The sequence below is a fragment of the Rhopilema esculentum genome, chromosome 2 (assembly GCF_057945365.1).
Source record: "Rhopilema esculentum isolate cy_ngs chromosome 2, ASM5794536v1, whole genome shotgun sequence".
Lineage (NCBI taxonomy): Eukaryota > Metazoa > Cnidaria > Scyphozoa > Rhizostomeae > Rhizostomatidae > Rhopilema > Rhopilema esculentum.
This window is the reverse complement of record NC_142816.1, coordinates 8216-130332: the sequence shown is the minus strand read 5'-3', so window position 1 is coordinate 130332 and position 122117 is coordinate 8216. Positions and strand designations below refer to the sequence as shown.

The 122117-nt window shown below is 34.9% G+C and overlaps 5 protein-coding genes and 1 long non-coding RNA gene across 9 annotated transcripts; 4 read left to right on the top strand and 2 right to left on the bottom strand.

Moving 5' to 3' along the window:
* Positions 1-4462: 4462 nt before the first annotated feature.
* LOC135695500 (uncharacterized) lies at positions 4463-7253 on the bottom strand. Its single transcript, XM_065214612.2, has one exon. The coding sequence runs from the start codon at positions 7052-7054 to the stop codon at positions 5885-5887; it is 1170 nt and encodes a 389-aa protein (XP_065070684.2). The 5' UTR covers positions 7055-7253; the 3' UTR covers positions 4463-5884.
* A 2022-nt stretch (positions 7254-9275) lies between these two features.
* Positions 9276-19673, top strand: LOC135695525 (protein saal1). Its single transcript, XM_065214642.2, has 13 exons — positions 9276-9418; positions 10777-10950; positions 11143-11321; positions 11921-12004; positions 12971-13050; positions 14308-14367; positions 14926-15038; positions 15338-15461; positions 15685-15767; positions 16175-16339; positions 16791-16993; positions 17571-17666; positions 19474-19673. Exons 2-13 carry the CDS (start codon positions 10860-10862, stop codon positions 19567-19569), a joined length of 1374 nt encoding a protein of 457 aa, XP_065070714.2. The 5' UTR covers positions 9276-9418; positions 10777-10859; the 3' UTR covers positions 19570-19673.
* Positions 19674-24166: 4493 nt separating this feature from the next.
* On the top strand, positions 24167-37870 carry LOC135695320 (anaphase-promoting complex subunit 4). Its single transcript, XM_065214385.2, has 26 exons — positions 24167-24379; positions 24945-25038; positions 25540-25663; positions 26053-26083; positions 26582-26638; positions 26963-27067; positions 27334-27417; positions 27643-27729; positions 28336-28400; positions 28674-28716; positions 29509-29585; positions 29805-29905; positions 30455-30506; positions 30966-31021; positions 31639-31685; positions 33399-33455; positions 33638-33679; positions 33997-34054; positions 34642-34739; positions 35045-35100; positions 35293-35328; positions 35836-35922; positions 36036-36101; positions 36626-36802; positions 36927-37029; positions 37635-37870. The coding sequence occupies exons 1-26, from the start codon at positions 24260-24262 to the stop codon at positions 37734-37736; spliced, it is 2025 nt and encodes a 674-aa protein (XP_065070457.2). The 5' UTR covers positions 24167-24259; the 3' UTR covers positions 37737-37870.
* Positions 37698-78014, bottom strand: LOC135695319 (uncharacterized). 4 transcript variants are annotated; one of them, XM_089108747.1, is made up of 69 exons: positions 77760-78014; positions 76885-76957; positions 76152-76262; positions 73312-73436; positions 72747-72924; positions 71790-72170; positions 71398-71523; positions 71073-71158; positions 70672-70738; positions 70248-70292; positions 69728-69867; positions 69215-69431; positions 68579-68676; positions 68007-68084; positions 67867-67900; positions 67351-67454; positions 66852-66936; positions 65819-65935; positions 65223-65291; positions 64780-64911; positions 64121-64172; positions 63626-63683; positions 62908-62998; positions 62126-62263; positions 61491-61637; positions 61036-61095; positions 60528-60679; positions 59308-59401; positions 59022-59072; positions 58653-58744; positions 58135-58279; positions 57585-57682; positions 57369-57435; positions 56914-56969; positions 56472-56546; positions 55686-55770; positions 55492-55554; positions 55073-55211; positions 54521-54585; positions 54084-54197; positions 53584-53636; positions 53350-53448; positions 52404-52493; positions 51912-52055; positions 51396-51596; positions 51183-51246; positions 50783-50875; positions 50265-50402; positions 49749-49856; positions 49428-49498; positions 48992-49055; positions 48700-48799; positions 48374-48429; positions 48097-48197; positions 47787-47887; positions 46802-46887; positions 46497-46562; positions 45897-46010; positions 45723-45779; positions 45559-45597; positions 45267-45323; positions 45116-45161; positions 44396-44451; positions 44108-44194; positions 43646-43697; positions 43179-43361; positions 41426-41448; positions 41013-41045; positions 37698-37921 (listed from the first exon to the last, which is right to left on the bottom strand). In XM_089108747.1, the coding sequence occupies exons 1-69, from the start codon at positions 77894-77896 to the stop codon at positions 37850-37852; spliced, it is 6699 nt and encodes a 2232-aa protein (XP_088964873.1). In that variant the 5' UTR covers positions 77897-78014; the 3' UTR covers positions 37698-37849. The 4 variants fall into 4 exon arrangements, with proteins under 4 accessions (XP_088964873.1, XP_065070454.2, XP_088964876.1 ...); XM_065214382.2 differs by having other exon boundaries at positions 58135-58261; XM_089108750.1 differs by lacking the exon at positions 41013-41045.
* A 44-nt stretch (positions 78015-78058) lies between these two features.
* LOC135695321 (uncharacterized) lies at positions 78059-100692 on the top strand. Its single transcript, XM_089110331.1, has 14 exons — positions 78059-78217; positions 79886-79957; positions 81218-81427; positions 83386-83476; positions 84360-84447; positions 88640-88736; positions 89971-90081; positions 90625-90748; positions 92964-93192; positions 93661-93778; positions 93906-94068; positions 95076-95268; positions 96722-96923; positions 100208-100692. The coding sequence occupies exons 1-14, from the start codon at positions 78163-78165 to the stop codon at positions 100345-100347; spliced, it is 1893 nt and encodes a 630-aa protein (XP_088966457.1). The 5' UTR covers positions 78059-78162; the 3' UTR covers positions 100348-100692.
* Positions 100693-111195: 10503 nt separating this feature from the next.
* Positions 111196-115677, top strand: LOC135695322 (uncharacterized). Its single transcript, XR_010517245.2, has 4 exons — positions 111196-113621; positions 114244-114347; positions 114632-114668; positions 115145-115677. It is a non-coding gene; the product is annotated as an uncharacterized LOC135695322 (long non-coding RNA).
* Positions 115678-122117: the final 6440 nt, after the last annotated feature.

Genomic DNA, 122117 nt, shown 5'->3' with positions numbered 1-122117 from the left:
GTACTTTTCGTGAACAGGGATAAAGAGCTCGGGGGAGGGGGGATAACTAAGTCTAGTTTTGGACGGGGACGTGCCATCTTGGTTCTAATTCTTGACCCATAATTCTGCACATGTCTGAAAAAATGTGACCCATAATTCTGCTTTCATTTTTAACTGGAAATTCATTTTGTCAATTTTTAATTTCCCTCCTGATAAATTTGCAATATTTTCCCAAAATGGTACCCATAATTTGGCATGTTTCTTCAAATGGTACCCATGATTCCGCACATTTTTCAAAAACAGATACCGATAATTTCACATTTTTCAGAAAAACGTAACCCTAAATAATTGCACGTCCCCGTACCTCAAAACCTATTAAGCCAGCCTTCCCCTTTTGGTTCTTGATACTTAACGCATTTTTGGTCCTGCACAAGACATCCTACAATCTCCGAAAAAAAATTTCTGGCCCCCGAATTGCCATAGACCAAAAGCATTGTGACCGGTAATCATGGGTAATTTTATACCTACACCAGCAGTGAGGGAAAACTACCCCTAGGATACCTTTTGGAAAAAGACAAGAACAAACGATTTTAAGAAGACAAACCGCGCTATAAGGCCATTTGGGACAAAAAAATCTGAGATAAATTGCTTGTGAAACGCAAAGAAAAAAATAAACACAGCAAATATGCATTTTGCACATTCATTAAACAAGATTGACTAGCAAGGTTCTTTGAAAGTTGAACGAGTTTATTTATCAGTTTTGTCTTTGCCAGATTGCTCTGTGGAAGTCAAAGTCATTTGCAAGTGCGTGAACAGAGGAGATAGATAAAGTCGCGGACCTTCCACCTAACAGAACAGTGCACATAAACAACAGAACAGAACATCGATTTTCAATAATATATATTTAATAATGTAATATAAATAGTGGCTTAAAGTAGTAGAAGATCAACGAAAAGAGTTGCAAAAGAAAGTATCATTTTGTTCCAAAAATGTGTCTTTTTTCAGAGTTCCCGCTCTACATCAGTCCACTTTATAGAGAGTCCTTTACGGCCCTTCAAATAAGATTTTATGGGGGGCCTTACTTTTTCTTGATATATAGAAATGCAAGCTTTTCAGGGTGTCTGTCTCAAAGATATCTCTCTGTATTTTCTGATCCAATACCAGAGTGAGATTAGCCCTAGTGCCAATCATATCTAGGCTTATTTTTGGGAATATTCATTTAATATTCAGTTTTTAAACTATGTGATCGTGCCGAGTTATAAAAAAGCCTTAACTGAGGGGTAAACTTTCATAAGCCTCAGCTTCGCCGGAGACTGCAGTTTCCTGATAGGTCACGATTTTTACAGTTGTAAGGTTAAAAACTAAATGTCCTTAGTAAATATCATTTCCATTTTGCCACGGCCGATTTGAAACAGTTCTTACTGTCTGAGCTGTTCAAAAGACGTAGTTGTCTGACGTCATGCAAAACTGTCTTGACCCTCTTTGACGAACATTGGCAATGCAAATGTTTAACTTTCTACATCACCTACCAAGAGCCTTGTTCCCTGGCGCGTAGTAAAATAAGTTCTAAAGATTTGATATTCTCATCACATTATCTTTCCATCATACTTTTCTGCTACTCAATGTGCAAATCCTTGCAAATCTTCACCTTCTGCACCAGCAAATTGAGGGTTGCAAAAGGTTTAGGAATGGCCGCCATTTGGTGATCTGGTTGGCGGTAGAAAATTCATCTAGAAATATGGCGTCTAAGGGATGGCCAGAAACCGAATCTAAAGTGGATTTTGACGAGAGGAATGACTGAGGCAATATTTTCAAGCTTTGTTTTATCAATGTGTCCCACAGTTTCATCTGTTGTAATGTTGACATGAAATAGGAAAGGTCTCGCAAAGTTTGCAATGTAGCTTGTAATGAAACGTATTGTAGAATTTCAAAAGTAACGAAAATAAGACGGGGGAGAACAATAAATAAAACACCGTTTAATAGAAACATTAGCATTGAAAAATTAACAAAAGAACTGTTAACTAAAAATGAAAGATTAAGCAATTCTGTACAGTTGGGATATTATTCTGTAAAAGCTTATCTTAAATTTTTGAGGAATAACGTGCTTTAACAAAAAAGAGACGCTGGACTTGAAAAAATGTCAAGATGTGCTGGTCAAAGTGATATGTGCTGTGGGAATTGATTATCGATATAGTCAAACTATGAAGCCTTCTTGCTGATACTTTAAACGAACAAATCTGCCAATTCTTTATTTTTCATATCCTCAAAGATCAAAGCTATCAACCATGAGAAGCTGTTGGTAACATCTGGGACTTGAACACAACAGAGGCTGATGTAATCTATAATGAATTAAATGGTAGAACTACTATTTTGCAGCTTCGTTTGGTTTATGCCTTTAATTTTTTAGTAGCAAAGGTTTTGAAATAGGCAACATCATCAATTAAAAACCTTAGAATAGAAAACCTTGAGATTGTAAAAAATGAGAAAGAATCATACATCACAGTTATTATGTACTTTTTAAAGGTCTGCTGAATAAAGCAATATAGTCCAGACCAGGCTTGATCTTGATGTATTGAACAGGATCGATATTCATAATTAAAAAATGAAAACAAATTTGAGCGGCCTATTTGCATCTATTCATGTAGTGACGCATGAGCTAAATAGAAATCGATTAGAGTTATCAAGGAGTATGATCACATTAGAAAAGCTATGATGTAAGGAGCAACACGGAGCTGAACATTTCCGCTTTCATACAAAAACGTATTACGTTGCGAGGAGGGCCGCATCCTTAGCAAACCAGTGGTTTAGGAAAAACAGCCAGTGTTTATGTTCAGTAAAAAAAGCGGCCTAGATAGGATAACGCATAAAGAAGGGGCGACAAACTTAGATTTTCTGACCAAAATTTTAATGCATTTTTAATTTTTCGTCAATTCAAGAGCGTAGCTAGCCAGTGGCTGTAAGGGTTGCGATAACCCCCTTTCATGTTTGGTCGGTAAACCTAAAGTTGGTAAACAAAAATATTTTAGTTTGTCGGTAAAACCGCCTATCAATGGGTGAAATAGCACAACAATTTTCCTCATCTATAATTTTACTGTTGATGTCCCACCACATACGTCAGAGCATCAATTGGAACATTACATAACTTCATCAAAACTTAAAAAAACAGAAGATAGACTCTTAACTTATTCATAGTTAAATTTGTATTCGTAGTTCAAGTTTCATTAATCAAACTACTCGAAGGCCTTAGTTCGAAGGCATTTTTAAGCGAGGGACTCATCACTCTATGGAAATATCGTACACCCAAGGGAAAAATCCCATTATTTTATCGGCTTGTACGCTATTTATACGAGAGAACTGCATCTCGTTTTTAAGCACCATACGTAAATGAAAGAGATTGAGAATAACTAATTCAGAAAAACAGTAGAATAGTTATGTTAAGCTTTTAAATAGTTTCTCTCAAAATGTAACACTTTTATAAAAAAAGACAAACGTTATATTTCCGACAATATCGGAAATTTTCCGACAAAATCGCAGTTTAGCTTCACAAGGGGCTACTTCGGTAATTGCCTCCAGTGGCGTACCCAAGGGAGGGAATGGGGGGGTCCGGACCACTTTTCTAAAATATGGTCCTCGAGAAAAGGTTTTCCAATATGTCCAAAAACGATGTAAAACTCATTGGCTGGGGGGGGGGGGGGGGGGGGTGTAGTATACTGTATGCTTGTGTCAATAACAATTGTAAAATGCTTTGCCGTTTACCGTATTATACAAAAAGGGCGTTTCCCCGCATTGCGACTGCTTGAAGGGCGTGGTCCCAACAAAATTTCCTGGGTACGCCACTGATTGCCTCCTCTGACCTCCTCTATCTACACCAATGGTAAAAGAAAGACACTCTATCCATTTGTTTTGTGTTTAAACTACAAGATGTATTTGAAGGATTTGAAAAGCTCTTGAACCTTTGAAGCTGTGTTAATTCAAAGCCTTTCACCCCATCGTGGCTTTGTCTTAAATTAATAAGTGACATCCATGCAGGCTAGGAAATTGTTTTTAAAAAGTGATAGCTGTATAGCAAGGTTCTTTAGTATTGCTGACAGAATTAGAATATTTTGTATAAAATAACTGGTCTCAAGCATAAAAAACGATAACGATAAAGGAAACATCTAAATTTGGATTAACGTAATGCGAACATGTAAACTTGTCGTAACAAGTAAAGCAACATCCAAGCATAAACAGTGTTAGATATATTTAATGATAAAAAGTAATATTCTTTAAAGTCAATCGACAGAGATTCTATTCTTTCTGCTTTGCCCTTTTTTTACCTGCTTGCTGGAGATCAATTTTATCTTAAATATTTCTTTTACGATATTGAAAAAAAAGGAATTGAGCCTTTCATCTTTTTTCTTGATCGAAGAAAATTTTCAGAGGGCCAAATGTCTTTTCGTTTTTTACAATCCAAATGGGTGATTTGACAGCAAGTGCATATGCCCGATTCGTAAGATGAAATACTCTTCTTTGATCACATACTTCAGCTGCAGCTTCTGCAATGTTTTCTGGCTTCTCAGCAGCTTTATCATAACAATTTATGATGAGGAGTTAAGCAGAGGCGTGGTGGCAGGGGGGCCAGGGGGCCATGCCCCCCTGAATAGGGGCGCAAATGGAGATAAGGAGGTGCAAAAATTTTTTGCTTGTAATATTTGGCTAGGGACAGCAAAAATGATCGTACACGGGTAGAACACTTCGCTGTTACTTGCTGTGAACCATCTAATAAAACGTGTGATTCTACAATCGAAGCACGTTGCGCTGCCTTGACCCAATCAACATTTGTGTCATATCTTTTCGTGTTAACTATGTTCGTGGCTTCATGTTTAGCACGCCAACTAACGAATATTTTACGTATGCCAAAAATGTTTTCTATTAGTTTACACTCGGAACGCCAAAAAGCCTGAGTGTACGCCAAAGATCTTCGGGTCTAATTACATGGAATGCACCCTGGCAATCAATACAGCAGCAACACAACTATGTAAGCAACATAAGCTGATCTTGCCATGTGCAAAAGATGATTGGCAAAACATGGTTGTATTAAAACAAGGTCAGCAACTTTCCCTTTTCTTTCAAAAATTTTCCAGAAACTCTACAAGCAGGCATCATTGACTTTTGTGCCAGTGGAAAGACATGTAAACTTCTCAAGTATCTCGAAATCAACAGGGTGGGTTTGAGCAACTGTTCCAAACATTCCAAAGTTGCTCATGGAGTCATTGCACTTTAACATAGCTTTCCAAAATGACTGTTTTACTTTTTTTCGAAAAAATCGTTGCAAGAGAATGCATAGAGTCCAACAACTGACAATAACACAAAAACTGCGAATCTTGCAAACTTTAGAAAGTTTGCTTAGAAAAATAGCATGAACTGTATAACAAAAACATTTCATTTCAACATAACTATTCTAACAAAACAAGTATATGCATTGGTCATTTCTCCCTTAAAAAAGTTAAGCAACATAATTTTGAAAAAAAAAACAAATCCAGAACCTTTGATTCCTATGCCTATTTTAAAAAAGGAGTTAAAACAAATCAAAATTTGCAAATAATAAAATAAATATACACATATCATTATATTACAGAAAACTTTCAAACTATAAAAAATTCACCAGGAAAATATATTTCTGATTCAATAACAAAATTCACCAGGAAAATATATCCCATTGCAATTAGTTATAAACAGAGGTGTAGTGCTAAAAGGCTGAGGGGAGGGGGGCTGAGCCCACTATATTAAAATCAGCAAGTAACCAATTTGTACTTTTAATGATTAGGTTTGGCAATGATTTGAACAATACCCCCTCTTGTTTTTTCCATAGCACTTCACTTATAAAATTTACAAGCTTCAATGATGGTGTGTGGAAATCAGAAACTTATGAATGTGTCTTTTTGCTTAACATGACAAGGCAAAATAAGACTGCTTGTGTTTGTAAAAAGTCTCTTCCACCAGCTATGCCATTTGTATCATCCATGTTATGATTGGCACCAAAAACACTGCATGTGTAGCCTGCAAATACCTGCACCCCTTGAAATGCTTGTTTTATGGCAGCAAGGAATAAAAGCATCTTCTCATGTACAATGCACGGTGGGGCAAAAATGAAAATAACTTTTGCATAGTCTTCTTCATCAGGAATGTTTTTTGACATTTCAGATAATTGTTTTACTTTTTCTTTTGGGTCACCAGAGAAAGTTTCCTTGTCAATTATAGTTGAGAAGCATTTAACATCACCACTGAAAACAAGCCCAACAATTTCATTGCTCGTTACCAACTTTCCACTGTATATGCAAGTTTCTGAATAAATTCCAACAATGCAAGTATTTTCAGAATAAACTCTCCGTATTGCATCAATTAAATGAGACAATCTTCCTAATGTCACAGGATGAATAAACATAAATACAAGTGCAGTATCCTTGGAAGCTCTTGGCAGAAAGTGTTTAAATCCTTTTATCATTTCATATATTTTCTTCATAGGGATATGGAAGTTACTGATCAGGTATTTGTCTGATTTAGGAATGAGAAGAACTCCAGCTGAATACAACTGATTAACACGTTCTAAACTATTCTGTATTGTGCTTTTCAGTGCGACTGCGTTTCTTGGTCCAAATGCTGATTTCACGGTGCAACCAATAACATTCACTTTATTGGGAATACTCTCTGTCTGGCCCTGGAGATCGATAGCATTTACCAGGCTTTGGCAAAGTGCTCTGTCATAATTCATTGTGCAAGAAATTTCATTTAAAATTATTGCTGTGCCAACATCAATCATCGTTTCAGCCAAGAACTCCTTGATTGGCTCTAGATACGACGATTCTTTGCTTGCTCTCGTTGGTAACCAAACGAAAAATATTTTGCCGACAGGGCATTGCCGATGTTCTTTTGAAAGTGCAATGTTACTTGCCACTTTCCAGGTGCTACAGACTAGCCTGCACACACGCAGACATTTTCCAGGAAGGAAGTCAAATATTCTTACAAGGATCTCGAGGGGCAAGTGCTCTGGACATCTTTCCAAGGCCAACGAAGAGTCCTTCTTGAGATCCGTCATTTTATTCAAGAAGCTTTCAAGCTAGTTCACGTGTGATGATCAACGATCTGTCCTTTACATCGCGGTGTTGGTGCGGAATACGAAGAATGTCAGTACAAAAATATTTTAGTCCACCTTGCTGTTTGTGCAAATCCCACTCGCTGTAATATTATGAAATGTTGTTGTCGTTGTTGAAATTGGCGCGAATTCTCATGTGCCCTCGTTCTTTTTTCTACGCAAAAATTTGAAATATTTACGTTTTTCTTGAAGTTAGATTTATAATAATAAATTGAAATTAACAAACATATATTGGTGATAATCTTATCCGTCTAACGAAATTAAGATGGAACTGTATATGAAGGCTGGGCACGTCGTTAGTCTATACGGCACAAAATTGTCATTATTTATAAAAAGCTAAGTTTCCCAATTACTGAGGCGTACCACATTTCATAAATTCAAATGTGCTTTAGAATCAGGGTGTCTCTTCATATTTCTTTGGGAGGGGGAGGGGTGGCGGCACATTTGCCCTACAGAAAAGTTTTCCCTGACAAAAGCTGAAAATGTGGGGAACTGGCCCTCAGTTCCCGTAACCCCAAAAATAATTATAAAGGTAGCTCGTACCCACTTGTTGGCAAACGAGGCTTGAACTCTTTCCTAGAGTGCTAGCAATTGCACAGCTTATAATTTAAGAACAAATTACGAACAATCCATTCTCAGATTTTGAAAAAACTAAGAAGAGCCAGCCTGAGCTTCAATTCACTGCTTCTTATAAAAAGAGTGTAATGGTAAATTTTATTTACATCCCTTAAGGCAATGCAGTGTCCCGACATAGTCAACGGTCCCGATGAGGCGTCGTACATATTTTGGAAAAGATTTATTGATGACATAACTTTTGTCTGGCAACACAAGCTTGAAAACCTACAAGAATTTATACAATACACCCTGTATCATCCACAAGAAAAAAAGATATTAAAAACAGTATACAGTCGACTCCGCTTAAAATCACACTACAGGTTACAGCTAGATCAAATTTAGACCCAACTATGCAAAACTATCCAAAAGAAGTTAGACCCAAATAGCCCCGTTTACAGTGTCACACTCGGTTTACAGTCACAAACTTTCAAGCAACATTTAATGTACTGTAGTATATCTGTTCTGACACCGTATTTATTTAGGCAAACTTTTTAAGGAACAAACTGAATCCCAGACCTCTCCCGGCACATGGCTGTGTGGCAACGTCCGGTTGGGATTACATTTTTTTTCTTAGTTTTCTGGCAGCGGTGCTTGTCTTTTTGTATGGTTATTAAAATAAGACGCAAATATCGACCAAGGGTGTAACACTTGAGTCCACGGTGAAAAGAAATCAGAATCTATTTAGAAATCTATTCCAAACTTACGCTGGCAATTCCTATTTTGTGCCAGTGACACAGTGTCACTGGTAGTCTTTATCATTTAACGTTTAGAACAGACAAATTCCAAGCATAATATACTTTGTAAAATGGATGTTTAAATCGAGAGATATATTGCGAAGACTGAAACTTTAGGGAATGACGATTTGTGCGAGCGGCTATACCTTTCTTGCCATTTCCATCATGTAACAATCCAAGGCTAAACTTAAATCGAACTGCTAACATATTCAACGACGGTTCTCCGCGAACTCTAATACTTATAACAACTTCATTCTAATGTTTAGCCTTTCATGTCTGTACCCTCTGAATCTCTCCCCGAATCTCTCTAAATCTAACTAAGTACGTATATTTATATGTACAAGGAAATTACCAGAAAAGCATAACTAGGCATAGAATGTTACCTAAAATAAACTAATCACTACACAACATGATGTAATCCTAATGAGGGGGTAATCCTACAACATGGTGCTGTGTAAGCGAATACAGAGCACTCAAGACACAAGGGGGATTTCCTAAGAATCTACAGAATATACAAAATACTACGTGAACAAAACAAAGTTTAATTGGTAAATAAATCTATACTTAGGCTGGCATTATTTTAGCTCTTACAACTTTCTTGTTACAGTTATATAAGAAAAACAACAAAGAAGATTCATTGGTAGAAAACACTTACCCTGCGAAAAAAACCTTTTGCCCTGCGAGAAGGTCAAATTTTCGTGGTTAGGGGGGGGGGGGGGGGGGGTTGAACCAGCCCCCATACCACCGTCAAGTGACGCCCCTGTTTAGAATCGCACATTGACATTTGCCCGAGTTGTTGTTATTGTTATCTTCAATTGCTCCTCCGTTGCGCTGTAGACTTGCATACAGTTTCCCGCCAGTTAATTTTTGTAGGCTCTGGTCGTAAAAATCACGCTGATTGACCGTAAGAAAAAACCCTTCTTGAGATTAGATATGGAACTCCTTGTTGATTTGAAGAGTAAGTATTTAATCTAGCAATGCACCAGGAACTTTAGAGGGCTTTAGACCAGTGGATGATTTAAGGCATAGCCACTTTTATAGATGAACATATAGATCGCCGAAACAAAGGGGGGCCTTCATCTCGTTAGTTAACCCACTTTGAAGGCTCCTTCTTAAGAATTCTGCTTCGATTTGTCTTTTAAACAATTTTATTGTCGTTGTTGCGTTCTTTAGTTGATTTGTTTATAATTTATATAACTAACTAGCTTTTTTAGAAATGTAGTAGAATTTAAATTAAATCAAAAAGTCAAATCAAAATCAAATTTCAGTTCAGGGGGCTGGCTGCGTCGGGAAAGAGGAAGTGTTAAGCCACACTTTCTTCTTTGAAGACATGCAGGCACGCCGGAGCCACACTTTCTTGAAGACATGCAGCCACGCCGGAGCCGAGGGGCTGGGGGGGCTGTCATAAAAGTTTGCCAAATAGTCTTAAGCCCTCCCCCAGTCTTTAGCCCTCCTTTCGTTCATCTCACTGTTGATACCATAGGATTGGATCTATCATAATTAAAAGAGGCATCCTTTGCATTAATGTCTTTTGTAATTTTGACTCTCATAAAACATAGGTGGTCGTTATGAAAAGTTTGCCCTTTAGAGACCCAAACTAGCTTTCAAGGGCCTTGCTCCAGACTGCCAAGTTCGGTTATGCGCAGGGAACGCGCTTCCCAGCCAATTTTTTTTGCTGAAATCCAGTCTGTGGATTTTTGCAAATTTAGTTTAATCTGCATTATTGGAACACTGACTTTAATGTGAATCGAGGTTTAAAAATGCTATTTAAAAATGGAATTCTGCAGCTTTTAACCTGTTATTTTGCAACATGATTTGTTCCCATGCAAGCACAAGTGGCAGAAAATAAAATCTGGGCCCTGATTAAGAAGGTCTCAAAGCCAAGGTCTTAAACAACCCTGACTTAGAATCAAAATTGGCACCCTTGTTTCATTGCTTCAAATCAAGATTTGAAAGTATACATTGATGGAAGAACTCAAAACTCTGTTGAGTTTTGGTTTTTTTTTCAAATTGCAAACAGAAAATGGACCAACCAAATTTGAATTTTTATATGAATTTGGTTATTTAGCTTCATCAAATGTTTGATAAACACAGCTTCTCATTTCTTAAAGTGTTTTTTTATACTAGGTAGAAAATGTACAAAACAAACTGAAGTACAGAATTCCAAAGCCCCATTTCTGTTTGCCTCTCAGTAGTTGGAATTAAAAAGTAAATCTGTTTTGAAGTTAGAACCACATTTATCTGTATCATGCTTTTTCAAGTATATTATAATGTTCTCAATTAATCAACAGCTTTTTCAAAACCTCTTTTGAAAAGGACACAAATGAAAAATCTAAGCACAATGCCAACCATAAGTTTTCATACAAAGCTCATAATCTGGATTTGAAATTTTGGTAAAGATGTCAAATGATAGTGAGAATCCCTCAAGCAATCCCCAACCACCAGCTCTGACTGCAGAGGAGAAAGAAATACTGGAAGGGGACAAAATTGGCAAGTATTTTGAACTTTCAACACAAGAATAGAGAAATGATTCAACCAAGTATTATTTAACACTGTTGGTAATGTGTTGTGCACTAGTGCATTATTGGTTGATGATGCTAGGAAATGATCTCTTTGATTTTTCTTTATAATTCTCACCAAATTTTTGCTTCATTTTTGACAACTGTGATCTCTGTTATACAGGTGAAACGGCATATAGCAAGAAATGGGTACTAAGCATTCTTGTTCGCATGGCAGAAGTTACAAGATGTGGTCCTGCGGTAAAAGATGAACATGATCCTCAGGAATCAGATGGTGAAAATGAAGTAGATCCTGTTTCAGAAGAAGAGCTTTGTGAATTGTGGGATATGACTATGGACTCTGTCAGTATTTTCTGCTAGAAATGTATGCCTTGATATATAAAGGGATGGGTCTTGCAAAAAGTAACAACTATTTTCTCAGAATCTAAGCAAGAACTAAGGGTGCATCTTATACAAAAATGCTCAAAGTATTTTAAAATATAATGCTAATATCTTGTTAATGTTTAATTGGATGTTCACCTCCGCAAAGTTAAGGAGGTTTCCTGTGTTTTCTTCAGAACTTTGTTTCGAGAATATTTTCTGTGAACAATGCTTTGGATTTTTCGAAGACTACAGTGAACTATTGTTATAAGATAATGATTGGAGGTGTAATAAGAATAAAAAGGTTTAAAGGTTTATCATTCACACAGGTTAAGAAAAGAGCATATGTTAAATTGAAAAGTTTATATAGTTTATAAGTTTATATAAATGTTCTCTGCTATTATAGCCCCCTTCTATTTAGGTACCAGTTCATAGGTTTTGGTAAAATCTGATATTTTTGGTAGAAAGTGATTAACAAGTTTTTTCTTTGTGTTTATTGTTGGCATGGATTTCTCATCAACTTCCTGCTGGGAATTATCATGCTGTCTTTATATTGTAACTTTCTCCTGTTTTTATTGCAGGATGTTTCCAACTATTTAATTAGCCAAGAAGGCATCTCTGTTATAGAGGAAGTTTTGATTCATGAAGAGTCACCACGTAAACAGGTCAGCACAGCATTTGAATGAAATTGACAGCTATTGCTTCTCGGTCCTTTTATTTTGTGGTAGCATTGAGCTGTTTCTATTTTATCAGCCATAGAGTTTCGTGGGAGTGCATCAAAAAAATAACTTCATGTATGTATCCAGTGGCAGTTTCCTATGAATGGCTAGAAAAGACCACTAATTCTCTGAGAGAAAAAAATTTTACTCCCCCATTTTCACAATCTGACATGAATTATCATAAAAAACCTTTCAGAGATTTCAGAGAGTATGATGTTGCAAGATTTTTATCTCTACCTTGTCCCCCCCTCGATTGAAACTGGCACACTTTCCGGAAATGTTCTCCATGCCCTTAAATATTCACATGGAATGAACAGTTTGGTGTTTTGTTCCAGTCTGTCACAAACTGGCCAAGAATTGGAGTTACTGTAAAAGCTCTATTAAGCTCCCACTCTCTATTAAGTCCCCCCTTTTAAGCCTTTGTTGTCAAACGAGGAAAACATGTGCCTAAGAAGACAGTTGAAATTTGTTTGAAGATATCCCATGTTTATCAATTAATCCTGGTGATTCTGATGAAGATGAGGTTAATTAGACTTTTGAAGCTGCTAGCGAAGTTTTCTGACAACATTTGTATAACATTTAAAATCATTGCCTGATTTTTATAACAGAAAATAGACAAGAGCATTCTTAAAACATTTTTTACTTCAAATTTTTAACAAGCCCCCTTTCTCTAATAAGCCCCCTCTCTTTTAGGCCCCCATCTAGGACTGAAACAGTAAATAAGCCCCTGGCAGGCTTAATTTAGCTTTTACGGTAAGCCACAGGACTATATAAGATTCAATGCAATAGTGCTAATTTTATGCGGAAGATTTCCAGTTTTTTCCATGACATTTTTTATTATGATTAAAATTGTATCAATGTTTGCAATGGGAACAAAATTCGTATTTCCGTTAACATTTGTATTCTTTTCAGGAAATATATTTGGGGATTTTAGCAAATATGGCATGCACATCAAATGTTTGCAAGGAAATTTTGAAACATCCTACTATTATGTATGTTTGTACAGTATTATTTTATCTACTGCTCAAGAAGTATGTCATTTGCTTACATTGTTATGTCAATTTGATTTATCATAATAATTGTCTCATTCAGAAAACCGCCATGATTTATTCATTGAATCATATTTATATATTTGATTTTAAATCTAATTAAAATCAGTATCTTCCATTCAAATGCTACTTGTCCTAGCTCAATTGTGAATTCCCTAAATGTACTTCATATTTAACAGTTGGTTGGTTTCAGAAGTTTTAACATTTATTTATTAAAGTACATTTCTGTTAATATTGGGCGTGCGATCACAGGCACATGCCTCGATACACGCCTCAAGTTTACCAGGCATGTTTTTGATCGTACACGCAGAACCATGTTTTGTCTGACTATTCTTTTTCTTTTTTGTTTCTTTTATTTTCTTGTTATTTTTCTCACAAGTGGTTTTTTAATTTCTCATCTGTGTGAGTTATCTTGATAGCATTTCTGGGAGGGGGGGAGGGGGGAACGCGTTTTCAAGTGACTCCGTTGTCGAATGAATCAACTTTGAACAATGTTGTTGAGTGGCTCCGGTTTCGAATCGGCTCTTATATGAAAACAGAGTAATGGCAAGAGGGCCTCAAAGTTTGAAGGTACAGGGACGTGCCATTATTTAGGGCTACCTTTATTCTGAAAAGTGTGGAATTATCGGTACTGATTTTTTAAATTTTTGCGGAACTATGGGTACCATTTGAAGAAACATGCAGAATTATGGGTACCATTTTGTGGAAATATTGCGAAATTATTAGGAGGGAGGTTTAGCATTAACAAAATGAATGTCCAGTTAGAATTAAAGTATGAAATATGTATAATATTGAGATTTTGGGGCATAGGACGTGAAAAGTCTGGTTAATGATTTTTTATGTGCTTTAAAAATGTTGTTTGCTCTGCAGAATAATGGGTATGTTTTTCATCATGTTTGCGGAATTATGGGTCACATTTTTTAAGGCATTTGCGGAATTATGGGCCCAAAATTTTAACCAAAATGGCACGTCCCCGTCCAAAATTAAGCATATTTACCCCCCGAGACGCCATCACACGCCTTAACTTTTCAAGTCGTGCGATTACCAGCACGCCGACAAATTTAATATTACCAGGACCGCTAATATGTAATGTTATACCATACTGAGACATTTATTGTAAGGTGAAAGAAACAATTCATAAAAATATTCTTCTACTCTAGATTTCAGTCGTTGGATGTTAACTAATGCTGTTTATTTTAGTGACATTGCTTTGTGGTATATCAAAAGTCCAGACACAAGATCATTGATTGAGCTTTCAAGGTGTGTATGACTTTTCTAACACCAACGTTGCTCCTTGTGGTACAATTATCGAGATGCTGTATGTCCTTTGAATATTGCTTATAGAAAAGGAACGAAAGATATCACTGGTGAATAAAGAATTTCAAAATGAAAATGTCACTTTCCACAGCCTATTTGTCTGAAATCATTTGTCTCGACTGCATGTTCAGAACCAAATTACAATAATAATTGTACAGGAGGTATTGAACACACATTGCTGGCAATGACATCATTACTAGTGAACTTTTCATTGGCATGTTATCAAAGAAATATTTTTTTATACATGTTTATTCTGATTTTGTGTTTGAATTCTCCCATTGACCGCTACTCTCTTTAAAAAATACATTCGTTGAGGACTTAATTTGTCTTTACTAGGCTGTGAGAGACTCTTGGTTTTGTGATATGCTTCTCCTTCATTTTTAGAGAAGAAAACTCGAAACATTTTTTTTTCATTTCTGGCGCTATGTTATATTTCGTGGCTTGTCTATTTATTATCTTGTGTCTATGAATTCATCTTTCAAATGTCTTCCATTTTCACAGGCTAATCAGCGTTTTCATTTCAAACAAGGAATGCCGAGAGGAATTTATTGAAAGATTGCGGTCGAAGTTGGTTGTTGAAGAAATGATTTCTCTTTTGGATAATTCCTTAAATGGTATGTTCTCTTTAGCTTTGCTGCAGACATCGTCTCTAGAAAGTTAGCACTTCAAAGGGAAGTATCTTCGTTTTTTAAATGTTAATGTCCTATTGTGTTATTTCTGAGCAAAGAAGAAAAGTGAATTTTTGTATGAATCTCTAGCAGTGGCTTGCATGATTTATATCTTCGTTTTTTCTAAGTCTTTCAAGATGTTTGTTTTGATATATTTTGACTCACAGTCAAATCAAATGATTTCTTAGTTCTATTTATGCGAATTTCTAGTCTTCTAGACAAATAACTTCTTTGAATTTTTGCAGTTGAGCTACTAGATATTGGCACCAAAGTGATTGATCAGTTGCTTTTTAACGATGGACGCATTCTTGAAGAACTTTCAAGTAAAAAGATCGTCACATTGATTTGTGATATTTACAGAAGAGTGGCGTACGTAGCGCTTTTTTAAATATCATTAAGTTCTAGTTGCTTTACTTTTTCACGTAAGCTGCTTTCAGGCAAACGGAGTAAATGAACGAATTTTTTTAGACACTTACAAAGTTGCTACATGGTAATATTATAAGAGTTGAACCTCTAAAGTTCAGAAAATTGAATGCTTTCTTATTTAGACCTGACTGTCAGCATTGCTTCTAGCCATTTGAATTTTTTATAGCGTCAAACATCCGCAAACTGTTGGGCAACTGCTTCACATCCTACAACTAATTTCAACTACAGAAAAAGGTGTTTCGTCACTTGGTAAGATATTTTTGCAAGGTTACAGGCTTTGAATTTCCCTTGTGCTGTTTGAAGTGCGAACCAATATTGTGCTTCCGTAGCATTTCAGCCTGGAAATCTTTACATTTGAAATATATTCAAAACGAAATAAGCCTTTGGTATCCTAAAATAAGCCTTCGATATGTACCTATGAACCTTCGGTTATCCGTCTTTTATACTATGAGGACTGTTCGTTCTATTCTTCCATGCTATATCGAATAAATAAAATAGTAGGAAAGTGAAATGTTCTGGTAGGTTGCTACATGGCTTTGAGGAACCCCATGCATCATGATGGACAACCATAAGAAAAGGAGTTACTTCTCCAGCAATATGACTACATTAATGATATATTTGTGCCCTCCTCTTATTATCATTTCATTTCTTTCTAGTTTCAGTTGAAGATAGTTTACTGATCGCAAAAATTATCCTGAAAGAAGGAAGCAAAAACATATCTCCCTCCGAATCTTCATTCCAGTCTCTGGCTTCATCGTGTTGCGTTCTTAATGTTGTCATGTGTGCAGACGAGAGGAAAACGAAACAATTTTCTGATGAAGGTTTAACTTCCTTATAATTCTTCTTTTGAAACCTCCTTTTTTGATATTATCTGCTGCAGTTTGTAGATATAGCAATGTTTCAGTGTTGTTTATTGAAGGTAAGATTATTGTTATTTCTGTTATGGCATAGGTTCCTGCATCATTTTGAGTCTACTCTCATGCCCTGTCACTTTGTCGATGGTGTTTACAAATATTTTCTGATAGTTTCTGTTGTTTGTTTTTTAATTTCAAACCAATGTTTAAATTTCCTTATTTATCGTAGTTTGTTGCTATAGAACTTTTTCCATTCTGCAATTCTTCTGATCGCAGAAAACTCATCCTTTTTAATTTTTTTCTATTATTACGACGATTAAACGTTTACTCTATATTTTTTGTCTATCGATAAAGCAACATATGTTTTTTCATTTACTTCTTATGCGATGTGACTTTGACGTCATTTCTTACGCTGCAGAGTTGGAAATATTGCTAACCGTTTTAACGTTTGCGGAGGAGCTCTGCGCCCATCTCAGTTGTTACGAAGGAAATCTAGACAAGGAGAGCAGGGAAAAAGACGTCGATTATGATGATTATGATGCTCTAGATATGTATCTCGACTACCTTGACGCTGTTGTCGATTTTCTTGTTGTGCTCAGCGAGATGTTTTTGAATGCAAAGGTATACAAAATTTTGTGATTATTATTGTATCTATTATTCCGTTGTTTAAGATAGTTTTTCCTTTTTTCCAAAGATAAAGCGAATGATAAGCATTAATTACAAAAAATGATGGGTATAAAATTTAGAATAAAGATCTGGTCAACCTTGCTAAATATGTTATACATATAAAAGAAGGACGTATTTTTTATATTTGTTCGTTTTAATATGCATTTATAATATTTATTATATTTATATACATTTATTCAATCCTATGTTTATTAAAGTTTGAAGAAAACCCAGCATGATTGTGACCGCTCTTAGCTTCTTTCAATTGAAATTTCCCTTTGCATTCCCAATGTATTGCCTTTTTATTTTAAACAGTGACGAACAAAAATGTGTCTATTTTCAAACCTTCTTTGTAGATTTTTATTCATTGATGCATTCTTTATTAATATCAATGTAAGTAGTCCATAACACATGCTATTTAACGAGAGAGCTTTGTAAATCTGTTTTGTAATCTCAAAACATATTGTTCATGGAATAACAATGATTAGGAATCTCATGTCTCGTGTATCTAAATATTAAAATTTTCTCCTAGATATCCAAAGAGATGCAGAAATCCTTGGAGGAAAGAAGGAATGAATTGCAATCAATTCTCACCATTTTGGATGACATTCCAAAGCATTCTTCGAATGTGAGTAAATGCACTTTTTGTTTATCTTATTCCAATCAGTATCCGTATACACTTCGAATGTTCGTAAATATTTTTCAGGTTTTATTGATTTTTGGTTATGCTCAACATTCCTTTTAAGTCTTTTTTAAAATATAACCATGTTTCTTTGCGAGTTCTTGAAATAAATGTAAATGTATTTCCAGTGGCCTGCTTAAATAAACTTCATAAATGCATTGATGTATGTTTAGTTATGTTTATTTATGTTTATTTATGTTTATTTATGTTTATTTATGTAAAACCATCAGTTGATAATCACATAGCGAAATGATTTTGTTTATGCATTGTACTTGCATGTCTAGAATGGGAAAGAGCCTGGTGGCAATAATGATACTAAGTTTTTCAACAAGAGAATCATGTAACAATTTTTCAGCATGATGCGGACATGTTTTATTGTAGAATTGACTGCAAAGAATACTGACGTAATTTGAGCTACAAATCCTTTTTTGTTCGATAAAAAAAGTTACAAACAAAGTTACCTAAAACTATACCGAACGAAAATTACTATACTACATTACAAGGACGGCCAGGAGGAGCAATATATCATGGCTACCTCCTAGCACTAGACATATATTCAAAACACAATATTAAAAAAGATTTTAAAACTAAATAAACTACAAAAGAAATAAATCGAGAGGAGATTTAGAGATTTTTGTTCATGCATTGATCAAACCGTTTGGAGGCCCATGCATTGATCAAACCGATGATTGATCAAATCAAACATCGGATATATATACTCCAATGTTACCGTAAGGATTTTTGCATTGAGATCAAATTGTAATTATTCATCGCCATAAAGGATGACTCTTAGTAACTCTTTATTTGAAAGATTTAACAAACCATGAGGCAACAATATCGCATCTACACTGTTGAGAAGATCACGTCTATTTACATCATAAGTATGGCAGAGCAGAAAATTGTGCTCTATGTCCTCAGCACCATCATTTGTTGGGCACAAAGGGTTCAAAGTATCCCTGAAATTGTGCTTGAATTTATGAAAATTTAGCTTACTGAGTCAAACCCATAGCTGTGTTGGGATGGCCAAGCGTTTTGGGTCATAAATACGATAGACCGGCTTTGGGAGTGGGCGGATAATTGACAGTAATTTTTTCTTGAAAATATTCACACAGCTGGATAGTCTAATTTCAGGGTCGAGCCTTTCCCATTCTGATAAGCAGTTTGGGTAAAACCTTGATTTGAAACCTAGCGTTCTTGCACGTACTTGCCCAATCGTAGCGCGTCTGCGAAGATCATAGCTGGACTCTTGTAGATGAAGAATGGGATATCTTGTGTAATCTGAAGTCAGATTATTGACTATTTTGTAAAAAAGGACGAAAAGTTTATAAAAAAGCGTCTGCTCCATCGTCGAAAGTTCAATGATTCCCACCCAAGTTCGTCATACAACTTCTCACGGGATATACCCTTCTAGGTGCCTGTTATTGCTAGTGCAGCGAAGTGTTTGACAGCTTCCGGTTTTTCGCCTTGATTAGATAATACAACAACATCGTGACTGAATTCGGAAATAATAATCCTTGATTACTACTTAAGTTTAACTAAAAGCTTAGTCTTTGAATTTCAGTATTTGGGTTTTCATATTCGTTCAACTTCAAAGCAAACATTCCATATGTCTTCTGTGCTTTTTCACCTACTTAAATGATTCCATTCGCATGTTTGAAGCTCTTGGTCTAGCTTTTGTTTTTAAATCTGTTATGGACGTTGAAATTTATAGGAAAATGTTATGGACGTTGAGATATTGAATGTTTTATTGTAGGCAAAGAAAATCAAGCTTTTGTTCAAAATTAAAGGAACAGATGAAGACTGCACAGAAAATGCTACAGACAAAAGCAAAGAAATCAAGCAAAGATGAATGAATAAGAATTTAAGACATAATAAACTTTTTAGGTTGCCGCCATGAATGATAGAAAATCATGGTGTAGCATTGCTTTAATAACAAAATGAGCAGTGCATGAATCCTTTGTTTTTAAACGGGCAAAGTTTCTTCAGGGTCTCAAAATGATAGATATTCCATCTCTAAAACAGTTCTCAATCTAAAACAACTCGTGCAACTTCTTTGACGCATTCATAAATTCTTTTCAAATAAATTTGTGAAAAACTCTGGCTACGGAAGCCTGTTTCTACACTGAAATTTGTGGTTAATGATTTGTCTATTAATATTTCTCTTGTTGCCAGAAATATTTAGTAAGTTTTTTTATCGGAAGAATCGAGCGAGCCGTTTCGACGGACTGAAACTTGACCTAAAGCCGTTTGATTTTTGTGTGTTTTTCGTAGAAATCTTTTCAGTCTAATGAGCTTCACTTAATTTGTATAGACATCTGCCCCAAGCTTAATACTTTTTTTATGATTTTTATAGGATCCATTATGTAATGTTTTCATATTTTCTTTGTTTCGTGTACTAAGTGGCAAGGTAAAGGAAAACTAGGGATTGTTTTGTTTTACGGTGTTCCCTGGGGCCACATTTGATGTTTCCAATAGGCCTTCCAATTGATGTAGTCAAACTCAATCTTGCCCTACGAACGGGCTTTTCATGTAAAATAGGGCGCAGTATTTTAAGAGATGAAAAATGAAAATACTGTTATCATCGTTATCTTATAATTTTTTGCGAGTTTCTCTCTCGGCTGTGGATAATAAATGTGATTCTAAGAATTCACCTGAGCATTTGCGCAACAATTTATTACTTGAAGACCATTGTTACTTCAGTATTCCTTTTATGAGTTAATGTAATCAGTTCAGTCAATCTAAACACTTTGGTGTACACAACGAATTTATGTTGTTGGGAAGGCTTTTGTCATCAAAATTATTTGTGATCAAACTCCAGTAAAGAACAAGGCCAACGTATTCAACTTAAATGCAACGAGAAGCCATTTCGATATTCTATGACTAATGCAAGTTCCCCTTTCTTAAAATTATAAGTATTATTATCATTTCTTTAATTATTATCAATTTATTTAAATAAGGCACCTACATAAGTATCAACAGAATGAAGAATTATTCAATCCAACTGCAAAGTAAAGTTTTTTAAAACGAAGAAAATATATTTCTATATATAAATGTATTACTAAATAACTGGCGGAGAATACAAATATACATATTATACAATTTTTTTGTATTTACAATGCAACACTTCTTATCTGCTCAAGACACAACACGAGCCACCAAAGGTCTACATTCTTTTTAGCTAAATTCATCTCCTTTATAGGTTACTATATTAAAGCTCGCTGCTTTTCCTCTGCTTGTCCTTGTCTCTTGTGATGGCCTGTGGAGCTCTGTCGTCACCTTTTCCTTTTCCCTTTTGTTAAGACCAAACTCTAAATTGTACGAGGAAAAGATTCCTGTCCGATCCTTTGCAACAAATTTTTTGGGCCTTTCTCCAATGTCAAGCAGTCAAGAAGGAAGCTAAATGCAATAATTTTAGCATGACAACTGATAGACTCTAGAATTCAACATTAGCAAGACTAAGACGATGATCTAACTTGTCTTCTGTGCTTGAAGTTTTTAAGTAAATACAAAGAGATCTTAAATAGGACTATCAAGATCATGTCGCGAAGAGATTGATTCTAAGAAAGGAGTAGAGGAAAACCAAAGCATAGATGGTATACAAGCATCTCATCACGGTCTTCTGCTGATAACTGGTCTTTATTGATCGACTTCACAAAATACCATAAATAATGGCAGGATGCAAGTCATGCTAATTGGCTAGTTGGAAATCTGAATGCTGCAGCATTGTCTTTCAAGAATTTGTCTTTAATATAAAAAAATCTTGATTAATAGAAGAAAATTGGTAATGTCATCAACATACAAAGCACAGGCAATCTGCTTATTATCGAGATTTGAAGAGTCTTTATCAGCTGTGTTTAAATTATTAATCAAATCGTTGTCTGCTAGCTGGGCAAAATAGGATTTCGGGAATAATTGCTAGAAATAAGAGGAATTAATTATTTTAGAACCGGACTTAATAGCAAATTGATTACTGTTTTTCCATTTCTTTAAGGTGAAAATTTTACGCAATGGGGATATAAACTGAAAACTTATCGCCTGGATAAGTATGGCCTAAACACAAAGCTTCGTTGCTTTGATAGGTAATGAATGCAAAATTTTTGGATCTATTTTATAATCTCAGACACAAAAGATTCTCCTAATTAATGGGTCATGGACATAAATGTTAGAAAATTTCCAGTCTCTTAGTTTTCATAGCCTTCATTGGCTCCTCATTGGTTTCCCTTTTTTGTGCGATCACTATCAAAGACTTCGTGAAAGGGAGGTTCATATATTGGTGGCAGGTAGTGCCTTTTTTCTTCGCATTTTGAGGTCTCCCGATCTCAAGAAAACTTTTATATGGCGAGTCATTTCTCTCAAATAGCCTCATCAAAATCCTTGATGCATGCAGTCTTACAAGATTTCTTGGCTCTCTTTATGATTCGGACAACAAATCCTCTAAAAGTAGTTTAACACTCAATATTAAAGAGGTTTTTTTCCCCTAGCATATCTGCTTAATGTCGTGATGACGATATGTGTGTCTTAGGTTCATGATGTACTTTTATGATTTGGAGGAGAATCAGTGTTAAACCGAATCTTTACTCAGAAGTATTTGCAACGTCATAGAGATATCCATGCTCATTCTGTTCAACTACAATCTCGTAAAAAATTTCTTGGGAATCACTCCTTCTGTACGTATAAGCAAGCAACAAATCGAAAGACTGTGGGTTGAAGAAGCAAGCTAGTAGCCCTCCGTCTCCCGCATTCGAATGCTCTTGCTTTGCGAAAAGTAGAAGAGGCAATGCATTTTGAGCAACTTCCAAATTATCAGACCGTGTACCAGAGTGGGCATGCAATACTGTCTCACCCTAGCAGATGCTGCGAGATGGCTTTCGTACACGGTATGCCTTTTCAGCAATCTAAATCTGGCAGGTTGGGCAGGATACGTCAGTCTACAGTCCTCCTCCTGGTTCCACCCCTGCCATACCCTGGGTACCAGAGCCTCAGAGAGTCTCCTCGTAACATTTTCGTCGTAAACCTTGATGCAGCCACGTAGCTGCAGATGTTGGCTAGGGTGGGCAAACTCGAGCATGAACCATACCTGAGGGGGGCAGGCTTTAAAACAAGAAAACAGATACCGTATTTACTCTAATATTTCCGCTGCGGGATTAGCGTTTCAACGTTACAAAAAAGGCGGGATTATTAGAGAGGCTTATAAACAAACGAGAAATAGGGTCAATCTTTGTTTTCGAAAATTCTTTTAAATCTAGACCACTTTTCCTCGTTAGAATACAGTTAGTTCAATTGGTGCGGTCATAAAATTTTCAAAGGCAACACCCAACTGTGTAGCGATAAAAATTCGTTAAAATAAGCCTTGAACTCTAGGGGATACATATTGTATATCAATATGATGTGATTAATATAATATAATACAATATAATATAATATAATATAATATAATATAATATAATATAATATAATATAATATAATATAATATAATATAATATAATATAATATAATATAATATAATATAATATAATATAATATAATATAATATAATATAATATAATATAATATAATATAATATAATATAATATAATATAATATAATATAATATAATATAATATAATATAATATAATATAATATAATATAATATAATATAATATAATATAATATAATATAATATAATATAATATAATATAATATAATATAATATAATATAATATAATATAATATAATATAATATAATATAATATAATATAATATAATATAATATAATATAATATAATATAATATAATATAATATAATATAATATAATATAATATAATATAATATAATATAATATAATATAATATAATATAATATAATATAATATAATATAATATAATATAATATAATATAATATAATATAATATAATATAATATAATATAATATTATTATGTTTGATTATTCATGGCTTTTTCAAACACATTTTAAAAATCAAACATTGTCCTACATTCTTAAAGACTCATCTTTGCCCCTCTAATCATCCAACCATGGCTACCCAAGAGCGTGAGATTCAACTTTTTGTTTGGAGGGGCAAGCCCTGATAAATAATTGTAAAAACACCCATAATTTACAAATAAACGTACTTTACTTATACTAATTTACTTATACTACTTACTACTACCAAAGCCCCCCACCCCCTTGCCCCCCGGTTTCTCGGTCCTTACTGGCTACGCCACTGCCTGAATCATGTTTCTTGTTTGCTGCCAAATCATTTGCCCGCGCAATCTTCTATCATAGATTATGATCCCAACATTGTGGATTTTCATTTCATTTGACATTGTCATTTCAAAACGAGACAAAACTAATTCAGGCCGAGAAATCTAAACCCGACCGAGAAATCTAATTCCGACAGCGGTTCTCATATCCGAACTGTCCAGGTGGTTTTGACCGTTGATAACTTATCTATCACCAACCGCTCCGGCGCTTCTATATCATTGGTCCCATTGCCTCAGTTTGATAATGAGATCATTTTGGCGGCAATTTGTTTTCTTTGGATGAGGCAGTGGTAACGATGAACACTCTTCCGTCATTTTTTCGGCAGCTGTGTGATAAACCAAGCTCAAAAGAAATAAAGTGTATGCAATGGAGTCCAAAGAGTGATCTGATCGCCATTATAACAGCTGAAGGCGAGGTAAGCTTAGGTTGGTGAGTCTTCATATCACAACCGGGAAATTAGGCCTCCTATAGACTGCGATTTTTGCACCACAACAGTTATTTAAAACACCTGCTCTCATATTTTTGACTGAAAAAATACCCTTTATGCCCATCAATTTTTCCCTAGGCTACCTCTTCGCTAGTTTGGTTAAACTTCTTTTTTTTCTAGGGATGATAGTCATAATAGTGTGTTATAAACATTTTATCAGCAATAAGCTCAATCTTTCTTTATAATATAAAGTTAAATTTAGTGCCACTTAAATCTAAGAAACTCTACTAGAATTATATTCTAATTAATTAATATTTTGACTTCTCAAGACGATTGCATTTGTATCACTGTTAACAAAGAATATCAGATAATGTTAGCAAAGTTTGTGACATTGTCTATGACAAAGTAGTAAAAGGTAACGCTGTTACTAAAAGAATCATTTGCGTACAACTAAGCCAACAGAAACATATTGATTCATAGATCTTAATAACCATTTTCTTATAAAAATTTTGAATATATACCTAACATTACAAAAGTGGTTTCTTAATTCAAGGTTCGGTTACATAGACTCTATTGGGCAAAGGTATGGAGCTATAGCGAAAAAGGATGTACCTTCTCAGCACTAACTTGGAAACCGGATGGAAAAGGTTTGCATTTATAGTCAAACTAGATTATTAGGTCAACAAAATTAACAAGATTAAAAATAGTGATTGAAGAGAGCTTGAAACAGCTTCCTGAAAAGTTTTTAGTTTTCTAGCTGGCTCACTTGAAAACATTTAAAGGTAATCTAAATGCTTCTATACCACAATTAGTGACATTTCAAGGATTTCATCTCACATTTTGTTATATCTTGAAATAAGTGCTGAAGATTTCAAAAATGCTCCCTTCATGATAAGCTGCTTTATACCCCTTAATTTCTTCTCATAGTGGTAAAAGCAGAGGTAAATGCTCAGCAATTGTCACTCAATGAAACAGAAAACATGGTCTTTCACCTATTGTAGCAGAATCAATTTAGAGAGGTTGTTTCACCTAGAGGATAGGATATATTTTTGTCAAAAAATTAAATCTAATTATCAATATTGTTTTAATTTTAGATTTCAAATTGTTATGTTTAAAAAAGGTATAACAAAAACTTTTGCTATGTTTAGTTCTAGCAGTGGGTGATGAAAGTGGATCAGTAAGGCTACTTGAAGTCGAGAATTGCTCTGTCATGCATCAGAATGATCTTGCAGCACCAATTACGTCAATGGAATGGTTTGAATCACAAGATGGGTATGCAAAATAAGTTATCACAAAATGGTAGCTTACCTATTGTGAATTTTGAAATGGAATAGGCATATTTTAAAAAAATGGTGTGTACATAGCTTCAGTGTTTTGTAAAATAGTTGCTCACTGTTTCTACGAATAAGTATCAAATATGCAAATTTTAAGTGGATTCATTCAGAAAGGCTGTGTCATTGGTTAGCTTCTATCTACTGTTTCTATTTGCCAAAGTATTGACCTATATAATAATATAATATGTGAATAAATTGAGTATCATTATGAAGTATATTAGTTTTGATAGTTGAAACATGACATTTCAAGTATGTTTTCCTTATCAAGTCAAGTCAATACAGGTTGCAATGACATAATTATTGTTATATGTTCTTTATTTCCTGCAGCAACATGTCAGTTTTGGTTGTTGGAACTAAGGTATTTCTAAGATCATTTAATGGTTATTTTTTCTATTTTATATAATTATTTTATTTTATTGTGTAGACAGAAGGAGTTCATTTTCACCTTAGGACTCCATTGGTTATATTTTCAATTGGCAAGTGGCCTCAATTGGGCAACCTCAATAATCATATGCTCACATTTCTGATTGGCCTGAGTGTTTTGATCTTTGTTCAGATGTTTAACACTCTGAAGAGTGTCAGACGAAAAGCTTTAGTATTACTCACAATGTTTACTTTTTTTAAAGCCATTTTTTAAAGCCAAGATTGTTTTCATTGTGCTTTGTTGCAAAGTATGCTAAAAATCAACATTCCTTTAGGAGTTTGTATGAAATGGTAATATTTTTACATGAATGTAAGGAATTGCTTTCATGTAGGCAAGAACTCTACAATAGGCATCATTCAACTTCTGGTTTGTTTATTTTCAAAGCCAACACCAAATTCAAACTTAATTCAAGCCAATTTTTTATCTCTACAGAGTGGACACATTGAATTATTTGTTAATGGCACATTCAAACTCATCTCAATTTTCACGGTGAGATTAGAACCTGATCTTCATTTATTGAATTTTGCCTTATTAAGTGAAGAATTTGCCTGCTACTTTCTCTTATTTCTTATAATAAATAGGTGCTCAACCATTCAATCATTCTTTTATGTTTTATAAATTTTAGCATTAATTATCTATCAATAACCTGTTGACTGCTGATTACTTTTCTTGAGATTGTGCTTGCTACCTGAACTTATTTTGATGTTTCTTTGACTTGATTGTTTCTTGAGTTTCCCCTAGTGTTTCTTTGCATCTTTTTTTTGAAAGTCAGGCTTTTTAATCAGTTATATTTAAAGACGGGTTTTCTTTCAGAGCCAGTGCATTTGTGATGTCAACATGTCCAGAGATTTAGGAATTTTGACATCAGTGTCATCCTCAGAAAGAAGTGACTCTCAGCAAGCCAACAAATTTTCTTTGGTAAGTTTTGCTCTTTTTTGTTTTAAAAGCATCTTGCTTTTGTATTAGTGTTGACAAATTCTGCAAACCAGATTGTCTTGCTCTACACATTCATAACTCTGTTCATACTGAACACTAAACACTAGATTTGTTTAAAGTAATTTTCAAAGCTATTCTTATAGATGTCAGGTTTCTTCTTCTTGCAATTGTCATTAGCTTTCAATCTGATTAATAAAATCAATTGATTCTATAATATGAACTTTATATTTCACTTATGTTAATTTTAGTATAAACTAGATCTACTCTCATCACGATCAAACGAAATAAAGGTGCTTTCCAAAAAGTATGAAGAAATGTATAGTTTGCTTCAGGTGGGTAAGAATACAGTTCATATTTAGCAGAAAATGAATCATTTGTTTAATTTTTTGGGCTACTAATTGAAATAATAGGCATCATTTTAACCTGTTACCCTTTTAGCAGCTCTTTTTTTTAATAGAAATGGGCTGATTGGTTTACGTATCTTGAATTGAATTTTTGTCAAAAGGCACTCTTTTTGCCTTTCTTGAAAATTGCTAATTTTTTCAATTTGCAATCAGAAACTTGATGCTGAGCTGAAAGAAGTTTCTGAACTCTGGGAAAATAATTTACAAAAAGTTAGCTCAAAGTTTGACAAATTGGCTGAGGTAGGGCTATTTTTCTTTTCTTCTTAGTTCTAATTCTACTTGATTTTCAGTTGTGAAGTATTTCAATTAAACATTTCTGTACCACAACCCTAAAAATAACATGACGTGGTATGCTGAAATAGTTTTCACCGGACACTCGTCAGAGTACAAACGCCAGATAATAATAAACAGCATAAATTTATATCCAGATGCTGATTGAAAGTAACACCCTTCCTTTTGGCCAAGCAACCAACCAGAAGTGTCAATACATGCCATAGAAGTGGCTGCCTTTATATGAATTGTTGTATGAAACTGTCAAACTATATGATTTCGTTTTTTGTCAAATTCTGACAGTTTAGTCATATTAATTTCTTGGCTTATCTTATGTGCCTCTTCTTTAGAAATGAATAAGGTTAAGCACACTCTCTTAAAGTCATACCAGTCATTGTTGCCTATCATTTCATGTCAAACTGCTGTGGGAAACAAAAAGGAAATAGAGAGCTTGACTCAAAATGTTTACTTTTTTAAAAATCTATTTTTAAACTTTGTACCACCAAAAGATTGTCTGATTGTCAACATCTAGAACACTGAAGCCCCATGCATAATTGAAACCTTTTATCTTTGTAGATCTTGCCTGACGATACCAGTATTTTGAATGAATTTCTGATACTTTTTTCATGCGGTGTTTTGAGGTAACTGACATTTTCAAAGACACTGCTTCTTTTTCAATTTTTCTTGGTCATTATTGATCTAAGGACTTTTAAATCATATTTTTATTTCCTTATTCTTTGTTAGTTTTCAAGTGTTTCAGTTCACTCAGTCCCAGAGTATTTATATAATGCTTGTAGCCACTATAATGAGATTTTTGTTTTTGCGGCTAGTCGATTTTTAATAAATTAACAATTAAAAACCATTCATGATTAGTTAAAATCTATACATTAATAATTAAAAAACATGTCTTTTAGGCCTGAGCTGCAGTCTTTTCTTGTCAATGAACTGACAATGAAGGTAACAAGGCACCAAGTCATTTGTTTTCCTATTTAATTACTGTTGTGAAGTTTAAGTTTAGGTATTATCCCTCGCGTGCAATTAGAAGAGAACAGTAACACGTGATAAGTGCAAAGGTCACAGGTCAGCCATGTATAGGAAACAATACATACATGTTATAGGTCATAGGGCTAGGTCATTATGCCATATAAGGTAATAACGGAAACACACATGGGCGTAATAGATCAGATAGCAAGAACTGTAGGTATTCAGTTACGAGAAGGAGCTCCAAGAGATAGGTCGTAATATAGAGACAGCCACTCCCTGGCGTAGTCCAGTGGAATGGTGAGATGTAACTCACGCGGATTTGTCAAAGTAATAACAATCAACGGGTTAGTCGTAATAAGGCCTTATGTAAATAGTGCATATAAATATAAACACGTCAAGAAGGTGTCTTCATCGTCTCTGCCCTGAGAATCCGGAAAGAGAGAAAACCTTTACAGCAATTACCCTGTCTTGTTTCAAATACACTTACAGTTTCAAATTAATTTACAAATCTTTCAGAGCAAATTTAGTTTAGTGCGTAATGTGGTTTACTACCAGCCTTCGTGTTCACAGACCTGCAAGCTGTTTTGTTCATGAACTAGGACTCGTACTTGTTCTCTGCATGATAGTTTCATTTATCTGAGAACAAAATGATAGCTATTTGTCTTTCCTTGCTCGATTATTCGATTATTCGCAAATGTTTGATTATTTGTATCTTTGTGCTCCTAGTTTTGTTTTCTAAAAGGTGACATCTCAAATATTCGACAGGGTTTACGGAAACTTGGTACAGACATCAATGCATCTTATGCCGATATTGAAACTCATGTCAATGACAATGTGGAATCGTGAGTTTGGTTCTTTAGGAATATTCTGTAGCCTCACCATCAACACCCTGTAATGCTTTAAATCCCAATCACATTTCTGAATAGAATTAAAGCACTTGCAGCTTTTCGTTAGCCAATTCAAGCTTATCGAGCCTTTGCAAGCTTCTATCGAAAAAGGAAGTATTGCTGTAACAAAACGTTTTCTAACCACCTTTGCACTATATACACTCCTTTTTGCAGTTTATGCAATCAGTTATCCATGATGTTATCTGAACTTCTTGGAATGGCTCGTTGGTACGAGAAATTTGGCCTTTTAGGACTGTGTGAATCAAAGCTCCAAGGTGCTAATTTAACAACTTTATTTTATTTTCAAGATACACTAGGCAGTTTACATGGAATTCTTTATCAAAACACGTACTCTCATTTATTCTAACAGCAGCTAATGTTTTTGAAATGCTACATTTTTGGGTACAAATTTTGTCCTTTGAAATTTTTCGAAAATTTTATCAAATTTTTTGAATGTTCCACTTACTCCATGTACAGTCCTTCACTTTCACGTCATATTCTTTTTGGGGTGCCCCACTCCCTATTTTTTTGTGGGGTTTATTAGACGAAACGTGTTATATTTCCTTTCTAAATTGTCTTCGAACAAGAATTTCACTTGAGGATTCCTTCAACCTACTTGATATTCAGACCTATCTGATGTTCAACTATCGATGTTAGGTGCTACATGTTCCAGTACTATGTGAGCCCCCTCTCATTTATTCAGATTTTTTGTTTTTGAAAATTCACGGGGGGGGGGGGGGGGGGGGGGGTTTGCTGCTAACTGTTAGATGTTTTCTTGCTCCTTTTTTGTTTTTTACTATTGCACTGGATTTTTTTCTTATAAGAATGTACACGATACTTTGGCTCCTTTATGTTGAAAATCAAAGAGCTGCTCAGGTATAAAGCTGATACATTTATTCTCATTCTTTTTTCGAGTTCTCTTGCTTTTAAGGATAATTTCTATGTCTGTTATGTTTTGCAGACTTAAGATCAATAAGATAAAAATGAAATTTTGTCACTGTTTACTTTGCTTAATCGTTATTTCAACTTATTTAGAAGTGTGATTTTATGTGCTGTTTTGTCAGTGTGTAGTGTGTATTGCATAATGTTAACAATGAAATAATTGCATCACAAAGTATTTCAAGAAATATAGGTTAGGTATCACCAACGACAACATTACTTATACGATATTAAGCCGTGAACAGATTGGTGACTTGTTGCGGAAAGAGACGGAAGAGGCAATCAAGATTTTGTTCTAAGTGTTACCAGGACTTATTTTTTATTCCTTTTCAAACGTCTCAATCCATCACTTGCTTATTAATTAATTGTTTTTAAACACCATAATTTCTTTCAAAGTGTGATGGACGAGGATATAGTGAGGCTTGGTGCTTTTTTCAAATGGTTGTCAGGAGGTAATTCTCTCTCAATGTTTTTCTGTATCATCTCTAATGTCTCGAAATGCATCTAAAAAGTAGCCTATGCCTTTTTCAGAACTTGTAATGGAATGTGTCAAACATTGTTTATCTATAAAAGAAATTTATGCAAATAATCGATGGTAAGATGGAGGCAGGACAGTAATGCAATGTTCTTTGCCTCTTTTCTAGCAATCTTACTATTAAAAGAATAGTTTTTTTTAACAAGGCAGGTTTAAAAACACCCTGCAGAATTGAACCTTATAAATGAATGGAAGGAGAAAGAAGCAGTAAAAGACTCTATACATCCTCCTCCTCTACTCCATCGCCCCCCTTGTCTTAGTGGATTGGTTACGGACTTTGTCTTTGGTTCTACGAACATTTTAAGTGAATTCACATTATTGTTGCAGTTCGTTGAAAATATCAAATGCAATTCTCAGGCACTGAGGGGGCTTTGGCCCCCCAAATTTTGCAAAAAATGCCAAATATTAAGTAATGAACTACCAGTAAAACCTCTTTATATGGTTTTAGCCCCTCACTTTTTTTAGACCCCCTACTTTTCTCAACGCTCCGCGGTGCCTGATTCTTCGTCATTAAGACTCTTCTATTTACAACAGTGATGTACCGGATATCAGACGAGACTGTTCCAGCGATGTTCAAAGAGGTATGCCCTGCTATTTTGCAAGAATTCTTTAAAATTCTTTCTGCAGAAGTGTTAGGACTTCGTCTTTTATCAAACACACTCCTACTTTGTTTGATACTCCTAAAATTGGCAGTTTTGTGAGTCACGCTTGGCGGTGGAAAGCTCTAATTGGATACAAATATTTATGGCCATGCTTGTATAAAACTGGGGCTGTATTAATCAAGCGTGGATACTTGTTTTGATGTGAGCCCCCTTTTATGAATGAGTAGAGAACCTGGATGCTTTCGGCCATAGGCGAACATTCGCTCAAGAATCTAGAAGAAAGTAAACTTTTAATGAAGACTATTTCAAAGTCATTGGGAAGCAAAGTTCATCTAGTAAATAAAACGATAGGAAATATATACAAGTTAATATTATGGAATGACAGGAGGAATAACATCCGAATTTCAACCAATCGTAAAACAAAACATAAATTAGACAAATTTTTAAGTTCAAGTTCGCCATAATTTTAATTACGATTTACTATTTGGCAGGGTAGCAATAAGATAAATTGACAGCATGAACCTCACAAGGATCTATGACAATTTTTAACAAAATGGCTTTCAATATTTGCCTAGAAGTCAATTATACTGTCTCAACTATCTGTTTCTTAGCTGGTGTATCTTCAGTCATTGAATGTTTCATATAAGTCCAAATCATATAAGGTTAATTTCTATATCCATAAATTCTTGTGGCACTTTTAAGAGGGTTTTCTCGGAGGATGGAACATGCGCTGTTGACAAGGCCATCTCAGAGAGCCGGGTAACGAAGCCCTTAGGCCAGATGCACTCCTGACTATAACGACGCCTTTAGGCCGAATGCACCCCTTACTATAGCAACGCCGTAAGCCAAAATGCACCCTCTACTACAACGACGCCATTGGGGAAATTTCACCCGTGACTCTAACCACGCAATTAAGCCGAATGCACACACGACTATAACGACGCCATTTAGCCAAATGCACCTTTGACTATAACGATTCCATTAGGCTGAGCACACCCGTGACAGTAACGACGCCATTTGGCCGAAGGCACCCCTGACCATTACCAAATATATTTTCTTTACTTGAAGGTTGGTTGATAGGACTTTTATTATCTTCTTCTTTGGTTGTTTTCCTGACTAGAAAAACTCTACAATTATTTTGAAACCAATTCTACATTCGACCGAGAAGCTGTCTCTCCTCCACCTTAATCCCTGCTTTTTCCGGTCAGTGGTGGTTATTAGTTGATAAGTGCAGGTTTCTTCAATCGGATACAGTTTTTAACTCAGTATTTTATAGCATTTGGCTGACTTATTTTGTCCTGATTTTTACATGGAATTTCATGGTTAATTTTTACTTTAGCACCTTCAAGGTTGAAAAATCGAAGAGCCGAACTCTTATCTGCTTTTTGTTTTTTGTTCAAACCTTAGAAGAGGGTTGTGTATGAAGGGATGCCAATGCTCTTCGGCCATTACAAAGAATCAATCATTCGCGCACACCTTTTCTCTCATTTTCCTTGATCGAAACCTGAATAAAAGTTTCTGTATACCTTTAGACATAATCTAACGTTTTACCAATTCTGATTTGGTTATTTTGTTATTTTCTTCAGTTTCCTGCTTCTACTAATCTTCGATCTTCATTCCAAATATACATGGTAAAAGTAATATGCAATTTTGAGTGAAATCTTGATATAAATAACGTCAGTGTTTTTGCAGTTTAGTGAAGAAGAAAACTCACGTATCCTCGAGTTCTTGCAAACGCATTTGGTCAAGGTATTTTTTTTTGCATTGTTAGCTGTTGTTTTTCATGCTAATGTGAAGACCAATAGAACTTATAAGCTGAATCAATGTTTTTCAACCCTTAAGGTATTCCCTAGTTACTTGATGTTGAAGCTTACGTTGCCATGTTAGATTTTTGACAATTTTTATGAATTTTCTTTCATATCTGTTTTTAGAGTAGAGATGAACAGTCATTCCACTTAGAACGGTTTAGAAGAGTAAGTTTATTGAATTTCTTAAATACATCTTTTATTCTATTGTTCTTATAATTTTATTATAATGGCTTCTTTTTGCCATCATTTGTTTTTGCCATCGTTTAATGAAGTGCCTCCTGGTTGTCACAATATTTGCAAGGTTTTTGTTCTCTCCATATCTTTTTACCGTATTATTAAAGCACCCATACTAAAAAGGAAGTACACCAAATTTCGTTTCCACAAATCTTCTGTATAGCAACATATCGACGATTGCAAAATATTATTAATCGCTTTTTGCAATTTTAATGGCTATTTTCTATTGTATGATCATGATTCTGCAGAGAATTGAAAAACCAACTCCGTGGTACCGATTTGTCGAATCAACACCAAGCCTTAGAGGTGCGCTCTGTTTAATTTTTATCTTGTGCTCCTACATCGTATGTAATAAGACAGGCAAAATACATTATTCCAAACAGAAGCGATGTTAATGTAATGCCATGCAAACTACTTATCTCATATGAAAGACCTGGGTACTAGTGTTTACAGTAGTGACATTTCTTATAAAGTTATTGCTCTGATTGTACATAATCAATAAGCGCAACATTGGACTGTTTTCGTGAATGAATTATATCCTCTCTTTTTGTCTATCTGTTTGAAAGATTCATCTGAAAACAGCATTCAGTACCACTAGCTGGAAATGACGTAATTTCACGTCCGCATAACTGGGTCGTCATAAAACGCAGTTAAACTTATTACATGGTCAACGCAAAAACAGAATATTTAGCCACACCAATTGATAGAAGAAAGGGTCGTCTATGCGTGAATTAGAAGAAGATAACAGTATGTAGAATAGTGAAGAATATCCAAATTATACGATTTTTTTTCGAATTGGGCGTTTATTTATCATTCAGGATAAATGTCTCAGCCAAACTGAAATCTCAAAATATTTCTTATGCAAGGCTAAAAGTAATTTTGAAATCGTCTAGAGAATTTTGTGGTCATTCCATCGGAGAAAGATGCATCCTTGGTTGAAATGGCTGACAAGCTTCGAAAGGGTATCGATAAAATTTTTGAGAATGTTACGGTGAGAACAAGAAGCTTTTAGCTTGCATTTTCCTTTAGTCAATGTTTATGTTAATGAATGGAATTAGCCTCATGTAGGTTAAATTCCACTGTACAACCTTTTTGTTGGTTAATATTTTGATATCGTGCACTAACTCTGTTAAATGTATATGCCTTTCTATTAAAAATGATAAATAGTATTACAATGACTGCATTTGATGTGTAATTCGCTTCTTTTCTGCCTCTCAATTTTTTCATTATTCGCTAGTTTGGAACAAAAATTTCTCCACAGGCAACTTTTTCCCATTATTTTCCTTTTTGTTTCAGACAACGGCAACAGAATCGTTTTGTTGTCAAGATGGCTCAATAATTACATCGTTTGGGTAAGCAAAAATAACCTAGGATGATAATGATGAATATGAAAATATAAAACGTTTATTGATTCGAATTTTATAAACACCTTTCTTCGGCTAACGCTTAAGATTCCTTATGACGAAACTCAGGACACAATTCCTGCAGTTTCGCCATGTTTTGTTCTTGAAAAGGTTCAAATAACCTCGTCTCTGTTTTTGCAGCGAACACAAAGAAATTTGCTCTCGGAGGTTTTCATGGTTGGTATACTTCGGTGAATTTTCTTATTTATCAAATAATTTTCTAAGGGTACTATCCTCAAATTCTTCTCGGAAAGGTATTTTTGTAGCATGCAACTGTACCTACTGTTTCTTATGCTTATTCCTATCTTCATGCTACTTTTGTTAGTCATGAACATATTGTGTCAGTCATGAAATTTTGAATTGCTTAAATAGTGTTCAATTGTGATATTGATATAAATAAAGAAAATTGTTATTCATATTCTGCCTAGTTGACTTGAATGGTTTTCAATTTTTGTCGATATCTTAACCCGATTTTTCTTGGATTCCTTTTAACATTCTCTTTCGCCGCTAGTTCTGATCACAAAATGGATGGCAACTCCGACCTGACGTTCAAGCTTTATTGCACAAGGACTTCGGGCTGTACCACTTGATGCAGTGGGTTTTGAGAAATAGGACATCGGTCCTTCTAGCACGTACCTTTCATTATGCTATTTACGCATCTCAAAGAACGTTGTTGCTTTTTAGGAAAAATGGACAAAAGAATACATTTCTATGCGCTTTGCCTTGCACTTGCAACTCTGATACCTTTTTCATAATAGAGATGGATACCGGGTGGGTATCTGATCGCCTTTATAACCATTCAGAGCTGGTAACCTTGCTTTTAATTTTTTACAAGCTTTCGCTTTTATTGTTTTACCATGATATCATATTATTTCGACCACCAGGAACCCAGTCAATTTGCCGGTCCTCTCTTTGTCAATCGATGTTAACAAAATCCCAAATCAGAGCAGGTATTGTTACGTTTTCGAGTTTAAGAAAAACGTGTCTTAAAAGTTGATTTTCCTGTAAATTTTTATCATCGTTGTTTCAATTGAGGTACTCTTTATATAAAGCTTAAAGGTTTTTCGATTTAAATGATAATACAACATCTAGTTTTTGTTTCTATATTTTCAAATGATTAGTACGTGTTGGTCTAATACATGATTTTTAGTTTCTGAGGATCCAGTTATGCGTCGTTAAAATCGTTCTTGGCGATTAAGTTTACGAGATGTACCAGTATGCTTTTGAAAGGATATATTAACAACAAATTGCCCAAAAATTCAAAAACAGATTTTATTGATACAAATTTTCAAACTTTCTCAAACTTGATACAGATCTTTTTGATACAGATTTACAGATTGCAATTCGTAAATTTAACTAGAATTGCAATGTAAAATTGGTTTTTTTCTGAGATGTTCAGCAGATACTATTTCGATCATCCGAACGAAAGGGCAGTCGTTGTTCCATTCAGCCCTGTTGTCTCTTTCTATTTCAGAACTGACTGCCAATCAACAGTGATCTTAGATGCACACTTTTACAGTGAAAATTCCATCGCGTTAATCCTAGAAGGCACTGGCAGCTCAGAACCGGTCCGGATATTAGCCTTGCTACAGCTGCCGCACGTCTCGGCTGCCGATTATCACCGTTGCTCACTGGAAAACCTTCAGCATTTGTAAGTATAAATTTGATACTTGCTTAATAGTCAAAATACGCGATTGATGAAACTATCATAGTTTGACTCACTCGGCTGCATGGTATAATTTCTTGATATAACTTTGGTTTCTTTCTCTTAAAAGGTCAGCTACAGATGTTTCAACGTATATTACAAAATGGAGGCACACCGAATCATTCGATCCAGTTATCATGACGGCCAGCTGTACAAGAAAAGTTTCTTGCTTGGTATGTATCATTTTTTAGTATTAAATGCCATTAAATATAGTATGCTATTAGATCTTGGGTATGTTGGTTATGTACTTTCATCAAATTGTTTATGCTACGGATTACTATGCCGATTGTTGTCAGCAATACGTTTCGCATATATGATGTAAGGATACTGAATTCTATCATACACTTAATGTGTCGATTACTGAATTTATGTGTCGATAACGAACATTTTTGCCATCCATCATTATCAGACATAATGTTTGGTAGTATATATATTTACATTAACCATCTGAAAATGAACTGTCAAAATAGTTAAATATCTAATGGCTTTTACCGGCTTTTAGAAGCAGCATAGGAATTCATAGGCCCCTAATCAATTGAGTTTCTTTAGAAAATGCAAAACCTCTTTTCGAGGACATCAAGGCAAAATTTTCGAATTTCTGTCCTTCCCTGAGAAAACGTCAGGTAAAGACAACCTGATTAATAGCTTTGAGCCAAAACATAATTATTCAAATATTTCTGAAAAAGAAAATCAACTTTTTAGAATGTATTGAATTTTTTTTCGAAACGATTGCTTGCATAACTTTTTAATAATATCGTAACGTGAAATTCGTTTTCAGTTATCTAAAAACAGAAGACGTGTACAGATTTATGATATGGATGCGGAGGAAGAGGAAGAAGCAGATGAGTCGGACGAAGAAAGTAATATAGATGAAAATTAATGGCAACGCGAGTGCATCAAAACAGCGTATTTTTTAACTTAACTTTCAACTTTTAGCTGGCTGCTTAAAAAGTGACAAAGTGGTAACAAATTACAGGTTTATTTGTACGCAAATCAAAAGTCATCCGTGTTATCGAAATCTGTCAACAGTGTATCTGAAATCTTCTTCTTGAGACGAAGAGTTGTCTAAAAACAAAAGATTAAAACAGCTAATGATAATTTTGAAACTTAATTAGATTTTGTTTCTTTGAGAACAAGTGCTCATCCTGTTTCCAAAGGAAAAGGAAAAGATTGTTATATGCAGTCCTTGAAATTGCATTTTAATTGTAATGGAATTGCACTGTACATGTATTGAAATTGCATTTTCATTGTAATGGAATTGCACTGTACATGTATTGAAATTGCATTTTAACTGTAATGGAATTGCACTGTACATGTATTAAAATTGCATTTTAATTGTATTTTATTGTAATTTAATTGCATTTTGATTGCACTGTAAGTTTTGTATGTTTGCATTTTCTTGTATGTTTTGTATTGCTTTCAATCTATTGTATTGCATTATAACTTCGCTGTAATTTCAATTTAATTACGTAAAAATTATATTGTAAGTGCTTTAAATTTTATTGTATTGTTTCTGCATTAATTACAATGCAATTACAGTGCGATTAAACAAATCACAATAAACGGTGTGATTGGAGAATTTTGTCCGCTTCAAAGCCAATCAAAGATTTGGAACCTATGCTATCACACTACGTTACAATACAATAAACACATTACAATATAGTAAAATTAAAAAATATCGTACAATACAACACAATTAAAATGCAATAGCAACGAACAAGTATTTATATTGCAAGTACAATGCAATTCCAATGCAATTCCAATGCAATTACAAAACACACAGATTACAATAAATAAAACAAAATAACAAAAATTAAAATAAATGAAATAAATAAATTACAGTGAAATAAACAAGATAAAATGAAGTGAAATAAACAAAAAATAAATAGGATAAAAACAATATAAAAAAAGAAAATCAAATAAAATTATTAAATGGAACAAAAATCAATAAAATTGAAAAAGGAGTAGAAAAAATATTTCTCATAAAAATGAAATAAAACAGAATAAAGAAAATAAAAAGAATGAAACAAGGCAAATAAAAGGAGATAAATAAAATGTCGGAGATAAGATAAGAAATAAAGGAGATAAGAAAAACTACAATAAATGAAATAAAATGAAATATAATAAAGTAAACAATAAAAAGGTATCAACTATAAAAATGATAAATAAAATGATATCATATATAAGAAAAGATACAATAAGATAAACAAGATAAGTTAGACGGAGAAGAAATGAAAATAGATAACAAATAAGTAAATAAAATATAAACGATAAAAAATAATGTTAAATGTATAAACTTGATAAAATAAATGAAAACAGGATTAAAAAGTGATAATATATAAATAGAGAATAAAAGAACAAATGAATAAAAAGATAAAAATGAAAAATATAATAAATGAAAATAAAAAACATAATAAAATATAATGTAAAAATAAAGATAATAAATTAAGAAAAGATAAGTAAACTAATGAAATAAGTTAAATACAAATATGAAATGGATAAAATAAATATTATTATTAAAATAATTTAAAATAAAACGAACAAAAATGTAAAAAATTAATGAAAGCAAAAAGGATAGAAGAAGTAAACTGAAATTGAAATAAAAAAAATATAAAGTAATTCCGAATGAAAAAAATGAAAAAATGAAATAAATGAATAAAATTAAACAAAATGAAATAAATAAAATGAACAAAAAAAGATAAAAGAAAACAGATAAAAGAAATAAAAAATAAATGAAACAAAATATTAAATATAAAAAAGAACATAAAAATTGAATAAATAAAATTTAATAAAACCAATTAAATAAAATATAATTTTAAATATATTTTATGATATTATTTATATTTTATTTATCTTTCATAATTTTAAAAACGTAGAGTCACATCAAATAAAAGAAATAAAATGATAAATAAAAAGCAAACATTTAGTAAACTAAAGCTTTTCGTCTGACACTATTCAGAGTTTAAAACGTCAGAACATAGATCGAAAACTCTACGCTAAGAAATATATATACCCAGTTGTGGATCGAAATAAGCCAATCAGAAACACGAGCACATGACTGTAAAGGTTGACCAATCAGTGCCGCTTGCCTATTAGAATGTTACCAATGGAGTCCTAAGGTGAAAACGAACTCCTTTTGTCTACACAGTAGCGGTTTTTTCGTGCTTGTGTAGATAGATTCTAAAACTGCTAGGTGGAACGACGATCGGGCTTTACCAATAATCCGAAACATGTCGCCATTATAGTTTTTTGCACAATCTTCTGACGTTTTAAACTCTGAAGTTTTCGATCTATGTTCTGACGTTTTAAACTCTGAAGAGTGTCAGACGAAAAGCTTTAGTTTACTAAATGTTTGCTTTTTTCAAAGCTATTTATAAATAAAAAAATAATTAAAATGAAATATATAAAATGTGAAACAAGTAAAACATGTAAAACAAGATAAAATAAACAATAAAAGAAAATAAATTAATTGTAATTTAATAAAGACAAAAAATTAATTTAAATAAAATAGACAGAAAATAATATAATTAAAATGCAACAAAGAAAAAGGAAAGAAAAGAAACAATAAATGAAATTTATGAAATATAATAAAAAAAATTTATAAAAAATTAGTAAATAAGACATAAAAAATAAAATAATTAAAATATAATGTAATAAAATCTAATAAAATTGCAATTAAAATGTCATTTCAATGCTGTTTAAAATACGATACTATTCAATAATACACATACAAGAATGCAATTTCGGTGCAATTAAATTTAAAACAATAACAAGAAATGAAATAAAACAAAATTAAATGAAAAAAATATGATACAATTCAATTACAATGCAATCACAATATAACGACCATGCAATTAGAGAACAATTTTCATGTAATCAATATGCAATACAAACGTTGAAATACAACACAACTTAATGCAAAACAATAAAATACAATTACATTGCCATTTCAATGCAATTACATTGCCTTTTCAATGCAATTACAATGCCATTTCGATGCAATAACGATACAAGACAATACAAAACAATAAAATACAGTGATATTGCAATTAAAATAGAACACATAACAGACAACACAAGATTAAACAACACAATTACAATGCAAAATTTGCCAAATCTTGAAAGCATCATTATTTTCATAACTATATCAGCTTACTTTTTCACTTTCCAAAAACCTACTGGCCTTGTCCTGTAAAGCAATGTCAAATGTCAAGTTTGAACTTACGTCTTTGGGACTGGTTGAAATATATAAAAAAATTTCAAGCAAATCAATAAAAACTTGTGTATATTACCTTCTAGCTTGTCGAATGAAAGAAATATTATTATAATAATTAGTTTAATCATTGTTTCTTCTTTATTTTAAAGCAATTATTCACATAATCGCGAAAATTTTTGCAAAAAGCAAACTGTGTACTAAAAACACGTAAATCAAGATGGTTTTAGACTTTCCGCAGCAAACAAACTTGGGCACAAGAGAAAATCCAGTCAAGATCACATCAATTTAATATCAATATTTTTCATTTAAATTGTTAGACAATCCTAAGAAAATGGCACCAGTAGTTAACATACCTGCTTTGTTCTTGGTTTAGGTCCTAAGAACAAATCAAAAGGTGAGATTAGCAATCTAAGTACATAACATAAAAAGTCAATTTGTTTCAAAAGTGAACCTAAAAACAGCTGACTCGCACCAAATGATTGCCATAGTGATTCAGTGTCTCAATTTGGCTCAAATTATCTGCGTTTATCCGATTAATTCATAAAATACCGAAACCAGCGAGTTTCACAAGTCACCAATTTTAGCCAGATGGAAGGGCTTTCTGAGGAAAGATGTGAAGAAGAGACAAGGAGCTCTAAGCTACATCTGAGTAATCATGTGCATTGAAGGTAGAATGGTGCATGACCTAGCAGACCCGGCGTTTGTGAAAAAGGTAAGTGATTTTAGCACGCCACTGATAGAACGCCATAAGACGTTTCTTTACTGTAAAATGCCATCTGAAGTTGCCAGAATACCCACAGCACAAATGGGGGTAGAGTGCAGATCTCTAAGTCCCAGGAACTATTGCAAAACATTTATGCTAGCGTGCACTGCTTGCGTGAAGAAAACAATCTAGAAGTTGATCACCCATAAAAGCACGATAATTCAATTCAAAATAAGAACCTTCAATAAAATCATCAGATGGGACGGGACAATAGGTAAAATCTGTAAGGGAGAGCAGGGTAAAATTTGCATTGGTAACCATGTTTTCAATGTCGGCCAGAGAACAAACAAGCTCCCAGAAAAAGGGAAAAATCAGCTTTTATCCGGCCGTAGAGATACAGGAGGAGTCGTTGTCATGGATAGTTTGTTTCCAACCAAAGAGTACACATTTTATTGCTACCTGGCGATGCAAGATAGCTTCTTTCTCTGTGTGCCACAATGAAGATTTGCATTCTACGGGGAAATTTGTTAGCAGGATATCGACAATCGCGGTCCTTTGTTTTCTCTTGGACAACGACATCAGGTCTGATGCAACTTTCTTACTTACAACCAGCTTAAGACTTAGAGCACGGCAGGTAGCTATTGAAGAATGTTGGTTGCGCTGTCGTATACAGAAGATTATAGCCATGTCTATTACTATTAACTGCAACGTTTAATTCCAAATTAGAATGAACAACAGTCTCTTTTGAATGCGATTGCTTGTACCGACCGTACGTTGTGGCCAAACTGACTTTATGTTGGCAAAAATATAAAGACGAAAAGAGATTACAATTATAAGAAAAGCAATGACGCAGCAGACTTTCTGCATTAAACTGCAACAAAATCCTATGAAATGAAAAGTCCCTGAAGCCAATGCTCTCATCCTTAGGAAAGGGTTGACCTTATAAATAACGGGCTTAACTTTCGTTTCCAAAGCAGGGTGCCCAATCGCTTGAAATGCTCAGTATGCAAGAGGAAGACATCCTTCGTTGGAGGAAATGTTCTAGTCCTGAGGATTCAATTGTTTTTTGCGCACCGGAATGGGTTGTTTGAATGCGAGAAGTTTTAAAAAGTTTTATATATTGGTGGAGTTTGTCTTCATTTGTAACATTTCATAACCTCGCACAAATTCTCGTGGCTACCAAAACACCCTGCAATTTGCAAGTCGTTTTGGATCCTAAAATTGCAAACAAATTATAACCACTTACATTAAAAATTTTGAATAAAGAAGGAAGGTTATTGAAACTGCACGTAAAGCATTTTGGCATCAAATTCTTTAAGATTCTGGCAATTTTGATTTTTACATACAATTTTTACGTAAAGGCATATAAAAATCAAAGAGTAAATTGATCAGGGTTACCATACCATCGGAGTAGGGCGTCGGGGATGCAGCAGACGTCCACCAATGTGAGGTCTGGGGCCTAGATGCCCTGCTTCTCTGGCTTGTTCTCCCAGCAGTGTGAGTGTGAGGCCTCGCAGAAACCAAAGCCCGCTGCGGAGATGTTCGACCACCAGGAACAGATGGAAAGCACGACACGTGATGAGACTCTAAAACGAAAGCTGATACGTATTTTGTTGTTGTTTAAGCTGAATCAACATGTTTTGATTTGGACCCAGTTTGTGTAGAATCACTAGTACATAGAAAAAATACCTAAAACGCCGTGAAATTTGTGCCAAGATTTTAAGGAAGCATTGAAATGGAATAATTTCTTTATTAGTTATTAATAATGTGCATAATTTATGAGCTTTGCAAGACAAGTAGAATATGAATTTATATTTATAATAGCAAATATATATTTTGCATAAAAATATTACTTGGAAGCAATACATACGGGACGATAACGGTCTGGCAATCAGTTCAAGGTGCTCCTCATATTCATCAATCTGCAGAATGAATAGTGCTATTTACGTGAAAATGATTCTCAAGAAATGCATTTAGTAACGAAGAGATATAATGGAAAAGAAGGGCTTATATCAAAATCCTCAAAACAGTATCTATTAAAGGTGGGCAGTTTTATAAAGGAGTTGATTAAAAGTTGAGATACCTTGAAAGAGAAGCATCAAGGTATCCTAAAATCCTACTTCTTTAAGATATGTCAGTCTTTATCACATTTTTATCATAGAGCAGTCCAAAACAGTATGCTCGTTTATCAAAGCGTGTCTCGTGATGTTTTTAAAAAATAATTGCTCCAGGAAGAGTACTGAAGTCACCATAATCTTGTCACATCTAAGCATCGTTTTTGAAGGAATTCTATGGAAAATATAGCGCTATAGTAAAAGTAATGTCTGCAAACCTGTTTTTGGAGATCGTCGCATCTATCAAATGCATCCAACTTTAAACTTCGTTCATGAGAAAGCTGATTTAAAATCTGTTTCAGTGCCTAAAAAATTGCAAGATATATTCGATTTTGAGTCAGGGTGCACCAATAATGAATTCAAAATGGTAAAAATTGGAGAAACATCGAGGAAAGCCTACTTTTAGCAATTCATTAAGAACTTCTTCATCGGATTTATTCACTGTTTCACCAATATTTCTGGCTGAACGGATGTAAAAATGACTAGCGCAAAAATTTACGACATACCCGTTTTGATTCAGCTTGTGACCGCTTTGTAACGGAGTTGTCTCGATCCGTCAACTCTACGGCAGTTGAACGATTGAATCAATGAATGCATCAAGGAAGGCAAGAATGAATAGATCAACGAATGCATCAACGAATGGATCATTAGTGTGGTTATTGAAAGTAAATCTAATCTAAAGTTGTTGAAAATTCATAGATGATGGTCCTGCGAATACAAGGACCGGGTAAGAACGAACGGAACTTGGCTGATTGAACCCAGTCAAATGCGTAGATACAAAGGTTTGCTTGAAATGCATGGTGGCCTCGCACGATTTAATGGTAACATAGTAAAGGACGATTGCAAATGTAATAATTACTTTCAATAAACTGGGGTACAAAAGAACCGGAAAAGATAATTACAAGGCCAAATAACCCAAAAAGCAATGAAGCAGCTGCTCTGAAATAAAGTTAAAATTATAAATGACAAATTTTTCAATTCACTCTAGGCCAACTGAATCCAGAGAAAACCAGAGTGGTTTCTACAGGCAAGTTCATTGAATCGATTGATATGATACCAATTAGCATAACAGGGTCGTCAAGAAACGCTCGCATTATCACAACAGCTGTTTTATCAAAATCTATTATAATGTATGAAAGCTTGAATTGCCTTAATTGTCACTTCCATAATACTTTTAACTGCCTTTATTACTTATCGGAAACAAACTAGCGGAAAATGAAAGTTACCTGAAAGTATGCGTAATTTCTCATCCTTTAACTCTAGCTCCTGCAACTGAAATGAAATAAAAAAGTTCCTTAAATATAGTTTTAATTTGAAAAACACAACATTGACAAAGTGTTTGTCACGCTTCGTTCTTTAAATTGGACAAATACTTACTAGCTTTTCAATATTCGCTGTTTTAGCCAAATCAATTTTTCTTTGACTAAAAGCTTCCTAAAAAGATCAGAAAATATAAAATTTAGACATTGGGAGTTATAGTATACTTATGTAGAAAAATATATATTGAAATGTGTTTTAGGGCAGTTCAAGTAGCTAGTCACAAAAACGAAAGAACCTTCTATGCACATAAAAGCAAACTCTTTTAATATATTACGACAATCTCTTTATTAAAATGAATTTCATAAGCAAAAATAAAGGATGGGCATACCAAATGCGATGGATTACAAACCTGGATTTGTGAATTTGATTTCTGCAGCTTAACTTGGTGCTAAAAAATCGCAAAATTTTATTTAAAAAACATTCGAAAAAGTAGTTAGGATAAAATTGATAAAATAACAAAGTTGTTAAGAAAGGAGCCAAAAACTTCTCCTGCAACATAAAGATTGTTATTACCTCGTTTGAAAGCCTCTTTCTCAAAATTTGGCAATCTCTTTCTGACTGACTGAGAGCCTATCGTGAAAGAAAACATTATTCATTAGCCATGGAATAGGATGTACAACTAGTTTAGCAAGTACAACTCTTTTTATATGCTCATAAAAGTTATAATTATATAAAATTCCTGCTCACCTTACGGAGAGAAGCTATTTCTTGTTTCAAAAGAATTTCCTTCTCTTCTTGGACTAAAGTCGATTCTAAAGACTCTTTCGTCACACGGGTAAGCTGCTGCCGCAATTTTCCAAGCTGCAATTATGAGGCATAATTCATGAACATACAGGTAGGCTAGCAATGGTAGATTAAGCCAAGCTAGCCCTTTTATGTGTTCGAGAAAACTTAATTGAATAAACAGGTCTTCGCCAGTGTGTATCAGATGGCAAACATTTTTGGAATAGTGACATATTAGGCCGAAAGTTAACAAAGTACAAATTAACTCTACTTATTTAATTATCATTTCTGCTACAAAATTAACAGTAAACAGTCAATACTGACGTTGAAGTAATTATGCAACAGATAGCAGCGAAAATTTCACGGAAAACCAAAGTATACTGATATACTAATAATACTGAACTCTAAAAGGACAGTTGTTACTGAGGAGGAGAACAACTGTAGAAATTCTGTTTTATAGCAATCATGGAAAGATGGTAGCTCTTATTGTTTTGACTGAAGAAGCATTGAGGAAATGACTGGTAATGGTATCAAATTCCCTGCAAAATGTCTGATTTTCATTACTTGAACTTGCGATTTTGAATTAGTCTTCGTTTTGTTCCAGTGACTGAAAGCTCTCAGCTTCAAAATCTAGAATAAATGAAAGCATTGAAATAGGCATTTTTAGAGGATCTCCTTTAGCACTTTAGCACAAAAAATACAATTTTTCAGGAAGGTAATTGTGAGCACGAGCACAGAGTTAAAACAGAAGCATGTTTTTAATGGAGATGAAATAATAAAAACAAGCAATCTGCTACAAAAATTGGAGGTTATTTGAAAAAAAATATCACAAAACAATATTTAAAGTCACAAAGGGGTATTAAACATACCATGTTCAGAAGATTTTTACTTTCCCACTGAGCCTCGCGTAGTTGCTCTGCTCTTATCAGTCTTTGACTCAGTGCGTTATTTTCGGCTGAAAATTAATTTGAATCAATTAATTAAAAGAGTAAGATAAAATTAAGCTTATGGGCATGAAACTTGCTCCCTAAAGATAAAAAGGTCACTATATCGGATGATAAGTTAGAGCGTTTCCATGTGTTTCATAGAAGACAAGAGTACCTCCGTACCTCAATGTATTTTCGTCATGTATTAATGTTTTCAGAGACTCTAATTAGTGGCTTAATGGAAAAATTTGGGGCCCAAAGAGATTTAGTATGATGGTTCCCTTATGTAGAAAGTGAGATCTACGGGGAAAGGAGGCTGGGGTTGGATGGGTAATTTTTGAAACCACGCTCCATAGAACCTACAAAACATAGGAAATAACCAACAGTAAATGTAGCATGATTATGTGAATTGCGTTTCAAAAATGTTTGCATAAAGTGCTAGTTTATTTAAAAAACAGTTTTTCGATATTGAATTATATGGTATCTGGGAAAACCTACTGCTACTTGCGCATGATAATCTAAATCTTTAGCAAATTTGAAAGCGGAATTATCCATATTTAAATAAAGCTGTTACGACGGTGTCAAACATTCCTATTCTAACTGAAGTAATGATAAAGTTGTCATTCACAGATTCCTTGAACAATGGAGTTTCAAAAACATTTCGATTCGGTCATTGTTTCAGAAATATAGAGAATAAAGAAAGGCGGAATGGGTGAACAAAAACGGAATGAGTAAGTCCAGCATTGTGTTAGCAACACTGGCTACTAAGGGCTTTTGGAATGGCTCTTGAACTAAGGTGGCCTAAACTGCAATAAGACACTGACTCAAAATACTTGCATGCTGTACTTAGACCATTTTGTGAAAATATTTAATTTCTCAGGTGATATATGGCAAGAAAAAGGCAGAGAGAAACTATACTGCGTCATACCATCCGCTTGGCCAGATTTCTCTCTCAGTTTCTTCATATTATGTACAGCGAGCTTTCGAACGTCGCCAAGACAATCAAAAACATCATCATACAAACATGATCTGCAAAAGTTATCAAATTTTCAAATAACGTGGTAACATGCCCAAAATTAAGAATGTATTCATATATATGTTTATACATAGATAAACTAATTTATTTATGTGCAGTGATTTGTGTGCGAATTCAATAGAAAAGTTGTTTACATATCAACCATAAAATCAAAGATTGGTGTTAAAAAATGAAAGTTAGAACTGTACGCATGTAGAAGTACCTGAACTGCTCAAATCTGTTCTTCATGCTGAATGCATTGTTGAATAATTCGATGACAAGCGTGTTGTAGTCTTGCTTGAATTTTTCACGCAATGTATTTTCCTGGAAGTTTCAAATTCTCAAAAGTTTAAATCTTAAAAGCATATATCACATTACCTTTGTGGTGTTGATTTTGACGTAAATCTAGGTGGAATTCTACGACATTGGTGTATATTACAAATGGACCAATTGAAGGTATCTAGACATATTCAAGTAAAATGTAGAAGTCATTCCCGTACCTGTTCTTTTATTTCGTCTGTCATCTCAGAAACCTTTGCTCTAAGCGCCGTTATTTCTGAAAAGCAACATGATCTTAGTTACAAATGTTAAGCTAGAACAACAATGAAAATGCTGCTATCGGGCTCTTTCACATGGATGATATAGCCATTGGAATAAAATGAACAGCGGATAAATATAAGAATCGTGGAGAGAATTTCTGCACACTGTAACGTGTGCAAAGGAATGCTTCAATCGGAAAATGATTTCACATTTGACAAAACCAGCCACAATGATCTTCTATAGGAACGAAAAGCAATATTGCTGCATTAAAAATGTTATACCTTACCAAGTACTAATGCCCGGCATTTTTCAGCCATCATGCAGTCAACGTCGACAGTATGATCAGCAACGCTGCTCTGCGAGTCACTCTTCGCTTGCTTTATTTCCTGCACAGATAGATAGACAGTGAGGATAATGAAGATAATAGCAGCAATGAAAGCTTATTTTAAAAGCTGGCTTCCACTGAAAATGGATCTATTTTAAATCAGATATTTGAAGCTCTGTTTCCAATGGATGCTGAATCTGGATCTAAACTGACGTTTGACAGAAAAAGACAGAAAAGCTACCACAAAATTTACCTGTTCTTTTAGGTACAGAGTCTGATGCTGTTGCCTGAGGATACCTTCATAGAAACCTGTGTATCTGAAATGAGATAGGTCACCGAAACTTTAGTCTAGAGAAAAACAATTCTTAAATATCTGAAAAGCAGATTCACATGCGTAAAGAAATTGGAAAAAATGTTGAATTTAGGTGCCAATACCAATATCGAACTGGGTAAAAATCATCCCAAAGTTAACAAAATTTGAATAGCGGTCTTACAAAGGTTATGAAAAGCAAACTCCTCTTTGTAGCAACCCAGTTGATAGGCAAAACTTTATCAATAGAAAATAAACTGTTCAGATTGATGTAATCCTTTAATTAAATTTGCAACAACCTGTTTATAGGCAATTTCTTTGTAGGTACAGTGAAACCAGTTTTGACAAAAGCTCACTGAAAATATTGAAAAATACTTACATCTCGAAAGCCTGTCTCTCCCTTTGGGCAGTCTCAGAAGAAAGGTCGACAAGGCACTTCTCTAAATGGTTCTGGGAAGAAAATCATCAACGTGACCAAAGGATATAAATTGATGATCAAGATTAACAAATACAACGCTCCTTTGCACAGACCAAACTAATAAGGCTCAATAAGCTACCAAATTACAAAGGTTCTTGCAACAAATGAAAAATATACAGTCAGACTACAGAGCAGAAAAATGCGAATGGAAATACAAGAGCAACAAAACCTTAAGAGCTAAAAGTTTCGTAAAGGTGCAAATATTCGAAACTATTATCTTACCTTGCTAAATGTAACAGAATCTTCACTGGAAAGATGGTCACTCATTAATGTTGAAATGAAGTCTTCAAGAACATGAGGTCGGCTGACAGCAATGTTTTCCTTCATCGACTGCAAATATAATACACGAAGCGTTACTTAAAAAAGTATCTAGATTTTTTGCTTTTGGCTCAAACCAGGCTTTTGCAAAAAGGGTGCCCTGGGCAAATGACAAAGCATCTTATCTTAGATGTTGGCTTCCCAGACGGTTTTTTTGGACATTGTTAGGCCGCACGACAATTTCTGCCTTTGCATTAAAGCTAAAATTTCCAGTATCTTTACATAAACACACTAAATTGTTTCAAACCCAAAGAGTGTTTATTCTGCAGGAGCTTGTATCGTTTGCTTACGACGATTTTCATAACAAGTGATTGAAGCTTTTGAAATCTCTAGTATAAAATTGGACAGCACTTTCAGTCATTAATAAGTTCTTCGAAAACGAGAATCTCTGTCTAAGGTAAACGCTTGTAAAATGATTACCGGCTTCTTCCACAAGTCAGTGGGCAAATGAGGGTCGTCTCTGCTTCTTTCGGCTATTACAAGTGTTTGTTCTCTTGATAACCTTCGAGTGACGTCATTTATCATTGAGCATTCCAAACTCTCAACTAGGCGCAGAAGCTGTCAAAAGCACACGGGACATGAATGAAAAGAGATCATTGCGCCGATACAGAAGAACAGCTGAGACAAATTTAAATTTTTGTTGTTGTGGCAATTTCTCACCTCGAACATGACAATGCTAGCTTTCAGCTATTTGTAACCAAGGTCTTTGCTACTGTTAAAATGATACAAGAAATGCCTCGAAGAGATCATAGATTTAACTTATTAATATAGATTCAGTGTTTTGACTTGCACATGTTACTAACAATGTTGGAAGGCGAATGTTTTTAGAAATTTGTCGAGAATATTGAAAATTTGGAACACCTAATAACAAAGAAAAATAGCCAATTCAGAGAAAATAGCAGAGAAAAAAGCAAAATGGAAAGAAATATGAAACGAACCTGTCTTGCCTTGATTTCAAACTCGCCAACATCAGATGGTAAAGAAAGGCGTTCATTGTCGCCAATTAGAAAATTTTGGTCGTAATCATCGTCCTGTTACGAAATAGTACTTCATTTGTAAATGATAAAAAATAAAAAATCGGTGGTAGAGCTTTAACAATCAATGGCTTCAATAATGTTCATTACTTTAACAGTGGTTGAACAAGTGACCTATTATGATGATAATTTTATGCAATGACGATAGCTAACCCATTCGCTTTTATTCATCAGAAAAATAAAGAGAAAGCTACCAAATCTAATATTGAAAAGGTATAGACCTAACTGAAGAAGCTACTTTTTCTAACTAAATAGCAGAAGTTTTCATGGCACCATACTAAAAGAAAAATTGCTAAGGAATTACCCTCCCACTTTTTGCAGCGATTTGCTTGAAGATAACTTGCATCACATCACTTTTGTAGATCGTCCTATCAGAAAAGATGAACCAACAATTTACCAAAAGCTCGAAATGACTTCAACTCACAAAACATCTAAAAAACTAAAAATTTCAAAGCAAAATGAAATATAAAACACAAAGACGAAAATTATTTGTCAAGTTCCAAAATCAATAACTCACATAAAAGAGCGATAGGTTTTTGTAGATTTAACTGCAGAAACACCAAGCTTTCTGCAAGCCCAGTCATCTTTGATTTGCTCGAGGGTTGAATAAAGGATCAAAAAATCATTCAAAAACTGCAAAGCTTCCATTGGTTTTCCCTTTGTTGAAAGTTTGAGCTGGCTTTTTTTGCTTTCTGAAACTTTGATGATTTCTTTAGAGCTAGAAGGAAAAATTGTATGATAAGAAAAGCCTCACGAAAATTTTGCGGTTTCAGCTTCAGAACTTGGTCAAACATTTGGAGGACAAAATGAGATCAATGGGTACGCCTAAAAACATTTGCTAGAAGCTTCGGGATTTTTCATGGTCTGCAATTTTGTCAGACACTTCGACGATTGGTCGAATAGTAGGCAAAATTCGTCTTACACAGAGACTGTGCCGCACAAAATGTTTATTTACGGTTACGCGACCAAACCAATTTTGAGAAAGCTATTCATGCAATATAACTTTAACGATATCACATCTATAAATGCATACCCAGTGAGACTGGCATCAGCTTCCTTGTCACCAAGTTCTTTGTCACCGTTGGAGTTAAGTAGGGACGTCATATCTATAGCTCCGTGCATTAAGGCATCTTCTTGCAGCAGCGACAAACTAAGAATCTCACCATTTACTACATGTCTGCAAACACGAAGATTATAAGGTAACAAACTTGGCGTTGTTTTACAAACTCAGAAGTAAAGAAAAATTTAATAAGGCTCTAAGCCCCAACAATGAAGTAAATCCAGAACGTCTGGAAGAGCTTTCGGTACACAGTCTACTCAATAATCCCAGTGAGAAATAGTGCCAACTATTTTTTCTTTGAAAAAATCACAAGACGAGTGCCGATCCCAGAGGTGAAATGCTGGTAGCTTGAAGTCACATAAGCGATATAAGGTGGTTCAATAGATTGTTATATAAGGTTGTTCAATTGGGGATGCATTGCAAAAATAGTGAAGCAGAAGAAAGCTTGCCTACAAGGCTACCTACCTATCAATATCTTCAAGCCCTGCCAAACATTGGAGCATGTACGAGCCAATTTTATGCACTGGTTTCTCCATTAAAGGGAAGCAGCCGTGACTATATAAAAGTAACATTTCTCACTAATCGAAACTGTATTGATCGTTTTTTCATGGCATTGACATCAAAAGGTCTTTGAAATGGGTATGTATCATAAAATTAAAAACTTAATAGATATATTATATATGAAACCTAAAGGTACTTTCACATATGCACGTCTTGAAAAATAAAAAAAGAGTCGTGAAATGAAAGAATGACATAGCCTAGGCATAATTGAAAACAGATTAAAACGGAAAACTTATCAGCGAAGTTACTCAGATTTTATACAAAAATCTTGCAATGAGGAAGAGATTTTCGTAGCAAACTTAAGGAACTTCATGGAAAAAAGTATATTCAAAATTAGAAGGTTTATAGAAAGGTCTAAAAAGGTTTATAGATGGTCAAAATGAAAACCATGGGCTCATAAAAGAGCACTTAATAGGCACAAAACAAAGAGGTGAAATTAGTGTCACCAACGAGGGATGTATATGCATATGAGATCATGTTCAATGCATATGATACTCTTTTCACTAGAAAGTGTTTGATCAAGACTACTGATTTTGGATTCTTGAATGAATATTTCTAATTGCTAAACTGTCAATAGATGTTCTTATAACTTTTTCTGTTTAGTTAAGAATACTGTAGGGTACATTCACTTTCGTTGGTTCGGGGTTCAGTGACAACTTGAAAGAATATCATCAAGCAGTGCACCACAGGGCTACTTTGTCAAAGATTAAAATCTATGTCAATTTTTTCGTTCTGCACGACTATACTCATAAAAAACTTCTTGAGGTAATTCTAGAGTAATTGGATTCCTAAATAAAAGAAGCAAGCTATTTCTAGAAAATTCTTTCAATTTGTGAATAGTCAAACAAACCGTGAAAGAAACGTTCTCCAAGGGCAAATTTCAAATGATGTGTCATCTTCCGAAAACAGTGGATCAGGAACCTCGAAGCCAAAGCTATAGGCAGACGGCCTAAAATATCAAAAGACGAAACAATATCAGCAAAAACATTTTTAACATTTCAGAAGAATAAGATAAGAATGTCACTTGATAATGTTTCTTAATTTCTTATAAGTTTTCAAACGGCAATGTTGAAAAGCAAATAACCTTGTGACGTCACTGATGGCTCGCACAGCGGCATTGGAACAACTAACAATGCTCTAGAGGGAATAAAAAGAATTAGCCACAGAACATGCAATAAATTCGATTTGCGATGTTTTGCTATCAAGAGGGGCGGTTGGAGGGGTGAGCGAAAATCGAATACGACTAACTTTATACATAAAAACAGAGCCGGCTAAGAACTTTATAGTAGTATATAAGGAACATCGCAACGCAACGAGAATAAACAACAACAAACACACAAATCAGTGATGGCTAATATTTCGCCCCAGCATACGGGGCTTCATCATAATCAATACAGAATCAATCAATAAGAACTTTATACATAATCAATGCAATATTTCCTAACAGTCAGAAAATGAGCATTATTTGGCAATCACCATAAAACTCACTTAAAAATTATTGATATTCTTGCGACAATTGGCAATTATCCAAAACATTGACAATAAAACAACCAAAAACAAAGTATTTTCAGTCACATCAATTACCTTAAATGCCTTCTCGTTGCCAGCTGACAAAAATGTGTCTCTTGCTGAATGCCTCACAACGATATCAAATTCTAGAAACATCGTGTCCCTTTTCGTTTCAAGAAATTTTGCAACCTTGAAAAATTGTCACTAAATTAGACAAAAGAGCACTCAACAGTTAGTAAAACAGAAACTCACGCAAACAATCAGCACAGACATAGAAACTGACGTTATGAACAAACTTTAAAATTTACTGCTAACAATAATCATGAATACGTTAACCAGCGATAAGATTTTTTACAAAAACTTGCGGCTTCCGAATCAGTATAAACTTTTACAATCGAAAGCTGCAGGAATAAAGAAATATCACAAGTTACCAAAAAACAAGCTGCATTCCCAGACAGCCAGAGATAATTATAAGTTTAGATTTAAAAGAACAAAAGGAAATAAAAACTTACTGAGCTTGGATCTGATGGATCCTCAAGATTATTAATCTGCTGCTGTATTTCCCTGAGCTCTGCTCCTAATGTGAAAATGTGAAATATGAAATGTTAAAATGTGAAAAACATCAAATCATAAATTTAAAAAACCCGAAAAAGACATTTTGAGTGTGTAAGAAGTTTTAATCTAGCTAACTAACCTACAAAAAACATTCTGCAGATAGAGTTATTAGGTCGAGATTCATTAGAAGATTTTGCAAGACAGTAAAATGCAATCTGATTAGGCAAGTTTTACGTAGGTGAATAAAATTCGATAAAATCTATAATAGAAAAACTAAATCTAATCAAACACAGCGATATGTCAGATAAATCAAACCACGTATTTAAGACAGAAAATTAATATTCCAATTGCAACTGTTTATTGAGAACTTGGCTTTCTATAATTTGTAAAAGCAAGGCTGTGATAAAAGTTGTTTAAAATCATTCAATCATGGCACACATTGCTTAACTAAATTCAAGTTTGCAACGTGTTTATAAAAAGGCTAATATTGTAGAATTCATTAGACTAACCGATTCCTTCAGAACCGCCCCAGTCAGCTGTAACTCCGTGAAACTGCAGCTTTTTTGAGCCAAGGCGAGCTTGTGCACTGCCTAGCCTTGCATGGGAACATAGGTACTGGCATATATCGTACAGCGAAGAAACAAGTCGCTGAAAATGAAAGCAGATCATTCGCTGACCTTAGCTGCACGGGAGGTCGTAATGTAAGAAGTTGCCCAGAATTATGAGTACGTTTCGCTCAAACATGACGTTCTATAACCAGTGAAAAATGAAGAGAAAATGCTGCTTCTTGAGTTTGTGTGGAATTGAATAAATTACAGAAGGCTTGTTTTTGCAACTAATATCAGGCAATTGAAACTTTTTGATAATTATTTATAGCCAGACAGAAGAAAAAAGATAAAATACTACAAGATAAAGCTTGATGACTTACAAGTATCAACGTCAAACGAGCATTCAGATTTTCTTCCTTCAGTTTTGCAAACATCTGTAAAACCTGCAGAAAAAGAAGAATAAGAAAAATATAAATTCCCCACTGCAGTAGCCAGGAATTCTCAATATGTGGATTTAAAACAGCATTATTGATAAAAAATGTGTAAATAAATGTAGTATTTGACTCCGTCTTACCTCCCTATAATGTGGCAAATACCAAAGGTTCGAAAGGGATTTTCCATCAACTGACATTGTCTGCAAGGGCCTTCTTGTAAATTTCCTTTAGGAATAGAGCTATTATTTGAAAATCTGACTTGTTTATGGTTTAAACTTAAAACGATATTCTAAAGACTTTTCAACCGAAACCAAAATATTTAAAAAAAGATTTATGTCACAAACAGTTCATCAAAAAGTAAATGAAGTTGGAATTCCAAGCAAGTGTGTACAGGAAAGCTTTTCGTTTTGCTCTTTCAAGAAGCCAATCAAATCTCTCCCACTCTAGTCCAGCAGACAAACATTTCTTCTTGTATATTTTTTTTTACCCCTGAATGTGTATTAATTTTGGATGTCAGTGGGTGAGGGCTTACTCAAACGAAAGGGAAGGGTGGGTAGAGTTAAAAGGTTGTCTGAAAGTGACCACAAAAATAGCCCATTTTAAAAACTTTGTGAAATCGTTTTTAAAAAAAAAACAATCGTTAAATTGTTGTAGTTTTCAACTTTCTTTTGAATATGCGATTTATTCAAGAACTTGTGCTTGTTGTTTGTCTCTTGTTCCAACAGATTTAGAGATAGACAGCTTATTGCTTTCTTTGTCTCACTGTTTATTTAGAGCGAATTAATTAATGAAATCTGCAAGCAAAATAAAGAAAATTAATCGCCTTTGATGAGCAAAACGAAAATCTGGGATATATAAGTGTCAAAACTGAACCTATCGCAAACATGCGTTCCTTTTCTAAAACAGGGAAAAAAAGAAGCACCTACTTTGGGTCGACAGAAACTTCATTTTCTTCAGTTTTACTGTCTTCTTCGTAAGTCCCAAGAACAAAATGTGTGTCCCTAAAGATAAAATGGTTAATAGAAAAGCAAATAATAAGGGTCAGTTTTAAAAGAATTCACAAAAATTCTGCCTCCACAAAAATAGTTTACTATTCCTTTTCTCATGTTAGCAAAGCATATTATTATTTTGGTATCACATGTTTTTTGATTAACAAAAATGAAATTTCCATTTTTAAAAAGGTGACAAAGATTTAACGCTGTTTTAAGAAATTACATGCATACACTACACAACTATCGCAACTTCTATTTACCACATTCATTGGAATATAAAAACTGAAATAAAAGTTAATTCGATGACAATAAGATTAAGTTTTTTTTCAAAGCAGCTTGATAATTGCAATATTGATATGCCATATGGCAGTATTACCTGGTTTTGGGAAAATCATCAAGGAGGTCTCTCAATCCATAGACGTATGAAATAATCTGTAGAAATACCACATAGAAAATAACAAATTTGTTAGCAGAACTTCAAAAAGCGCTTTCATGATAATCAATAATATCGGTAAAGAAGAATAGGAAGGCAGTATATTTCGCAAATGTTAGATGATTCACAGTTTTTGGTTTACCCAAAGTAACGTACAACACTATTAACATTAACTATAACATTAAAAATATTCAACTTTTTTTTATGATACATCGAAGAATGTGATCGTAGTATGATTTCACTCCAAAACTCTTGTTACCAAAAAACAAAGCGAGAAAAAGCATTTGAACACCAAGACAAAGTTGTTTTGCTGTGGATGCATTTCTGATAAGGATCTTGGATTGGTCCAAACATACCAACACTGTAGTTACTTGGTGGGAATATATTACTAAAGTCACCTGCGATCTGAGAGCATGTTGAGTCATTCTAGCGTGCACCTTGTTGCAAAACAGTAAGATCATTTTCCTAAAGAAAAAGAGCAATAAAAGTAATGTGAAAAATCCGTTATGATATGAAAATAAATAATTTGATAAAAAAGGTAAGCGGAAAAAGGAATATTCAGTTCTGTTCACCAACCAACAATATCAAGGAACAGTTGTAGCAATAAGCATTACCTCTTCAGCTTGATGACTTCGTCGATATTGTTCATTATGACACCTTTGACAGCCTTTTCAGTAAGAAAATCGTTCAACATCTGATTTCGTAGAAATCCCTAAGAATCAAAGATCCAAACTAATAGCATGAATTATAGCTTTTATAGATAGAAGAATTTTAATAAAATAAAAAGATGGTATTGTTTAAAATCATCTAAGTTGCTATATACTTTATTTTACAATGTCAGATAATTCAACAAACCCTGAACTCTGCCTTCAAAATCATTTAGCGTATAACAAGGCATATAGCGACCCTAGCCATCTTATTCAAAAATATTTTACAAGTAATTTCCATTCTAAAAAATTTGTCCGTAAGCAACAAAAAATTTAGAGATAGACATGTGTAATTTCTAATCGAAGCTATTCACAAAATCGATAATAAAAGCTATGTTTGAGTTAGATGGTAGTCTAACCGATTCGATGGAAAGATATTGATGGGCAAGTAACATTAAAGGGTGTCTTGAGGGGCAAAAGAAGTGATTAATTCAATGCGAAACAAACATAATGCTACCTTTTCAAGTTGGATTGATACAAAGGATTCTTGCACCTTCCTCTTCCATGCATTTAGCACTTTGGCAGATTTGAAAGGGTCGTCACTCGAGGCAGTGTTATCATTGATAACAGAATTGGCTGAGTTCCTGCCCAAGATAATTTTGCTAAACAAGTAAATATTCTCAACTTGAAAGAGAAAGGGGAAACAAGAAAGATACAAGCAAATCTCCGAGGGCAAAAAAGAGAAAATATCAGCAAAGTTTTTTTGAGTAAAGAAATCACTATTTTCGCAGAATTGAATTAAGGTAGCAAAAAAAACAAAAGACAAGATGAATGAAAAATGAATGAATGAATGAATAAAAGAATGAATGAAAGAATGAATGAAAGAATGAATGAAAGAATGAATGAATGAATGAATGAATGAAAGAATGAATGAATGAATGTTATAGCTTTGTCACGATTTAACAAAAGCCTATTTTTTCATGCTTAACAATTCTTTATTGAGCCACTTTTAAGGAAATCAGGAAAATTACACACCTCAAAGACGGGATGAGACTATTCCTCTTCTCGGCAACCAAACAGTTATTGATTTGGAACAAGGATGATGCAATAAGGTTCTTGTGAACAACCTGCAGAAAAACGAACTGTCATTCAAAACCTTATTGTTTCTGTTTCATATTTTATAGGGCAAAAATGGTCGTAAAATACAAAATCTAGATCGAGTGAAGGATTAAATGGAATTGGTAAGATAGACTTTTCTATATCAACTTAAATTCTCGAAATGTAGAATTTCTAGGATGCAAGGCTGATTATAACTGTAGGCGAAAAAGTAATTTCTTAGGATTTTTTTCTTTCAAAGCAAGAAACATTTGGCTACATTCAAAGAAGTTATCTTTAGCAAATTACCTGACACAAAACTGTTGTCTTCAATCTTTCTACATTTTCATCTTGACAAAGCTGCAAATATCAGTGTAGAATTTCGATCAATTTCTTTGTATAGAATATTTTCAAGAAAACTGCTTTTTTGTTACCAGGCAACTAAATAAGTTATTTCCATTTTTGTAACATACAATAAAGCAAAAATATAATGCTTAGCAGTAAAATCATATCATTGAAATACTAAAGTTTGCAGCAAACATAACCTCCGAAAAAAGCATGCTTTAATTGGCAACAGAAAATGGAATTTGCTTACAAAGAGAAGACCATCTTGTGTCCTAAGACTGAAACTTCCCAAGTGTTTTTCATCTAGCTCTTGAATTGCCAAAAAGAGCGTATTAGGTGTGTATCTAAGCAAAGGAAGTATAACATGAGTTTTAGCACATTTCAATCAAATCCCGCGGCAAGTCATCGACAAAAAGGGTACCCTCGCCAAATAAAGGCAGAGTGGTAGTGCATCAGGGCTACAGGATTTCAAACAAAAATATGCCAATTATGTTATTAGGTTAAAATGTGCAAAACTACGGAAAATTTGTCAATGCCGATTAAATTTAATCAACGCTGAAAATTTGATGCGGGTTGTTATTTGACCATGTAGCCTACATTACCTCCAGAATTAACATCGATAACTTTCTATCTGTTGTATTAAAATTTTTGCAAGGTCTCCTGTTTATGTCCTGCGTTTTTGTGAAAAGTTTGTGTGGGATTTTATGTTCCGAGAGGCTTCATAAGAAAAAGAAACAAAATATTGCAAATTTATTCGAAATACGCCAAACATATGAAAAGACACAAATTTCAAATGCAAAGCGCCTTCAAAACATGCCAAAAACGCCTAATTTTGCATAAAATATGCAAGTATGGCAACCCTGATCATGGCTACTTTGAATGTAAATATAAGCAACATTATTTGCAAATTCTTAAACTTTAATTGTCATTACAAGGTTTTCAAACCAATTACTTGAAACTGGTGAATATACCATGGTATACCTGACAATAACCTTACTGACAATAGTGCCTGAAATAGTAACAAGGTTTATCTTTTTAAAATGTTTCTCTTATCATTATTATTATCATCATTATAATTTTTCAAATATTCTCAATTGCCGCTGCACAGTAGCTGTAACTTATTGCAGCGGCTACCATAGACAGAATGAATTCTGGGATCGTGGGGCCTGACAGATCTTTGACGGTAAACTCACCATTTTAAAATCATACACCAAAATTGAATACATATGCATCTAGAATACTTTGTTGCTAGTATCAAAGAATTAGCATAAACAATTACTCCTAAAAAATATTACGCAATTGCTACATCTAACCAAAGAATTATGTTTTCATTTCATTAGTTTAGCGAACTTATTATGAAGAAAGAAGGCATCACTGGATAAACAGCAGTCTTGTCTTCCGAAAATTTCTTTGCATTAGAGAAATACCGCTAGGTGAAAATAAAACAGGAATAAATGTCCTGTCCGTTACCTGTCAACAACACTATCATTTTGAATCAACTGAGCTGTCGAAAGAGGTTTCGTTTCGACATCAGACTTCTTTTGAGCAAATTCAAATGACACTGCCCGCATGAAAAGATGACATTCGTCAAAGCCAAGCTCTTTCGCTTTTAACTTATAAACCTTCAAAAAAGTAGAGGTGGATTACGACAGAAAAGGTAAAAGTTTATGGCACCAACTATTTGATTGTTGCACCAGAACTACAAGGAACTATTCCGTAACATGTTGAGATAACGTGACTTTTTTCTTTTAATTCCGTATGTCAAATAAAACATTCCTTCACAGCCATTTAAACATGCATTGTAGATGCTGATACAGTAAGATGAATCAAATTCAATTTGTTACCTACCACTTAGAAACGGGTACAATATTAGCAATTAGTTCCACATTATGTCCGAATCTAGATAGACGCATAAAGCATTCGGAAGAAAGCGTTTGAAATCAGTAAGTGGACAAGAGCTAAGTTATAAAGAACATACTTGAGAGAGAATACTTGATTCATCGCAGCATTCAATTAATCTATGCCGCAGAGTTAGGATCTGAAATCAGAATAAAAGAATTAAACTATCTGCCTAGGAAACTTATATCTAACATGCTTTAGTCAAGCAGCATTTCTGAACAAATCAGGCAAAATCAACAATGCTTTTTTTCGTCAATTCCCTTAGCAAAAAATGAATCAAAATCTTTGATAACAGCAATAGACAAATTCCACAGCAGGAAGTTTTTCTACCTACGCAATATTTCACATAAACGTTAATGACTTAGAAATAGTTTAACCAATTCTTAGCCAGGTTCGAAATACAATGAAACACAGCGTTGAAAACACAAATATGAAAACACAAACACAATTGAGGATGTCAAAAAGGCATAACAATTCAGATAACAATTCAGAAGTTAAAGTGAAAGAGAATAGACAAGTCAATGCTGTACTAACTTGCAAAACCTTGCACCAAAACAGAACAGAGGCATTCTTTTCCTCTTTCACCGATTTAATCTTTTGCTTAGAGTTCACCAATGACATAGCCGATTGAGCGAAAGTACAGACAAATAGAGGATCTTCGATAAATGCCTCTGAAAAAATCTGGGAAAAAGATTGAATTTTAATGTAGCTGGAAAATGATATCTGCTGGATATTATAACTCAAAAAATATTCTTTTATTTCTATATTTGCGCAGCATTTATTTATACCTGAAATAATCAATGCAGACATTTACTGTTTGTTAAACGAGAAACCAGATAGCTTCAAACTAGATAACTCGAAAAATGGCGAAAGATGTGATAAATATAGCAATAACGAAACTGAGTACAAAAAATGACCATGGTGCTTTATATTGCCGTTTGAAAATAAAGTGTGGGCCTATGGAAAAGTACAATATACGAACTGAACTTTCTTGTTAGAATAGGTAAAAGGAAGTGAGCAAAATACATTGCTAAAACTCAGAAAGATGTTTATGGCCTTTTAGGTTATATGTATATAAGATTCGATAAGCCGACAAGAAATACATATCAGCCGGTACTGTGCTTATCTAGTTTGATGATTGGCACCTTCGTAAGGCGAAAAAGACTCACATCTCGTTGAACCTGGCTTGAATAATCATGACCAACTGGCTTTAACTTTGAAAATTCTTCAATGGCAAGTTCGTACAGCCGTTTTTCCATGGAAATCAATTGCGTTGTAGTGTTAGGCCGGTGAATCCTTTCAAACTCCTGATGAACAAGATCAGCAGTATCAAGATTAGGTACAATAACGAAATTTGACTGTATTTCATAAACCAAAACATAAAAAATTTTCCCTGATTTATAGGCAGTATAAGTTAGGATTGTCAAACAAAAACTAACATGAATAATTTCTTCTTTCATGTTGCTAAATGACCGTGAATTTTACAACAGAATTGCAAATATATTATTGATGCTCAAATTATTGCACAACTAGAGAAGCCACAGAATCTATAACATGGCCGACAGCTAGAGATGCTGCAACTGCTTTTGATGTGCTGACTGCAACAAGATAAAAAATCGCCAGAAAAATTTTGACAGCAGCTCTCCATAATATTTTATCATCATGCAATATTTGTGAAAATAGGGCTTATTTCTTTTATATCGAATATTGCGGCGTGTACTAATTCGCATTTTGAAATGTACAACTATTTCAAGAATGCATTATTGACATTACCCTGGGTACCAGACTCACTATATATCAAAATAATAAAGCTCACTATCAATTTTATTTTATATATAGTGAGTCTGGTGCCCAGGGTATATTGACATGTACAAGAGAGAAAAATCATTTAGAAACATTATAATTTTGCATGGTTTACACAGTTAAAAAAAGAAAAAAAAGGTTGCGTTACCTTTTTTGTTGTTTCGAGGGCCTCTGTCACCTTACAAATTAACGCAAGGGATGGGTGAAATTCCATAAGGTAGATATGACGAAGCGTAGGCCTAGTGTCGCGAAAAATTCAATAATACAGACAAAAAAGATAAATAATTAGCCTAAATGGAGAAAAAGTAATAACATTTCAATCGTTTTTTTACAATACAATTTTTTTTACAAATTTAGTGCAATAAACTACCACCCTTTTCAAAATTATTATTCAAAAGCAAAAGGCATAATTTAAAACAGGGGTGGATATTTGGTCAAATATTTGGGAGGGGGGGGGGGAGGCAGTTCCATTGTATTAATAAGATGACGTCACATATTCCAATTGTTTTAGAACAAAAGTCCATTGTCCTCCAAAGTATCGGGGACAAGCCTCGCTCGCCTCCAGGCGTCCACCACTGATTCCAAAAATTATTGTACATGAAATAAGCAACATAAAATCTGAAAAATATGGTTTTAGAGACCATGTATAAGTCAACTTAAAAAGGTCTTCCATTTTCCAAGTTTTAATCAGAAATAGAACACGATGACTTCATTTCAAATGCTGTCGTCCCCGCAATATCAGTTGCATGAAAATGTTTGCAAACAACAGCGGAACAGCTAAAAAGAGCAACCGGACAGCAGGTATGGACAGAATAAAGATACGTGAACCCAGCCTGAAAACAGGGTGTGTTCAATTGGTGACAAACCTGCTTTCAATTGGTGAAATATTCTGCATCGGAATTACACTCAATGGCATGCCAAACACTAAAGTCAATGAGAGATTAAGAAATACAAACGATTACAGAATTACAGAAAAATGATTAAGAAATAAGAATTACGGACAAATCTTTCCCCCCACCATCTGTTGATTAATGTTTATGTTGTTACTAAGAAGCCCAAACAAGCTAATGACTATATTCTAAAAAAAAACAATTTCCACATTTTTGCAAATAATTATCACTTTATTATTCAAATGATTTTTCGAGAATGACACGTTGAAGCAAAATCCATGTCCAGTTACTAATAAAAATTCAAGCCCTCTAGGATAAGGCAACATTCTCTAGTTCAATAGGATAACTAATATCAGGGCTGTTAGAAAAATTCCAAATTTTGGGAAAATGCAACTAATGCGGAGAGAAAAAAGACGTGCTGAATTTTTAAGAAAAATATATTTAAATAACCATACAAAAAAATAGTCTCACCAGATTCCTCTTGACGATTGACCTTTTGAACATAGTCACGCTGAAGTTCAACCTAAAAGAAGTCAAAGGAAATCAGCCAAATATATAAATAGACAGAAATTTGTGTGCTTAATAATCCCGTTATAACGAACTCTGTAGGGAATCCAAAAATACTTCATTATATCGGGAGTTCGTTAAACCGGGAGAACCATATTTCTAGGTCTTTTGCAGTAGACCTCTTTGCAGTAGGTTTTTTAGGCTATCCCCAACTTCTCTTCAGGAAATGTGATATGTACACTAATTTCGTGTATAGAGCAGTACTAACCTACAGCTCTGTCAATACGGTTTCGAGCACTTCTAAACGAACCGGTAAACAGTAACTACTATCATATATTTATAAATATATCATAAGACAACGGCCGAAAGGAGGAAAATTATTTCTACAAGGGTGCTGCCCATTTGTAATGAACGTAGCATATCGTGGCATAAAATATCGTAGCATGACATAGAATGGATTCTCGCCATTTTTTTTGGTTTTTAGATCAGTAACACGAATAGAAGGCATGAGATAGAAAGTATTTATCAATAATAAAACACGAACAGGGATATTCAAACAACAAACACTGACTCGAATTAAACGACAGCGAACAAAATTGTGCAAAATAACATTAAAATGTCACCTGTTTATTGGCGATATTTTCTATGAGGCCAAGTCGCAATCTCAAACAGTGGCATTCGTTGCGATATGTTCTGATAAAGTACGACTCCGAAAAGTCGAGCCTTGGTCGTTCGTGGATCACGTCTGCAATCATCTGAATTTACAAGAAAAGTTTGTAAAAAAAGGATTTGTAAGCATGCAAGTTTATCAGAAAATCTCAAAAGTAAAAAATTAGTGACTCGCAATTATCTTTGGAAAAACAGTTCAAGTATCAAACAAATATGGTTCGTAATTATTCAAGTTTACGAGGAAACGTCGAAAATAAAGGTAGAATTCATCGAGGCAGTATAGTTCTTCCATAAATCTAGTAACCGACTCAAAACATGCTACCTTAAAAAAATTCACAGAAATTAAAGGTTTTTCGAAACAATCGTAATATCTAAAAAATTGGGAATAAAAACCTACCTGAGCAAATGTGTGCTTCTCTTTTGGGTTGAAAATATGCTGATAAATCTCAAAGTAGCCAGAAACAAGCTGCAAAACATGAATTACGTGGACATTTGAAATTGCCTAAAGGGATCTTTAGATCAACAAGATGATTAACCTAAAAGGACGCAGTGCTTAGAAAAGAGAATACAAATATTCATCATTGGCTACAGATTAAATGAAAAATGGAAGTTAAAAATGAAAAGCAAATTGAAAGTCAAGAAAAGTTGTAGTAGGAACAAGAAGTTCTAGCGGTCGCTGAATCTTTAAGATTCATCCATTTTATCGGTACACATTTTGAATTACACACTGATCGCAATCCATAAATAAATTATGGATAAAATTATCCACTTGCCAAGAAAAGTTTGTCGGATAGATGCACAAAATAGTAACGAAAAGCGACATTAGAGACAGTGTCTTTCCCTGTACACAATAGGGTCGTGAACGGCACAAAGGCACTGTCTCTAAAGTTTCTTTTCTTAATTAATGACAAACAGATCGAATATTTTGGAACATGACGAATTCATGAAAAAGAGAATTTACTTTTGGATTGAAATCAGATGAAAAGTACCAACCTTGCGTTTATTTTCTAAATAAGCAGCTTCATTTGTCCACAAATCCAAAATCACACCAAACCTATCAATATCTTTGCGACTATATGCATCAAGATCAAAGTCGCTGCCTTGTTGTTGCTAGAGTTAAGTGAACAAAATTAAATATTTTCTAGACTCTCCTAGAAACTTTTCAGCTTATCTTCCTCCGAGTTAAGATTCGCTCTGTAGTTATAGGACTTGATTATTTGACTATATTTCTAATATTATTTGCAAAAGTGTCTTGATGGAAAGAGAACTACAAAGAGATTCCAAAGAAAACTACGGAATTGAAATAAAAAACAAGGCATTGAGCTAATGCTGCACTCGGACAAACATTGATGGGGCAAGCCAGTGCTTTACGAAACTGTCCGACACATATAAGGTGAAAACAAAGTTGCTACTAAGCGGGAAATTGAAGGTATTGATAGCACTGACTAAAACAAAGTTGATTATTTTCTAATTGAATCTACTTTTTGCTTTCTCTTGCTGATTTTGAAAATAAAAACTTAGAAATAGATAAACCAGGTTCTGGCTATTGAAGAACCCAAAAAACGTGGGAAGGATGAAACATAGTACTCAAAAGTAAAACAGAAAGAAAAACTGGCCTAATGGAAACTTTCATTGGAAGGGCACTGGTGGTATCTCTTAAACCTAATAGGGTACCGAGCCTGGCGAAATTAAGCTTATTTCTCTAGAAAGCGGATCTCAAAAAACATAATTCTAGCCTGCTTTAAAGATTATTCGCTTATTTCTCCTGGCAAAAAAGTTCGGTCGTGTAAAGTGTCTCCTGTGTCTAAAGAGGCACTGCTCGTAGACTAGCCAACTTAGATAACATCAAAAGGAGACAATAGTTGAACCAGGGGCAAATCATTGATAATCACAGCCATAGCAGCTTTGTGTTGTCTGGAAGACATTTGGCAAACAATTTCTGTCTTTTCCATAAGTCACAAACCACTAAAGAAAATCAAGGTGAATCGTAAATATCTTCGAGGCAGTGCAAAGGAATCAATCATACCTGTACTTTAATATCGTTTTTGTCCTTGCCTCCAAACTTTGAAATGAAATGTGAACCAATCAGAAGTAACTGTTTTTCGATTTCCCTAAAATCATGGCCATATACAACAAGGAATGATACAGAGAAGGTAGCATTATCAAACAGATACACTGATCAGGAAACATTTTGCTTGACTAGGGTCTTGCAGGAAGAAAATTCTTATAGAAAAGTGTTAGTTGCTACAAAAACATTTTTCAGTTATTCAGAAAAGAATTATGTCAGCAGAACCAGCTAGCTAATGGTCAAATGCAAAGGCCATAGGCAAAGATCTTGAAAAAAGTAATTTTGGAGGAAAACATTAAATTTGATAAGTAGTAAAACAGCAGAAAATGAAATTTGACAATGTCTGACTGAGCATCGTATGAAGCAGTAGTCAAAGATCCACAGAATTTGCACAGATAGCTAAGATTATAAAAGGAATAATTATGCAGCTAAATTGTTAAATATAAATGAAAGGTACCTGAAGTCTTCCAGGGATTTGTCGTAGATGACAAAGACTCCTTTGTGATCTTGCACATGAATGCGACCGTCAGACAGAGAGTAGTAATCATCCTGGTTTTCAATCTTCAATAACAAAAGAAAATTGACTTGAGCTTGAACATAATACAAAAGCAGAAAAAGCAACATTCAAGCGGGCAAATAGAAAGAGCTAGTTCAGCTTTGACAAAAGGCCGAGCTTTTTGCAGAAGAAACTCCGAGAAAATTTCTGAATACAATTAGCAGCTGGTGAAACGGGAATCTAAAGTGGCGCTACAAAACGTTAGATAGAAGAAATACGCCATTATTGCATCGTACGACAAAACATAATTTTTGCCGTATAACCAAGCTTTGATAATTTGGCATACCATAAGAATCATATATTTATAAATGAAAAACCACCTATTAAACATTCATTTATGAAGTAGAAACAACTAACAAGATCATTATCCTTTGTTGTCTAAAAATCAAATAAAAAAATTGGAAGTCAATAACTCACTTCCAAGGTTTCAAGAAATTCCCGCTCTTCAGCCCTGAAACAAAGAATCTATAGTTAATGCCAGTTTAAAAAGTTTCTACTGATATGCTTAGTCGTTGACTTTAATGCTGCATTTCCCAAATAACTAGCTGAGTGCTTACCGAAACTCAGCAGGACTGTTATGAACGTATTGGTGAGCGCCAACACCAAGTGAGCTGCGGTTCTCGTTAGGGTGAGTCCTGTACAATAAATCGAGAATATCTTAGATGAAGTGGAAATGGAAATAGCAATCGCATCATCCACACAAGTGCACTGGAAACAGATGTTTTGACATGAATAGTAAGCGATCTCTTATGGAGACGGGCTAGCCAGGAGTTTCAAAAGAAGGTATGGATCATTTGAAAACTTTGCTTATTTTTCATTTCATAACGTCATAGAAAGATAACAAAAAGATTCACACAGTTTAAACACAGATCACAGGTTAAGAAGCGCGAAATCTTGAAAGTATACGAAGGTTCGTAAAGCAATGGTTTGGTAAGGTATCGGCAAATTATGACAATTGTTGTTGTTACACCTGCGAAAACATAAAAACATATAAGTTTAGCAGATAAAAAGTGACTCCTTGTTAAAAATCAAGTAAATTATTTCGATAAATGAGCCCTGTTCGAGAGAGAACATCGACCAGTTCCGCCTAGAAGTACGGCGGGATTGAATATAAACAAAATATTCTCACTTTTTTATTTTGAATCCGTCTTCATTCTTAACTAGTCCTCCATCATCGATTGTTAACGTTCTCTCGACGGAACGAAAGTAGTTGAGGACACTGAGACACTAAAAGTTTGAATTTAAAATAACATTATTCTTCATAAAAAGTTTGAATTTAGGTAACAAAGAAGACAGGTTAAACTTGGCAGTCAGATCGCTTAAGGCAATTATTAAAAATGAAATTACAATTAAAATATTGTGGGTAGCAAAGTGGGGGCTATTTTGTTACCTAAAATGCTACTGACCTAACTCCTGTGTACTCAAAGGAAATTTAGCATTAGTTATAATAAAAGTGTTGCAACTGTTCTCATTTGGGTAATCAGTTTTTTAAAAAGAATCAGGAAGCTAGTATTGTTTCATTAACCTAGACCTTTTCAAAAGAGATGTAACACAGCCGTAAAAGTGACGGTACACCAGATTGACAAGCAAAAAATATAAAGATCAAACGTGAGGAATTGCCTAGCGAAAAGTAAAAAAACCCTTCCCTCAAATTCAATCCTTTGATTTGGGCCCTAATAACATGTCAATGATCCTGCTGAAAAATTGGGAAAAGGGCTCTCTCATAAAAGAAGAAGCAATAACTTATACGACATGTCAGTCTTACTGTTCGCTGAAGGTCCCGTATTCTTAAGTGTCGTAATGCAAGGTATGCCAAATAGGTTCCGTGGTTTGCAAGTGGGTGCCTCTTTTGATCTTCATTTTCCAAGCCAAGCATTTCTACAGCTGCGCTGAGATCCAATGCACTGTCATCTAGACTATCGATGTCACCACTGGATAACTTCACTTCAAAACCAAGAGGCTCCTTGTTTGGTTTCGAATTCCTGTTAAAAAATTCACGTCTGAAGTATCTTTCTAATTAAGAAACGATCAAGAAACGATCATTTCGTCAATTCTTGAACTCAATTTGGTACACTTTATCAGCCTTAGCACTTCCCTATTCTACAAATCAAATGCAGACCGAAAGTTAAAATAATATAAAATCATATCAGCCCAGTTAAAATTCAAACTTTGAATAATCAAGTAGAATTTGGGATATTTCTTTTAATGGTTTAAAGAAACATTCAAATAAAGAAAAATAAAATGATTTAAAAGCGTCCTAAATAAGAGTTGATGATACCTTCGATTTGAGTAGTCAAATATTTTATTCCACAGAGCTGTCGTATCGTTTCCTGTTCGATGAGTCGTCACTGAAATAGCTTGCAGCTGTGTTTGCTCGTGGACACAATTGGCATGTTCCCTCAAACAATTCAATGCTTTCTGCAGAAATCGATATCAGAAAAGATAGATTGATTTTATTGCCAACAAGATGTAAAGCCGTTCAGATAAATTGCACCAAAGAATATGGAATGAGGGTCTTACAGAAAATATAAGAGATGAGGGTCTTGCAGGAAAAATAGCAGGAAGTTATTTTCAATTCATTTCAGTATTGCTTATGAAGGTCCCAGTCCCTCAGGCGAAGTACAATATGCACAGTTTAACTGCCGACTTAGTTTAGAGAAAAAGCAAAGAACGAGCAAAGAGTTGGTAATAATGCAGAGTAGTTTTGAAGTTATGCTTTACTTATTATATTGAATTTAAGTAACAAAGGATGAGACGGGGCAAGTGAAAATCGATAAAACCGTCATAGCTAGACATACCTGACTGTCGCTAACATGAAAAAATTGCGAATTTATTCGAAGAAGCTGGAAAAAGTATAAGCATTTTCAATAAAACATCACAATAGCATGACATAAAACGGCAACATAATTAATTTGAAATTTATATGCCACAAAAAGAGCAAAATGCTCCACCTGTCTTATCTTAAGAGTGACAATTCTAAATGAAGCAAAAGACTTCTAGTGCATCAAGAAAAAAAAATTCTAAAATGTTCCTTTAACGCAGATGACAATAAAAATGAGGTGACAGTAAAAGGAGGTAACAATTGATAAGGGGGGACAATAATAAGGAGGTGACTATACTAAGGAGGTGACTATACTAAGGAGGTGATAATAATAAAGAGGTGACAATAAATCTGGAAAGCAGACAGAGATAATATCTTGATAATATGAATTGATTAAATACCTCATCAAACAGACATTTTTCTTTGAGAATTGTCATGTTTTTGGTTTCATTTCCATCAATTTTTGGCCTAATTCGAAAAATGCAAATAATTAAGCTGATTGACAAATATGAATAACTATGCAAAGTTTTATGTCAAACATATATAATGTTTGTATTACAAAAATTTTGGGAAAATGGATTTATCAAGACAAGAGCAAGATTTTTGTTCTCATTAGCAAAAGTTTGAATTATGGCGATCGTCGAATTATAAGATTTTCACTGTGAAATATTTAAATGATACTGAAGATGACAGATTTAGCAGATTAACACAGATGTCAAAACGTAAGTAAAGGCTTCCTTTTTTTGAAATTTTGCAACGGCAACTGTCATCAAGATTGGTACCTAGCTCATAAATGACATACCTAATCTGCATAAAATCAGTCCAATCGCAATACTTTTTGTATGTTACAGTTTTGTTTTGTTCCGTCAGTTTTGCACTTGTACCGATCTAAAAATCAAGCTTAGTCAAAAATCAAATCTAAAAATCAATTTTATAACTCTTAAATATATTTGAGTTCCATTATCATTCTTACTCTCTCCTTACTATCAAAAAAGCAAATTTAGCCAGTCGAAACAAAAGACAAAGATATTAAGACAAAATAAATAGCAAAATAAATTCGCTAAACCCTTTAAATTTCAGAGGGTCTTAAATGAAATATGCATCAAATATGATATTTTATATCTCACTATATCGGTATCGTAAATTGGAAAATGACGCATCTGCTCCTGGTCATAGTAGACTGTTTTGAACTTCCTTAGGACCAAGTGGAGCATGTCCATTTCATCGGAGCGGCTCTTAAGGTCTCGAGTTTGCTAAAAAGGGAAACGAGTTTAAAGGTTTGATTCTTCAGCGAAAACGAAATTTTGATGGAATAAAACACTGAAGCAGTGAACAAAATAAACGTCTTAGCACGGTTGCAAAGTTCAAAATCAATCAAGTATTTACTTAAATGAGTATCTACTCAAGCTTTATATAATGTTCTGAAGTACAAATGTTTCAAAAATGTCTTTTAAAGTCTGTTTAGCCTATTAACTTAATGAAATGGTTGTTTGAAAATAACAAAAAAAAAGAAAATTACCATGCGGATTCCATAGCAACATAAAAGAAAGTCAAGCACTGTAGAATACGAAGAGATGTCGACATCATTCAGTGGAATTGACAAGCTAACTTCGTCTGAAGCCAAGCCACCTCCACTTGCAGCAGCAATCGAAGTGACGTCTCCAAAGTATTTCGTAGACTTGGGGACATCGTAGGACAAAACAGGGGCAGATGGAATGGATGAGTCTGAGAACGTTGTCACATTTCTCTTCATGGGCGAAAATGCTTTGCCCATGGAAAGTTTCCGAGTTATGGAGCGGAGGATTGCCTGAGATTTTGTTGATTTACCATTGGAATTTTCTTCGCTGCCAGAGTCAGGATGAATTTGGTTGAGTTTAGTCATGGGGAACCACTCTAGTTGCTATAAAACCGGAATGAAATTAAGTGATTCGTTTCATCTATCAATCTAGCACGAGAAACCTATGAAGGCCTACAGCAACAATGAATGAATACCTATAGAAAACAAAACTGTCGAAAAATGACAAAATAGGTGATTTGTCGTCCCAAATAGGAAACCACTCATTCTTGTTAGTGTATATAAAACAACGTATTTCTAGCAAAAGATGCTTCATGTTTCAAGAGATGTTTCATGAAATCTGAAAAATCGTGCGAAATGTACAATAGCACAGTATCATTTTACTGATCATTTTAAAAAGACGCTTTGTATAACCGCGTCACAAGAAATATCTGGCTGTTTTAAACGGGACATTTAAAAAATTTTCATCAGTGTAGTTTAATTTCACTAGAAGTTTTTCCAACTTCATAAATGAAATGAAAACATTTTCAGTTTAAAGAATTTTAGTTATTTTTAAAAGAATGAAAAACCAGAGTTGCGTCATTTGAAACTGAAACTCGTCATGACTTGTCTTAACTAATTCTCATGAAGCAAATCAAGAAAAACGTAATTAAATATGTTCGAAATATTGTTGTAACGTACCCGAATAAAAGAGTGAATGTGTTTAACAGAATGAAGGTGACATATCAGCCATCTTGTGTAAATAAGAAGGTCTTCGGTAGTGATGTATTGCAGAGATACTGTCCTTTTACTCAGGTCTCGGCATTTTGCTAATCGCTTGGACCTCAAAATTGCATCTTTTTGCTCCTTCATTATATCACTGTAAATGTTGAGATTAACATGTTTAGTGTCAAGACAAGCAGTTCAGGTGTCTGTTTACTGCAATATGGTGAATACTGCTGTAGCAATTGACAAAAGCTTGACAGGAGAAATGTACAATAGACCTCTATTTTATACAAAATGCACAAAACTAGTGCATGTTGTACAGCTGAATACTTTAAGGAATGTCTTAACAAACAAAAAGAAATCCAAATAACCATATCCACATCAAAGAAATCAAAATTTTGAGATCTTTGATATGTCAAATCATGAAACTCATTTATTTGGAGATGAATACGCCAAGATATAGACATGTCACAATACTTCTGTCAAAGAAGATAAGCTCCTTTAAACGCATTCGGTATCAATAAAATCTGGATATACTCACTCTAATCTCTTCATATATTGCTCATAGATGCCTCCAATGGTCTTGCTGTCTCGGCAAATACGAGCCCATCTCAGCATGTGCATAGCTTTACAGAAAGCTAAGCACTGAACTTGCTCAGTAAAAAACTGCAAAGACATTAGAATTTCAGCACAAATTTGCAGATCTAAAAAATCAACATTAATTATTGACAATTCAAATATGAACAATACACTATTCAAGTTATTCAAAGGCCAGAAGGGTATCTCTATCCATAAAATAGCATTTATCTACACAAAATTTAGTTCTTTCGACTTTTCTTAAAGTGTTGTCAGCCAGGGATTAATTTGAGGGTTTTTTGGACGAGCACGGCTAAGCTAAATGTGACGACAAGTCCGTATTTTCGTTATAACCCTACATAATATACAGACAATTTTGCATAACCATCTATCATACTGCCTAACCGAAATTTTTAAGTTCAAGTCATGAAAGTAAAGGCAACTGATCATTTTAAGTCTTAGGTACATTCTGTCAAATGACCGGAAGTAATGTTTCAGAAAGCGTGAAAAATGCACGGTCAGCAAAATTTTGACATTCGAATTTTTCAAATCTTATATTTTTAGCAGAAAGGCCTTGCAAAACTGACTGAAAAATTTTAAACCATCATTGTTTCCTGGCATAATTTGACGTGCTGAGTAGAATAAGATGCAACTGAGGCTGGCTTGTTCTTAAATTGTTCGTACATTAATAGGGTGTAAGCAGTGTAATTGCTAGCTTTTTCACTCTGGGGAGGTGTTCAGGCCTCGTTTGCCAACAAAGTGAGTGAAACAACCTTCATTTGCCGACAAATTTGAATATTCGCCGAAGTAGCACCCATGCAATGACCAAAAATCCTCATTTTTGAGATAAAACGTTGTTCCAAATTGCATTTTGCAGAAGCTCAGTTTCAGCTTGTTCTTAATGTGTTCTTAAATTTTGACCACTTTGAGGCTCGTGTTCTTATAAAATTGTTCTCAAATATAGAAAAGAGTGCATTTGAGATTTGTCTTCCCATGTTTTCGTTCTTTTTGACCGTTTCTGCAACAGTATGAAATATATCAGCGATCATAACCACGAAACAATTGGTGTTCGAGCTGCATGAAAAGTCGAGGCTCGCCATTCAAACCGACAAGCACGTATTTTGGTCGACGAGGAACGTCTGTGCCTGTAGGCACGTTAAATTAATGCCTGCTGTTTACTTATTCAGATTCAAGTTGGTTGTTGGGTTTGGATAGGGAGGGATTGGATTAACTGACCACTTTTCACCTGTCACTAGCAGAAACAGACGATGCCTAACATTGCAAAACTGCAGCTGAAATCATTTGAACTAGAAACATTAATGAATGTACTGCAATTTAAAGAAACAGCTAGCTTGACAAGCAGTTGGGGTTTCTAACGGATCAACAAATTTCACTCCTTATCTTTCAATAATGTAAAGTATTAAAGTAACCATTAGGGGAGTGAACAAAAATCTGGTAAAAGACAAAAGCACTTCCTCTGGTTGTTTATCAGATCTGCTGACTTTTATTATGGTTGAAAAACTTAAAGTTTACTTTGATTTTCTTCTAACTCTCGTGACCAAATATGTGAATTTTATAGCTAAGAGATTATAGGATTTTAAATGTAAAAATCTTATAATGTAACTTATCAAGATTCAAACACTGGAGCAGACACATCTTCTTATCATTTTTAAATGTGAAGCCCTGGATCTCAAATTGCACCATTACACCGTTTTGTTTTTTTACAGGGGTTAAGTTGAATTAAATTACTTTGAACAGGCAAGGTGAATTACTGAATAAAAAGCTTATATTTTACTTTATTGATTGAGCCTGCAGTTTTGAAAAAAAATCATACCCTGTATCGATCAGAACAATTGACAGTGGAAATTCTTTAAGAAACTACGAGCAGCCAATTCAATTACAATTAAACATTGTTGCTACAAATTCTCAATGCTTCTTAACAAGTGTACGCCAAGCCCCCCCCCCACCCCCGCACATACTTTGTAGACCACTAAAGGAAAGAAAAAAAGTTTTCATGCCCTAATGGGTAAATCAGAAAAAGAACAAAATCGCTGTTAATTGACTTGAAAGAATATTACTCTTTATCATTAAATATATCCAAGGTCTATAATACTGATTTGGTGATGTTGCTTTATTTCTTATGAAAATATTGAATGTTCTTGTTACGTTTATCTTCTTTAGTGCTTTTATGCTTGAGACTAGTCATTATGAATAAAATATTGGTAATTATACAGAAACTAGAAATCTGTAGTTATCATAAATTAATTTAGTACATACAGTAGATTAACAGATCAAGAGATAAATTCCTCAAGTAAAGTTGGATTTTCATTACACTACCCCCCCCCCCCAAAAATTATCCACTTGTTTATGTTCCTAATTATAACTCATAAGCTACCTTTTTCTTTTGTATTTTATGATTAGCAACACTTATGATTAAGATGAGTTGGATAGACCATGTGATAAATCTTGCTTGATGACTATCATCCAAAGACTGAAATTTCAGAGCAATCATTCAACATACAACATCTATGGGAGATTCTGCCAACAAAAATGTATATAGATATCATCAATTTTCATTGACTGGTTACATTAAATTTCAAATGGTGATTACTTTTTACAGATTGCATCTCTTTTAATTAATGTTATATGTATAGTAGACGAAATCAGTTAAGGAATACTAGGAATTATTTTATTTAGTTGAATCGATGAAAGAAAGAATAAATAAGAAAGCATAAGCAGACAAAGCAAATCTTGAACATACATGAAATAAATCATTAAGAGCGCTAGACGTCACAAATATCTTACTTGGTGTAAAATCAAACCAATTGAATCTCTTTTGTATTCATCCATTGAGGAGGATAGCATTTCCTGTCTCATGATTTCGGATTTGATACAAAGTGGCATAGCTTTCTGAATCTTTTAGGGGAAAAATGTCAGGAGTGAGGAAATCAATTAGATAATGAGATTGAGATTGGACATGTTAAATCAACAATGCTAAAAGCATCCAAATCGTTTATAATAACCATATTATGCTCTAATACAGTACTTTGGTGAAAGGTGACATCAAATGGAAAAAACTGTTACAATGATCTTAAATGCTTTCAAAGAAAGATTGTTTTAAGTTTGTCAAGCTCTGCATGGAGTTTAGCTTTCAAGCAGGTCATAAGTTCATCAAAGATTTTGTGAGATTGACTTTTCATAGTTGGGCAAAAATTCTTGTGATTTCAGTGGCTATTCAAATTTTAAACATCTGATCAAAAGTTGAAGTTCAGAACGTCCAAAAATAGTTAAAGAAATATAGCCGATAGAATAGAAATTTACAATGAAGATTGCTCAATGTGATAAAGGTACAAATTATTTTGAAAAAAGTGAACTAGGGAAACTTTTGGGTTGTTGAGGGAGCACAGGGAGTTTTAAATTTTTCCAAAATGATACTTTTGTCTTTATTAGCAAAAATTCAATGTAAATTTAAATATTATTTTTGGAAGCATTTTAATGTCTGCCACTAGGTTTATTCTAAAAACAGGAATGCACTTACTTTTAAAGCTTTCCTGAGAGCAAGCTTCCTTTCATTTCGAAAATATTCTGCATCATTTGGGGCAGCCACAGAGCTAGAACAGGGGATAATTGATTAGTAAATCTAAATACATAAAAAACCTTTGAATACAACAAATTAGTTCTTTATATCAGCAAGAATGAGATATTTGAAGAAGGAAAGCAGTGCTGATCCAATGGATTATTCTAAATTGTTAGAAACTGTAAGAAAGATAAAAAAGAAACTGATAATTTAAATAAAGTAAATCACGGGGGAGGGACACAGAAGACATTCATTATCTTTTTTTAACAAACAAGATCTTTCGTGAGTAAGAAAAGGAATAAGTTGCATTTGCTGCTGTTTTGAGCAAGTATTTCTGTTTGCTAAAATGCATTGGGAAATTACGTCTAATTAGGTTGGTATTAATATCTATTGCTTTTAATATCTATATCTATAATAAAGTTCGTGTGAATATATCCTTCTTATACTGCAAGTGACAGGAAGTTAAAAAAAATAAACAAGTTCTTTATCTCATCATCTCTACATCAAAACATGTGTTTTCTGATAAAGAACCCTTTATCATTGAATTAAATTTTTTATTGAGATAAAGATTATGTATTTTTGTTGTAAAATATTTATATCTTATACAGACTAGAAACTTTGCGTGTGGACAAGTTCATTTTGAAAATTTGTGATTGCGCGCCTAAAACCAGGCACATTTTAAAGTGGTAGCGTTAATAAAAAAAGGCAACTACTGATCCGCACCAACGTAACATATTACGGTATGCCATCTCAAAACTCCTGGTAAAATTTTAGGCGAATATTTTGAGTATAAATACTGCAAGTTAGTTGATTGTGCCTTTGTCAGCTTGGTTTACCTGAACGGCTTTCCCCCTGAACTGTAGAGCGATTCGGCATCCTCTATCTCGTCTTTGAGCTCTTTCAGTTCTTTGACAAGCTCAGTTTCTAAGTTAAGAACTTTCTTCGTACTCGAAGAGAGGAACAGTTTTTCCATTTTAACATTTATTTCGCCATTCGAAAAGTAAATAAATCATGAGCAAAAGAAAACTGTCACCAGGTTACATCCTGCAGGATGTTTTGATCTCTTTTCTTGCACCTTCGGTGCGTCCGCAGTTTACAGGCCGTTCTGTATCTAATAGCAACAGCAGCAGCAACAGCAGCAGCAACAGCATCTACTTCGATAACAGTGAATTTTCCACCTTTTTTTCTCTTCAGAACCAGTGGTTTATTTACGTTCCTAGTTTGCTAGTAGGGAGCAAAATGCTCTCGTCAAAGCCACGTTATACCGGAGAAACAAAAAGCCAACTCAGGGAAGGTAGTTATTACATTTGCACATACTTTAAATAAAAAACTGAACTTAAACTTTCCTTCCAATCAAAGTTTTTTTATCATCGTAAGTCCTCCTCAAGTAAGCCTTCACCATCGAGTAAGCCCCCTCTCTCGAATATGACCTCACCTTCGTGTAAGCCCCCTCCCTCGAACATGACCCCACCTTTGAGTGAGCCCCCTCCTCCTCGAATAAGCTTCCACTCTTATGTAATTTTTATGAAATAAGCGCTCTAAACCTCGAATAACCTTGATTATTTTTAAGCATACTGATCAGTGACCTGGTAATATTCTTGACTGTTACCAAGTAAGCTCCCACCCACGAATAAGCCCTTCCCTTTAATAAGCCATAATCCCAAGTATTTTTTTGTGAATTAAGCCCCTGAGAGACCTGTATAGTTTTTATAAGAAAATCAATCATACCTATCAGCTACAAGCGTCGTTTCTAAAAGAATGAACACCCCTAGAACAGGTTGAGCACCCCAAGAACACCCTAAGAACAAGCCATTAAGTGGCTGAACACTCTTTAAGAAATCACATCAATCATTGTCACTGAATGTGAAAGATCTTCAAAACAACAGGAAATTGCTTGAATGCACAAAGGGAGTCAGAAAGTTAAACTTGCTTCACATGTATAAACCCCCTGTTTACACCTTTGGCATGCAAAAGATCAGTTGGTTGTAACAACACCAACAGCATTAGACTTATCAGGCTCTAACCTGCCCAAAAGTTAATTTTGATTGATTGACCAAATTATTTTTTAAATCATATGCCGATTTGTGTTGTTAAGTCGTCCTTGGAATGTTCAGGCTGTTCTTGGGGTGGTCAGTTTTTTAGAAACGATGCAGCTACAACAGGTTTACTGAAATGGGCCATTTACTGCCAGTACCATGAGCTCACAAGCATTAAACAGAAAAAAATGCATGATATGTAGAGAAAATGAAAAAAAATGGTTCAATTTCTGATGTGTTAAGACTAATCAAAGCTTGGCCCCATCATTTCTTTTAGGAAAACTGTTAGATTTTTCAGACTTTTTATCTCAAAATTTATGTTGAGGTTTTTGTTTTTGTATAATGACAGTATATTGCAATCAACTTATGTTTGCTGGAAATTTTCTGTATTTGCTTTTTTCAATGCCCCAAAGAAGCTTGCAGGAAAAGGTGAACAAATATGTTTATACTTTTGACCAGAGTCTTGCCAAGCGATATAGAGAAGAATTTAATACTTTATTCTCACTTTTCACTGCGTCAGCAAAACCAGTAGAATTTACAAAGCTAACTTTTGGAAAGGGTGTAATTTGTGGCCTGACTGTCCAAACAATATGAAGTGATCCATTTTTGGCAACTAGGAAGAATTCAATCCACAAGGCATAAGAAATCTTCAAAACTGTAATTTGCATTCTTGATCAAATGCTTTGCAAGATGCAACAAAGAACCATATGAAAAAAGTAGCCTACCAAAAATGTATCCAGCAGCATTTGATACATTTGGAGAAGAAGACTGTCTAAACAAAACTGAGGTGCAGGAAATTGAAAAGCAATTTAGAATACATATTTAATATTGTATTTGATTTTTCTACTTTCTATCATTTGCTTATCTGATATGCTTTCTATTGCAATAGTAGAGTCATTTGCACTATTATTGTTTTTTTACTATAGGTTTTGGTGTTTATAACTATCCAAATGCATTCTTTCGATATGAAGGAGAATGGATGAAAGGCAAAAAACATGGTATGTTTTCATACATCTTTTAAATATTGGACTCAAAGTATTTTGGTAATGTGTGTTATGAACCACTTTGCATATATAGAACCATAAAAAAATTTGGAAAAGTAGCTAAATTTTGGCAACCACAACCCATTGCTCACATAATCCCATATTTTGTATTTCATGCCACTGTTGAAAATATTTGAGAAAATCATCTGTAGTGAGTGTGACAATAATGAGGCTAGGCAGGTGAAGGAAATTGAAAAAGTATTTCTTCAATGAAAAGGTTATCCAATGGTTTAGTTCTTTTTCCAAAACAATCAACACAGCGAAACATCATTACCCTTGATAGGCTCTCATGCAAGGAAAGGTTTACAGGGGGCAGGGGGCTATGCTTGAATTAACAGAATTGATAATTCAGTAAATTTCTTCAAATTTTACATATTTCAGCTTCTTATAGAAAACGGTTCTGAATATTTACACCCTAGTAATATCGGATATAAGAAGATTTTTTCATCTCTTGTTTTAAAGCTCATCTCATTTCATCTCGTTTCAATGTTTTAAAGAAAAAGGAATAAAATTAAAGAAAAAGAATAGAAGAAAATAATAGTCCTCTTGTTGCTTTTTTTCTTAGGAATAAGAGGTCTATGGGGCCTTTATAAAGCAATGAATTCCATTCTAAGACTCGAATTAATCGAACTCACTAAAAGCATGCCTTAAAATAGCAAAATGTTTTAAATTATTGCAAGAAAACGACTGCAAGAAATGTTCTGAAAGCTTATCTTGAGAGCATGGTCTCAAAAATTGGCTGCCATCTTTGCTCGCAGGGAGGCCTCTTCTTTCAGGTATACCTAAGGCCTTTGAAAACTTCTAAACGGTCCTTCCAGTATACTGCTACCATAACAATTACCCCCCATAAAGTCTATAAGATATCGTGAAGCATTTTTAGTCTAATAAAGCTAGCAACTTGAACACACCTGATATTCTGGAATTTAAAAAAAAAACTCACCTGTCTCGAACGCTATTATATATTGTACTAACAGTAAACAGAAAAAGCATCAATTTTCGTGGGCAATGACAACAATAACAAATTGTTACATGTGTTTGAAACATTTGTTCAATAATTACATTCGACTGTTGCTTTTTCCCAGATGCTTTTTCAACTCGAGTTACTAGAGTTTATGAAGAAATAGAGAAACAAAACTTTTGAAAAAGACACATCCATCTAGTGGTAGAAATAAAGGTAGAAACTGCTTAATCAACTACCTTTTCATGATTCACCAGGGCATGGAAAGTTGATCATGAAAGATGGGGGCTATTACGAAGGCCAGTTTGAAAATGGTGAGATGTCTGGCTCTGGACATAGAAAATGGATCATAAACGGAAATACGTTCGAAGGAGATTTCATGAAAGGGGAACTACATGGAAATGGGGTTATGAAATATGGCGATGGGTCAGTTTATGAGGGAGAATGGAAGGAGAATAGAAGAGAGGGTAAGTTGATTCTTTTATTTCAAGTTTTAGTACCTTTCAATCGACTGCTTTTTATAGGATTTGTATTTTGGCGAGATTCTGTATTTTCATCTTTGATTAATTTAAAGGCCTGGTTACTCTATCATATTTTTAAGGTGGACACCCTTTTGGTGGCATAAGGTGGCATAAATGGAAACCTTCCTGCCTTGAATCGGAGCTACTTAGCAAATCGAAAACATAATTTGGTTTCAAATGAAAAAAACTCACGATGGGCTACGTTATCAGTAGGATTGCCGCAAGTTTTAGTACTAGGACCATTGTTTTTCTTCGTTTGTATAAATGAACTAAATGATGGTGTCCACTGCGATGTTAGGATGTTTGCTGATGACACATCCCTATTTCTTGTTGTAAAAGATGCGAGTTTATTGCTAAGGAATTAAATAGGGACCTTGAGAGGATGCGTTTCTGGGCTTGGCAATATTTGATTGTAGAAGAAGCAAGCGACAGCATCCTCCCCATTTCTTAGGCTCAAATGATCTTGATAAAAATCTTGAAAATGATCACCTGGGATTTATTTTTGAGAAGAAGCTAACACAAAAGCAAGAAGGGGCGTCGGTTTCATTAAATATCTTTCCAAACTTTCAAAATAGAAGGTATTGAAAGTTGCGTCACTTTTTCAACCTAAAAAATTCGCAGTCCCCCATTACTTATTTACGAAAATCCCGAATGAACGACAACATGTTTATAATGTAAGGACTACAGGAGCTTATAGCCAAAAGAAAGGGCCTTTTTTCAAATACATTTTTCCAAAATACTTTTTTTGAATAGATTCTGTTCGAATGCAACATGAAAATACTTTGTCTATTCCTGAATTTAAACGTATTGCAATTATTATACCATTAGGAAAGTCGATTAGTGATCAGTAAGTATCTCCATCGGTGCGAACACGATAACCCTGAATTAGAGGACAGTTAATCCAAATTTTTTGCAATACTTTTGTTATTAGGTTTATATATAATAAAAGCATCCTTCTAATTGCAATCTGGGTAGCTGGTTTCTTCTGCCTCCAGACAATTTTTCATAGATAGCTTTCCACGGATAACAAGATAAAATGGCTTCGGTGTGGCACTGCTATTTCTTTTGCTTTAATTGGCCTCTTTCATTGATGTTCATTGGCAACGGCCATTGAACGTTCGACCGCCATTAAAAAATAATTTTTTGTGCTGAAAATTGTATTATTATTGTTTATTATTCTTTTGTGTAAACCGGCCTTTGGACAAGGAAAATTTAAAAAATGTGGCAAGGTGCCTGACCTTTGTTGTTACATCAGAACACGTACTTTTTTGGTCGCTGAAAAGTTTTAGACCGAATAACATTTTAAAAAACTATGGTTGTCACGGTATGGTAACATTTGTCCATTTCTGTGCATCTATCTCACAAGATGATTAGCGCCTTCGTCCTTTTACAGCTGTGCTTTAACAGTCACTTGGTAGAGATGGCTGCCCACTGGCAAATCTAGTCTTATTAGCACAAGTAGGCAGGGGAATAGGGTAGTCTTGTAGCTTAGCAAATATGGTAACCAAAATTTTTTTCCTTTGATTTCGTTCCTGGTAGGTCTTATACTTCAAATCCACCTTGAGCTCTAAAGATAGGGTGCTAGTGTCACATGATCAATCATTTCATTGTTCCAGGGGACGTGCCCTCACTGAATTTTTCTACTGTATTGAGAGCGCCATATGCAAATTCATTTCGTGGTTTAGCCATCACACATTCTTTTAATTCTACGAATATACCTTTCTATAATACTATATTTACAATTGCGTTCCATTTTTTATAAACTCTTGTTTTGTGGATTCCTTTGTGATTCATTGCTTTATCATAATCATCGCAATGCCTAGGTATTGTTTGTTTTTACCCACTACCAAATAGTGATGTTTCAGTTAAAATGCCTATGTACAGGGATTTATCTTTTTCTGCAGGTGAAGGAATACTAACTGACGCAAATGGAACTGTTTACAAAGGGTCTTTTTACAAGAACCGAGAGCATGGTGATGGGTTGGAAGTTTTAAGGTACGATTGCATGTAGATCAAAATAAAGCTGTTACCCGTTTATATAGTGATTGCATTGATCTATTCGAACCGGCGTGTCAATGTTATGTTTTAGTTGGTTTCTTTTCTAGCTAGCTTTGATGGCATTTCTCGGCATCACAACAGAGTTGTTAAAACTAGTTTCCCAGATATAGATGTATCTGTTTCACCTGGCGATTGCGGGCTAATGATGCAATTCTGTTCCAGCCAACCAGATTTGAGGTGTTGGATAGAATGTAAAAAATATTCTATCCAACACCTACGTTTGTAGTTAGTTCCCACAGATTTCTCAAACAGTTTTGTTTGATGTTAAATGAATTCTTAAAATTTCCACATATTCATGAAAATGTTCCTAGAAATGCGAAGTAAGATCATCAAATAGGACGACAATATTAAAGATATACATAGCGAAATATAGACCTAAGGGCTAAGGATTCAAAATACTTTAAGATTGTAACAGTGTTTCAATACAAATCAGTGGGTCGTGTGTACGATTCGTACTGAGGGGAAGAAATATGACACTTATTTGAGGCCAACAGAGTGATCCAGTAGGATGAGCTGCTCCTTTCCTCATCATTTTAATCCTCTTCAGTGCCTGGATTTGAACCAAGCACAACCAGCACCGCAGTCAACGCTCCAACAAACCGAGAACAAATAATGTGGTTTAAAAAGATTACAGATTAATGTTTTTCTTCTGTTTTCAACATCCTATGTAAAATAAGGGATTAGAACCTGGTTTAGTTTGTTTCATGTTAATAGGCCTTAAGTCAAGAAAATTTCATGAAATAACTGTAAACAAGCCATGTGGCCATAGTGCTTCTTTTGGCTGTCTTCAAAGTCATCTTACCAGTACAATTTATCTTAGAAATGGTCAGACTTACAATGGCAGTTGGGTGTTTGGCTCCAAGCAAGGTCACGGTATTATGAAGTTCTGCGATGGAAGTGTTTATGAGGTACAACTAGATATCTACATTTTCAACATTTATGTTTATCATAAACATAAATGTAAGAAGAAGAAATGTTAACTGGCCTGCTTAATTTCCCCTTTTCAAAGTTACGTCGACTGCCAATTTCTATTTTCAGCAAGGTAGTATTATGCATAGCACAAGCATAACATTAAGTACAATAATTTTCAGTGGATGTAATTTTGGACAACAAACTTCGGCGTAAATATTTTCGGAAATATATTTTGGCATTTCGGACAAATAAGTTTTCGGGCTAATGTTGATCACTCATTTGGCTGTTTAAAGGAAAACCACGTCAGGTTATTGTTTCGAACTTATTTTACAGATTGTTACTGAACTCTTGAGAAACTTGTAGAAACTGAGTACTGAAAATTTGATAATGTTAAGAAACTTACAAAGTACCTTCTCGAGCAAAGTCCCCTTCATCTCATTTTTTTTAAATTTTTTTCTTTTTTAATTATTTCTGTAATTGCAGAAGAATTTATTTACAATGTGCCCAGTCTAAAAACTCAAGCTACTTAATATATCTACTTTACTTACAAGAAGAAAAACAAACATTAATTTACGAGCTACTTATTAATCTACTTACAGAAGTTAATATATTAACTTCTAAGATCAAATTTTCAAAAATACATGGAAGTGGAAAGAAGGCTCATATTTTTTGTCGTTACTTGTTGAAAGGTATATGTGCTTAAATTTGTCTACAAGTTTACCTTACAATCTTCACAAGGGCATTCAGCTGTTAGAAAAAGAACGTAAGAGGGAATGTATGAACGCAATTAGCCTAGAACCTGCAAAATATGTGAAAGTTGGTATTTCTTTTGCAAAGCTGTATCTCAGTGGTCAAGTCTAAATTTTAAAAATCCCTGCATGTATGATACGATATGATATGATATGATACGATATGATACGAAACGATATGATACGATACGATACGATACGATCGTTACGATACGATACGAAACGATACGATACGATCGATACGATACGATATGATCGATACGATACGATCGATACGATACGATACGATCGATACGATACGATACGATACGATACGATATGATTGATATGATACGATCGATACGATACGATACAATCGATATGATACGATACGATACAATACGAAATGATACGATACGAAATGATACGATGCGATACGAAACGATACAATACGATACGATACGATCGATATGATACGATCGATACGATATGATACGATACGATCGATATGATACGTTACGATACGATCGATACGATACGATACGATCAATACGATTGATATGATACAATCGATACGATACGATATGATACGATCGATACGATACGATACGATACAATCGATACGATACGATACGATCGATACGATACGATACGATATGGTCGAAATGATACGATACGATACGTTACGATATGATATGATACAATACGATATGATACGATACGATACGATACGATATGATACGATCGATACGATAGGATACGATACGATACGATACAATCGATACGATACGATACGATACGATCGATACGATACGATATGATCGAAACGATATGATACGATACGTTACGATATGATATGATACAATACGATATGATACGATACGATACGATCGATATGATACGATACGAAACGATACGATACAATACGATACGATCGATACGATACAATACGAAGCGATACGATACGATACGATACGAAGCAATACAATACGATACAATACGATAAGATGATATGGTAGGGCTATACCTTTAGCTATATCTGCTTCAAGTTTAATGTGAGCTGAACCTAGGTTGAAGCTGGGCTTGTTATGCATCAGTATTTCATAAATACAACTTATAAAAACTGTGTTTATAAACAGGAACCTGGGTTAGTGGTTTTGACACGAATGCCTGGTTTATAGGCCCGCCAATTTTCATTGACAGGAGATATAACAGTTGAATGCCTGATCGCAGTTCAGAGAATTGCGGTGTTTTGTTTTCAGATTTCTATTGCCAACGTAATATGTCTTCCTCAGAAATGTAGCAAATGATTTTCAGCATATTCGTTTCATTTCTCTCACATCTCCTTTCAATTGCAAAAGCATTCCATGGCTTCAGGATAAATACCTCCCTACATGCATTAGCCATGGACAAAAAGGTTCAGTGAAACATTCTGTGAACAACATTGCGCATCTAATATTTGGTAAAATGTGCATGTTTTAAGCAGGGGCGGATCTAGAAATTATTCTGAGGGGTTCTAAAACGTAAGGCTTGGTAACCCAGGGTGTTGCTATGCACAAACTCCGTACCCCTGCTAATAAGCCATAATGAAATGAAAGTCTTCCATAAACTAAAAAGCCTGGATGCCTTGATTTATATAGTAATTTTTGGTTTCAGCTTTTATGCCAATTGAACGCAATTTGCAGCTCGCCCCTCTTATATTTTATATTCACTTAGGGTACAAAAGTATAGAAACTGTAGTCAAATATGATATGATGGCCCGCAGTGGCAAAAGGCCCGAGCCCACAAATTTTCAAAGCAAAATTTAATTTTTGACTCTTTGCAGCCATTTATTAGAACTTGATCAGCTTGACCAAAAAAATAACGTGGCTGGTGGAATGAAGCCCTTGAAGTGCAGTGCAAAAGTTGAACACAGGGATTCAAACACAGCATGCATCGACATATGACGCCAAACCAAACAAAGAAGGCCCTGAACGTTTCGCTATGGGCCTGGCGTTTTGAGTATTTTTATGTATTTGAAATTCTTAGAGAAAAAAGTATTCGCAGGAATATAAGTAGGTATAAAAAGGAAACCCCTTTTGGTCAATAATAGTAAGGGCAAGTTTTTGATATGTTTTTTATGTAGTTCTTGAATGATAACAAGGGCTCGGGCAAGCTTTATCCTCTGAATATAAATCATACCTCATGGTCTATGAATAAGACGTGAAACACGGAGTTGAAACTTGAAACCGTTCTGTTATATAAACCAAAGCGTTTACAAGTTCTGCCGTTACAGCATCGAGCATCAGGTAAAGATCGTCAAAAGATCCACGAAAACATATTGCAAATTTGCGCCTAAGCATTCGTCGCGTGCTGTATCATAATTCAACTCCCCCTGGTCAACCTCAACTCCCCCTGTTCAAGCTCAACTCCCCCTGGTCATAAAACCACTTATACATTTGACTGTAGATTGAAGCGAAGAAACTCCCCCTGGTTTGTCGGTATTCTTTGATGTTTTGGATTTTTGAAATCCATGGGTTCTCGCGCCAAAGTTTAGAACCCCTCGACCTGGCACCGTGATTGGCTAGATTCACTTCCACGGGTGCAGAAACTCGTATAATTTACAGGCCACGGGTTCCTTAAGTGGCTGGATATAAGAGGAGACAATGCTTTCCGAGTCTGTAGAATGCTATACAGGACAACCAGGGGGAGTTTCAAAACACTTCAATGCATGGACTGAAATAACAATGTTGAACAGTTGTGAGACGGGGCATTGAAGCGGAAATAACAATTTCAGGAGATGTGCATACTTCCCGGTATTATTTAAATGGTTTAAATAATAATAAACAAAATTGCGGTAGAATAAGCTTTAATGCCCAAAAAGTGTTTTCTCAAATCTGAGGGGTGCTCGAGCCCCCTTCGCACCCCACTGGATCCGCCCCTGTTTTAAGGCCCACGAATTTACAACAACTTCATAATGTATAAAAGAATTGTTTTGAACTTGAATTAATTTGGTTTCTTGAGAACAGGGCTTATGTCGAAAAAATTACTTTACTATAAGCAGACTATTTAAGAAGCTTCCTTTCACATATAACATTAGGAATGAAAATTTAAATGTTTATTTTTTTTCTTATTTGACTTTATTTCATTTTGAAAGACAGCGAATTTTGCATACTATGTAGCAATCTTCCTATCTTGAATCATTAAAGAAATGGCCACTGATCATGTTAGGCCGCTAGAACATTCTGGTGAATAATCGTTACTACAAGTGTGAAAATGCAGGATCAGCAAAATTTACACCTTCAACTCTGCTGAAATTTGCTGATACAATAGCTTAAAATGCATTTGGTACCCTACTCTATGGTAGCATTAAGCATACATTATGATAGCGCCGGACGCTCATCGAGTCGTCTGCATATACTATTACTCCTAAAGAAATTGTAACAACAACATATGCTATCAAATTAATTTTGAATGATAGGGACAATGGCGATCAAATATGTTTAATGGCGAGGGAAGCTATGTTCATTGTTCCGGTGCAACATACAACGGTATGTGGATCAATGGCAGGCCTGAAGGTATGTCTCTATTGATTGAGCTATACGAGGAGGAATTTACTTTCTAGTCATTATTTACTTTTACTAGTACCTGACTACACCGCAAAACCAATAAGCTGCTTGAAATCATATCACAAAAGCCTGGTTTTCACTATAGTCATAAGGATCGTATCGATCATAAGAAACATAATTTTTAAGTCCGTGTCGCTTATGTTTCTTATAATCCAAATGAAAACGCCATCATAAAAATGTCTTAAGGATCGTAAGAATAAAAAAATCCTTTGTTATCTTGATGTCATAAGCGTCATGAGTATCGTAAAAGTAGTGAGATTTCTTATGATTTGAAAAGGGGGCTCTTTCCCCGCCACTTGTCTGCACGGATCCAGCATGGCTGCTACGAATCTGCGTTTGTTCCTGGCAGTGTATATTCTAATCAAAAGATGAAGGCATCGAAGAAATGGAAGTTAATAAAATACGAGGAAAGAAAGGGTTTTGGATTTCGCAAAATTTTCAAAAGGAGATCTGAGCAAGGTGTTTTGCCAACTTGTTTGTAGTCTTTCGAAGACTTGTCTTTCAAGCAGATGAATTTCACGATAGATAATCTTTCCGCGCGAGATAAGCAGTGACTTCCTTTAGGGTTTCAAAATTGTCAGCAATCTCTTGTTCTTCATACTGTGCATCCATATAGTCTTTGGGATTTTGTGTTGGGCATATCAATGGAAGTTACCGTGCATAGTACTGAAATCATTTTAAATGGAATTGCAACTGGGACAATTATACATTGTGAAATTCTGATAACAAAATTATAAACTGTTTTGTGTTTTGTTGAGAGACACGACCGTCAAATCGTCAGCCAAGTCATACCCAACCCCAATTCCCACTTGATAATTTTTATCATTTGAGTAATGTTTACTGTTGTTTAGATTTCTTTCAGGTTTAAATATGAATTAATCTCTTTGTTAGTTAATGTTCCATCTTTGTTGGTTTATGTTCCATCTTTGTTGGTGCTTGATTGCCATATTTTATTTCGTTTTTGAAAAAAATGTTAAGGATGAAAAGTAGATAGAAGAGCCCTCCACATGAATGCATTTCTACTAAATTGCAAGAATAATTTTGCTTTTATAAATTTTGTTAGTACAGCAATCATTTTACAACTTTTTTTGAAAGGTTTGTTTATAGTTTTGTGCATAAGTTTGGATTAACTATAACGATGAGACTCTCTGCCACTTTTTTAGCAAAACCATTTGTTGTTTAGTTGATGCTACAGAAATCTATATTAACGGAGCACCAGAGATCGAGATAGAGCAAGGCCAGTCTTTTGATTTGGAAATATTTTGCAGAAATAGTAGTGGCGAAGTTTCTCACGGTAGGTTTGAGTAATTCTGTTTCTTCAAAGTATTTATGTTGGTGTGTATTTGTGTCTTCAAGGTTGCTCTTCATTCAAACCATTACTTATTTTGTCTGTAAAAATATTTATATTCCATATTAACATTCTAGTCATGTATGGATTCTTATCTTGAACATTTATGCATTGATATATCCTATATTATTTCCTTCTGATAAAATGAAAAGGAAACATTTTTTAAATATGAGCTTGGTTTCAAATATATGCTCTGTCTGTGAGATTGTCTACTTCCAAAAGCACAATTAGATATCAATTACAGATGTAGCAAAACGCTCGATTCCACAACGCGTATTTTGAAATCAAACTTCCATTCTTGGAGAAACACGGATGCTTTAACAAGAGAGGCCTCATATCGAGTACTTACAGCAGTTGTAGCAGTTTGGAACAAATATTCTCAATTAATTTTGCTGTTTATTTTGGCTGATACAAGCTGGTTTTTTTGTTAATTTTTAGCATTGTATTTGCCTCTATCTGTCAATATTTGTTATAAAATTTCTTTTCAAGAATCTGGTAGGCTTCTTCTTGTCATGGGTGGTATAAGATCTACTGAAGCAGCAACAACCACCAGAACTTCATTGTCCGAGGAAACTGGAGACCAGCCTGAAGCTACCTATTTCAGCACACCATTGTAAGACCATTTTTTTCTTGTTCAAGTTAAGCCTGGTTCCCATATACTTCTTGCCTGTCATGATCTGCGATCTTGAGGCCCCTTGGTATCATGTGTAACCCTGAAAAAAGCCTCATTTTGATAACGGTGTCTCGACTTAATAAAAGGCATCAGCCAGCTTGTATGCCCATATTTTGAATCAATAGAGATACTTCGCTGATGCCGCTACCATCTCCCACTTATATTCGACATATCTCTGCGGAAAGACATTCGTATTGTTTTGCATCGCAGTTTAGCTTCTTGTAAGGTTACCGTAAACGTTTTTGACATGATTTTTGGTTTTCTCCCTCTCTTAAAGCCAAACTAATATCAAAATCTGATTAAACTATACATAATTCGATGCACTAGATTGTAGCGATTCCCGCCATATTAAAATAATTTGCAATATTGTAAAATTATATTTTCCAGGCAAATTTATTGCTTTAACGAGTGTACCACCTTCAGAAGCTATTTTATACCCTTGCGTTTGAGGTAGCAGAATCTGACCTATTTCAGCAGGAAGGTTACCAGACATCTGTCCCGGCCGTGTGCAGATTTTTGAGCCATTCGATTGAGTACAAAATAGCTTTTAAGTACCTGTATATACAGGAATTGCGAGTCTTAAAACGGGATTTTACTGATTGCACTTGGAAGCTAAACTCGAAAACCACAGTGTTATCTGGGCCGAGTCACTTGAAGCTTGTTTATCAATAAGTCTGTTTAAATAAACACAGCCATACATGTGATAGATAGATGTACCATGCGATGTTGTGAATGAGACATGCGTCCGGGTTTTTCCGCCATTTTCAAAACTGCTGTTAGTTTCAAACACGGTACCATTGTGTGCCTGGAAAGCCCGGTTACTAGAATATAAAGGAATCGAAAAATTGTTGTTTCATCCAGAAAACGTTTACCGTAACCTTTAAGACATTCCCGTGGCCTTTAGCAATTTTCTTCCACCAGTCAGCTTTTACTCTCCTGTCCTGAAAGCCTTTACATGATTGATCAACAATTGATTAAGATTTTCTTATTTCTTCGCTCAATTGTGAATTTGATATGATGTTTTTTGAACGATACTACTTTAACTCTATGGCCATTTTTCGCGGCGCAAGTGTGGCCATAGAGTTAAACTGGAAATAGAATTGATCGTCAATAGACCCAGATAATGCTCTCGTAAGAACTTTTCACTCGACTATCGCCGCCGACGATCGCTAGAAGCAAGTTTTCTTGGTTCTTTGGGATCGATGATCGGCGACGCGCAAGAGTTGATGTTTTCATCTCTCAATCATCACATGACCCTCAACGGTGATGATCACTGACATATGAGAACCAGGCTTTAACGTTTCAGTTGTTGTCAAAACTCATCTGGAATTATTATCTCAAAAACCTCTATTATAATCATTCAAACAATTTTTATTCTAGTACAAAATCATGTCTTTCCTGAATTGGTTTTTTTCAATGACTATCTTCTTATCGACATAGCCAGTCTAGAAAATCTAGTAATCGATCTATCGTGATTCTAGTTTAGTTTGGTATAAATCAAATTTTAGAAATAAATTATTATTGTTATTTGCAATCACTTTATATGTAAAAAATAGGTGGAATATGTTTTTGTTTGAATATATAGAGAAAAAAAGGTAAAAACTGTAATTCAACTTCTCCTTTTTTACAAACTTGTCCTTGTTTAAGCAACAGAACTTCCTAATTCTTAATTTCGACGAATAACTTGTATTCATCTGTCTCAGGACAACCGAAGTTGTTCATTGAGATTCAATCATGCAAATCGGGTACAAGCTTTGATTCTGGGTGACCCGTTTCTCCTGATTTTTACCCCCTCTAATAATTTTCTATTTTTCCCCGCTAATTGCCATTATAACATGCTGTCCATTGATTGTCCGTTGTATCACAAAACCATCGAAACTACTTAAGTTTCAGGATTTCGAATTTTATCTCTTTCCCTGTCTATGCATATTCTTAGTTGAGCCTTTGAGAGTAGGCAAATGATTAAAAAACATTTTGTAAAGGATTTTTAACATTTTTAAAACATTTTTAAAAAACATTTTGAAACACGTTTTCCGGCATAAATTCATTTTATTGTCAAATCCAGCATAGTTTGACAACAGTAAAATGTTTTTTCAAAGTGCTACATGTTAAAAAGTTGGTCATTTGAAGCACAGGAATGATTATTTCGTTTCAGTGGCTTTGATGTGGAACCATACCCGCTTATTGAGAGTAGAAAACAACAGCAAAGGCCTGAACAAGAAGCTGAAAGACCCAATATCCAAGCAGACCTAAGTTTTGCTAGTACTGACAGTGGGCACGGAGACAAATCTGTTAGTAAGCAGGTTGCACTGACGCCTATTACTGACCAGAGTCCGGACATTGAGAAACAGTCACATTTTCCACCACATAATCAAAATAGTGAGGTAAGCAAATTTCCTTTGCTTGGGAGTTTTTGCTTATTTAAATTAAAGAAGAAGTGTTTAAATAAATAGAGAAGAGAAAAAGACTTCTCCGGTTCATGGAAAGCTGCGAGAGTTACTCACATATTTAAAAGTTCGCTGAATGAAGATCGTGCAAATTTCAGAGGAATATTATTTCTCCCTTTCTTGTCTTAAGTATTTGAAATTCAGGCATATAACCAGGTCTAAAAATACTGAGAAAGAGACATCCTTTTTTTGCACACAAGACTTTGGTTTCAGGGCTTTGCACCCTTTAGCTCGTTGCCTGCTAAATAGTTGTCCATTGGTATGTTGATATGGATAAGAAGAAAAATAGTGTCTAATAGTGAAAAATAGTGAAAAATGTTTATATTTGACATCATCTGTGCTTTTACGAAGTGGATATTATCAGTGTGATGATGATGAAAATAATATCCTCTTTTCCTTGTGCAGCATTTTCAGGAAGAGGCCTACCCAACATCATCCGAGGCAACAAAAGTTAGGTTTCAGAAGACAGCTTCAGAAAAAATATTTTCTTTTGACGAAGCCACCAGCGCTCAAGTTTTCATAGGCATGTAATTTTTGGATTTTCAGTTATTTGATTATTTGAAGCTGTTTTTGCCTGTCCTACTCATCTATTTTTAAAAGCGCACGATGAAATATAAATCTTCAAAAAGGCTTGTATTTTCTATGCCTAGATGAAGAAAGGAACAATGATGAAAAAAGTTCAAATCTGTCGGTGTTAACAGAAGACGGCAGAGTTTCTCTATGTGAACTTTTGTTCCCACCGCCTCCACAAGCAGCTCATGGTTCGTTATTGCGATCGTCACCTGACAGTGAAGGCAGACTTAGTGTTAAGGGGTAATGTTCCATTTCACATGTTTATTTGGTCATTCAAATGATAGTATCAATGTCCCGCCATCAACTTGTTCGGCCTGGTCACATCTAACATCTGCGAATTCTTGGTCTCTTTCGCATTCGTTGTCATCTAGAGTCCATTCGTTGTCAGCCTAACAAGAATAACCTTGGCATCACCAAAAACGTAGATACTCCATGGGGCTCCTGCAAAGCCAAAGCTTTCCAGGGGTTTTTTGCCCCCACCCTATTCACGCCACTGGTATTTTCTGCATTTGGGATAATTTTTTTTGGGTTTAAAGACTTAAAATTGGCTTTGAAAAGAGCAAACATTTGAGTATACTAAAGCTTTTCGTCTGACACTTTTCAGAGTATAAAGCGTCAGAACATAGATACGTCAAAACATGTTCCTTCAAGTATTAGAAACAGAACTAGTCCCCAAGAAAAACAACTACAGCCGTTTTGAAAGACTTTTGGCTAATCAAATGTTAACTTTTGTGAACAAGTTCCTCTTCACCTCTCACCCAAACAGTCATGTGCTTGCGTTTCTGATTGGCCTCTTTCGATCCTCAACTGGGTATATATATTTCCTAGCGTAGAGTTTTCGATCTATGTTCTATACTCTGAAGAGTGTCAGACGAAGAGCTTTGCTTTTTTCCAAGTCATTTTTACTACCAAAAGTTTGTAATACCAAAAGATTAATTTTAAGACTTAGAAAATGATAATTTAGCGGTTTAATATGATAAATTCCGGCTTAGTATCTGTTTTCGAGCGCTTTAGTCGGAAGGCAAAATAGAAAAATAATTCGAGCGAAAAATAATTCAGCTTCTTTTTCGCACGAAGGTCCTTAGCTTTTTATTATTATTGGATGTCTATACTCTGATAAGTGTTTAGCGTAAAGTGCTTAGGCACGCAACATTGTCTTTAGCGTGTTATTTTCAAATTAATTTTCAATCATTGCAAAAATTTTAAAGATTTCAGGTTGAGTTGTCATAATTTGATATTTTTGATAGAATCAAAAAGGCTGAAACTGCATCAGTTTCATCTAGCATTCATGTTGAAAAAGAAAAAAAGAAAGGCAAAGCAGATTCGTCGATAGCAGATAATGAGAAGCTAAGAGATCTAAGGGATAAAGATGGCAAAAGAAAAAAGGAGAGAAAAGACGAGAAAGTCACGGAAGAAAAATTCTGCAGACCAGGTGCTTCTTGAGGTTTCTTAGACTTTTTACTGAAATATTTGAAAGATTATTTTAAGAAAATTCCCAAATCATTGTCACAACTTCTGACACTCTTTTGCAAGCTATAATACTGCTTTGGAAAAAAAATCATATCTAAATTTAGCTCAATTTTTCATGTTTTTAACCATCTTTTTAGAAAAATAATGTAATATTCATAAAGAGGTACTGTGAGGTTTCCACAATATCGAATTTAGAGTAGTTTTAGCTCATGTTACACTAAATACAGCAGTTCAAATTTGTTCTTTTCAACCAGCACTGATACGTCTCTCTGATGTTCATCTACTGTACATCATATTTTATATCTTCGTTTCGTAAGATAAACAGAATTGATATCTTCAAAGGTCGGAGAACCGATTCTGATTTTGTTTTTGCAAGGCCCTCCTATTTCGTTATCTCTATGCTTTCCTTAAATATTTCTATGATTTTTCAACTGAGCTTTGCTTTCTTTCCTTTGAACAACCTTAATTACACGCTCTTCAACTCCTAAGGTATACATGGGCGGCTGACATCAAGCTCCTTTTATTAGAAAACACATTCGATTGCCGCTCGGATGTGATGTGTTCTTTTTTTGGGAAGTCTAAGATTGAAGCTAGGCATTGGCATCACCAAAAACGTAGATACTCCATGGGGCTCCTGCAAAGCCAAAGCTTTCCAGGGGTTTTTTGCCCCCACCCTATTCACGCCACTGGTATTTTCTGCATTTGGGATAATTTTTTTTGGGTTTAAAGACTTAAAATTGGCTTTGAAAAGAGCAAACATTTGAGTATACTAAAGCTTTTCGTCTGACACTTTTCAGAGTATAAAGCGTCAGAACATAGATACGTCAAAACATGTTCCTTCAAGTATTAGAAACAGAACTAGTCCCCAAGAAAAACAACTACAGCCGTTTTGAAAGACTTTTGGCTAATCAAATGTTAACTTTTGTGAACAAGTTCCTCTTCACCTCTCACCCAAACAGTCATGTGCTTGCGTTTCTGATTGGCCTCTTTCGATCCTCAACTGGGTATATATATTTCCTAGCGTAGAGTTTTCGATCTATGTTCTATACTCTGAAGAGTGTCAGACGAAGAGCTTTGCTTTTTTCCAAGTCATTTTTACTACCAAAAGTTTGTAATACCAAAAGATTAATTTTAAGACTTAGAAAATGATAATTTAGCGGTTTAATATGATAAATTCCGGCTTAGTATCTGTTTTCGAGCGCTTTAGTCGGAAGGCAAAATAGAAAAATAATTCGAGCGAAAAATAATTCAGCTTCTTTTTCGCACGAAGGTCCTTAGCTTTTTATTATTATTGGATGTCTATACTCTGATAAGTGTTTAGCGTAAAGTGCTTAGGCACGCAACATTGTCTTTAGCGTGTTATTTTCAAATTAATTTTCAATCATTGCAAAAATTTTAAAGATTTCAGGTTGAGTTGTCATAATTTGATATTTTTGATAGAATCAAAAAGGCTGAAACTGCATCAGTTTCATCTAGCATTCATGTTGAAAAAGAAAAAAAGAAAGGCAAAGCAGATTCGTCGATAGCAGATAATGAGAAGCTAAGAGATCTAAGGGATAAAGATGGCAAAAGAAAAAAGGAGAGAAAAGACGAGAAAGTCACGGAAGAAAAATTCTGCAGACCAGGTGCTTCTTGAGGTTTCTTAGACTTTTTACTGAAATATTTGAAAGATTATTTTAAGAAAATTCCCAAATCATTGTCACAACTTCTGACACTCTTTTGCAAGCTATAATACTGCTTTGGAAAAAAAATCATATCTAAATTTAGCTCAATTTTTCATGTTTTTAACCATCTTTTTAGAAAAATAATGTAATATTCATAAAGAGGTACTGTGAGGTTTCCACAATATCGAATTTAGAGTAGTTTTAGCTCATGTTACACTAAATACAGCAGTTCAAATTTGTTCTTTTCAACCAGCACTGATACGTCTCTCTGATGTTCATCTACTGTACATCATATTTTATATCTTCGTTTCGTAAGATAAACAGAATTGATATCTTCAAAGGTCGGAGAACCGATTCTGATTTTGTTTTTGCAAGGCCCTCCTATTTCGTTATCTCTATGCTTTCCTTAAATATTTCTATGATTTTTCAACTGAGCTTTGCTTTCTTTCCTTTGAACAACCTTAATTACACGCTCTTCAACTCCTAAGGTATACATGGGCGGCTGACATCAAGCTCCTTTTATTAGAAAACACATTCGATTGCCGCTCGGATGTGATGTGTTCTTTTTTTGGGAAGTCTAAGATTGAAGCTACTGGATGAATCAGGCTGCTATTTTTTGAGTGAGTTGATGCTGTCCATGCGATCAAGGTAGACGCTTATTGCGTTAATTTTTGGATGGAATGGGTTCTAGAATATAATTAAACTTTGAAGGCAATCAGGGCCAATTCAGCGGTTTTCTAGTCTTAGGACTATGTTCGGATTACAGATATATAGTTGCGCGATTATCTGTACGCAAGAGAATGGGTTTACCAAAAAGATAGTGACTGAATTTTTCGGTAGGAAAAATGTTAGCACTGGAGAGATGTGAGAAATCGATCCTTTAATGACCACATCGTCGTAGAAAGGTGGAATATAAAATGGCTTAAATAAGAGAATATTTCTTTGATAGTACGTTGAAGCGAGGAAGATGTTGATTTTATACCCTCAGCATAACGCTCGTGTATTTACTTAACTTAAACTGATCATAAATACCGTATTACCTCTAATCAGCGCCACCTCTCCGATGAATGCGCCTCTCCAATATACCAATTCGACTTACGACCTCGTTTTGGAAATTTCTCCAAACTTAATTATACGACTTTTTTAAGCTCAGATTTGGTTTTATCGTCATAATTTAAGAAGGAATGCCACTTTTCATATTGTTTGAGCTTGTATTTTAGATTTAACCGAGAAATGAAGTTAGAAAACTTGTAAGGAATTTGACCGCTAAAATCGTTCCGGGGGAAACTTTACCCCCCTAGTCGCCAATCACGGTCAAATCCCTTATAAAGTTTTATAAAGTAAAGTCTTTATGTCGTCATAAAATCAATATCGTGAGCATATACAAGTAGACTAAAATCATTGCTGTCAATACGAATCTGAGGTCAAAGATTTTGTACAAATGAATTTGAAGAATTTTTCAAAATGAGGCCGTAGGTCGAATTGGTGTATTAGGGCCACCTTTTCAAGCAAAAATGTGAATGAACGCCTCTCTAAATATTGTTGAAACAGTTAAAGACCAGTATATCATCACATTAGTCTTTATTCAAACATATATTCAACAAAATCTACGTTATTTTCAATTGGGGAAAATTCTCTATTTTTAAAAAGGCGTTTTAGCAAGAGATTCAGTATTTCAAACCGTTGTCTTTTATTTTTGGATTTATGTTTTTCTAATGAGCAGACAAACAAAGTTTTGGAATATTTACAAAAAAGTTCTACCGAAGGGGAAGAAGTGAAACTGGGGTAAATTTGACATGTTGATTCTAAAGAATGGTTGTTTGTTTGGGTTTTAGAGAACAGAAAGTTGATTGGTTAAATATGGCAGTGATGTTTTTCGTCACCATCAGCCGAGTTCACCTTGGAATCTTTCTGATAGAATCAACCACGACTTATGCAAAATAGTTGGCCTTGTTGTCATTCCCCCTCAACAATGACCACAGGGGTGTCGTAGCCGGGGGGGGGGCAGGTAGCCCTTGCAGAGGGTCAGAATTTGCCGATTTCTACCAAAGGTCATTTGCTGTTAGGATTTTACCGGTTAAAGTCAAAATCCTTATAAGCCAAATTTTGTTATTGCCATTAATATGCAATCCCCCCAGACCTCTAGAAGCACTAAAGCGTTTTCGAGGAAAAATTAAGCCACCCCCTTCTTCCTTGAATAGAGGATTAGAAAGTACATCTTTTCGAGTAGCTATTCATCTACAATTCCAGGGCAAAAATAGTTGAGACTTTCAAATAAAATTTAAATGTCTCTTAATTTTCCATTCCCCGATTCAATAATGAGTACAAATTTCCAAAGCAAAATTTGTAGAACACTAAATTCAACATTGATTCGGGAGGGGAACGAATTGACAGGGGCAAGGTAAGGAAAAATTTTCAAAAATGCAGTTTGTCTTAACGATTTGTCCGTGGGAAACAGACTGCTATCCACTATAATAGAAAATATACGATAATCAGTTCTCTGTAATTTGCTCCCAAGTTCATCGCGTGCTTTGTACCATGTCTCAATGACACCAAAAGCTTAATTGGGTATTTTTGGTTCCTTCATGTCTCTCCAATAATAAGTTTTTAGTGTCTACAGCCCTGTATGACAGTGTCATAAATTACATCTCTATTCGATATTGAAGACCCGAACAGTGCCAATTATTGCCTATGACCAGGTTTGAAACATTTTTCCCAGATTTGAAAATGTATGGAGTTATGTTGCAAAAGGTAAAACTTTTTAAAATGAGAACAAAGAAAAAGATAAATACCGTCAAATATTATTTTTAGGAATGAGATTTTATTAAAAAAATTAGCTTCAAGAATGCACTTTACGGTAAACGTGAAGCATTACAATTATAACAAATTTCCTCTTCGGCGACAGCCAGTGCCGCCTCGGGTAGTAACTTACATGTACACTTGACCTTATCTACCGATCTATATGGTTGCAAGGTGTCATGAAAGTTCACAGGGTGTATGGAGAAAAGAGATAGGATATAGGGCATTTTAAATGTCTCTCCTGCTACCACAAAAGTTATGAGTTTTTCTGCACGATCCTCTTTCTAAATTTAATTCTTGGTGAAGCTCGAACCTTGTATTATTCTTAAAATGCTCTTAAATTTCAGTGATGTCAAATTTCAATTTTCTATTGATTTTCTTATACTATATATTTTCGTATATATTTCCATGCATGTCATGCAAAAAATGTATTATTTTCTTTTTAGGCGACTATGTTGTTATTGTCCAAGATATAACAGCTTCACCATTTCTTGACACAGTATTGAAGACTGCATTTCTACATGTAAAGGTAGAAAACAAATCAAAGAAGGGAAAAGCCACAAATCGCAAGTTGAATGTCACCTGATCTTCATACTTCACGTCTGTGCAAACTGTCATATACAATTTCATGTTCCTTGATAGAATACCAATACCTGATAGAATACATGCATTCTACTCATATTGAAATAATGCCATCCTTATTTTCAAGGCATATTTTTGTTTGCCAGAAGCTGAAATTTTCGACACAATTGTAAAAAACCTCTTGTAGGAAATGGAAAATTAAATAAGCGCAAGTAGTGAAAATGATGATTCATTAGAGAAAACATAGGTAAATTTTTGTCGCCGTAACTTGTTTTAATATGAGAACTGTTGCACTGAATGTTGACTTTACTCAAAAAGGCAATTATTGAAATTAACTGTCAAATTAAAAGGAGGTTATCTTTTTATCTCATTTCTTTTACATCTGGAACCCAAAAAAAAAGATATTTTAAAAAAGGTTTAATTTTTCATTGTATCCCAATTGCTCGGTGAAAATTGTTGTAAAGTATAGGCCAGTGTATAAACAGATCCATTTTATAAAATTATATGTTAGTAATTCGTGTAAGTAAATGTGCGTATGCATACTACTAAGCAACTCTAGCAACTAATTGCCCCAAGGTCATATGCCGAAGCGATTTACCAAAAGGCCTGTCAACGCATTGGTCAACGGGAGAAAGGACTGGGAACCAATCTATTCCCAGGACACTCCCCCGGTTTGGTATACAGCGTAATCAAACTTCTATTCAGATCTGAATGCAAAATCAACTACAACATATCAAATTTTGATAAAATGACTGCGAATCACAATATATTCATCTATATTTCATATTATTTTGCCTTTGCAACTCTCCTATAATAGCAGCGTTGCGTTTCGCTCTAGCAACAGCTTATGTTATTATTTGTATAATTATAATTATTATTATTATTATTATTATTTTTATTATTGTTTTTATGATAACATTATTTGCAGTTGGATAAAATAAAGATAGTTCTAGCTTGAACTAATTAAGTAAAACTATTGGCACAAAAAAGTATCACAGTAAATATAAAGTATGCTTCTGTTGAGATTCCCACGGATTCTTTATCTATATAAATTTCATGAGCAACTATTGCCTGTGCACTTTATAATAATTGATCTCTTAAAGATCACTTGCTGGTGGGCTTTTTATTGAGTCAGATAATGTGTTCGAAAGGATGGCACCCTTGACGGATAATGAATCTTTCCCATATGTCAATGTGTTTGTACTCGGTAACTGTACAAGATCTTCAGTCTTTAGGTTATAGGCTACATCTTTTGTTCGGAATATATGCCACATAAAATACGAATTTTCCGAATAGGGCCATTTATATTTTTCCAGAATTAATTTTTGCAATTTTAGCTTATGAGTAGTGCATTCGCTACCCCTAGCTAAAAGTTCAGCAAAGGGGGCTGCGAAAACCTTCCACATTGTTCTCAATGCCCTTTTGTGGACTCTGTTTATTGGAGCAAGGTCATCCAACATGGGCGCGCGCTGTGCCACAGAGGCAGGGCCAAGGAAGTCAATGTGCCATGGAGAATAATGGCAAATAACACGTCCCACAAGACATGTTTTACCAAAAGAAACTTGTAGCGATGTAGTTTATGATTGGTTCTGTCTAAATCTTGCATGAATCCGCCAGTATTTTTGAATTGTTGCAGTTATCGTTAATATTGTATTCTGTGTAATATCATTGTATTCTGTGCATGCCAAGCAGTTGTTGGGGGTTTTATTTGAAGGGAAACTGAAATACATAGGTCGCGATTGGGGCAGGTTTATGGGCCACGATGCCCAGTAACATCTAAAACTTTCAAGAGGGCTCCCATGACAAGTGTGCTGAAAAGTTTTACATGTTTATATTAAATTGTCCATCCACCGTAGGTACAATGAAGTCGATTGAATTTATTTGGAACAAACGTTAAAACAAGCTCTTGGTTGAGAGCCACATTATTTGTTCGGAATCGAAGGAAGCTTGACTGTTTTGATAGTTCCTCTTTCTCCGAAGTACTAGATTGCATGACAGCGGTGCGGTGCATCCCGAGTGCCCTCTTGGTAACGTTTCTATTTTCCCTTATAGTAGAAACGTGGCAGGGGCATTGTGGCTCCAAGAAAAGGGCCAGGATAAACTGATCATAAGGGGCCCGCTCATTTGTTTGACATCTCCAATCACAAGCCACAGGTCGCCCAACATGGCACGTACCTTGAAACCGTGCACGCACGAAAAAAAAAAGATGCCAATTTTATCATCTTTAAAGGGACATTTGCTTCATTTATTGGGGTGTATCCTCTTTTCTATAACCATAGTCTCTTTAAGACTGCAAAAAATGTGGAATAAATCCAATGCTGCAGTGCACATTTGAAATAAACACAAAGTTAGGTGCACTGCGGGCGAAGCGAGCAGAAATGTTTGCAGCCACGCCCTTTTAATTAGCTTGAAATACATTTCAATTTTTTTTGCAGTCGTTAACAACGTTTTACAATTTGTAGGCATACTTTCTTGCGTTTCGTTGAAGTTCAGTTCTTTAATTTGAATTCATTACTTTAAGTGGCCCCCTAGACCTCGAGGCCCTGGGGCAGCTTGTCTCTCCTTGTCCCTCTCTCAGCGGTCATGTTCATATTTCACGCAATCTCTTTCACAAGGGGCTGTTTGTCCTGGGTTTCACAAACTCACTCAAAAGGGGCCCACCGGGAAATTTCCCCGTGTCCCGCCTATCCCCAAGGTCTCTGAAACGTGGTCGCCTTTATTGCAAACATTGTACATATAGACGATTATCATTAACAATTTATTTTACGTTGGCAAAAAAGATCAGAAAATACATATAGCTAATAAGCTTATTAACGCAAAAAAGAATAATTCAAAACCTACTTTACAATGTCTATACTAAACCTAAAAAACAGTGAATCTTTAATAAAAACTTTGCAATACCTTTTTTTATTTTTCGTTAAATATTTTCAAGTTCCCTTCCAAATAACGATTTGAAAAAATTGGCTCCGCGCAGGTCACGTGATAAAAAAATTGCTTGCATTTTTGTGCCCATTAAATTCGCACTCCTGTGACTATTGCTAGGAAGGGGGGAGCCTCTACCCCCTTTCTATTTAAGGCTCCCCCCTTCCTAACGATAGTCACAGGAATGCTATTGAAAGTTGCTTTAAAACATTTGCAAGCCCAGGTCTATTCGTGTTTTTCGTTTAAATATTTTCATGGTTTACCACCTAATCAAGCCCCCCTCGTATGAGCCCCCCTCGAATTCGCCCCCTGGGGGCTTATTTATTTTTTATATTTTTGGAGAGGGGCTTATCCGAGGGGGGGGGGCTTCTACGAGGGGAGGGGCTTATGAAATTATTGTAGACATTAAGAAGACATTATTAAAACATCTCGTTTATTTTAGTAGGAATATCTTTATGAGCATTTAATTAATAATTACCAAAAGTATGAATTTTGCAGTAATTCAAAGAAATGCCAAAAGAAAACCTCAGATGGCAAAATTTCATCAAATTGAGGGGTCAAATTCTAGAATTAACAGTAGCAGTAGGGGCTTTTTCGAGGGGGGCTTTTTTGAGGAGTGGGGATTAATTCGATGATTTACGGTGCTTCTAACACCTATCGTGGCTATCGAGTTCGTAGGGGAGCTAGTCTCCCGTTCACTGAAATGTGCATACAGACAGGGCCTATTTTAGTGTTACACACTTTGTGCAGTATTAATTTAAAAACGTGTAGTATTGATTTCCAAAATGTGCAGTATTGAATTTTGCGAATTTGTGAAAATGTCTTTTTGCGGCTATCCCAGATTCCTGCTTTGTTCACAAAATGTGAATTTTCCTCGTCAGTTCGATATAGAGTCAGGGGCGCAGTGGGAGTTAACTTTTTCGGGGGGGGGGGGGCAAAGCTGAAAATTTTCCGATAAAACTATGATTTTTCCGACAAATGTTTTCTCAATACATTCCTTGAAGATTACCCTTACTGCATATACTGCAACACTTGATACTACAATATCACGAATGGATCTGGAAATCGTTAACGAATGGATCGTTCGTTATACGCCTTCAAGCTCAACCATAGCCTTTATTCTACCAAAACTTACCAAATATAAATCGCTATGAACAAAACTGCAACTAGTTATAAATTTACACCCTACAAGTCTTCTCGCTACACTAGACAATAAACTGTCAAGTTAGTGTTTATAGCTGTTTTTTGGCAAGTTTTAAATCGCATCATAATTACTTTGCATTTATTTATGCTAAACCTTAAATAGATATAACGCGTCTAAAAGAATAGTTTTCTTTAAAATGAAATTTATATAAACTGTTACTCAAGCAGCATCTTTCTCAAAAGAGAGGTGGCAGTATACAAATCGATGATGTCACCATAGTCTATCGACTGTAAAATATCACTTTCGACGTTGATTGTTATCAGAGAGGAAAGGCGGTCTTGTCCCATCGTTGACCGTAGCCGATTTTTTTACAATCCTCAGCTTTGAAAAAGCTCTTTCATAGTTTGTTGAACCTATTGGCAAAGTGACGAGAACCTTGTAAAGAAGGACCAGCTGTGAAAAGGCACTTTGCAGGTTATACTTATCATCAACTGAAGAACTGAATGGAACTGAAAAGTTTTCTCTTTCTCCTGCAGCCGGGAGAGGGTTGCTCTTTTCTCTAACTTTCCAATTTCTCAACGTCGTACGATAGGACATCATTAACCCTTAGCTCTGTAGCTACTGCTTCATGGATTCCTGTGCGTTGAAAATATAAAAACTATATTCAGACCTTAAAAACTTCAAATTCTCTGCAATAAAGATAAACTTCTGCAAATTTCATGTGAATAAGAAATTTAAAACCAAATGTCTATTCCTTCCGCAGCACTTCCTTCCGTAACATTTCCCTCCGCAACACTTCCTTCTGCAACACTTCCTAAAACATCACGGCATATCAATGCCCTTTTTGCATCAACGTCGTACGATAGGACATCATTAATCCTTAGCTCTCTAGCTACTGCTTCATGGATTCCTGTGCGTTGAAAATATAAAAACTATATTCAGACCTTAAAAACTTCAAATTCTCTGCAATAAAGATAACCTTCTGCAAATGTCATGTGAATAAGAAATTTAAAACCAAATGTCTATTCCTTTCGCAGCACTTCCTTCCGTAACATTTCCCTCCGCAACACTTCCTTCTGCAACACTTCCTAAAACATCACGGCATATCAATGCCCTTTTTGCATCAACGTCGTACGATAGGACATCATTAATCCTTAGCTCTCTAGCTACTGCTTCATGGATTCCTGTGCGTTGAAAATATAAAAACTATATTCAGACCTTAAAAACTTCAAATTCTCTGCAATAAAGATAACCTTCTGCAAATGTCATGTGAATAAGAAATTTGAAACCAAATGTCTATTCCTTCCGCAACACTTCCTTCCGTAACATTTCCCTCCGCAACACTTCCTTCTGCAACACTTCCTAAAACATCACGGCATATCAATGCCCTTTTTGCATCAACGTCGTACGATAGGACATCATTAATCCTTAGCTCTCTAGCTACTGCTTCATGGATTCCTGTGCGTTGAAAATATAAAAACTATATTCAGACCTTAAAAACTTCAAATTCTCTGCAATAAAGATAACCTTCGGCAAATGTCATGTGAATCAGAAATTTAAAACCAAATGTCTATTCCTTCCGCAGCACTTCCTTCCGTAACATTTCCCTCCGCAACACTTCCTTCTGCAACACTTCCTAAAACATCACGGCATATCAATGCCCTTTTTGCATCAACGTCGCACGAAAGGACATCGTTGTCCCTTAGCTCTCTAGCTACTGCTTCATGGCTTCTTGTGCGTTGAAAATATAAAAACTATATTCAGACCTTAAAAACTTCAAATTCTCTGCAATAAAGATAACCTTCTGCAAATGTCATGTGAATAAGAAATTTAAAACCAAATGTCTATTCCTTCCGCAGCACTTCCTTCCGTAACATTTCCCTCCGCAACACTTCCTTCTGCAACACTTTCTAAAACATCACGGCATATCAATGCCCTTTTTGCATCAACGTCGTACGATAGGACATCATTAATCCTTAGCTCTGTAGCTACTGCTTCATGGATTCCTGTGCGTTGAAAATATAAAAACTATATTCAGACCTTAAAAACTTCAAATTCTCTGCAATAAAGATAAACTTCTGCAAATTTCATGTGAATAAGAAATTTAAAACCAAATGTCTATTCCTTCCGCAGCACTTCCTTCCGTAACATTTCCCTCCGCAACACTTCCTTCTGCAACACTTCCTAAAACATCACGGCATATCAATGCCCTTTTTGCATCAACGTCGTACGATAGGACATCATTAATCCTTAGCTTTCTAGCTACTGCTTCATGGATTCCTGTGCGTTGAAAATATAAAAACTATATTCAGACCTTAAAAACTTCAAATTCTCTGCAATAAAGATAAACTTCTGCAAATGTCATGTGAATAAGAAATTTAAAACCAAATGTCTATTCCTTTCGCAGCACTTCCTTCCGTAACATTTCCCTCCGCAACACTTCCTTCTGCAACACTTCCTAAAACATCACGGCATATCAATGCCCTTTTTGCATCAACGTCGTACGATAGGACATCATTAATCCTTAGCTCTCTAGCTACTGCTTCATGGATTCCTGTGCGTTGAAAATATAAAAACTATATTCAGACCTTAAAAACTTCAAATTCTCTGCAATAAAGATAAACTGCTGCAAATGTCATGTGAATAAGAAATTTAAAACCAAATGTCTATTCCTTTCGCAGCACTTCCTTCCGTAACATTTCCCTCCGCAACACTTCCTTCTGCAACACTTCCTAAAACATCACGGCATATCAATGCCCTTTTTGCATCAACGTCGTACGATAGGACATCATTAATCCTTAGCTCTCTAGCTACTGCTTCATGGATTCCTGTGCGTTGAAAATATAAGAACTATATTCAGACCTTAAAAACTTAAAATTCTCTGCAATAAAGATAACCTTCTGCAAATGTCATGTGAATAAGAAATTTAAAACCAAATGTCTATTCCTTTCGCAGCACTTCCTTCCGTAACATTTCCCTCCGCAACACTTCCTTCTGCAACACTTCCTAAAACATCACGGCATATCAATGCCCTTTTTGCATCAACGTCGTACGATAGGACATCATTAATCTTTAGCTCTCTAGCTACTGCTTCATGGATTCCTGTGCGTTGAAAATATAAAAACTATATTCAGACCTTAAAAACTTAAAATTCTCTGCAATAAAGATAAACTTCTGCAAATGTCATGTGAATAAGAAATTTAAAACCAAATGTCTATTCCTTTCGCAGCACTTCCTTCCGTAACATTTCCCTCCGCAACACTTCCTTCTGCAACACTTCCTAAAACATCACGGCATATCAATGCCCTTTTTGCATCAACGTCGTACGATAGGACATCATTAATCCTTAGCTCTCTAGCTACTGCTTCATGGATTCCTGTGCGTTGAAAATATAAAAACTATATTCAGACCTTAAAAACTTAAAATTCTCTGCAATAAAGATAACCTTCGGCAAATGTCATGTGAATAAGAAATTTGAAACCAAATGTCTATTCCTTCCGCAACACTTCCTTCCGTAACATTTCCCTCCGCAACACTTCCTTCTGCAACACTTCCTAAAACATCACGGCATATCAATGCCCTTTTTGCATCAACGTCGTACGATAGGACATAATTAATCCTTAGCTCTCTAGCTACTGCTTCATGGATTCTTGTGCGTTGAAAATATAAAAACTATATTCAGACCTTAAAAACTTCAAATTCTCTGCAATAAAGATAACCTTCGGCAAATGTCATGTGAATCAGAAATTTAAAACCAAATGTCTATTCCTTCCGCAGCACTTCCTTCCATAACATTTCCCTCCGCAACACTTCCTTCTGCAACACTTCCTAAAACATCACGGCATATCAATGCCCTTTTTGCATCAACGTCGCACGAAAGGACATCGTTGTCCCTTAGCTCTCTAGCTACTGCTTCATGGCTTCTTGTGCGTTGAAAATATAAAAACTATATTCAGACCTTAAAAACTTAAAATTCTCTGCAATAAAGATAACCTTCTGCAAATGTCATGTGAATAAGAAATTTAAAACCAAATGTCTATTCCTTCCGCAGCACTTCCTTCGGTAACATTTCCCTCCGCAACACTTCCTTCTGCAACACTTCCTAAAACATCACGGCATATCAATGCCCTTTTTGCATCAACGTCGTACGATAGGACATCATTAATCCTTAGCTCTCTAGCTACTGCTTCATGGATTCCTGTGCGTTGAAAATATAAAAACTATATTCAGACCTTAAAAACTTAAAATTCTCTGCAATAAAGATAACCTTCTGGAAATGTCATGTGAATAAGAAATTTAAAACCAAATGTCTATTCCTTCCGCAGCACTTCCTTCGGTAACATTTCCCTCCGCAACACTTCCTTCTGCAACACTTCCTAAAACAGCACGGCATATCAATGCCCTTTTTGCATCAACGTCGTACGATAGGACATCATTAATCCTTAGCTCTCTAGCTACTGCTTCATGGATTCTTGTGCGTTGAAAATATAAAAACTATATTCAGACCTTAAAAACTTCAAATTCTCTGCAATAAAGATAACCTTCTGCAAATGTCATGTGAATAAGAAATTTAAAACCAAATGTCTATTCCTTCCGCAGCACTTCCTTCCGTAACATTTCCCTCCGCAACAGTTCCTTCTGCAACACTTCCTAAAACATCACGGCATATCAATGCCCTTTTTGCATCAACGTCGCACGAAAGGACATCGTTGTCCCTTAGCTCTCTAGCTACTGCTTCATGGCTTCTTGTGCGTTGAAAATATAAAAACTATATTCAGACCTTAAAAACTTCAAATTCTCTGCAATAAAGATAAACTTCTGCAAATTTCATGTGAATAAGAAATTTAAAACCAAATGTCTATTCCTTCCGCAGCACTTCCTTCCGTAACATTTCCCTCCGCAACACTTCCTTCTGCAACACTTCCTAAAACATCACGGCATATCAATGCCCTTTTTGCATCAACGTCGCACGAAAGGACATCGTTGTCCCTTAGCTCTCTAGCTACTGCTTCATGGCTTCTTGTGCGTTGAAAATATAAAAACTATATTCAGACCTTAAAAACTTAAAATTCTCTGCAATAAAGATAACCTTCTGCAAATGTCATGTGAATAAGAAATTTAAAACCAAATGTCTATTCCTTCCGCAGCACTTCCTTCGGTAACATTTCCCTCCGCAACACTTCCTTCTGCAACACTTCCTAAAACATCACGGCATATCAATGCCCTTTTTGCATCAACGTCGTACGATAGGACATCATTAATCCTTAGCTCTCTAGCTACTGCTTCATGGATTCCTGTGCGTTGAAAATATAAAAACTATATTCAGACCTTAAAAACTTAAAATTCTCTGCAATAAAGATAACCTTCTGGAAATGTCATGTGAATAAGAAATTTAAAACCAAATGTCTATTCCTTCCGCAGCACTTCCTTCGGTAACATTTCCCTCCGCAACACTTCCTTCTGCAACACTTCCTAAAACAGCACGGCATATCAATGCCCTTTTTGCATCAACGTCGTACGATAGGACATCATTAATCCTTAGCTCTCTAGCTACTGCTTCATGGATTCTTGTGCGTTGAAAATATAAAAACTATATTCAGACCTTAAAAACTTCAAATTCTCTGCAATAAAGATAACCTTCTGCAAATGTCATGTGAATAAGAAATTTAAAACCAAATGTCTATTCCTTCCGCAGCACTTCCTTCCGTAACATTTCCCTCCGCAACAGTTCCTTCTGCAACACTTCCTAAAACATCACGGCATATCAATGCCCTTTTTGCATCAACGTCGCACGAAAGGACATCGTTGTCCCTTAGCTCTCTAGCTACTGCTTCATGGCTTCTTGTGCGTTGAAAATATAAAAACTATATTCAGACCTTAAAAACTTCAAATTCTCTGCAATAAAGATAACCTTCTGCAAATGTCATGTGAATAAGAAATTAAAAACCAAATGTCTATTCCTTCCGCAGCTCTTCCTTCCGTAACATTTCCCTCCGCAACACTTCCTTCTGCAACACTTCCTAAAACATCACGGCATATCAATGCCCTTTTTGCATCAACGTCGTACGATAGGACATCATTAATCTTTAGCTCTCTAGCTACTGCTTCATGGATTCCTGTGCGTTGAAAATATAAAAACTATATTCAGACTTTAAAAACTTAAAATTCTCTGCAATAAAGATAAACTTCTGCAAATGTCATGTGAATAAGAAATTTAAAACCAAATGTCTATTCCTTTCGCAGCATTTCCTTCCGTAACATTTCCCTCCGCAACACTTCCTTCTGCAACACTTCCTAAAGCATCACGGCATATCAATGCCCTTTTTGCATCAACGTCGTACGATAGGACATCATTAATCCTTAGCTCTCTAGCTACTGCTTCATGGATTCCTGTGCGTTGAAAATATAAAAACTATATTCAGACCTTAAAAAATTCAAATTCCTGCAATAAAGATAACCTTCTGCAAATGTCATGTGAATAAGAAATTTAAAACCAAATGTCTATTCCTTCCGCAGCACTTCCTTCGGTAACATTTCCCTCCGCAACACTTCCTTCTGCAACACTTCCTAAAACATCACGGCATATCAATGCCCTTTTTGCATCAACGTCGTACGATAGGACATCATTAATCCTTAGCTCTCTAGCTACTGCTTCATGGATTCCTGTGCGTTGAAAATATAAAAACTATATTCAGACCTTAAAAACTTAAAATTCTCTGCAATAAAGATAACCTTCTGGAAATGTCATGTGAATAAGAAATTTAAAACCAAATGTCTATTCCTTCCGCAGCACTTCCTTCGGTAACATTTCCCTCCGCAACACTTCCTTCTGCAACACTTCCTAAAACAGCACGGCATATCAATGCCCTTTTTGCATCAACGTCGTACGATAGGACATCATTAATCCTTAGCTCTCTAGCTACTGCTTCATGGATTCTTGTGCGTTGAAAATATAAAAACTATATTCAGACCTTAAAAACTTCAAATTCTCTGCAATAAAGATAACCTTCTGCAAATGTCATGTGAATAAGAAATTTAAAACCAAATGTCTATTCCTTCCGCAGCACTTCCTTCCGTAACATTTCCCTCCGCAACAGTTCCTTCTGCAACACTTCCTAAAACATCACGGCATATCAATGCCCTTTTTGCATCAACGTCGCACGAAAGGACATCGTTGTCCCTTAGCTCTCTAGCTACTGCTTCATGGCTTCTTGTGCGTTGAAAATATAAAAACTATATTCAGACCTTAAAAACTTCAAATTCTCTGCAATAAAGATAACCTTCTGCAAATGTCATGTGAATATGAAATTTGAAACCAAATGTCTATTCCTTCCGCAACACTTCCTTCTGCAACATTTCCCTCCGCAACACTTCCTTCTGCAACACTTCCTTCCGCAACACTTCCTTCCGCAACACTTCCTTCCGCAACACTTCCTTCCGCAACACTTCCTTCCGTAACACTTCTAATAGCTAGAATATTTAGTTCTCACCAATCCATTCCAATTCGACAACATCATCCTTGTTAGTAGCCAGAGATAAGGCGACCGCTGGAGTTCCCGTACGTTCCATCCATTCATCCAGCTAGTGAGGAAAATTAAAATGCTTATTAACGGTAATAATATTCACAATATTTGATTGAACGGTTGATAATAATGATAAAAATAATTATAATAACAGTAATGATAATTATAATAATAATAATGGATACATTTCATTTTCAATTGAGCTTAAACTACAAATACAAATCTCACTATTACAAGGTAATTTGCAATTGGCTAGCCTGGCTTTACAAGGAAAACTATAACAATCGTAAGGTAAAAAGAAAAAATGAAAAAAACAACCAAAATAAAAAGGATGTAATTCTGGATTATAGTAAATATAATAAAAAATAGTAATAATGATAATAATAATAATAATAATACATGACCATTATTATTCTTTACAAAAAGAGGAAAAAGTGAGTGCGAACTGGGGAAGGCCTAAAAGGGTATTTGAGGGCATTTTCTACATACATTTTTATCAAGATTAAAATTTTAACTACCACGTCAAAGATATTACATCTAATATTATCGCATGCATTGCGAAAAGAAAACACGTCGTCTGTTTTTACCATATACGACACTTAGTCGTTACAATGCATTCAGCCAGCAATAAACATACACACACAAACACATGCACGGATGGGGGAGCGCTGTAAACCACCCATCTTATTAAAAAAAGATCCATTTAGTCGTCTTATTGGAAAAATATAGAAAGTTGTAGCTCTCGGAACTTTTCCATTACTTTCGGGCATTTTTTTTCTATCCATAATTGCTACACGTATTTGGTAAATTATTTGCTATAAGCACAGAACTGCACATGATATTCTTGCTTCTTATTGTTCGTTAAATTTGGAGATTTTTGTGGCGTTGCTCGGAGCCAGGTTTGTAGATTTAAAATAAAGCGCGTTAGTTTTGTATACAGATGCATCGCAAGATGTAAACACGATGGTTGATACCGAGTAACCAGATAGCAGGGCAAATTGGTTTTGTTATTCTTCAACGTTTATCTTTATATATTTCACTAAATCTTAAGAATTGGCAACTAGGGAGTTTATAGTCCCAACAACTGGTCCATCTAGTGAAGATTTTGAAGTAAACACATGCAATCGATGAACTGCCGAAGTTGTAGAGAACCCGAGGAGGCCACAAAGTTTTCATCGAAGCTGATGGCGAGAGTTGAAGACAGCAAAGACGATATGACAGTTTAAAAACCGCCATAAGGTGGAAGAATGAATCGAAAGAACAGTTAAAAACAAATTTGGCAATTATTACCATCAAAGACTATTTATAAACTTCTTAAGAAGAGCCAACTCCAAGATTTAAGAAGAATTGATTCTCCGATTTTTATAGACAGTTGTTATTCAAGTAGCTCATCGCCATTCCGTATAGTAAGAGCCAAACTGCCAAAAAGTTTTCGGAAAGGCCACAAGGCTGGCAAGAATTTTGGGATAGGTTTGTCAGTGCAGTACATGGAAATGAAGAACGTTACGGTGTCAATAAATTGCTTATTAGAGGTCTGATCTTGAAGATTCAGCTAAAGAAATCATTTCAGGATTCGAGCTAACATAAAAACAGTATCAAGCTGCATAAGATTTATTGAAGCAAACCTTTACCTTCGATTGATTAATATTGAGGACCCACAATGGTGTATCTTCTACGTTTTGAAAGAAGGTTTGTTGTCTCTGCCCTTGTTCATTTTTTTCGGTCATATTCTCCATAGACGTTTCAATCCTTGATCTAATATAAGGAAAATCTTACCCTAGATTGATTAAGTCGATGATCCTCCACGGTTTTTATCTACGCTTTGAAAGAAGATTTGTTGTTTATGCCCCTTGTACCATTGGCTAAATTTATCATTGAACTAATCATAATGAACTCTTTCTCTTGATTGGATAAAGTTTATAACTCCCGATAGTATCTTCGTTGTTAGAAAGCAATTTTTTCTGCCGTTCTCTCCTTTTTCTCGATTTTTTTTCTGCCCCTTTTTATATTTACTGATGATTGTTGCTTATGCCCCTTGTACCATTGGCTAAATTTATCATTGAACTAATCATAATGAACTCTTTCTCTCGATTGGATAAAGTTTATAACTCCCGATAGTATCTTCGTTGTTAGAAAGCAATTTTTTCTGCCATTCTCTCCTTTTTCTCGATTTTTTTTCTGCCCCTTTTTATATTTACTGATGATTGTTTTTCCTTGCCTTTTTATTGATCCATTGAAACCTCGTTTCTTATTATTTCGTTGGCAAGAACCATGAAATTCGTATTTTTAATAATCTTACTTTTCGTTTTAGTAGCTACCTACGTACACACGCTGCTGTCCATGCTTTCGTTTTGCGATGACTGCTGGCAGTTCCCGTACTTCACTGGCATCAGTATTAATGGCATGCGAGAACAAGCAAGCGTTGTTTTTCTTACGTGTGTTCAATATTTCCTTTTTCAGATGATTTTCTGCTCTTTTCGATGAAATACACTGAAAATGAAGTACACTAAAAACCAGTTGCTTACTGCTAGAACCCCGCCGCCAACGGCGAAATTCGTGATTTTGTGCAGAAAGGAAACCGAAATGTGGACTCTAATTCCGTCAATAAGTAATAAGATTTATGGTAGAATTCGCCTCCTGTTTATTCTCGTTCCTTTGCAGCAACATGCCCTCACCGCCTTATTTGGTTTTCTTTACAGATGGACGATCAGATTCGTTGACGTCTTGGTACAACAAGTAAGTAAGCCATATTTGTTTAAAATTACTGTTTTATCTGCGATTTTCCGATTGAAACTTTCTTATAAGGGTTCGGCCTTTGAAACAGAGTCAGGCTGCCCCCATAGATAAAATTTTTTTTAGCTTTGAGGAATTGTAGGAATCCTTCTAGAAATCATTTCAAATGACATTTTGTTTATTTGGGTGAAGTTACACAAAAACTGGTTGCTGAAAGGTGTCGCTAAACCCGCCGCAAACGTGTTTCTTTGAATTTTTACCTTAGTTTTGTAACTTAAATAAATTGGATTGGCTGTATTGCCTTTTAAAAATACAATTTCAAAAGGTTTTGCAATTATTTCCACGAATTACACCAAAAACCGGTCGGCTGGATTCTCCGGGCGAAAATTTTTAAAACGCATTGTGACTAACGATTTCCTTTCTTTATTGTTTCATTAACCATGGAATAACATCTTAATTATTTTTTCTTCCTCATCTAGATCAGAGAGCGTTTCAAGCAATAATAATTATGCAGACGTGATTCTCGGTTGTTCGAACAATGAAACAAGAACGAACTTGACTCTTGAGAACGGACTTAAGTTATATAGATCAGCTGTTGTCCGTAAAATGTATTTTGTTAATTTATTGTTGGAGTATGACTTCTTTCTGATGCTCGAAATTTTGACCGTTTTCTATCGCTCAATTTCTCGCTTTCTTTGTTGCTGCAGTGTTTTAAAGATTCCTTATGACGAAGATATGAAAAGAACTATGCAATAATTCTAAAATCTTTGAAGTTAAGATCACGAATGGTTAATGATTTTCATGAATGAATATAATTTTGGGAATTTTGATGTCTAAAATATTTTCACATGATATGTAAACGAGCACCATGGATCAATGACGGCTAACAGAAATTTATTGTTAGATTAAACACAATATAAGACCCTTAAAAAATATAGAAGATCCCCATAAGCCAGAAATGGCTGAAAGTGTATGGTTAAATAACTTACGATTTGATTCTGAATATGTAAGAGAGCTTATATGCCCCCATACGTCAACGAGGAATGGGCTATAAGGGTATGGTTACAGAACTTAGGAATTGGATTCTAGATAAATAAGAATACTTCTGGAAGTAGGCCATGAAAATGTTTCAACGAGGAAACAAACTTGTAGGGGCTAACAAATTCGTTGCTGTCAAACTTTAAAGTAGAATTTGGAATAAAAAACAGAGCTTTTAGTAAGCTCTGCAAAATAGTAAACGATGCCCACAAGTCATCTATGGCTAAAAGAAACATATTTTCCAAAAACGTAAATCTTGAAATCAGAAAAAAACAGGAGAGCTGGAGGGGATAACCCCTTAAGACACCTAAAAGAGAAAGGCAACTTTCAATCGTGCCTTGATATTGCAACCGTTATTCGTTAAATAGGCTGACGTTACGCATGAACAACGCCAACGTTAACCTTATTATCATGGCCGATGATAGATATCAGTACTCGAAAGGTGAGTTAGAAACAGAGACTGATAACTGGGAACGACAATTACTTTTACTCTCGTTGGGCGGTATATGATTTGTGTGGCAACTTAAATACGTTAACTAAACCAACTTTATAGTTGCTTTACATTTCATAATGAAAAATGATATCATGCTCATACAATTTTTTTGATTAAAAAACAATAGACTATCTAAAATACGTCTAGAAGTGTGACTTTCTCGCTCTAGGGTGGCGTTTAGGCCTCATTTGCCAACAAAGTGAGGGAGACATCTTTCATTTGTTGATAAGTTTGAATATCACTGACACATGGCGAAAAATGCTCGTTTTTGAGAAAAAAGCGTTATTCAAAATTGCGTTTTACACTACACTCATTTGTTTATAATAAACAGGTTATGAGAAACAGTAGGTCACAATACGCGTAAGCGTCTCAGTCGCATGGCCAGACATGTGAGCAAAATAGTAGCATGGGCAAATGACACGATAGATGACAGAGGACAAAGAGGCTAGGTAACTGTACTGAATTTAGTAATCGTCTGTCTCAGGCAATCAAGGAAATTATCACTAAATTTAATGTAATTTAAAATGGCGAATTGACAAGATGTCACAACCCTCCTTTGTATGTTCCTTTTACCACTTAGGCCCCTCTCCATAGCTTGCTTACATTTTCCCGTAGGCTCATTCATTTTAGGATCTTCTGTTTTGCATATCATTATCGTAGGCTTCCCCTGGCACGCACGTAAGCAAGTCTGCATCACATTCAGGCATCATAGTCTCAACATCCACTTTCTTTGTTTTGTTTATAGGTGCGGGATTTTCCCAGGATTGTTAGACCGTAATGCTTAGTTTAGTCATCGCTGTTTATTTGGTTTTTTTGTATCACAGATAGCATTTAAGTATGTTTTGCTTAGATTAGCGTCATTAAGCTTGTTCTAGCATATCTATTCAGCCCTTCCCTTCCTTCACTGTGTTTTCACGTCGTACTTTTTACGTATTTTATGTCGTTAATGAAACTTAATCATGTTTTTCTAATTATATATTCTCTTGCCTTAAAGTATGTATATACAGCATTAAAAGTTTAAATTTTCAGAATGAGTTGAAGTGGCTCAAGGAAGTACGTGAACTTTCCATGTTTGTGCTATCTGAAGTTATACCTTTAGTATTTAAGGACTACTGTTAGGATAACTAAAGCCTTACAACACATGGTGTGTGACAGAGAAGTTGTAGACGTTTTGGATTTAGCCCCGGCGGGTTCCCTATACACCATGTGAGTTCATATGACCCTATACACCATGTGAGTTCCAAAAATCTCGGAGAAAGGGTCATAAATTTGACACACATCTAGGACATAGATTTTCAAAAAAGAGGTTGTTTCTCAAAAATATAATCATAGATTTTGGTAAAAAGGGTAAAAAATCTTGAGTACATCGAAGCAGTACTTTAGTGTGTTTCAGTCCAACAAATGTCAAATTTCATCCAAACAAGTCTTTACAGAATTCTTACCATGCTAGATAAAGTCGAAGCATAATGTGGTATGCTTACAAAAGGATATGTTTGTTTCAACATCATTTTAATTGTTTTAAATACCTTAGTTCTATTATAGGGGATTACCTGGATGGTTCAAAGACACTTTACTTGCAAGAATATTATTTGAAATAGGGTCCTGTTGCTATGATATAACTTTTGTTTGTTACCTTTGCTTTAAAAACAAACAAGAAGTTATAACATGCCTTATAACTTTGCTCCTTAGTCTATAAAACCATAGAACATTCAAGTCAGGGAAGGGTTTATGCTTGCAGAAAATTTTTATGCATGGTTGAAAGATTAAGACTTTAGGACTTAGGGTTACAAAACTTGCTAGTTTTTGTTGCAAATAAGGAAATCAACATAGTGTCATAACTCTAGCTTGCTGCAGTAGACAGACAACCAGTAAAATGAACAAAGATAGTTTTAAAAAACAACTGTCTATACCAACTTACTTCCAATAAATATTGCAACATAAAACTTGGGCCAGTACAAGTCTGCAGAGTATGGCTGGTGCATGCACAAGAACATTATGCCGCATATGCTGCATGCCAGGATCTGAAATCGGTAGATTTCGGGCTGAGATGCTTAAATTGACCTAACATCTATATGAACATGACTCAGCAATTTCATGGTAAAAGTAAAAGAAAAAAAAACTCAATTCTATTTCAACTGCTATGTCAACAAATGCATTGTGTTAAACAGAGTGCACCAATAGTCATTCTAGTAAGGTGTTCATTCTAACACAAAATCTTGTTCCTTTGATAAAACTACACATATAATTACAATTTTTTCTGCTTTTTATTTTGTAATTCTAGAGGAAAATTTAAAAAAATATACCTGAACTCGTGCTCGGCCCTGAAGAATTTCGATTATTAGGCCATACTAAGCCTCACTCAACTCAAGCTTCACTACAACCAGTGTCCGTGAAAACTTTTGGACGGAGCCCCTGTCATATTAATACAAGCAAGCCTTGTCACCAATGCTTGTCACAAAATAGCCTTGTTCCAATGCCCGCCTTTCCCGCCAATTAAATCATGCAATTCAATTCACTTCAGTTTTAATTTAAAGGCAATACGTTGCGTCGTTCACTGGTTTATCGATGCAAAGAACAAAAGTTATATATTTCAGTGTAGACTTACTCCATGAGCCTCTGTTTCGCTACTGCCTCACTTGACGGACGCTACAACAGAGACTCATAATCCAAAGTACTCAAAAACTGGCAACTTCAATTTTGTCTCGTTCTCGATTTCTTTTCAAAAATTTCCAAATCCACCCCCCTGATTTGCACATTTGCACAGCTCTTTCATTCACATGTAAATTTGGGAATTTCTCTGGTGTGGATGTTACAGTGAAAAGTTCCGACTTTGCAACCGTAAGTAGATCTTTTTGCGGTATTTTCCTATAATTTTTTCAAAGATGTCATGTAGAAAGATTTTTATAAGTTATTTCACTTGTTTGCGTTAATTGCTGTGGCTTGTGCGTGACTAAAATGAATAAAAACCTCAGATTTTGTTGGCTCAATGATATCCTAACTCAAATTAATGGGGATAGACAAGCATCTGAAGGAGAAAGGCATGGTTTAGGAAAATCGAAAACAAGGGCTGGATTTATTTCCAAGCGTTTATTCTACCGATAATTTTTTCCAGACCAGTTTAATTTGGATGTAACTTTCAAATATTGCGAGTTAAGCCAAACTTTGAACTAAGCTAGGACCGTGGCAAAAGCTAGGATATTAAAATGGAGAAAGTTGTGCCTCTTGATATTGTGGGTAATTTTTTGTTATGTCTATCTTCTAGGTTACAACTCAATTGAATAAATACAGACAATTCTTCCAACAACACTTAAAATCTGAGTAAAAGTAAAATTTCATTGTGAACTTTTTCAAGAATCTAATATGAACTCGATTATAGTATCATTTATAACTTCAGTTTTGTCATCGCGACTTTTTGTCTTGGTAGTTTATTATGTTGTGGTAAACATGTTTGCATCCAATTGAATTTGGTTTATACTAATTATATTCACTGAATTGTGGTGTTTATCGTCTGAACTTCTCAATGTCAGGTTGCATTCTCCATGTGTAGGTCGGCCCGAATGTGTCCGGCCTGGGCTTGAAAAATCCCTTAGGTGTATGAAGGAAAAGTCCTCTTACTCGGCGCATCGGCGAAAGAAAATCCCTAGGATCAATTAATTTTAACGTTTGTTGTTGTATCATTGACATAATTATTATGAATATGTATGGAAATACAAATTTATCTTATCCTGTTTAACAAAACTTGTTATCATCATTTTTGATTAAATTTTAACAGGTCTCACTATGGTTTCAAGGTTCTCTGATAAAAAAATCGACACTTCGATCTTTTAAAGTAATTTATCAAATATTTGATAAAAAGTGTTGCTAATTTTTTTAAGTTTTGTTTGAAATTGGTTCTTGACTATAAACTAGCGCCTACTGGCTTCAAAAAGGTGAAGTTAAAAATTCACTGGTCAGGTTGTTTTCAACGCTGTCGTCATTTAATTCTTTTCGTCAAGCCAGTGCGATACTTTTGAGAGTGGAGCGTACTAAGGAATATCCTCGGGACAAAAAGTTCATACAAAAATGATACAAAGTGTTTCCATTTGCAGCAGAGTGCGAACGCAAAAATGTGTTTTTCATTGTACGCTTTGCAACAGAATTCACTTTCAAAATCTTCGAAAACAGCCAACAGTTTTCTGCCATTTCTCGACAGTGATATTTTGTAACGGTAACAACACGGGGGTTACGATGTTTTTAAAAAGATACCTCGTTATGAAAGAAATTGAGGTGCCAACCAATCAGAAAGCCGTATTTTGAAAAGCTGCTCTGTGATTGGTAGGACAAAAAGTTGTCCTGAGCGCCAGTTTTTGAATACTTTGGATTATGAGTCTCTGTTTAGGCAGGGAATTTTCCTCAACAATCTGAACTTCAACCTAACTTTGAATTTCATTTTACAATAATAGCAATTCGACCATGCTGATTCCAAATCCGAGATGGGCCCTTTGAAATTTCGACCGGAAGTGTGAATGTTTGATGACGTCACAGAGGGACATTTTATGCCAGTAAAACACTCAAAGCGGGGCAAAAATACACGTAAATTGAGTGAAAATGGTCTCAATCGATAGTTATCGATGTTATGATTTGAATGGTATCTAGTTCTCAGAGTTTTGGAGATGTCGGCAAAAAAATTTATGACGTCATCATTTGGCAAAATAGTAGAGTACTAGCCCCAGTTACGCGCGCTACGCGGGCACACTGCAGCCCTTACGTCCGCGAGTGTAAAATTTCCATCAGCAAAGACAAGAATTCTGTTAAAACTGCCAATGAATGATAATAAAATTAGCCTTGGTAAAGACAAGAATTCTGTCCAAGCCCCCAATGAATTATAGGAAATTCGCCCCTGAAAGAAAAGACAAAATGTCTACCCTCTATCTCAAATTGAATGGACACGCCCCATAGGGGTCACGTGATAAAAAGCAGCTTGCTCTGCTAAAAAATTTAGTAAAAAAATTCACTCGCACTCCTGTGACTATCGCTAGGAAGGGGGCTATTGGCAATAGGCTCCTTTTCAACTGATGTGTACTAAAAGTTTTCCTATTTTTCAGTGTTATTACACTATAAAATAGTAATTACTTTTTCGCTGAAAATTGATAGATGTAAATTTGTCTCTTTTAAGAAGGCTAATGTTGCTAATATATTCTATTATATAAGCTATAGGGTGCCTGCGCAGCAGGTTTAAGACGTTTTGAAATTTTATTAGGCATCTGGTACACTTGCCCTTTAGACCATTTTATGGGTTAACCTTAAGCCTCTCCCGCTCTTTGTTTTGTATCACACGTTTAAAAAATCTTAGAATATACTTCTTTAAGCTGTTGCTGACCTGTGATAAATGTTTCAAAATGTTTTTGAGATACCGTCATAGCACTGCTATTTATACTGAAGCAAATGATTCTAAATTTCCCAAAAAAAATCTTCAGTGGCCATGGACTCATTGGGCTTTCGTTAATTATATACTTGTTATTGTTGAATGTTAAAAAAACATGAAAAAAGAACAAGTTGAGTGAATTCAGAGAGTATAGAAATTACGCGAAAAACGCAAATTTAAGGGGTCTCAACGTCTTTTAAGAACTCTTCGTTGTCCAAATCTGTTATGAGGATCTCATCGAAGTATCGATCGATGATGCTCTGCAAGACGACGATTCGAAACCTCGCCGTCCGTAACCGCGCCAACGCCACGCGATCGGAAGTTACCGCCAATCTTAAGCATAGCGGGTAAGCGAATGCTGTTGATTACAATATATTCTTAATGTTAACCTGACCACAAGGTATCTATTTGATCATATCTGTCAGAATCATCATTATTGCTTTCGTCACTTGACGAATATCCAAAAAATATATACTCCAACTAGCACGTTTTTGGGAAGGAGAATTGCTTCTTGTTT

Excerpts from the sequence above, each read along its gene's own strand:
- LOC135695500 (XM_065214612.2), bottom strand. The coding sequence starts at position 7,054 with ATGACGGATCTCAAGAAGGACTCTTCGTTGGCCTTGGAAAGATGTCCA.
- LOC135695525 (XM_065214642.2), top strand. The coding sequence starts at position 10,860 with ATGTCAAATGATAGTGAGAATCCCTCAAGCAATCCCCAACCACCAGCT. Across the intron at positions 10,951-11,142 it reads ACTGGAAGGGGACAAAATTG|GTGAAACGGCATATAGCAAG; the intron begins GCAAGTATTTTG and ends TCTGTTATACAG. Across the intron at positions 17,667-19,473 it reads TTCCAAAGCATTCTTCGAAT|GCAAAGAAAATCAAGCTTTT; the intron begins GTGAGTAAATGC and ends GTTTTATTGTAG.
- LOC135695320 (XM_065214385.2), top strand. The coding sequence starts at position 24,260 with ATGAACACTCTTCCGTCATTTTTTCGGCAGCTGTGTGATAAACCAAGC. Across the intron at positions 28,401-28,673 it reads TTTTCATGCGGTGTTTTGAG|GCCTGAGCTGCAGTCTTTTC; the intron begins GTAACTGACATT and ends CATGTCTTTTAG. Across the intron at positions 33,680-33,996 it reads ACTTAGAACGGTTTAGAAGA|AGAATTGAAAAACCAACTCC; the intron begins GTAAGTTTATTG and ends ATGATTCTGCAG.
- LOC135695319 (XM_089108747.1), bottom strand. The coding sequence starts at position 77,896 with ATGGAAAAACTGTTCCTCTCTTCGAGTACGAAGAAAGTTCTTAACTTA. Across the intron at positions 49,056-49,427 it reads GAGAGACAGGCTTTCGAGAT|ATACACAGGTTTCTATGAAG; the intron begins GTAAGTATTTTT and ends ATCTCATTTCAG. Across the intron at positions 45,324-45,558 it reads AATCAAATTCACAAATCCAG|GAAGCTTTTAGTCAAAGAAA; the intron begins GTTTGTAATCCA and ends TGATCTTTTTAG.
- LOC135695321 (XM_089110331.1), top strand. The coding sequence starts at position 78,163 with ATGCTCTCGTCAAAGCCACGTTATACCGGAGAAACAAAAAGCCAACTC. Across the intron at positions 78,218-79,885 it reads AAAAAGCCAACTCAGGGAAG|GTTTTGGTGTTTATAACTAT; the intron begins GTAGTTATTACA and ends TTTTTACTATAG. Across the intron at positions 81,428-83,385 it reads GAAGGAGAATAGAAGAGAGG|GTGAAGGAATACTAACTGAC; the intron begins GTAAGTTGATTC and ends CTTTTTCTGCAG.